Source organism: Perognathus longimembris, chromosome 2, assembly GCF_023159225.1.
Source record: "Perognathus longimembris pacificus isolate PPM17 chromosome 2, ASM2315922v1, whole genome shotgun sequence".
NCBI lineage: Eukaryota > Metazoa > Chordata > Mammalia > Rodentia > Heteromyidae > Perognathus > Perognathus longimembris.
In genome coordinates, this window is record NC_063162.1 from 8,476,597 (window position 1) to 8,620,775 (window position 144,179).

The 144,179-nt window shown below is 46.8% G+C and overlaps 1 protein-coding gene across 1 annotated transcript; it reads right to left on the reverse strand.

Moving 5' to 3' along the window:
• Positions 1-33,061: 33,061 nt before the first annotated feature.
• On the reverse strand, positions 33,062-115,704 carry Plpp4 (phospholipid phosphatase 4). Its single transcript, XM_048334881.1, has 7 exons — positions 115,554-115,704; positions 85,424-85,532; positions 76,613-76,703; positions 71,420-71,483; positions 69,494-69,618; positions 41,429-41,599; positions 33,062-33,551 (listed from the first exon to the last, which is right to left on the reverse strand). Exons 1-7 carry the CDS (start codon positions 115,607-115,609, stop codon positions 33,355-33,357), a joined length of 813 nt encoding a protein of 270 aa, XP_048190838.1. The 5' UTR covers positions 115,610-115,704; the 3' UTR covers positions 33,062-33,354.
• Positions 115,705-144,179: the final 28,475 nt, after the last annotated feature.

A 144,179-nucleotide genomic window follows, 5' to 3' on the forward strand; every position in this document is an offset into this window, starting at 1 on the left:
AAATTCTCCACAGAAATTCTCTTAAGCTCATGCAACTTGAGGGAAACAAACAATTTAAGACCCTGTTTACTATATGATTTCACAAAAATGGCTGGCATGAAAGCAATTACCCATTCTAAATGCTTCAGCAGAGAAAACACAGGCTTACTTCTTCCAGATGTGGGGAAGAGGAAGAGGGACATTAATTCCTCAGATCATAGTCTTTGAAAACTCTTTCAGAACAAACATCTTCTACACATTTTAGGACTTAAGAGAGCTGAATATTAGCCCTGAAGAAATACATCAGGAGAGGGTTCACGTTTTTATGGATCTCTGTTTCCATCTGGAGTCTTCCTTACAGGGAAAAGCAAACATCATCCTTTGCAAAAGCAGAGCTCTTAATGCAGTGCTTGACCCTTGTGCAGCTTCCCCCAGGAGTGAAATTCACTATATCTTGTTTGGATATTGATGGCCTACTCATGAATATTCCTTGTAATCAGAAACGAGGAGAGAAAAACATTTACATATCTCAAATAATTGCAGTTTCTCTTTGGAGAGAGAACAAGTCATGTTACATTAAATGTCTACCTAGGTCCCCAGCAGGATCTGTGAAGACAATGGCAAATGATTACAGTCATTTCCCACACCAATCAAAATAGACACGCAAGCTCTGGCATTCTGTCCTTTTTTCAAAGGATGATAGCATAATGAGGGACAAAAAGCTAATATTCCAAGTTGGCTCTATGCCTCAAGGCTGGGCTTCTTAAATCCATGTTTCCTGTACAATAGAAATACATGTCCAGGTGGTGGACAGCAGCTTACTGTTCTTCTCTCTCTGCTTCCTTTGGGTGTTAGGAAAGGATGACCACGTGATTTGCAACGTCCTTGTAGGAGCAAAACGGGGGTCCAGAGTCCAACAGTGCTTAAAGCTGAGCAGAAAGTCAGAAAATCCACCACATCAGAAGCCGCCACCTTGCCATGTGTTTTTCTGTGGACGACTGTCACAGCTAGATAGAGGGACGATGACGCATGGCTGTGTCAAAGAGTTATCAGAAAACTATCAGAGGTGCCATAACCTTATCCATGGTACTGGAATAAGTCGACTCTTCTATTGCAATAAATACACTATCGATCTTCTAGAGTTAAGAATAAAAAAAGATGACACAATCATTGGCACTGGGCCTGTAACTTAACAAGCATTTACATCCATCCACCAGGGCAGCACCCAGAGTTCAATCCCCCATCACAGACTGCGCGCCACTGGTGAATTCGTCACATGTGGGAAGCGGAGACCTCCGCGAGTGAGTCCCCAAAATATTGAAAATGAATTTGAGGATGATTTGTCTGGTGTATAAAGCGCTGATCTTCAGACAAGGATGGGGGAGGCACAGAGAACCTCTGTCATTGACATCTGAGGAACGCCAGGTCCCTGTGGCTGACTCTGCACCACAGCCGGGTTAAGGCTATCCATTATGTTTCCCTTCCTTTCTCCAAAGACATATGAAGATGACCCCTGGGGTCATGTCTGTGCCGCAGTCCAGCTCCTCCCAGGCCACTCAATGGCACCATAGGTAGATCCCCAACCCCAAACTGGGCCACCTGATTCTCTTGACAGGAGAACTTGCCTCGTGACTGGTACCACATTGCAAGCCAGTTCTCAAGCCTTTTGAGAATCAGCGGTTGCTGAAAAGAAATAATTCCGATGTAAACTATCAAAGTATATACTTATACCCCAGCTACTCAGGAGGCTGAGACCTGAGGATTAAGGTTGGAAGCTAACCAGGGCAGAAAAAGTCAGGAAATACCAGGGCAGAGATTCTTATCTCCAATTAACCACCAAAAAAAAAAAAAAAAAAAAGCCAGAAGTAAAGCTGTAGCTCAAGTGGTAGCATGCTAGCCTTGAACAAAAGAGCTCAGAGACAGTGCCCGAGCCAGGAATCTGAGTCTCAGTACTGACACACACACACACACACACACACACACACACACACACACACATGTACATACTTACAGTAGAATGTTCTTAGGATACCAAGTAGACTGGGATTTGAAATCCCAAGGTAAACAAAATCATGGGGGTCACAGACATCTGGGGGTTGGAGAGAAGAGAGAAGCCAGTCTACCAAGAGGGGAAAAACAAAGAAGGCACCACGCAATGCCATTTCAAGTCTAATCTGACTAAAACCAAAACTAACTTTTCTCAGTAGCGAGAAGAGGTAAGGGATGGACATTCTGCATGTAAGCGTTGCCATTTTCCTGCGGGCAGTACTTCTCCCTATCTACATGCAGTAGCAGGGAACGGCTCCAGGGTATACACAGCATCTTCGCCGTTCCTTCAGCTACCACCAAGGAACTATTATTTTTGTTCTCCTTTTCCTTTTCTTCTGTTGGACCACAAGTAGAGAATTATTTTGAATATTTAAAAAAATGAATTAAAATTTCATTTTGACTAAGGAATAAGAAACTATAGAGATAGGATGAAAAACTATTTATATATACACACACACACATATATATGCGTGCGTGCGTGTGTGTGTGTGTGTGTGTGTGTGTGTGTGTGTGTGTGTATCCAGTGAAGAATCAGCCTTCTGTTACATTACCTTCTGCCTGCCCCTTCATTCCTCTCAGGAAGCTATGGGGAGGAATGGAGGACCTTCAGAGCCAGCTCACTGCATCCTACTCCATCTCCTAACCAGCAAGGTCAGGTCTGATACATGGAGAGGCTAAGTCACTACAAGGCAGTAGTGAGGGCCCAGAGGCAGCTGGCAGGAAGGGTCGTCCCTGGGTTGCTTCTTCTCTTTCCCAGAGGGACACGATTTGTATTGTTTTCTTACTCCCTTCAGCTCTCTCTTTCTTCCTGTGATCTTGTCACACAATCAACAACCTGACACAAAGGCAGGATTTTGTCTGGCCCTTGTGCAAACTGAAAAAAAAAAGTCTCGGAGCATCCTACTTATCAGACAAGATCATTCTTCAGGAGAGGTTCACACAAGTGGAATGTGAGGAGTAGATCCAGGGACAGACAAGCTTGTTCATTCATTCCACACCCAGAAATTCACTGAGCTGGAACTGGCCCTGCTCAGAGAGCTATGCAGATAGAGCCATCGATGAGGAAAGATCTCTATACTATAGTTTAAAATCAGAAGGCAGCCTATTATCTAATTATTCCCAACGGTCACATTCACCTGCACACCAATCCAGCACAAAGATCAGTGTGGGGCTTTGGGAATTGCATGGTAATAAGTCTCACAAAGCAAAGGTACTCCACAGCTGAGGTCTGTCCCCACAGTCACACAGTTCTATCAGTTTCTCCCAAGACTCCCATGCCACTGTTGAATAATAATAGGGTTTTTCAGTCATGAAGGAGATGCACACAGAAACCATATTACATATCATGGCACATCTACTGGCAGGGGGACTTGGGAACTGAACTTCCATACGTTGTTTGGAAGCATCAAAACAGCATAGTCATTTTATGGCTCCGAAGCTCAATATATGCGGATTATATAAAGCAACCACTCTATTCTAGTTACTTGCCCAGGAGAAATGAAAGTCTGTACTCATATAAAGGTTTCTACCATGAATATATGTAGCACCTTTATTCTGAATAGCCAAACACTGGAAACAGCCCAAATGTCCATCAGTAGTAAAAGAAAAAACAAATTTTAGCATGTCCATACAATGGAATGCTTCATAGTAATAAAATGGAATGAGTTATTGATATATTCAACAACATTGATTGAGCTCAAAATAAGCATGCTGAAGGAAAAAAGCCAAAACCAAGTATGCATACTGTCTGATTCCATCTGTATAAAAGCCTAAAATATGGAAACCTAATTTACACTGGCAGAAAGCAGATCTACAGTTATGTGGGGCTGGGGAAGTGGGCAGAAGTAAGTAGAAGGGATTATGAAGAAGGAACAGAATTCATCAAAGGCCATGGACATATTCCCTATGTTGTCTGTAGTGACAGTGTCACGGGGGTGTGTCAAAGTTGGTCAAATTGGACATTTAAAATGTGTGCAAATTATTATACCTCAATTACATTTTAATGGAGCTATTTGTTAAGAAAACATTTGCGTACTTAAGTCTAGTGTCGGTTTCTCTGAAACATAAGCTTTCTGTGAGAGTCAGAGGCATAAGTTCCTGTTCGCTATAAGAAAGAAACAGCATCTCAGATATGAGATGTAAAGGGATCTCACTTCATGCCCGATACACAGTAGGCCCACAGTAACTATCAGCTGAATGAATTCATAGATGAACTGTTCTCTGCTGTAGCAAGGCTTTAATTCTACTATTTCTGCCAGGCCAAAGCTAACAGTACAAAAGAGTTTGAAAGAATTCGGTTGGTTACTGTCACTTGGACATTAAAAGACAGGCAAACACACAGGTTATAACCAATGTCTTTTATGACTGCAACCAATGATCTTGATTTAAAATATTCCCTATTTCTCTCTCTCTCCGGTAACAGCATACTAAACAGAGAATCTGAGAGTACAGACTTATAGAGAATCATTTTATGGACAGATGTGCCCTTGATTATTTTCCTCAAAATATTGTCTCTATCAAGAAAAAAACACACGTTGCTTCTGTACACACTTGGCTCTGTGCTGCTCATTTCCACGCGTGGCATCCAGGCACCCAGTCCACTGGCATCGCTCACACAGCGGGGGAAGATCTCCGCAGGAGCTGCATTCAGCGAACACCCTTCTCATCTGATACACCTCACTCACTTGATACACCTCACTAGACAACCAGTAAGAAGAAAGGACCCTGCTTATCAGGCTTTCTCTCACAGCTTCTAAACTTCCATAGAACAAGCATGATGTTTTTCCATATGAACCTGCACGCTTACGAAGAGCCTCTGGTGACTATGTCAGTAGGGACTCTCCACCCACCCCCAAAGACATACCTCAAGCTAACAAGCCACAGAGCACAGCTAGCCAACAACCCGTGGGGATTATTCCATGCCCTCCCGCTTTTAAGGTTTCTGGTGAGGACTTACTATGTTTCCAGTGGGTGTAAGGTTGTATATGACTTCTCACTTCTCCCTCCCAGCATTCTTGACATGTTCTACACATTTCATGTATGGACTGTGATGTGTCTTGGGGTGTTTCTTTTCTAGTCTGGTCTGTCCTGTGTCCTCAAAGCCTCCTGGACATGGATGGCTGCTCAAGGTTTGGAATCGTTTCTCCTGTTATTTTAGGTTTCCTTCTTCTTTTTAGTCCTTTAGTTTGCATATCTTTTCCTTTTTCTCTGCCCTTGATTCTTAACTTTGGCCTTTTAATAGTGTCCCAGAGGTTTGAATGCTCCATTTTTATTTCTTTATTTTTACCCCAATTCTTCATTTGACTGCTCTAATATAGCTGCATTGTCCTTGAACCCTGATACTCTGTCTTTTATTTCATCCATTCCTATTGCAGAGACTTTCCACAGAGCTCTTTGTACTTGATTTATTGAGCTTTTCATTTTCTGCATTTGTTCGATTCTTTTTTCAGGATTCCTGTTTCATTATTAAATTCTTCTTTTATATCTCATTGTCTTCCTTAATGTGTTCTCCTGTTTGATTCTCTTTGAGTTCTTTACCTATTTATTTGCACCCTCTTTGAATTCATTCATATTTTTATACATATCTTCTTTAATTTAATTGTTATTCTTATAATCATGCTTTTGATTAGGCACTTTCCTCCAGCGTCTATTACTGCGTGATTGTTGACCCCTGCAGGTGCCATAGATACTTGTTTTGTATTTGTTTTCCTTCACTGAAATATATGTACCTGAGGGCAATTTGTTAGTCAGCCCTTTTAATCTCCTGTAATATTGAAGCCTTCGAGGCAGGAATGTGTAGTGGGGGAGATGCAGTGTTATCTCTCACCATTGGACTGGGGGATAGATTTGTGGCCAAGCATCTGCACATATAATTAGGGCACCCAAGTCTGGTCTTGCAGCATTCCTAGACATTTCATCCTATAATTTCAAAAATAACATTAGTTGTCCTACAATGGAGATGATATGATATTTACTATCTTGTTTTATGTGCCCATGTCAGTAGCATTAAATACGTTTACACGACAGTGCAGCCAGCCATTACTATCCTCCCACCAATGAACTCTCTGCCTTCTAAAGCTGAATTTGTATATCCATTAAACAGCCCCCCCTTCTCCCTTGATATCTCCTTTTACTTTCTGTTTTTTTGTGTGTGTGAATTTGACTACTCTATAGACTTGTAAGTTAAAACTTACAATCTTAAGTACAATATTTACTGTAGCTACACTCTTTAAAATTTTCTTTAAAAAAAGCAGTAGGGTGTCTATCTCCCTTGGAGAGATCTCAAAGACACACAATATAAAAGAGAAAACAACCATCATATTACATCATAAAATCCTTAAGACTGAGGAGCAGATTTCTAGGTCTCACAAACAAAAGGGGCTTTACCTCAAGTTTCTAGATAAGAACAAAGACAGTAAACTATGAGAAATACAGGCAAGAAACTCAAGTAATTATAAAGACAATCTTTCTCAAAGAACAAATGTGAGGAATTTGAAGCAAATATGTATATTTCCAAGTAAGAGTTCTCACATCTAAGTCATAGTCTCCAAACCTGAATGTAGTGAGTAAAAGCATATTTAACTTTCTTTGTTTCAGTATATATTTGATTAAGTCAGAGGATAGGATTTTCCTCCTGTCTGTGATGATTACAGAAGCTGTACTTTAATATTCTTTAAGAGAGGGAGAAACAGAATTATGACTTTCATTTCCACTAGAAAACAAAGGCAAGAAAAGCATGATGGAATTTATGCTGAAGAAGAAAAAAAAACAAGATAATAGCAAGAAAGAAAACCTAACATGGCCTCTATGCATCCCAAACCACTGACAAACATGGAGAATGAGAGGTGACAAGATCAAACATGCAAAAATGACTTCAGTAATCACGAGCACAGTGAGGATGTAAGAATGGTCACATGTGCCAAATAACTCATCTGCATCCTCTTGCTTTCCTGATGAAATTACGGGGGATAGTGAAATCTGGGGTGCTCAGAATGAGCTTGGAAGGCTGGACATTTCCATAGGTTGGCTTGCCCGAAGAGCCCACAGAGTGGCCAGAGAAACCCTATTTTGTGCAGGACAATCTCCTCCAGTTAGTCCAAATTCTCTCTAGTACCCAATAAAATCTGAAAATAGTAAATAATATTTTTCATAAAGAACAAAAGCAATACAATAATCTCGTAGTGGGACTGCAGGAAGATTGGGAAAGCAAGAGCAGAGAATATTATCATCTCAACAGAGGTTTTCAAATGATTACCTGATGAAGAGGCTCATCTGAAAACTTCATTTCTTAAGGGGGAATTGTAGGTGAGTGTAGGCAAATGTGTTTTTCCAGAGGCCCCACAGCTGGGATGGACTCTAGCATAGCACAGTCCTGGTGCTAATGCATGATTTATGTTGATCCATAGACTCTTATTAGGACTGAGGATCATCTGAAATCTTTTTAATATCTTAAGAGAGAGAGCAAAACTGTTCGAGTGCAAAAAGAAATCACACCAAATCTCAAATTTGGCTGATACAAAATAATCTAAGTATCTGGAATGAGAACAAACTAGTTTTATTAACTGCCTGACTTCTATAATGGTTTCCCCACTTTGGGGGAGTAGTAACTCTTATGTCTTCATGTATCAATGATTTGGGGTCATTAAAGAGCTCATTCAATCTTTGTTCTAGCATGAATGATCAGCATTTGTTCTGCTGTTTGCAATAACTTAGAAGCATTGGGTTAGCCAGTACAACTTGTTCTTAGTAATGTCAGAGTTTTTTTTTTTTTTTTAGGACTGGAGTCAAACAGGATCAAACACAATGATATTGTTTGCATATTTGAGATGCTACATTCTGGAGAAGTTTCCAGAATAGCCTTGGGACTTTGTGCAGATAAGGCCTCCTTGCTTCTTCTCTCATGTGGCTCTGGTACTTGTCGGGATTTGAGGTGAATTGATAGTGGGAGGAACATTGCTGGAAGTAGTTTTTAGGTATGGAAGGCAAACAAAAGTTCAACTATGCAGAAAAGACAGTAAGTCATCTCACGAGCAAAACCAAATGTTACCCAAATCACCATTCCCCAAGCCAGACACCAAACACACTCACAAGTCTTTCGGAAAAGAGTGACGCATGGCCGAGGAAAGCAAGGGTGGAAATACTGAACTTAACTGACTTTTATATTTTTCCCTCCAGGACAGGGTGGCCAGAAGAAGCCAGAACCCTCAGCTACTTGTTTTGTAAATAAAGTTTTGTTGGAACAAAGCCATGTCCACTTGTTTGCACATTGTCTGGGGCTGTTTTCGCTATAAGGACAGAGCCAAGTAGTAGTGACGTAGACAATAATACATTTGCGGATCCCTAATTGTTCCAATCCTCACTCAACAAGGCCATTCTGTAGTTTCAGTGGAAATAGGTGGGTCAGTGACTTGACCAAAGGAAGGCGAGCAGTGAGCTGAGTCTACAAACTTCACAATTCAGTGATCCTTCCATTGGGTCACATGGCACCTGGGTTCGGCCATGGTCAGGGAGGGCCGGAAGAAGGAAAAGCCTCCAATTTCAGTGGTGCCCTCTGCATGGAAGCTTCCTGTCTCAGGTCTCATGGCTGGGCAGTAATGGAAAGCCCCTTGCTGAGCCTCCGCTTAGCCTCTGCTGGGTGGGCTGTTGGCCTTCTTCCTATTAGCAGGCTTCAAGGAAGTGAACAAATTATCTTATCGAAAGTGAGGTTTCAAACAGAGTCCAGGCAGGAATCCAGTATTCACGGGTAAAGAGTTTGATTATAATTATTTCCTGAATGACTTAAGTACTTGGTGTTGGTTTTAGAAGTTTTTTTTTATTTTTTGCAAAAAGTAAGAGTAGCTTGTTTCTTTTGTAAGCCTGGAATCCACCATAGTCCCCTAGGAAGCAAACAACAATGAACAGGGCAACCAAAATGGAAAGTCACCGTGAGTGGCTCTGCAAAACCCTCCTAGGCTTGTGCTCTGGGAGCAGTTGCTCCCACTGGGAAAGGGCTCATTTCTTCCCATAGGTGGGAAGAGCCTTTTAATCCTGGGATCTGTATTTAACCTTGGTACTTCTAGATACCGTGGTCTTTCTTGGTGACTTCTTCTCCTTTACTTCTATCTTGTTATACAGCATAGGAAAATTAAACCAACCCAAAACTGCAAAGGTTTCGTGTCTGAAATAATGTACCACTGACATGCCAGAGGGGTTCATTTTTACCAGAGGGATTTAGGATCTGTCAGTTGCCAGCTGATTCCTTCACCTGTTGGCTGGTTCCCCACACATCCTTTGCAACAACAAAAACAAATTACACACACCTCACATCTCCCGGGTCCCAGACAAGGCCTTCTGGGCTGTATTACTTGAGCCTACCCCAAGTTAGAGATGGTTTGGGGGGGGGTGATTGAAGGCAATGCTGTTGTAGAGATTGCCGTGGGTCTGTACCATCTGGGTCTGGCCATCAAAGGTTGGTAGGTAAAGGAAGGAAGTGATTCAGGGCAGCCTGGGTGGGGGATTCTCAAGGAGTGGAGCTTCAGGATATGCAGGATTCCCATCACCTCCTCTGTGGTATAAGCTGTTTGGGATGAAGGTTTTACCAAGTGAGCCTTCCTACCAGTGTGGCTGGATTTCCTACTGTAATTTCTAGCCCACATCTAGTTCTATAATGCTATCCTCCCTTCCACCCCCGCTCTTTTCATTCCTACTCTTCGCATCTCTGGCTCTTTATCACCATTTGTTTATGAAATGACACCCGAAGTAATAGAAGGGCAGCCCCGAAGCCGTCCTTCTGGACAGACCACTGAAGTGTGAAGGGCTCTGAATGGGTGTCAGAAACTGGAATTCTCAGCCCTGAAACCTGGAGCAATTTACTTAACCTTTCATGAATCCAATTTCCTTGTGAAAATAAAGGAGTCCATTACTTCCAAGTTCCCTTGCCTTCCTCTGACTATATGACCCTAGGTAGGAGAATACAAAATGCAATAACAATACCATTCAATAAAGATAGTAAAATGGGAAAATCTATTCATGTGAAAACCTCAAATGAAGCATTCAGGTGGTCAGGATCACAAAGGAGAAAGTATTTGTCCTTACATCTTCATGAATGGTGTAAATTATATGTGGAAGGTCTTCAAGGTGCAACTTTGCACTATTTGCCACCTGTGTAAAGTTGAATACATTTAGAAGTATACAAAGGTAAGCTCAGTGTTGCAAGGGACCAACAAGAGAGGTACTTCATGCCCTCTACCCTGAAGAAAGAAATACATCCTGAACAAGAAAGCACCAGTAACTCTGAGGATAGGATAACGATTCTGCTCCTAGACACTACGTCATTGCCTCTTTTCCTGGTGTAGCTACGCATGAAAGTTTATTTTAGTTCAGACTCATTTCTTCCGACTATCAAGCCTGGCTTCTCTTTGACTCAGTTGCTTTTCTAATGCATTGAGATGAAGCTGTTGTACCTACTGATTGATAGAGAAGACTGTCGCTAAGCCAGCTGCCCCTAGACGACATGACAGTCAGGCACTGGCTCTTCCCATTGACCAATGTTGGACTGAAGAGATTTTAGTCAAGCTGATACAATGATTGAAATTTAGACTGGAAAAATCAAAGGTCACAAGACGTCAAATTTACCTCTGCATCTTGAGAAGTGGCCTAGAGGGGCTCATCACTATTTGAGATCATTCAGATAAAACTTTTCCTTTTAAGAAGGAGGAAAGTGAAGCCCATGGCATTGTGTGTGTGTGTGTGTGTGTGTATGTGTGTGTGTGTGTGTGCGTGTGTGTGTGTGTGTGTGTGTGTGTGATGTACCTGATGTCACCAGTGGAAGCCACACCTGGCGCTCAGGAGAGTGACCCGGCCCTGGAGCAAGGTCTTCCTGCATGTAAATGGCATGAAGATTAGTGGTGGGCACTTTATCTTTTCAGAAACTTGAAACATTCTCATGGAGAAGAATCTGAAAATGCCATTTGTAACCCTGAGTCTATTTTGGAAGCCATAAGGAAACTCTAGGAATTAAAACAAATTAGAAAAGTAGACCAATGCTGATGATAATGATGGCAAAGAAGATGAAGGAGGAGGAGAAGGTGAAAAGAAGATGGGCCTGTAAAAGAGGGACTGTTTAGGAGGAGATCAGCATGAGTGGAGGGGGAAGGAGGAGGACAGGGGGAGATTGTAGGGCAAAAAGAACTTAAGGATGCTACATACACATAAATACATACTTGTGCACAGATACCACATAATAAAACCTAGTAAATGTGGTTTGAAAAGGGAGGAATAGGAGAAATGGGAATACGGTGGTGGGGACGTATGTTTGTTCAAGGCACACTGTGTGCATGTATGGAAATACCACAAGGAGACCCCCTTACAGTACAAGCATATGTCAACTCAAAAGTAAACTTTAAAAAAGTGGCAGAAATCACATATAGGTTTGTTCTAACTAAAGTTCGTGGTGATTTTTATCTTACGATGAACTCTACCATTTGGAAGTACCTCTTTCATACCAGAAACCATTAAAGCAGTTTTCATAAACTGTTTCAGGTACTCCTCACAGAAACCCTCCAGGCAGTTCGCATTCCCATCTTACAGGGAGGAAAAGCTGTGCTTCTGTGACCGCCCTGAGAACCAGCAAAGATCCGGGCTCCTCACACACCCTTCCGGGACCGTGGCGTCCTCCCTACCCCACTCATTCTTCTGATCTCCATTAAGAGGACAGGCCCTGATGGGAATCAGGGACACTTCCAACTTCAGTTGAACTAAGTCATCATTTCTCCCAGTCTCAACTCTAGAGAAAACCCCACAAGAAGGCAGCCTACTGAACCTTGTCATTCTGAAGGCAGGATTCCCAGAAGATGGCCCCTGAGTTCCTTCCTAGTCCCAGCCCCAGGAGCTGTGCTGTGAACTACATTCTTGTTCCACTGTCCTTCAATGCATTCCTTCCAGAGAGTAGGAACTCCTATTCCATTCTCCTCTTGGGTTATTTCATAGTTCTATTTATTTATTTATTTATTTCAAATTTTTATTATCAAACTGATGTACAGAGAGGTTACAGTTTCATACGTTAGGCATTGGATACATTACTTGTACTGTTTCTTACCTCGTTCCTCATACCCCCTCCCCCTCCCCCTTTCCCTTTCCCCCCATGAGGTGTTCCATTCACTTAGACCGTACAGTTTTGAAAGTATTGCTTTTGTAGTTGTTTTTCTTTTCTTTTTTTTTTTTTACCCTGCATAGTTCTCTTTCTGATCAAGGTGGACCTCATGGGTTAACTCAATTCCATGCCTTCAGATCCAGCTGTCTCCTTGCTTGTCTCCTTGTTTCCTAGCCCTGAGAACCTCTTCCTCCAGACTAGCATGCTCAAGATCCTATGTTCACCTGGTACTTTTCTGACTCAATCAGAACCATCACCCATTTCCTCCTGCCCACTGCTTTGCACCTGGGTATCTGGGCTTCTCCGTGATGTGATCCCGCCCTAAACATCTTTCCCTTCCTGGACCCGTGTCTTCTCCTATTTGAGTTACAGTCGTCTTTCAGCTCTGTCCAAGGAAATCTATCCCAGCCTCTGATCACATCTCCTCCAGAAAGCCTTCCCTGATCAGCCTAGCACACAGCTTGCTCCTCTCTCCTGAATTCCTAAAGTCTACAACTTCAATGTCTTGGATCATTAGTAACCTCTCATGCATTTTAGCATAAACTTTCCAGCCAGCTTCTAAATTTTGTGAATGGGGCTCATGGCTTGTAGCCGATCAATTCCCTCCTTCCCAAATCCAGGGCTCATCCAGAGTAGGAATTGAGTGGATACTGTTTGATGTTGAGGTAGATACAACAGAAATAAACACCAGCACAGGAAACAAACAATACACATTGTAGGAACTGCATTGACTCCAGATATTGTCCCCTCAGTAAAACTGGTATTTTGAATAGTGCCAACATTACATATTAGGTATGAAATAAATCAGCTCCCTTTAGGGCTCATTTCACTCTTACTAGTACACAGAAGAAAAAAAAATTAGAGAACCTATTACATCCCAGTAATGAAAGTAGGAAATCGATCTTAACGGTCCATATTCAGATCAACTTGTTTCAGCCATCACGGTGCCGATTCAATCGAAATGAAAGTCTCACAAAGTAACTCTTTTATAGTGTTGGTGTTTGAAATCGACACACGGACAGTGTTCGTTTTGTTGTTTTTCACATAGGCAGAAATACATCAATTGCTCCTCCCTGTACCTGCAGGCCATCTCCCTCCCCAAGCCTGGCCCATCCCCAGATACCTGGTGATTCTGATGAGCTTTGGGAACCCCTGACCAGCAAGCCAAGTGGCTTCTTAAAGCCAGTCATTGAGACCACGCCCTTATGATCGCATCTAACCGCACCTACTTCCCTAAGGTTCCAGCTCCAAGTACCATTAACCTGTGGCCCCAGGATCCAGTTTCAACAGGATCTTAGAGGACAAACACCCAGGTCTTAGAGTGAGACAGGCCCCGTGCTACCTGTGCTATAGGTTCCTGGGGTTTCTTTGAGGTCCCTTCCCGAGGTGGGGAGCACTCTGGAGAGAGGGGTCTGGTTTTTCTGTTGTTGGTTTTTGCATTTTTATTTTTTTTACATCTCAGTGTTATCTCTTGTTTCCTCTGGGCTGCAGAATTCTATCCATTGGTTGAATAAACATTAATGTCTTCACCTTGGCATTTTGTCATTATTTATTAAATGATCTGTCAACTGGCTGAACTGTCTCTGAAACATTCACTTAAAGAGGAAAAGAGATTGCTCCATAACAGGAGGAGAACAAGTAGTTTTTGGTGTGAACAAGAACCTTTGGGTGTGATCATTCATCTCTTTCCCCGGGTGGGCTCAAGTCCGGGGTAAGTGCACTGGGAAGTGGATGGGGCAATCGTAGACTGGCTGTCGTAGATCCTGAAGTAGGTGCCCACTCCTAGGTCCCTCTCCCGTGGTTGCCACAGCAGAAGGCCCCTGTGTCCATCTGGGGACGTCACTGGATTGCCCCGCTAAGAAACTGCCCTCCACCCACACAGCAACACGACCTCTGCTGAACCAATGACCTCCCTGCCTATGGACACGCGTCTCCGCCTACAGCCAGCTCTCACAAGGGCTCTGTCAGCCGGCCGCAGCACCTGGAGACTTGTTACAACTGCAGATGATCATTCTATTTCCACGGAGTCAAAAGTCTCTGGAGGCAGGGCCAGCAGTCCGTTGTTGTGACCTCTACAGGAGTCACCCACATCAGTGTGAGAAGCATTGAGCCCAAGCATGAGCCCCTGCCAGCTGCCATCGTTCCCGTGTCCTTCAACATGCCTAGCATTAAATACATATCATGCGTATGCATCTACATATTCACAAGTTAATTGTATGGATAAGTTCAATACATGAATCAAAGAGCACCTTGAGAGTCAATCACGAAACGTTTACAACTGTGGACATCAGCGAGGCAGGGCTGAGCAAGCCCAGGCGCCGTCTGTGAGGAAGAGAACTCAGCGAGGCCTGGCAGCCATCAGGGAGAAGGAGGAGAAAAGGACCAGCCATGCCAAGAACGCGCTTCAGCCTGGTCATTTCACCTAGGCTGTTCCAGAACTCCGCTGTGGTTTTGATGCAACCTTGTCGATAAAAATCGGAAACCCATGGAGAGAAGAAAGCAACATGATTCCGCACACGTTCCCTAGTTTCTCTCTACTATTGTAGGAAGAAAAGCAATGTACTCACATGTGTTAGAACTTTGCTTATAACAGCGAAGCACTCACCTGCGCTCTCCAGCGACTGCCTGTCGGGGGCGTCCACCCCACTTCCTGCCAGGATGTCGGTGGGTCATGGTGGCCTCTTGGACCCAACTTTTTACACAGCCGACAGCCAGACGCCGATGAGCGCGCCCATCCATCAGCTGCTGCCCTTAACCACCCTCAGCTGTCTTCAGGGACGCTTGTTATTGATGGCCCTGGGCAGGCGGCCGATTGAATCAGAGAAGGACTGGGAACACAAAAGCCCCCCAAAGGGACGCAGGTTTGCAGATGGTCAATATCAGAACTGACGTTCCTCACCTACTGTAGTCATCAGAGGAGAACTTACGACCTTCAGGGTCTGTTTCTACCCCCACTTAGCAGACCTACCTCTGAAAGCTAGAAGCACATAACCCGTTGCTCCTTCATGAACTGTCTACAGAGGAAATCTGTGCCTCAATCATGGAACAGGCCGGAAAGAACCACAGCGATACCTAATGAAAACCCAGAATCTGCTAAGCATTAGGCTCCGTGTTTTCCGTGCCCTTCCTCCTTTCCCCTTTGTTTTCAGCATAGGACCTTTACCAAAGCCAGTGGGCAGTAAGTGGCAAAAAAATCCACCGGATTCAACTGGGATTCCACTAGGATCCAGCAGCACTCATTTCATGAGCAGAAGCTACTAGGAAGAATGTAGCGTTTGGCCTGTGAAACTTGGGTACAAACGCTGGCTCTGCCTCTCAGCCTTCCCATGCCTTAGTTTTCTTATAGCTCCCAGCATTGTATGAGAGTTGTGATGATGGAGAATCCCAAGACTCTCCAGTAAATGTTTACTCTGCTAGGCACACTGGGATCTTTCATTCACAGTCTTTTTAATCTCGGCAGAAACTCTATGAAGTGGTTAAATTATTCTGCCCTTTCTTTGTTCAGGTAAAGAAAAGGAGGAAGGAAGCAAGGCTAAGTGTCTAACGATGTTTAACAGGGCAGGATGGTAAATGCTAGCCTCTGACCCCCAAGCTGAAGTTTCTTAATGAAGCTCCCTCTCCTACCTCATTAACCTCCTCACTAAACAACTTAATGCGCCCTCAAATGCAAGCAAAAGTACCATGGGGAATCTCTGTGTGGCAACTGTTCAGGTCCTCTGGGAGACAGACACCAGGATGGGGTGGGATGTGTGAGACCTAGTGAAGAACTGAGGGGGGAGCTGATGAACTGTGGGAGAAGCTATATGCTGAGGTAACACCACTCTCTCTCTCTCTCTCTCTCTCTCTCTCTCTCTCTCTCTCTCTCTCTCTCCCTCTCTCTCTCTCTCTTCCCCCCCCCCCCTGAGGATTCAGAGAAGGATGGGGGCAAGGCAGAAGTTTGAGACATCGCAAAGCTAGAGGGAGTCTTTGAGCAAAGTCTCCTGTCAGGTCCCATGCTTCCCAGGAATGGGCTTCCAGAGAATTCCTACCGAGCTCTGAGCAGCAAAGAGTACAGCGTGTTGAGAGGAATAATAAGAATGGGGACAGACCTTCAGCTGGGACCAGTCCCAGTGCTGCTCCCTGCAGCTAGAGATCGGAGAAGAGCACTTTCCTGGCGGTCTGACTTATCCAGGGCAGATGGGAAGGCCTCATAAAATACACTGCAAGAAGGCACTGTGCTCTGTCGAGCAGTGTTTAGGTGCCATATGTCATAAATCAAGAAGCCGGTTCCTTCCCCAAAGAAAAACTCTACACAGACTGAAGCAGGTTAAGGAAAGAGCCTCTCCCCCCATCCCGGGCTGCCACTGGCTCTGTCCTGCAGGCTCCTGTCCGGGTCAGCCTCACCTCCTTTGACTTGGGTAACTCCTGTGCCCTTTCCTTCCCTGAACTTCCAGTTCTAAGCCTCTAAGAAAAGTGTCTGATGCTTGAGCTAGCTAAAGATCTGCGGGAGCTTGCTGGAGTCCTTGTGGGCGTTCAATGGGGATAGCTCTTGGATGTCTTGTGAAGTTACTGAATAGTTTTATTTTTAAGTGCGTGAGCCATGTTATTTCTAAATCTATTCTTTGTCTCCATTTCCCTGGCCACCTCTTTATGGCCCTGTCTTCACCCGCAGGCAGTGCGCGTATCCCAGGAGGGAGAGAGGAAGTCTACGGTGAACACTGAGTGGGAAATCCATCCTATGTGTTCAGCCCTATGTTGCTTAGAGGAAGCCATAAAATAGAAGCACGTGTCGTATTAAGGTGCCACAATCTCTAATCCAACCCAAGTTTATCCTTTGGACCATTTTTTTTTTTTTTTTTTTTTTTTTACTTTCAGCCCCTAATCAGAATCACAGATACAAAACAATGTGAATTGTTCTTCATTACCATTTGTTATTTGTGCCATTAACCTTTTGCCTCTGGATCCAGTTCTTTGAATCCCTATAATACAGTTTTCATGATTTTCTAGGAGAAATGTGTCCCGGTAACTTTTAGCAAGTGGTGTATGGGCTCTTGGAACTGCAGAGCGCAGTTCTCGCAGAGGGTCAGGGAGGAGCTGGAGATGGCGCTCTCGTGGACGTGCACTGCACACAGCAGCAAAGGCCAGGGAGTGCCTGGCCACCACGGAGCCCAGCCATCGACCTTTCTGCTCCGGCACTCAGCACTGCAGTCGCTTCAGTCGCTTCTGGGGCTCTGATTCTGTAGCAAACTGCAGGGCTGGCTCTGGCCATAATCACACCATGAGAATCCATGCTGCAGCAGCACACAGTAGTGAGGGATTTATTTCCTACGGCTCTCCAGCAGGCCGTAACCCTCCGCACCGCCATGCTCATGGCAGCAGAATTCCATCAGGCCGCGGGCAGCCCGCGTCCACCTCCAGCCATGACGCCCTCTGCGGGGATTTGCAACCAGTCACTGCCACTGCAGGGACAACGGCCTGGGAACAGAGTTGCAAGGTTAAGAGTTGTTCATAAGGAAGGGTTCTAGGCTGGACCTCTGTGGGTTCTGTGGGGAAAGGTCCGATGTAGTAGTAAAAGGGGATCAAGCAGACTTGGGGGTGGCATTGGTCATACAGGACAAGAGACCTGGAGCCCGGGGTGGGGGGAGAAGGAGCCAAGTCAATGGAAGGTTGAACTTCCCACACTTCTGCCTGGGGTATCGTTGGCTCTTGTGAGGGAAGCTTGATAAACTTGCACAGTATTTAAAATGTGTGCGCAATTGCATGTGGTTGCGTGTGTGTGAATGTGCACAAGTGATGGCACATGTGTGTATTGTGAGTGTGTATAATGGAGTATGAATGTGTTGGCAAGTGCCTGTGTGGGAAAGTGATTGTGATGGCATGTGCTTGACTGTGTGTGCACGTGTGTCTTTGTGTGTGCATGTGTATATAGTTGTATGTGAATGTGTGTTGGCAAGTATGTGCATGTGTGTATGAGAATGCAGGGTGCACTCATGGGAATGTGGCTGTGTGTGGTTTGAAAGTTTGTGTATGTGTGTGAGCACAAATGATTGTGGGAAAGCATGTTGGCAAGTGTGTGTGCGTGTGTGTGTCTGTTCATGTGTGTGTATGTGTAGTCTACTATGTAACGTGATTTTTCACTTCAACAACTCCATCTGTTATCCTCAAAATACTCTAAAATTGAGTAATCTCTGCCATGTGTGGTGGTGCACACTTCTAACCCCAGCTACTCAGGAGGCTGAAGCAGTAGAATCACAAATTCAAGGTCAACAAAGTCTATTCTGTCCCAGAATAAAATTAAAAAGGCTAGAGATGTAGCTCAACGGTAGAGCGCTTGCCTGGCTACACCAGCCTCCAGTAATTCTCTCTCTCTCTCTCTCTGTCAAGGAATTTCTTTGGACTTTGCTAGAGGGAAGTGTTCCAACACATCTGCCCTTGCATGACCATGGTAACCTGGCTACAGTGCACACGTCTGGTCCCCCTTTCTCTTATAGACAATGGTACTTAGAAAAGGAGACAAACCAGGAAGACAGAGGCAGAGGTTAGGCTGCGTGGACAAGCCGGGGGCCTCCGAGGCGAGGGAGGCAGCAAGGAGAGAGGCCTACAGTGAAGTTCCCACTGCATACTCCTCCTGACATCTTGGGCTCGGGGTTTCTGGACTCCAGAACTGTAAGCAAACACACTTCTGTTGTTTTAAGGCACCGAGCTCGTGAGTTCGTTGCAGCAGCCCTGGGACCCTTGGGCACATGGGGACCTGGAAGATTGGACCAGATGTCTTGGCGCGGAGGCCTTGAGTCAAGCCTCTGCTACTCCCGCGTAGATAGGTGATTCCTCCAGGTTTCTATCCACAATGGGGTTCTTTTTCTTATAAGCTTTTCTGTTTATTTGAATCGAAGTTTTAGAAGTATTTCATTTTTTACTTCATAGCTATTTATTTTTTCATGCATTTTTTATTGTGATTACAAAGGTGATGTACAGAGGGGTCCCGTTGCATAAGTCAGGTAAAGAGTACATTTCTTTTTGGATGATGTCACCCCTTCCCTCACTGTCTTTCAGTTTCCCTCCCATTCCGCCCACAAGCAGTATAGTTCTTTTTGTACACAGCATCCAGTTGCCTTTGTTCACCCTTGTCCCTCCATTTCTGTAAACCCCCTTCTCCTTCCAAAGGCAGGTCCAGGAACAAACAAAAGGAAAAGAAAACTAAAACAGCAACAAAGAAAAAAAAACCTCTTCACCCTGATGCCCCACAATGTTTATTTCACGAGTTGTGGAAAGGATGGACACCGCTACAGAACCACTGTGGGTCATAGGCCAGACAAAGCCCAGGTTCCCATCAGGAGCGGTGACACCTCCGTTAATGAATAATAGTTAAGGGAGAGATGGGAAAGGGCACGAGTCGCTCTTGAAGGTGACATTCTGGAAACAGACAATTGTCTGAGAAATAGGGAGAGTGAATGCCTGGAAGGAAAATCAAAGAGGACAATCTAGCCGCTGTGTTTGATAAGAAGGGCTGGGAGGAGAAAAAGGAAAAGGACTAAGTGGGAAAGACCGGGGAGGACGAGCTTTTACGAAGAAATGCGGAAGGTGCTTGCGGGCTGCTGCTCTGCCTTTGGCAGGAGGATGGTAATGAGGAAGCTAGCATGTCGGAGGAGGGAGGGTCTGTCATTAGGAAGGGGGACGTATGTCCTGCTGGTGCTGAGGCGAAAGGGCTTGACGGAGGAAGTGAGAAGGAGAGGTCCAGGAAAGGGTGAATTTCCTACAGTAACCACAGGTCACAGAGAAATTTCTGGACACAGGCTTAGCATGAAGGAAAATGCACTGCTGGTGAGGCAAGTTTGGCAGGAAATTTTAATCACACACCAGGCGGGCGCTTCAGTGCGGTTTCTGACAGCGAAGAGGCGGAGTCTGCTCAGAAGCAAAGAATCACCTGGCAGAAGATGGTTGATACGTCAGCAGTGAAGAGGGCCAGGAGGAAGGGACATTTTATAAACGACATAAAAAAAAAAACATGAATTATAAAGGGGAAAGTGGACCCAGTTCCACTATATCAAAGTTAAAAACTTTCACTTTGTGAGAAACCTTCTTTAGAGAATGAAAGGGTCAAATGACTGAAAGTAGTCACAGAAACAGAAAGGAGCTATGCAACCAAAATATATAAAGAACTCGGAGAAATGGAGTAGCAATCTAATTTAAGATGGACAAATGTTACACACACACACACACACACACACACGCGCGCGCGCATGCACACACACACACACACACACAGAGGAACAGCCAACATATGCATGAAAAGACGCCAAGTATCTTTAGTCATCAGGGAAAACAAATTACCACCACAATGAGATCCTGAAAGCCACCCCGTAGAAGAGCTAAAATCTAAGATAATCAACACCAGTGCTGCAAAGACAAGGTGCAACTAGAATCCCCATACACTGGGAAATAAAACTGGAACACAAAGTGGTACCAATCATTTGCATAATTTTCAGAAGCATTTCATAGTCAAATTTGTAGTGAGTTATCTTTTGATCTAACAATGACACCCTACCCAAGAAAAATAAAGACACAAGTCAACATCTACCCTAAAAACAAATATTCATAGAAGCTTTTTAAACAGAACCAGAAAATGTGAAAGTTCTGAATGCCCACCCAATGGTGAATGAAAAATTGTGATCTATTCATGTAGGAGGACCCACACACCCATAAGAAGTAAAGCAAGAGAAGACTGGTACTAAATAAGTTACTTATAACTGTGTCGATTTCCCTCACAGACTTATGAGTACAAGATATTTGATATAAAGAACATATGCCATTAATTGCATTTTTATGAAATTTTGGAGCCAGCAAAGCTCATCATTGGTGATAGAAATTGCATCTGTGGTTGCCTGAGGGTTAGGAAGTATAAATGACTTTCTGGGGAGATTAAAATAGTTTTGAGCCGGGTGGCAGTTAGACAGATGTACACATTTGTCAAAACTCATCAAACTGTGTGCTTAAAAATCCGCATTTTATTGGTGTAAATTATACTTCAATAAAGTTGATTTAATAAATTCTCCCTCCGCTGGAACGGCTTACAGCAAGATTCTGACTGCCAAAGAAAAGACAGATGTTAATGTATCGTTCTGCAAAAGCAATAGCAGCCTCTGCCGCTAGCCCCTTCCCGCAGCAAGGAGAATCCTGCAGGGCCCGTGGAACAGGAAAAGCATCTCCAAAGAAGTGAAGTGGCTGATGAATGCACAGTGTTTGAGGTCAGACTCAAGCAATCGAGGGACTACAGGGAACAGCCCATCCAAAAGCCCAAGGGAAGAAGTAGACATTCCAAATCACAGTCTGGGAGCTTCCCACCATTCTGGGGAAAAGGAAAGTTCAACCAGACCAAACAATTTCCTCACCTACAAATGTTAAGAATTTGTTGCTGCTGCTTGTTGTTAGTACTACTAGTGTAGAGTGTGTGTGTGTGTGTGTGTGTGTGTGTGTGTGCATACTTCTTAGGGAACAAAAGTTAACTCTTCTTCAATCAGGACTGTAGCTACCATAGCTTCATAAACAGTTAACTTGAATCTATTTCTCCTTCCACAAACTCAGATTCAGACATTGCCAGCTGCTTCCATGACATCTTCAGTGAGCATCCGCAGACACAGACACAGCACTTGGGGTCTCCTAGGAGGCTGATTAAATCAAGATTCATTCTGAAAATCAAAGTTGCTGAAACCAAATTAATTGCTGCACAGTCTATCTTAAAAATCTTTGTACAAAATACAAAGCCAGTTTTTTTTTTTTACATCTTTTCTGCTTCCTCTATAGCTTCAGACTCAGGGCAGATAGGCCATTGACCACAGGTCTCAGGTCTCAGAGCTGGGACAGGAGGGAAATCGTTGGCAAAATCCTACAACGCTCTTCAAACCAGCCTTGACAACCACAGATGCAGCCCCAAGGTCGAATCAGACATTAACTTGTTTTAAGGAGATCAAATTTAAGCATTTGTAGGTGAAACTACAAACAATTCCTTGTCACCATACATTCCAGCTTAAGTATAATCAACATTGACTACTTTCATTGCTTTGTGGCACTTGTTCAGACTTGCTCCCATCCTTTGAACACACTTCTCTCCATCCATTGCAAGTTCCTGCCCCAGATTATAAAACACTGACAGTGACCCTCAATGACCTACCCACTCCCTTAGGAAGTAGATCCAAGACCAGCACAGATGCTGACCAGAGGCCACACACCCAACACACAACGATATAACAAGTTGACAGCCCGCATGATCTAGAGCTGGGCTGGAAGGCTGGGTATGTGGGCAGAGATGACTGCTAGGGTTATTCTGATGAACAGGATCTTAGAAAGATATGGCCAATAGAAGCATTAGAAGTGGGGGTAGGCCCACTGGCCATAGACATCCCTTTGCACCAATGGAAAAGCCCTCTCCAATTCCAATTGTTCTATGGTCCTTTCTGGCTACACAGATACCATTTTCCGTGTGTTTAGCCTAAGACTCAAGACTCTGGGGATGACACATATTCCAGTTGCTTTATTAGATCAAGATGAATGCACACAATTAAAATGATTATACTGTCAAAATATAAGAATAGTAGCTTATAACCAGGAGAGAATTTAGGCCATAGAAGCAGACTAAGAACTTAAATCTCTAGGTATATTTTTGTCTCTTACCCACATTCCTCTTCTTATAATTAGAAGCCCCGTATGAAGTTACTTGTGTTTATTTCCACCTGATGTTCTTGACAACTAATTAACTAAACATTTACAAAAACTCCTCAGATGACAGATGACAGCTTTTGCCTCGAAAAGCCAACAGCTTTGTCTTGTTTGGATGAGATAGGGGAAAAAAAGAACTTCCTACCATGGCTCAGAGAATAATAAATACAAGATGAATCCTTCCAGGGAGCTGATGAGCCTGTTTCTTTTTTAGTTCCTCTCTAGACTTTTCCAAAGTACCCTTAGCTGTATTTTGCCCTCATAGACTTATATAGTTACAGTGATTTCAGAGCAAAAGAATGAGCAAACTACATGGCAAATATTGACAAGCTCCCAGAAGATGTATTAGGGAACTTCACAAGGGAACTCTATTTGGATAATACTGTGGTTTTTAACAATTACCAGTGGGGAATGCCTTCCTTTTCTTTAGAGTAAGAACGTTGTATAGTATTTCCACATTCATCTGATAATTTGATTTTACAAATGGCTACCTGGAACAGCCTGTATAAAGTAGTGGTCACTAAGGCCCATAGAATACAGTATGCCAAGAACAAGAAGTAGGAGGAGGGATTATTATTATTTTTTCCAAAGTCACTTCTAAGTGATATTTTTGGAACATTTATTTTGCTTCACTTCATTAAAAAATGTCAATGTGAATGTCTTTATTTTAAATGTTAAAATTCCCGTTTCCAACACAAACACACACACACACCCACACACACACACACACACACACACACACAGATCTTTCTGTGCAAAGTCAGGTGACAAAGCCAGTCTCTTAGCTGCGAGGATTCTTCTTGTTTACTCTGAGGCTGTGCTGAATCTCTCTGAGTGACAGCACCATGAAATAGCCCCAAATGTCCTTATGCCGCATGCTCTGTCTTCTCCCATCCTCTCACTCGTGTCACCGTGTGGCAGCATTCCAGCCAACGATGACAAAGCACAGTTTGGGACCGAGAAACTTTTCTGTTCATCGCATTGAGTCTAGAGAGTTACCTGCGGCAAACAGCACAGAGCTGCAAACACAGGCTCATTAGAAGATCTGCTCAAGTGATTTCCTAGATAATGAGGAGAAATGCCCATGATTGAACTTCTTCTCCCCACTGTTGCTCCCTGTGGGGCTTGGGGAGGAAAGCATGGTCGTGGTGTGCGTTTTGGTGTGACTGCTACAGCTCCTCCCTCCTGGGAACTTCTGAACGTTGACCCGTTATTTTGTTCCCAAACAGTTTGAGCTTCTTTTGGGTATTCTATTAATATCACTGCTCCATGTCTAAGAGTCAGTGTGAAACACAAGATCTCAGGAGTTAGCCACTCTAACATGTTCCTCAGAGTTTGACTTCTTTGGTGAACTGCCCTGTGTGTGTTTGGTCTCAGCTACATATCTCCAGCAGAAAACTCCCTACCTCTCTAGAAAGCCCATTTCCCTATTAGGAAAGCTTAAGAGTAACTGATCTCTTTGTCTCTCTTTCTCTCTCTCTCTCCCCCTCCCTCTCTCTCTCTCATTGGCTCTAATTCTTCTGTCTTACAGGGAATAAGCCTACTGTTCTCCAACCCTACTCATGCCCACCCTGTCATCTCCAAGTGTCCCTTCCTTGGGCCACTGATGCTACCATAGAAATCCAACTTCAACTAATTTCCTTTTTTCATCCCTTCTTCCTTTCCTTTCTTCCTTCTTTCCTTCCTTCCTTCCTTCCTTCCTTCCCTCCCTCCCTCCTTCTTTCCTTTCCTTCCTTTTCTGCTTTCCCCTTCCCTCCCCTACTCTTCCCTCCCTTCCTTCTCTTCCCCCCTCCCTCTCTCCCTTACTCAAAGTGTACATGACTTGGGAACACTGTCCCATGACACCAGCACAATTCCCTATGGCTTCTTTGGAAATTCTTATTCTCAAATCTGCAAGGGTTGATTATTGACCCACAAAGACAAGACTCTTTGGTCTGATTCACCTCAGTAATCACGGGAAATGATGTACACAGAGATCTTATTTTTTCCCCCGCAGAAGTCAGTATCCACTGGAACCAGGCCTCACACTTCCCATTTCTGGACACATTTGCTTTCTTATGAGCTTAAGAATTGAGCTAATACTTAGGACAACTTCTTGGCTCAATTCAGATGACAACCTTTTTGCTCTGACACGGCAGCTTGTAGAAGAAAAGCGGTCCGTTCTAACGAATTCACCCAGCAGGTGTCTCAGGCGTCCACCTCACTGTACACTGTGCAGATGTGGCTTCGAGCGTGCACAACGGGGTCGACCTCTGCCCCTGAGTCATGGTTTTGTTCTTTTATATACATGAGTGATTCTAGGACCCCTACAATTTCCTTGTCTACAGGTGGGTATGTCAGTCAAGAGAGGAGGAAACCACCACAACCCTTCACAAAAAGCGAACACGGTCACTGTAAAAAAGAATGCAAAAATACTATTTAAAGCATTTGCTTGTGAGACTGATGGTGCATTAACCTACTTTCTTCTTGCATATCTCAGATCACATCTGTATGTGGATCTCAGTGTACACTTATTTATTTATATCCCAGACATGTGGAGAAATTGGAGCCCTCCATTTTCCAAAATGACATAATAGGCATCAATGACAGGGTACAACTGTGGCTTTGAGCCATCGGACGAAAATTGCAGTCACAGCCCAGCTGAGTGCACACAGACATGAGGCTGATGAGCACAGGCCCCGGAATGCAAACCAGAATGCTGCAGTGCTTAGCATTCAGCCTGCATCACCCAGACAGAAAACTGTGTGCTAATGAGGGAGAAAGCTGACTACTATAAAGTTCCACTTTATTGGTTCCAAACATGAGTTGGATAAATGGAGTGCCATGGCTTCTTGAGCATAGAAGGTGAGAAAGGGAGCAGACCAGAAGCCAAGGGTGAAAGTCAGTGTGAGAGGCAGGACAGGCGGATAGAGTCCCCTCCAGGAGGAGAGGGTGGTGAGCAGGGAGAAAATGGGCCCCGCCTCTTCCTAAGGAGTTGGGTTAACTGTTGCTGGCCCTGGCCAAGAGCAGTGTCTGTTGTATTCAGTCACATAGGATGCGAGATCTAAGTAAATTTGGTTGGAGATAAGAGGAATGCATCGGGTGGAGTAGTTGAAAAGTTGAGATCAGGCCTGGTTTCTCTTACGGCTGGGTCCCAAGACTCAAGTGAGGTCATCAGTTCACTCCCTACATATTTTGGTTCTGACTTTCTCTGACATGGGGGTTGTCTACCACCTGATGCACTTCAACAGCTAGTAAGAGGGCTGCAGCTTTTCTAGGTTCCCATTCCACCCCTACAGGAACCTCAGCCACTAAGAAGAGCTTCTCCTTACCAGCAAAAGTTGTGGAGCTCAGTTCCAGCAACTCTGATTGGTTAGCTGTAGGCTTTGTGGTTCTATCTTAACCAATCACTGGAGTCAAAGAGATGTGATACCCTGATTGGCTAGGCTAGGTCACATGCTCATTCCTGAAGCTGAAGAGGGGGTCAGGTCTACACTTAGTTACACTAACACTAGTTGGACAGAGATAAGGGTGGCTCTTGGGAGTAGTTGAATTCTATTGGTAGGAAAAGAGTGCTAAGAGAAAATAAAAGAAGGTAGAGTAACTGATTGCAGAGAGGGACTAGTTATGGATGTCAAGAGACTTCTAAATACAGGGCTACATGGTGTCTTCATTTTTTCCCATCTCAAATCTACAGTCTGAGGATTCCATAACAGATGAGGGCTCTGCTCTTTTCTGCCATCTTGTTCACCATGACCACTGATGAGGAGGCATGAAATGATCAAGGACTATTGGAAATGAGTGTGTCCTTATCAAACGTCAGGTGTTTTCAAGACGGATAGTGCTTAAGCCGTTTCAATTGATTTTGATTATTTTTGACAGTTTTATACATTTGTATTTTCTTTACTCTTAAGAAGGAAAGCCACTGCTGTAACTATTAAGTTTCCAACATGAAATTATAGAACTTTATTTTTGTTTATATTATAAGTATCAGGGGCCGTCAGTTCCAAATTTTCCACTTATATGGATGCTTCTCCCAAGTACTGTATTCCTTTTAATGTTAGACAATTAGAAGAGACTGTTCTGAAAGGCACATCATGTAGACAAGAGCCTTTTATCTGCTGAATTCATTTAAGAAGCGGTGTCTTCTCTCTAGCAAGTCTCTTCATCAGAGGGACTGACTCAACAATTCCATCTCTAGGCAGAAGTTCCTGTTAGGTCAATCCCATCAGTTGATTATTTCAACTGATAGAAGCATCTGGAATGATGGTCTTGTGACTCCTAGCAGCAGGCCAGTGTCAAGTAGAAGAGACCAGGCCTGGCTGTTGGTCACTCAGCTGGCTACCATTGCCAAACTCTTTTAACTCCTTCTCCTAACCCTGCCATTCCCTCCACAAATGCCTGGATACTGACTTAAGTCTAGACAGGAGAAAGTCTTTCCTGTCAGTTCCTCCTGTCTGATCTGATTTACAATCTTTCACACTCATTGTCTCCCATCAACCTGTAGCTTTGCTATTTTACATAGGATAAGGGAAACTTGTCTAGGTTCACGTAGCCATCTTGGGCCCTTACCCAGTACTTCTTGCGGAATTCATCTCAAAGGGATTGAGAGAACTGAACGTATCTTGAAGATACTGGCAGATAGAGACATCTGAACCGCACTAAGACAGCATCCACTCTTGTTTCCCACTACTGCACAGAGCACAGTCTTACTCCAAGCCCTTTGAAACCATTGCCTGTCCTCTCTCCTAAGGGGTCAAAGGGCAAAACAGGGAGCCTTTAGGGGCCCTTGAACATGACCAACCCAACAGGGACACAGAGTTTATACAACTACAAGGCTCAGTGAAGACACCAGACATTCTCTAGAATTTTTTTTTTTCTGTGCATCAGATAACCCAGCATGTTTAAAGTCTTTCCCATTCTTCTTTGATTTGTCTATCAAGTTAGTCAGTAGCTCTTTGGGGGTGAGTTACATTCCCTATGTAATCTAAAGGATCTGTGTAATCTGACGGATCTAATTTTCCAAAACAGGAAGCTGTGTTTTTGAGCACAAGCACACTGTGCTATGCCCAAACTGCCGTCTTCCCCCTGACACAGGATTTGAGTTGTAGTTTGGTTTTCTGTGAAGCTTAGATCTTTCTCTTTTAAGTGTTAAACTACTGCACTGTCAGTCCAACTTCTAACTGGTTAGAAGTGGGGTTTTGCCCACTAGAGATCAAATGGAGAGGATGAAGAGACTAAAGCTGCAAGAGATGCACACCATGGGAGTTCAAGGAGAAAAGAACTTCAGAAGCGACCTGGCTCAGATTCCTTGGTGGGTATTGCAGTTTGAGAAGGGGCTGAGTGTCCACCATTGCTACTGAAGGCTCAGTCTGTCTGCAGACTGGTGCTTTGGGGAAATGGAACCTAGGTGGAAGTCCTCAGGTTCTCAACGATGTGAGAACCTGAAAACCTCAGAAGGTAGTTGTTTTTGTTCTTGTTGGTCATGGAACTTGAACTCAGGGCCTGGGTGCTGTCCCTGAGCTTTTCTGTTCAAGGCTAATGCTGTACCACTTTAAGCCACACCTCCATTCCTAGTTTCTGCTGATTAATTGGAGATAAGAGCCTCACAAACCTTCCCATGCCTGGGCTGGCTTTGAACTGTGATCCTCAGATCTCAGCCTCCTAAATAGCTAGGATTACAGGCGTGAGCCACCAGCACCCAGCAGAAGGTAGTTTTTGTAAGACTCCTTGATAGCTCTCACAAAATGATGAGTAAGGGTGTGAGTTTGGTCACACTCATTTCGCTGTGCTCCTGGTTTTAGACGTGGCTCTCACTTTGACCTTTACCAAGAAAGGCCCCACCAGAACCATGCCGACACGGATGCCTTGTCCTTTGAACCTCTGGGACCATGAGCTAAATACACCTTGGTATGTGGGCTGCTTCAGACAACTGCTTGGAATGCAAAGCTGCCTAGCTGACCTGCCTGATGATGGTGAATAGCTCCTTTCTGGGGTTGGTAAGAAACAGCGAATGTGACAGTATTTCGAAGGTGCCTGTCAGGTGCCATGCATTGTTTTCTAGGTGTTTTACACTCATTGGTTCAGTTCATGCTACAGTTACCCCGTGGAGGAACATCTTTATCACCATTCTACAGATGAACAAGCTGAAGAAGCTCGCCCAAGGCCCATGGTGCGGCTGTGGTGTGAGCATCCATATCTGTCTTTGCTAAGAACAGAGCAATTCTGAGGCTATCGCTCTTGCCCATTCAGTCTACTTTCCAACCATAACTTGGGACGGGGACTGATTCCAAACACATGTTCGTGCGTGCACACACACACACACACACACACACACACACACACACACACACACACACACACGGAGTAAGAGGCAGTATTTCAAAGAGCATAAGAAAGGCACCTGTGCAGTTCCATCCAATCTCAATCCATCTATCTTGGTCCTAGTGAAGTGGGAAAAACATGTCAGGTTACTATTATTTTTTAATCAATCTTGACTCTTAGTCCTCAGTCCAACTTCGCTGGCCTAGTGAAGAACTTAGGGCCCATGAACTGAGTCTGAATTCAGTGAACTGAATCTCCACCCAGCAATGTGGAATGGAAGGGCTCTGAGGCCCCATAGGAGGGCAACATTTGGTGAACCTCATAATTTTTGTTTCTGAACTATTTATTCACTCCCTGAACCCATGGGAAGCTCCAAAGGGAAAGATCTGGGTGCCTGCTTGCCACTCCTCATTGTTGCAGAAGTTGCAACCCTTCCACACACCTCCCCTCCCCCCCCCCGCCCCAGACCAAGACCTGGGGTCTCTCTTCTCTAGGCAGATCATGGAGGCAAACCTCTGCCCCACATTACCCCAGGCATCCTCTTTCCCTTGAGGAAACTGTGGAAGTTCTCTTTCCATTTCCCACCATCCCAGAGTGCATCCACCTGCTTCCTTTATAAACTTCTCCTTGGCGCCTCAATACTCAGCATTGTCCCCTACATACCCTTGGGCTAAGGCTATTAACAATGGTGGGCTCTTCTGGCCACAGCCCCTCAGGGCCAGGGCTCAGAAGCTCAGAGCCTGAAGCTGGGGAGAAGGGAGAACAGACCAGCAAAGCCAATCAAGCTTTTGGACCCTCCCTCAGCAACAAGGCCAGAGCCCAATTGAGATTTCAATACATTACCCCCATCAGCTACCGAGTGCTCACAACGACTTCCGCATCTTTCAGGAAATGAAGACCTGAGCGAGAAGGTAATTATACAATGTTCAAAGGTTTTTTTCTTACCGAAACGACAGTGTGAGAGATTCCTCCTTCCAGTTCCACGACAACGAGATGACATGGCATGCTTGAAGGGACTTCGCTCTCTCCCAAGAGTTCTCTTTGTTCACTAAAGAGCTCAGCCTTCAGTGTGCAGGAGGCTGATGAAGTTCTAGGGCAGCCTGCTCCACTCAGCATCTATCACACCACAGACACACACACCCACACCCACCACACACTCACCCCTGACACAGCCAATGCACGACAGGCAGGCTGGCAGGGAGAGAGCGGAGCAGAGAGACAGACACACAGCGACGGCACTTCCTGAACCACCCTCAGGAGAACAAGCCTTCCAGATCCGGCAACAAGGGAAGGAGGGTATATTTTATTTCCAGATTCTGTTTTACTCAAGATGGCCCCCAGGTAGGACTAACAGGATGCCTGGAATCAAGAGTTCTACTGCTTTTAAATGTTGCCTTGCGTGGGTAGCCTCAACCTGTGAGCCCACCTTTTAGGAGAATAGCAAGTACCAAAGGATGTGAGCATCCATTACCTCAGCGTACGCTGTGTGCTTCTGGGCACCTGGCAGTAATGAGACGGAGAGGAGTTCCTGCTCCCCAGAGGCTGGTAGAGAGGGTAAAAGTGTGTGTGAGGGTAGGAAAAAAATCCAGAATCTTCCCTCACTGTTGTGGCGGTGGAGGCGCCCACAGGGCTGGATCTTCCCGCGTCTGTTTCCGCGGCGTGCCAACGGGCATGCCCACACCATTTTCCTTCAGAGTCTATGTCCAAATCTCTTCTGAGAGTGCAGGGGTCCCTTAGAAGGACTGTCCAACCTCGTGACCCCTATGACCTTCGTGAAGGTCGTCTCCTCAGGCCACATTGTAAGGTATTGGAAAAGAGGACCCCAACACATGAGATAAGAGGAGAAGGGGCGCAATCTAACCCATGCAAATACATGAAGTCCTGCCACACCACTTAACAGGGAAATCCAGTAGACAATCAGAAGCAGGGAGCGCGCTTGTGAGGGGGAGAATGTTGCATTTGCACAGCAAAGGCAGCTCCAGCACTTCTGCCTGGGGCATAGGCCCAGCTTTGCTGTCCCAAACCACTTTTAGGTCTCCAACCCGGCCCCATGGCACTGAGGACTGCCCACCACAGCGAGGCCTCCTAAGTGCCTCACATTCACAGCTAGGGAAGCTGTTGTAATGTTCAGAAGCCAATGGCTTGACTTTGGTTGGCAGCTTGGGGCTTCATCAAAAGATCTGACAGGGGCTGGGGATATGGCCTAGTGGCAAGAGAGCCTGCCTCATATACATGAAGCCCTGGGTTCAATTCCACAGCACCACATATATGGAAAACGGCCAGAAGTGGCGCTGTGGCTCAAGTGGCAGAGTGCTAGCCTTGAGCAAAAGGAAGCCAGGGACAGTGCTCAGGCCCTGAGTCCAAGGCCTAGGACTGGCAAAAAAAAAAAAAAAAAAAAAAAAAAAAAAAATCTGATAGAGCCAGGTGCCGGTGGCTCACACCTGTAATCCTAGCTACTCAAGAGGCTCAGAACTGAGGATTGTGGTTCAAAGCCAGGCCAGGCAGAAATGGCCCCGTAAGACTCTTATCTCCACTAAACAACCAAAAATGGCACTGTGGCAAGTGGTAGAGTGCCAGCTTTGAGCACAAAGAGGCTCAAAGACAGTTCCCAGGCCTTAGGACTATCAAAAAAACCCAACACACACACACACACACACACACACACACACACACACACACACACACACACACACCCTCTGATGGATGCTGGGTGCTCGTGGCTCATGCCTATAATCCTAGCTACTCAGGAGGGGAGATCTGAGAATTTCAACTTGAAGCCAGCCCAGGTAGACAAGTCCATGTGGCTTTTTATCTCCAATTAGCCAGCAAAGAACCAGAAGTGAAGGTGTGGCTCAAGTGGTAGAGTACCAGCCTTGAGTGAAAAAGCCAAGCAAAAGCTCGAGGCCCTGAGTTCAAGCCTTCGTCCCAGCACTCACACACAAATCTGATGGTGTCACCTGGAAGGTGGTTCTACTGGGTGCTCAGCTGATGACTTACACAGATGCTTATATCCTTCAAAATGGAGTCTGTTGGGCTGGCAGCAAGAAAGTGATGCTCCCTGTTCATCAGCGAAGCGTACGCCGGCAGCCTGCTCCAGGCCCGGGAGCGCCGAGAGCCACTTGGCACATCTGATCAGAGCTGAGGGGAGGGAATGCTGTCATCGCTGGAAGAACAAGCTGGCAAGGAGCTCTGTACTGAGGCTGGGAAAGATCAACTCTGACTGGTCACAATGGGCCATGCAGAGACCTGAGCCCCACCCAGCACCTGTTCTTTCTGCTCACCTCCCTTCTCCCAGGGCTCTACCGCACAGGATGCTAGCCTGGAACGGGACTCTGCTGCTACCAAGACTTCTCAGAGCAGAGTTCTGCAAGGCACAGATCCCAAAGGGGGAAAACTCTAAAGCCACAGCTACCTCCTACCTAGTTGTTAACCAGCAACTCCCTTTCAGTGGGCCCATGGCACCCCTTTCCGGGCCTGTAAAATGATTCACCCCACTCCTAGGAGCTGTAGAGTTCTCAGTAAGGGGTTGGGCTGCATATAGAACTGGCTCGCAAATCTAGACGGAAAGGATGTAGATTCTGTACCCCAGAGTCAGGAGACAAGTGTAGGGGATTCCCCCCACCCCCACCCCCGCCCACCCCAGCAAACACTGTGTGTCTTTAATTCATTACTCTTCGTGGAGGTCTGTGCTCAAATCCTTAGAAGGCAGGGAACCGCAAAGCCTGGACCCCTACGCTGCAGCTCTGCATGTCAAAGCCCTTGGAGAGACTCGCTAGGAAAAGGTGACAGCTCCCACCCAGCCCTGACTTCCAAGCTGCTCGGGCCTGGAATACTCTAGGACAGAGCTGGCCGAGAAACAACCCCAGTGTCCAGGTGGGAGGTTTTATTATGTTTCACAACCATGAAAAGAGGGAGGTGGTGGTTACAGCGAGTATTTCAGATGGAGGAACTGGCCGAGCTCTGCCCACCCCACCCTGGCAGCCTCCTTCCCGGGATCTCTGAGATCCATGCCGGTGTCCTAACCTTGCAAATTCACAAACGCTGAAAGGAGAGAGGAAGAGTGGGAAGAACACGACTGGCATGATGGGAGCAGAAGATGGCGGGAGAGGGCCTCTGAGGGCTGAACGAGAACTGCGCTACAGAAAGCCTTTCCACTGAGGAGCGCGTTGGGTGGAACGGTGCCCGGGCTCCTGGGACACACATCATACAGGGCCCTCGGTGACCCCCTCGAGGGGCACGCTGGGCACGCTGTCGGCCGCGGGCCTCTCCTCCTTCAGCGAGGTGGGTACGCGGAGACTCACGTAGGACTTATGACACGCCATGTTGGCCAGAGGAGGGTAGTGCTGTCGGTAGCAAATGTAGGCAAAAATGAGGCCGATCACTCCACCGACGAAAGAATCTAGATGGGAGAGACAGAGAGGAAGAGGAAATGCGTTACTTTTCCTTCAAACACAGCCAGTGCCAGTTGCAAGAACGCACTTTCCCCACCTGCTCTGGCAACTGTGATTGTCTTTGAGCCCCGAGAAGACCAAAAGAAAGAACGATTGCGCAAGGTGCCAATAAATCCTGGTGGCCTCTCCTGCCATCATCTCTACCATTTCGACCCCACCCTCTCTTTACTTCTCTGACTCACACCTGAATAGAGCGTGAGCTCGTGCTTACATTCCTGATTTTCAAAATCGATCCTAAACTCTGGAAGATTCCCAACCACCTCCGTCACACACCCTCCACACAGGGCTACAATCGCTTCTGCAGAAGGACAAGTCTCACTGGAGCCCCGCAATCCTGCTGGGGAGGCATAAAAACCCTGCGGGAGCCCTGGTCTCTGCCTGGAGCAAAGTGGTTTCCCAGAGATGAAATGAATCTGAGTCACAAGGCGAATAAAACATTTCACCATACGCCAGGGTTGGCAAACTCAGCCGATCCATGCAGGAAGGGCCTCCATCCACAGGCGAGCTGCAGGGTCTCACCATGTCAAGGGGAAGATGGAGGGCGATGAGGCAGGAGGGCCTACCTGCACATAAAACAGGGCCTTCTACGAAGGGATGAGCGCAAGCCAGGGTCTCCAGCCAGTGTCCACTCGGAGAACCCCCATGAAAACGGTCCACGCCAAGGGACCCCAGTCAACGTGCGCGTGCGTAATCTAACCCCCCCTCTATGGGCTGTTCTTGCACAATGGAGAGCCCTTTCCTAACCAAAGGCATTTGGACCGCTTAAGATGGCTGCCACGCTAACTGCCGTGGTCTGTGTTTTCACCTACACGTTTATTACCTTCTTGAATCATGAAAACTTCCGAGGGACAGGTAGCATCAGCCCCATTTTGCACTGAGAAACTGAGCTTGAGCCCTGGTGTGTGTTGATTCTGCAGCTCATGCTGGTCCAAGGTGCTGGGCTGGACCCCTCTGGGTCCAGTCCAGGCTTGATGACCACATGATCCACGGTGGGCCCGGCCTTCAGAACCCAGGGTGCCCTGGGCTGATTGAGGGGCATCCACCTGTGCTCAGCTACAAGGCAACGGGGTTCCCCAAGGATCTGTGCTCAGAGAGGTAAGTTCCTGAACCTTCACTGGAAGCCACACACAGGGACCTATTTAATTCTCTGCGTCTTCTGCAGAGGGAATTTTGAGTGACTATCAAACTAATGTATCTTTCTAGAAACAACAACAACAACAAATTGCTCAGTATACAGATAGATGCATTATACTTACAAGTCTTCTTCTGATCTTATAGGTATCTAGACTCTACCTAGCACTATCCAAACAAGTTTTGAGGATGGAGATGTTGTGTGTCATGATCTTTCATAGGGATGCTAACAGAAAAAAACGAAACATGCCAGAATGCATAGCTGTAAGTTCTTTTAAATAAATGTAGCACTTCAGTTCACTTAATTTCTTCGATCTACAATAGCAAAATAGATAAAAAAAAGGTGTATGAAAGAAAAACTAATTAATAATAATAACAGGTACTAGGATTTAAGCTCAGGGCCTTGGGCTTGCTAGGAAGACACTTCAGCAACAGAGCCACACTCCCAGCCCTTTGTGCATTCACTATGCTTTGAATAAGGTCTGTCATTTATGCCTGGGTTGACCTAGAGTGAGACCCATTTATGTTTCCCATGTGCCACAGTTGACAGACATGCACCACTTCGCCCATCTTTTGATTAGTTGAGATGAGGCCTTGTAGACTTTCTGCCCTGGCTGGTGGCCTCAACGTGTGATCTTCCCTATCTCTGCCTCTCAAATAGGAAGGATTTCAGGTGTGAGCCACTACACTTAGCCAGTATTATTTTACTTCTAAAGATCATGCCATCCAGCCTGGCAAAATAAGTCTCTGTCACTGCTGTTCTAGCCTGTCCCTCTCCCGTACCACTCTAGCACTTGGGGGAGGGGAGAAGGATCCATCCTTCTTCTCCATTCTCAGCCCCATACGGATCTCAGCTATCTTGAGTTCTAACCTCTTCAGCATGACCATAATTTCTCAGCACTTTACATAAGCTTCTAATGAACTCAAGGGGGAAAAAAAACCCACATTTATTGCCCAAGAATGTCACTACAAATCCTTGAGCAGGGCCACAAGGCACAGTCAACATGATTAAAGGAAACAGCTGTCCCCATGAAGAATCTCTTCATGTAATCTATGGTTGCCCGCCGATAAAATGTGCCAGAGATCTTTCCGGTTCAAGGTCATCAGTGTCTCCTATCCTACTGCTTTACTATTTTGTCTTGCTTCAGGAAATAGACCATAGCGGGTGGCGAGTGGTATTTTTATCAGCATCTAAAATGACCCGCAACATCTGCATTTGAGCTAATGATCATCAAACGGACCAAAGAACAGAACCTAAAACAGAACACCACTCCACTTTTCTGTGGCTCAGCATTTCATGCGGTGGCTCATTGACCGAAGACATCAAACCATTCCGGGCATCTGTTTCTCCGGTTTACTGATGCAGCAGTGTCAGAAAGTACCAATTCCTGCCAAAGCTGTTTTCCTAGTCCATGGAGGGGAGGAAGACTGGCACCTAGGAGCCAGGATGGGAGGCACAGGAAGCATCGGGGAAATGCAGGGCCTTAGCCAGGCAAAACCAATGCCAGCATGCTGTTACTACAAAGGAGGCAGATAACATCCACAAAATGACCTACTTTATGAGGGAGTCCACCACCGAGAGCCTCAAGCAGACTACCGCTCTTTCAATGAGCTCACTCAGAGGACAGAAAGGCAAACAGGGGCAAGTACGCCTTTATCGGAGAAAAGGCCACTTGGGATTAACCTCACCCCAAACATGGTGGCAAGTGACAGAAGGGCACAGGAGAGAAATCAACAGATCGCCCTGTCTCTGGGATATGAAATGCTGCCATCTCCTCACTGAGCACCGACGTCATTTTTTCAACAGGCGCCTGTGTCCCATGTCAGGCTTGAGGGCCCGACCCAGGGCACAAGGCTCAACCAACAACACACACACACGGCTTTATCACCCCAGAGTTTATAATCCAAAGGGGCAAGCCAGACACGAAGTAACAAGAGCTCAGCTTTCAGTTGCAGCTGTGATGCGTATATGAAGCATGGGTTTCCAGTGCACTGGCCTGCACGGTGGCCAGGGCTGGACTGGAACGTGGCCTGTGGGCTAAGGCCTGGATAATGAGCAAGCAGCTCCCAGGGCAAATGGCGGCCAGAAAGCCACCTGTCGCTTCCCAGGCAGAGAAGGAAATAGGAAGCATGAGGCTACCAAGAAAGGAAGGAAGAGTCAGCAAATCTGAGAAACCAAAGGTTGCCTATCTTAACATGAGGGCTGCGGAACTGGGGGGCGTATGGTGACCCCACCTGCTAGATGGGATGGAGAAGAACTTGGTCTATGGATCTATCATATATGCACCCCAAACCTGATGTTCCATTCCACACCCTATTTCCTTCCTTCCTTCCTCCCTCCCTCCTTCCTTCCCTTCCTCTTTCCCTTTTTCCTTCCTCCCTCCCTTCCTTCTCTTCCTCCTCTCCCTCCCCTTTTTGTGATTGACACCACATGGATTCCACCAGTACCGGGAACCATGACTCTAACCCAGGCAGCCTAGAAACTGAATTGTTCCTTATACAGCTGGCCCAAGCTCACCACCCCTTCTGCTCAGTAAAGGACTTCCTAGCTTTGGCACATGAAGATGCCATGCGAGGCGCACCTGCTATGGCAGCTACAAGCACAAGGGCTTCTGAAGATGTGTAGTCAAACTTCTGGCAGACACACACACCCCTGGCTGTCGCCATGGCAACTCCCAGCCTCACTCAGCTGGCGTGGCTTGGAAACATGTGTGCCTTAGGCTTCATGAACCGAGATACCACAGCAAAATTCAGCTCTGGCTAACACAACCACTCCTTGTGAGTTTTTTTGTTTTTTGGTTCTTTCAGTTATTTCTACTACTAGTGAAGCTTCCGGCTTTTGCCACTGAGGAACTTACACAGCACAGAGGATGCACAGAATCTACTTAGCACTCTACAGGCTAATGGGTAAGCAGCGATGGCTGTCTTTCTTCATAAAGTGGCCAGGCACACAGGCACAAGAAAGGGCAAATGAATCAAATGAATATGGAAGGCATGACTTTTAATAAATCTATTTTTAACAAAATAACTTGCAGAGGGCTGGGGATATAGCCTAGTGGCAAGAGTGCCTGCCTCGGATACACGAGGCCCTAGGTTCGATTCCCCAGCACCACATATACAGAAAACGGCCAGAAGCGGCGCTGTGGCTCAAGTGGCAGAGTGCTAGCCTTGAGCAGGAAGAAGCCAGGGACAGTGCTCAGGCCCTGAGTCCAAGGCCCTGAGTCCAAGGCCCAGGACTGGCCAAAAAAAAAAAAAAAAAAAAAACTTGCAGAGAATGTGACTTATAACATTAAGCCAGTTGTATGTTCCTGGAAGAAACCAGGGCGTGGGGATCAACTGCCATTCCCCCGAGGTATCGCCTTTCCTTTCCCTAGACTCTAGTCCAAACAAGGGAGCCGTGGAAGTGGGCTGGGTGGAGCAAAATGGAAGGCTTAGATGGGGTCACAAGGACACTAGGAGCCAGACAGTCTGCACAGGGCACCCGCAAGGATGTTAAGTCCGCCATTCTCTGGAATTTAGATTAGAGGAGACAAACCAAGCTAGTAGGGTGAAGACATTGCTGCATGTGTGGTCTGACTCATGGAAAGCTCTCCCTGGGAGGCAGGTTGTGCAAAGGGAAGCATGTAGACAGGTGAGGTCAGGTGAGATTGATCCAGCCTACAGCCAGTGGATCCTAGGCTACACAGTAAGACCCAATATCCACAACAAAAAGAGGAGGGGTTAGATACTGGTGGCTCACACCTGTAATCACAGCTACTCAGGAGGCTGAGATCTGAGGATCGAGGGTCAAGGCTAGCCTGGGCAGGAAAGTCCAGACTCTTATCTCCAATTAACCACCAGAACATTGGAAGTGGCAAGCCCCACTTCAAGGCACAGGGCTTTGTACAGGACCGTGGATGAATTTCTCCAGCTTCCTGGTGACCTGAAAATCAGCATGGCACAAACACACAGGCGTGTCAGCCACAGGGAGATTCCTTAGTGATCTAGACTGGCTTTGTTTGTGGGAGAGGCGACTTCACAAAATGTCTTGTATGCCCCTCTCCGCTATATTTACCTCCATAAAATAACACACTGGTGAACTTGGATTGGGGAGGCAGAAATAGCAGAACACAACCATGGCCAGCCATGTGAGATCATGGGCTATCTAATGAGTGTGACTATGTGACTGAATGAGTATCATGTTTGGCACAGTTGCTTAAATCCAAATTGAAACGCAGTCACAGAATCTTATAATATCAATGTCGTTCACTAATGTCAGTAACGAGCGTGACATGGGTTTTGCTGTCGTCTTCGGGGCTAGCCACGGATCCGTCATGATAGATGCCCCGCCCGTAATCACGGGGCAGCCGCATCCACCAAAGGAAAACAACGAGAAAACAACAGCGAGAAAAGCAACAGCCTCCTGGAAGACAATTGCGGAAAACAGCCTCATTTGACCTGTTTGAAGACCCAGGGAAAGGCATGCTCTTCTCCCACTGAGTCACGGGAACACACCGAGCAGCTAATGGCAAAGCGGGGCTGGTACTCGGAGCAGGCAGTGACCTACACCGATGGGTGCATGCTCAGTTTGGCTACAGAAATCTACCATTATACAGTTTTCTGGCTTTCCTCCCACCCCTAAACGGGCCCTGAATATCACTGAACATCCACTGTCTTGCTTGACTTTTCCCATGGAATATTCCAAGTCTCTTCTCTACTGCGCCAAGTTCCCTAGTGCGCCTTTTTGATAGAAAGGCGCTGGAGCCCCAGGTGCTGCCAGTAGGCCTTGGTTGCCCTCGCAGCTTAGTGACTCCAGCTGTCCCCAGAGCCAAGAGCTGGGTACTGATTCCTCCATGACGGCCACATCACTCAGCCCAGGGGCAGTGGTGACAAAACCAGCTAGAGCTATTGAGTGTTGGAGAGCAGCCAAATTCAATGCCTTAAGTTGTCGGAACAAGATCTCAATGCAAAGACTCTTAACGCTCTTCGAGACAAAGAAAAAAGTGTACTTAATTCTGAAATTCGGAATCATTTCCCAAGACGCGAGTGGGTGAGTACCATACACACGAAAACCCAGCATTCCTGCCCAACAAACAGAGCGCTGCAAAACCACACCTGCCACCAAGCCACTTATTTGGGAAGCACAAGACATCGTTTCTTACAAGTAAAGCATTAGAGGCGTTATGCAATGGTGATTCCGATTTGCACTTCTGAACTGCATTTTCATTTGCACGCTGCACTTGGGTCCATTACTGCATTTAACCTATGAAATGGCTTCGTGAGATATTTAGAGATTAGCATTCCCATGCTCAAAGGAGAATCTGCAGTTGGCAGGGATGCAAGAGAATCAACCCGTGCAAGACCACTGGTCCACGCCTCCGTGTCTCCCTCCTTCCTTCCTCTAAGGAGCCTTCGTCCAGGAACTTTACCCAAATCACTGATAAAACTAAAGAGCAAAGCCGGACCGGGGGGTGGGGGAGGGGACGACCACAGCCCAGCAGGAGGTCCGTCCCAACCCACCCGACCCGGGGACCTCACACGCCGATGCTCGGGTGACCACGTGGCGGCATCTCCCCACATCCTGCCGGAGGCAAGTGACCTCCGTGAGGGCCTCCCCTCGCCTCCGGCCGCTACCGTTTCTCTAGCATTTCAATGAACCGGGTGGGGAGGTTGCAGGGGTGGGGGGAAGCATGAGAGGCGAGGAAAGCACAGGGCCACAGGCAGCCAGCTGCAGAGCCCGGCGGAGGAGTCGGGGGGGCGGGGGGGGGGGGCAATGCTCCACGGCAGCCGGACACGGGGAAGGAAGGGGAGGGCTGGGCCCCAGGCTGGCTGTGGAAGCACAGTCTCGCGGGCAAGCTGGGGGAGACACACTTGACTCGCTTTGCTTACAGTCATCCCTCGCAGTGCAGCTCTGGAGCACGGCTCCATCGATGTTTCCAGCAAGGGCAGGCCGGCTGCTGACCATGACGATCCTAGCCAGCCACTCCAGACCCCCTGACTCTTCAACCCAACTCGTCGCTCAGGGTGGCCTAGCGGTGACCTGAAACCCTGCCTGAGAACCAGCGGCCCCACAGGCCACGCCCCCTGGGGGCATCCTCTCCCTCTGTTTCCTGTATGCTGGGGGGTATTTGTCTTCCAGGCAGACTGCGAGCAAGGTCTAGTCACATTCCAGGACCACGTTCCTCACTTGTTTTCTGTGATTCCGATTTTAACAAACATCTCGGAGTGGACACGTCAGTAAGCCTCACTTCAACCTCACAGCTGCTGCTAGGAATGTTACTGGAATTATTCCCTGGTCTGGACACACTTTTTGAAAGAGCATCCATACTGAGCAATACTTCCGCTGGGCTGGACTTCTGATGGGAGACGGGACAAGTCTGAAGACATAGGCAAGTGACCCAGCAGGGAAATCACCAGTGGGTCTGAGGCCTAGGGTGACTCAACACTGAGGGCCCGGCATTCTGACAGATATCCAGCACAAAGGAGGACAAGGAGGAGCCCCACTTTTTTCCATCACGGCAGCATGAAGGCCAGAACTCACACAAGCAGGCATGTTTGCTTCAGGATGATATCCATTCTGTCCTCTCAGCCCACTCTGGATTCTGGCAGAGGGCGCTCGGTTCTCCCCAGCCCCGCCCATCTCTACCTACACGCAGCCCCCAAGAAGGCGACTGGCCCTCTGGAAGCACGGGGCAGGCTCTGGGGAGGGACTCACCTTGCCAGTGGTGTTTGTAGTCACACATGCGGGACAAGGCGATCATCATGGCGCAGTACAAGGGCAAGATGGCGGCACAGAGCCGCCAGCTCTTCCCCCGTCCACTCTCGGTGAAGCAGTGCAGCTTGCCCGCCAAGTAGAATGTCGTGAAACCAAGGCCCGAAAAGGCAACTGCCGAAGAGAAACAGCGGGTGTTAGTCTAGCAGGTGGCGAGCAGCAGGGTCTGAGAGGGTCCTGTCTGCTGTCTTCACTTGCCAAAGCCATGGCAGCACCAGGAACCACTGAGATAGCCTACACTCCTTTTAGAACCACACTGAATATCTTTCAACTGTGAGAATAACCTTTCAGGCTTGCACACCACCAAAAGCTATTCTGGTCCATCTATCCATTCATTCAACAAGTCTGATGGGTATCCACTAAGTAAATAGGCAGGCACAGTGCCAATCGCATCAGACCCGTCTCTTTTCTCAAAGGACTCCAGGTCCGAAGGGCATGGCCATGCTGGTAGAGAATTCTAAAATAATATATTGCATTCTATAAGACTAAAAGTATACTAGAACTAAAGCTGGAGCTGCTTAGATCTCAAGGGAAAGGGTAAGGCAGGGAGCTGGGACACGTCCTAGATTTTGGGTACATTGTGGTAGCCTTCACCAACCAAGATTGCATTGTCCAATGCCTCGAAGGAGTTGGCTTGATGGAGAAGCCAGTCGTGACACACACATGTTCTCTCCTAGGAGTAAGGGGTTTCTGTGATTTTAGCATCGCAGCGACCCATGGCAATGCCAAATCCATGGCTAAGAGTGTGGAGGTCTGCCGTAGCGGGGGAAAGCCCCGAGCTTCTCAGTCACATCAGCACGGATGGAAGGACAACCTGTCCAGTGAAATAAGCCAGGCCCAGAAAGGCAAATAGGTCACGCTCCCACACGTGCATGTGGTAGCTCACAATGCGACCTCATAGAAGAGAGAAGAGTAGCGATCACCAGAGGCTAAGAAGCATGGTTAACATGTTCCCGAGCCCCTCAGCTTGAGCGGCATGCAGGACCTTGTCACTAATGGGGAGTGTCAGTCCTACCCCAGATCTAGCCACTGACTCAGAATCTCCATGTCACCATATGTGGAGTGAAGCCCTGCCCTGAAGCACATTCGTCCTCTTTAGAAGTGATGGCCCAGGGTCTATCTCAAGGAAATGGCTTCAACGATGGTATGGGGGAGGGGGTCTGGAAGATGGTCTACTCAAAGTATTTATAAATGTGAAAATAATGGATCTAGGACATAGATCATCCACCTGTAACATTTCTATTAGACAGTAAAACATCACAAAAACCAAGATTACACAACGATATAGATAGTGCTTAAAATACAATGTTAAATAAAAACAGAAAAGTTTGATTATAGGTTCAAGACAATCGTGGTTAAAGTACCTAAAAATGAGTAACTGGCAGCTTTGTAAACTATATCTGAAAATAGTGCATCTCCTGAAAAGGGATCTTGGTTTTGAGCATAAGCTTATACCAAAGGACTTTGGTAACCAAATGTGGAATTCCCCCCCACCCCGATCTTTTAAAAAACAGAGAGTAAGCCAGGTTCGTCCCAGGTATAAAAATGAAGCCTAGCCAGGCACTGGTGACTCACACCTGCAATCCTAGCTACTCAGGAAGGCTGAGATCTGAGGATCATAGTTCAAAGCCAGCCTAGACATGAGAGCCTATAAGACTCTTACCTCCAATTAAACACCTAAAGAAGTGGAGCTGTGGTTCAAGTGGCAGAGCACTAGCCTCGAGCACAAAAGCTCAAGGGCAATGTCCAGGCCCTGAGTTCAATCCCCATAACCAACAAAAAGACAAAAACAACAGAAGCCTAAGGAAACATAGGCATAGGAACAATGGATGCAGGGAAACTCTTCTGAACACGAATCAGTGCTCAAACAGCAAAGCAATGCCAGCGCCTATTAGATATTGTGCAAAGACCATGCAAGATAGCACACTGCCCATGCCCCTTCTGGATTATTTGCCAGGACGGATGGGGATTAAGTGTTCTGACGTAGCTCCATTTGGCCACCATCCTAGCAAGTGCAAGAGCTTCTTCATTCCCATCCAAATGCACTCTGCTCTGTTCCGTCTCTTCATTTACATCCTCCCTTGGGGTACCGGAATGGGGAGAAAGGCTGGGCAGCTGGCACCCAACACTGCTGGCCCCATTCTGAGCTCTTCCAGGAGGAATAATGGACTTTATTCAACTCAGACGGCTTAGCAGGTTTTTCCACCTAATTATTCCAAGTGTGGAGGGTAGAAAAACACTATCTCTGGGGCTTTGCTGAGTTATGGGCAAAAGTCTTCAAGACTAGACTCCAAGGAGAAGGCTACCTGAAGGGGTTGCCAAATTGGCATCTCAGGAAAACAAACAAGAGCTGTGAAGAGTCAATGAAGTCCAAGTGCTGATGGTGTACGCCTGTGCCTGTAATCCTAGCAACTCAAGAGGCTGGGATCTGAGAATTCTGCTTCGAAGGCAGGCAAATCAGAGACTCCTGCCTCCAATTAAACCCCAGAGAAAAGGCAAAAGTGGAGATGTGGCCTCAAGCGGTAGAGTGCCAACCTTACACAAAAAAAGTCTAGCAAAAGTGAAAGGCTCTGAATTCAAGTCCCAGTAAACACACACACACACACACACACACACACACACACACACACAGATCACAACTTCCTGAGTAGCTAGGATTACAGTTGTGAGCCGCCCCTGCCTGACTTTTCACAGGCATTTACAAAGGCTGAGTGCAACCGCCTAGAGTTTACGGGCATCAGCCACCGCCAGCCTTCTTCAACATGTGCTAACCGGCCTTTGCACAGTTCAATTCCTGTGCTTTACTTCCCTAGGTAGGATGAAGCTCCAATTTCATGCTGAACCTTATGCTTGTCACTTTCTCCCCGATACTGATACAGTTATTGAACTGACATAATGTTCTTTGACAAAGGACTACTGAAGTGATTCCTTTTGGCCTGAGAGGCATGTCTGAGCAATGGGAAGTTCTGGTCCCTTGCACTTCTGCTTTGGCAATGACCACAGAGTCAGAATTAGACTCCACTGAGCCACAATGAATCAACAGGATGCCTCCTGTGAGAACACAGGGCACACCTGCCCATAAACTACCCTGCCCTGAGGTTCTGGAACTCTCAAGCCACCAAGCTCAGATCCAACTTCATCTGAGAGCACAAGAAACCAGGAAGGTAAGTGATGTTTTCCAACTCTAACCATACAGCATGGCATTCTTTTCTTGAAACACGCACACACACACACACACACACACACACACACACACACACACACACACACAGGTGAGCTCTGTGGTGATCGTGAAGCCTTTCATTCTAGCCTAGATCAAATTAGATGATGTTCAAGTGAGAATCTGTCTTCCCTTTTTTGTTATTATCAAAAAATCCTTACTAAACAGAAGGGTTACAGTTACATAAATCAGGCAAGGGAATTTTGGACAATGTCACCCCTTTCCCTCATTCTCTCCCAGTTTTTCCCTCCCATCCCACCCACAAGTCGTATAGTTCATTTTCTTTCCTTTAAATGCAAGCCTAACTTCCAGCTCAATTAAGAACCAAAACTGACCAGCTCTGTCATTACCAGCATACATGATCTTGAGCAAGCTGCTTCTCCTTTCTAGGATTTAGTTTCCTCTCTAAAATGCGAGGCTGAGGCAGATGGTGGTGCTATAGCATGTCCGCCGAGGGTGGGCATACAGTGAACACAAGTAGACTGTTGGGTATTAGAGTTAACACTCCTACCACAGAACATCCATTTGGTCTATCTACTACTAGGCCAGGCCCACTGATCCAAAACACATCACTTTCTGAAAGAACTCAGCGGTTCATTTGTGAAGGAAAACGGAGCCCAATACCTGCCCTCATTATTGAGGGATAACTGGGAGTGGTGAGGACTAACACTGGAGACAATTCACCCATCTGCATCTCCTCCAAAGGGGTCCACCACATGAGTGTGGGCTCTGTATTCCTGCCAGCGCAGGTATCTGTCCTCGGTCACTTGCCAAGAACATGGCTCCTCTCAGAGGAGAGGGCCAGGCATCCAGAAGGCCTTGTCTTTGCCTAATGACTCATGACTGAGGGTGTCTCTTGGAGTCTCAGAAGCAATGTCAATGACCTATATGAATGTGCACGTGCCCCCAAACACTTCAAGGAGTCTCAATTTGCAGTTTCATTCCTAGTCTCTCCATTCATGGTGTCAGCCTAAGACCCCCATTCTCTTCTTTTGCAGGAAAAACTATACTCATGAATATTCTTAAACTACTGACATTTGTTTCATTTGTCAAAGCAGAACAAAAGATGATCCTAACTCCTACATGCAAGTGGTCATTAGTACAACTACCATTTAGGTCATCAAACACAGGATAAGGAGAGACAGTTATGAATACTTCATGAAATTAGCAATAGAAGGCCAGCAGCATGTGATAAAGCTGCCCAAACAGCGTTAAGTTTCAAGGGGAAACTTTTGCTGTATATTGCAAAATAGATTCAACAGTGATTTATTTTTTTAAATCTCACCTTCAATCCATTAGTGAGGGTTATTGTCTGACAGAGAAGATAAAAATTCTGCACTTTCTGGAATAAAGGGAATTCTCAAAATCCTTGACATTTTGTGAATTTCACACCAGTAATTCCTTTAATATTTCTTCTAAGGACAAGAGTTGAGTGGGGAGTTGAATAAGAATTGGGTGAGAGAAGGGCTGGACCGGTGGCGAGTCATAACCATCTGTTCATCCATCTCTCAATACCTATTTATTAAAGGGCGTCCATAAGCTGGGCTGAACTCACGTGAAGGGAAGATGCATAGAGTTCAGTCCCTTCCCTGTTAATTGAGGGGAAGTAACCTGGAATAACATAAGGCAATTTTCTGGAAGCAGCAGGACTGGAGTTTAGATGACAGAAGTGGGCTCATGAGAACCTCAACTGCCTGGAGCCCTGGGGTCGAATCCACTCAGCCCGGTGTAGAGCTGCCTGGGATGGCAGGCATGGTCAGAGGTGCCAACAGTCTCCTGCAGAGTTACTTACTCTGCCCTCATTGTCTCGATTGCATAAGAACTGGTGCGGTGTTGAGATGGGAAAGCCATCTGCTAGGACAGAGGAGAGGAGGTGGGCCCACCACACCTTGGGGAAGGCAGGCTGAGTCTGGAGCTCTTAAAATCACTGCCACTTGACTGTCCCATCCAGAGGGATGGAGAAAACCATCCCGGCCCCCTGGCCAAGGAGCCAAGCAGACCTGGAGGCTCCAACCCCATCGATGTACCATGATCTTAAGACGTCCCCTGCCCCCACCCCCTCCGCCACCAGCTGCACCTACTCAGGGGTGGAGACCAATTTACCTACAAGTGGGAAATGCCCCATCACACAGAGGGGGTGGGGTGGGGGGACGGAGTCTGAGGAATCCTGATGCCAGAGCTTCCTACCTGGGTGAACTTGGACAAGGTTTGTCATTTCTGAAACTCAATCCAAATCTCTTCATTGGTCTAAAGCTGACATCAGAGGTGAGAAGAATAGATTAAACTTCTCTGTGGAATCTCACCGTTATGTCTCTAAAGAAGATTTTGCTCCGGAAACTTGCCAGCTCAGGGACAATGCACAAAGAGTGCAAAGGAAGACCAAGTTGTGGGAAGAAAGCCGTCTTGGGAAGGAGGAGGCCATCCTCTCGTCCCCCAACTGGAGGCAGGGGTCCTGGGAGCAGCCAGTGGCAAGCAGAAGTCTCTGCAGAAGATTGGTTTCTTTTGGTGCCAGGATTTGAACTCAAGTTCTCATGATAGCTTGGCTTGCTTGCTCATTGCCAGTGACCTACCACCTGAGCCACATCTCCAGCCCAGTTTTTTGAGAGTTAAAGGGAAATGGAGTCTTATAGACTTTTTATGGCTTGGATGGCTATGAATTAGCCTCAGATCTCAGCCTCCTGAGTTGCTAGGGTTATAGGCGTGAGCCACGGGCACCCAGCCAAGAGAATGAAAGATCTTTCAACATCAGGAGCTGTGTGGTTTCCCTCACTCCATGACAGGCTTGTGGAAATATGCTTATCAGGAGCTGAAAATATTCTTCCTGCCCTGGAGAGAGCTGTAGGCAGCAAGCAATCACAAACACAGGACACAGGCTGCACCCCAAGCAAAGCACCCCAATCCACAGAGGGTCTAAATCCTCAGACCAACCCCTCTTGTCTTCAGCCTTGATATCCACCACAATGTTCTGAAATATAAATGTAAGAATAAAGAAAAACAACTTCAAAATGAAGAAATTACCTTTCCCTATCATGTTTTGAGGGCAGCTGATAAGCGCCTGGGCAGGATTCCAATAAAGATAATATTTCCACGAAAAAGATTTTAGTTTGCCTCCATGGGCCTTCACACTGCATAAGTCTGGTGATGAGATGTGAAGAGTAATGTGAATATTTGAGGAGCACCCCAAAAGGCAGTAGTAGCCATTGACCTGCCGAGATGTTTACCTCGTTCCCTCTACTCGGGGTGCCTGGGCTACAGGGGAAGTTCTTAGGGTCCTGACTACCACTGCTTGCTCTCTTCTAAAGAATTCCCCCACTCCAGCATTCCTCCCGTCCTTTATGAGATCAGGTAGCATCAGCTATATGATTTATCAGGGGAAAAACAACCCTTCAAATCCCACCACTGAAAGCCTTGGTCAGAGCTCAGAAAGTGGATCCCAGGGGCCTTTGCATGCGAACTACCTGCACCCCCCCCCACACACACACCGTGCCATGTCTGACCCACAGCGAATGTCTATACTGGATGCTGCCCCTGCCATGAGGTCATAGAGGTCGGAGGTCAAATCCTCTCCAAAGTATTACACAGTGCACGGGGCAGGGGGAGGAAATGAACTTGACATTATGTCCTGAGCCAGGCTACGCCTCTGTTCCAGTTACTGAAGAAACTACAGCACCTCCCAGCTATGTTCATACGAGGGCTGCGGATTTCTTGGTCTAGGGGCCCATTTTAACTTGCAGGGAGGGCAGCAAATGTGTCTCATTTTCATCTCTGTGACCTTCACAGACACCACTAATTGATCAAAGGACTTCATCCAGAAAGCCAGCTTTGGGCTCAAAATCTCTAAAGATAATGTCTAAGCAGTGCCCTGCCCCAGGCAGCAAATTAAAATCTACTTGCTGGCTTTCCTGAAGTCATTTAATCCAAGTGAACATTGTCATAAAAATAGACCTCTTGGAGGACTTGAAGGACTTGAATCAGTGGGGTGTCTCCCACAATGGTTTCTGCTCACCAAGTGGGACACAGACATGGGTCCCAACAACTCTCAAAAGGCTTTTTTTGCAAAAGCATTTTGTAAACAGACATGCAACATACAGATGCAAGGTACTATTAGGAAAGCTGAGGCAATGGACCACTAGAAATGGTAGATATAGAATCAAAGCCGGGCCTCTCTGCTTCTCCACTAGTTCAGTTCCTCCTTTCCAACCCAGTAACAACACCTCACAACTCCCAGACCCCGCGCCATTGTCTATAGAAGTGTAGAAGACTATAACTTCTGCTTACAACCATTAAATGTTGGCTAAAATACAAAAACAAAGCTCTGAAACACAGATCCTATTTTAGGCAGAAGGGAGAAAGGCTGAGCTAGGAGAAGGGATGGGAAGCAAAAGTACTGGCATGCACTTACATGGAAAGTTAATACAAAGGTTATTCCATTATTCTGAAATTCTAAGCTATGCATAGGTTGGAGACTTTGTGAAGGGGAAAAAATCAGGCCAGAATTAAAACATGAGACAACACCATCTATAAGATAAAATGCAAAGAGCGAAGAGAAAGAGAGAATTCATGAAAGCTGGGTTCTCCCAAACAAAAAGAGACAGATCTTCAGGTATAAGGGAAACAGTCAAACCCGGGTGAGCCCAGAGCCTGAGGGTAGAGACCTACAAACCGGGAACTCCCGCTTGGATGTCTCACAGGGGACAGGAGGCAAGAAGAGAGTCTCCCGTGCAAGATAGAGAGCACAGCAAAGCCCACACTATCTGCTGGGGAAGTCTGAACAGAGACCTGCCCTGCAGAGGCGCACAGCACAGACACTGGCCTGCCAGTGCTCTCTGCGCTATGCAGAGAGGTCTTGTAATTTTGAGCCAACTGTCATGGCTCCCCTGTCTAATGCGAGCTTCCCAGGTGGTCTCCAAGTATCTCTAAGTGGAAAATTAATTTTGAGTGGCCGGAAGCCGATCACTATCTTAGGCAGCTAGAAAAGTCTTGTCTAAAGAAAGCTTGGTATCATAGCTCATGTCTGTAATCCTAGGTACTCAAGAGGCTGAGATCTGAGGATTCTGGTGCAAAGCCGACCCAGGCAGGAAAGGGCATGAGACTCTTGTGTCCAATGAACCACCACAGAACCGGAAGTGGTGCTCTGGCTCAAAGTGGCAGGGTACTAGCTTTGAACAAAAAAGCTCAGGAACAGCGCCCAAGCCCTGAGTTCAAGCCCCACAACTGAAAAAACAAAAGAAAAGAAATTCAACTTCAACCCAGTCATCAAAATACTTCTCAAGGAGAAAATTCTAGAGAAAGTTGAAAACCCAGAAGAAACCCTAAACACAACGATTTCAGAGCAACATGACGATAGACTCAGGATCACTTCAGGCAGGGTAAGTAACAGGCGATGGATAGAAAATAACTATTGACTTCAAGAAACTAAAGAAGGGCTGGGGATATAGCCTAGTGGCAAGAGTGCCTGCCTCGGATACACGAGGCCCTAGGTTCGATTCCCCAGCACCACATATACAGAAAATGGCCAGAAGCGGCGCTGTGGCTCAAGTGGCAGAGTGCTAGCCTTGAGCGGGAAGAAGCCAGGGACAGTGCTCAGGCCCTGAGTCCAAGGCCCAGGACTGGCCAAAAAATAAAAAAAAGAAACTAAAGAAAAGTGTGAGGATGAGGAGGGCAAGCAGGATAAAGGAATAATGAGGAAACTATTTTACAAATCAAAGAGGATCTCTGTAAGTGGAAAATGAGATAGATTAAACAGCATATGTGAGAAAGCTGACTAGAGAGCCAATGTTGGGAGATCGCCTTATTTTCTCCAGTTATTTTTGAGATAGCATCTTGCTTTGTGCTGGGACCAACTAGGACCATGATCCTCCTATTTGCCCTTGCTGCTGAGGCTGGGATGATAGATGCAAGCCACCACATCCAGGCTTCTCTGCTGAGGCGAGGTCTCGTGAACTTTGTATCTGGACTGGCCCCGGACTGTGATTTTCCCAATCCCAGTCTCCAAGTAGCTTGGATTACAGGCGTGAGCCACTGTGTCTAGCTTTTATTTATGCTTTTGTACATAGATTTTCCTGTTAACTAATTACCTTTTTTAAACAATGACAGGAGGCCAAGATAATCATTACAGTTCAAGAAACAAATGCAGAATTAGATAGTAATATAACTGTTTAATGACAGGGGATACACAGGCATACATCTCATCATCAGGAAGGTCAGACCCCTTTAACAAGGAGCCACAAGTTCAATGCTTCCCAGCTCACGCTTCAGAGTAAAAGCTGCATGACGTCAGCGCAGAAACGTCCAGTGCACTCCCGGACTCTGCGTGCCCACAGAAAGTGCTGCTTTTGGTTTTCAGAGACAAATAAGACTTGTAATGATGGAGACTTTTAAACTGCGTTTTTATAACAATGATTTGGTTAACCAGAAAACAGAAGCAGTGTTCCCCAGACAAACACCAACCAAAGAAGCCTGCTGAAACATCTCTTCATTATTCAGGTGCAATGAACCCCAACGAAGGCTTAATTACAAGAGGCGTTTGGAGGATCAGAGAGAATGAGCGCTGGCACTTTCCCGAAGCACTCGATTGATTTCTCAGATTAGAAAATTCAAGCCAATGGGAATTCTGAAAACATTGATTTAGCAAGAGAGTGCACAGGGAACATTCGAGGCTTCTAATGGGGAAAATGAAGAAGAAATGAAGCTGGCCAGGTTGTTTCTTCCAAATCAGGCTTTGCTGCTGTTTTCTTTTTGTTCTGTAGTCACTGAAGAAAGCAACAAATGATGATCCATGTAGGTGTTTTCTTCCTGAAAAACTTAATAACAAGCTGAGCGTTGGTGGCTCATCCCTGTGTTCCTCGCTACCTAGGAGACTGAGACTTAGAAGATCGAGGCTTGAAGCCCACTTAGGCAGAAAGTGTCTGCAAGACTTCATCTCCTATTAACCAGCAAAATGCAGGACTGGAGGGGTGGCTCAAGTGGTAGAGCGTCAGCCATGACCAAACCAAACAAGAGCACAATGTCTGTCCCAGGATTGGCTCCCCCCACCCCCCCAAAAAAGAAAACTTTGCAACCAAAGTATTTTATCTTTATTTTCAAGTTTGTATGACATGAGTCATGATTAACCATTGTCAAAAAAATAAATCATCCAAGTTCTGATTTTTACATTTTTCTGAACCTTCGCAAAATATGCACAATCTCTTAGCTGATGCAGGAGGGGAGACTCAGCAATGGCAGGAGGTTTGTGTTCTGCAATGCTAGAACAGGTCATTGATTCAGCAAATTTGGTTATAAAACAAACAAGAAAATACCACAGCTGGGCACCAGTAGCTCACACCTGTAATCCCAGCAACTCAGGAGGCTGAGATCTGAGAATCAAGGTCTGAAGTCAGCCTGGCAGACAAATCCAAGAGACCCTTATCACCAGCTAATCAGCAAAAAGCCAGAAGTTGAGGTGCGGCTCAAGTGGTAGTGTGCCGGCTTTGAGGAAATAAACCAAGTGAGTTGACATCAAACTCTGTATGGGGTCTTAGGAAACTCAGAGACAAAAATCATGACAGATTGTAAAAAGTGTTAGGAAATGAACAAATAAATAGGTTCTGGGAGGAGAGAACCATAAGACACAAACAGACCGTACTTGATGTGTATCTGAGAGACGAGGAGGAGGGAGCTCTACAAAGAGCCTCAGACACAGTGGCCAGGGGAGGGGTCCGCACTGGAGGCTGTGATGAGAAGGCCCTCGCTAGAGAGGCCAGCGGAGGGTGACCTTCAGTGTACAGTGTTGCTAGCATATGGGAAGCAATCCCCACATTCAATCCTGGGAGGGGAGAGGAGGAGGAGGAGGAAGAGGAGGAGGAGATCAGATAGGGCCTCAGAATTATCCTCCTAACTCCACCTCCCAAGTGGCTGGGATTACAGATGTGTTCTGTCCCCATCACACCTGGCTTATTTTCTGATAGAAGGTATTGCTAGGTTTTTGGTTTATTTTATTTTTCCTGGCTTAGAACCATGGTCTTCCCATCTGTGCCTCTTGTGTAGCTGGGATTACAGTCATGTGTGACCAGACCCAAACTGGAACATGGTTACAAATACCACTTGATGGAGTCACAGCTCATGGCCAGTTTATTTTTCAAGTGAAAGCAAATACTATGAGAAGTCCCTCAGCGATGGTGGGGCTGCTCTTCCATGCCCTTGAGACTCCTGAATACACACACACACACACACACACACACACACACACACACACACACACTGTTTGCTTTTGGTCCAGTCATTTGCAAATTCATGTGCACTGGAATGCATAGGTTTAAGTACCAATGCCAACACTCATGCAAAGCTATTGAACATTTCCACCATCTGAGCTATCATTAAGCCCTTCCAGCCTGACCTCTCCCAGGTCTGCGCCCCCTCCCCTCAGGACAGGCGCCCAGCTTCTTAGCCCATAGACTGGGGTTTGCTATCCTTAGACTTCACATGAGCTCAGTGCTATAACACAGACTTTCTTCTGTCTGGCTTTTTTCTAGATAATATCTTTGCATTCATCTCTGTGGCCATACATAACCATATGGGGTTCTTTTCTTTTTGGGTGTTATCCAGTCTCCTATTCATAAACATTAGTCCTATTGGACTAATTAGGAATAAAGATGCTATTCCATATTTTGCACAAATAAAGAATTCTTCTTTCTCCTGGATAAGTCCTTAGGAATGGATCTCCTGAGCGGGGCAAGCACGATTCATCTTTACAAGAAAGTAAAAATCAACTTGCAAAATGGTTTTACCAAAATTATTTAGCCATCTTCAATATATGAGAGTTCCACATGAATTCACGGCCGTCAGCACTTGGTCTAATGGGTTTGTTTTAATTTAGTTCTATAGTCGTGAGGTGATGTCATATTAATTTTCATCTGCATTTTCCTAACACATAATGAAGACTCTTTTTCTGTGCTTACTGATCATACACACATCTTCCATGACACAGTTTCTGTGTAAGTCTTTCTCTCTCATTTTTATTGGTTGTCTGTAGGAACTCTTTGTATATTATGGATGAGTCTACAAATCCTTTATAAGATGCATGAATTATAAATATTTTTCTTCAGTCTGTGACTTGTCTTTGCATTTTCATAATACCTTTTGAAGAGAAGATTTACATAAATACATGAATGGAGCTCTTTATGGAGTGAGCAACAACCCTGCACTTTCCTGATTGGTGCAATGTTTACTTAAACTAAGGAGCTTTAAAATTTCCAACTCTAGGTTCAAAAGACTGAAGATAAAAAAAAAATGCCACTTGCAAGTTTACACTATAATGTTTGATCAAAATCACACATTTCTGGTCTCTGATAAGAGGTGCTCACCGGCAATGCAGTGCCCTCTAATATCTAGACACTTTTATGGAAGACATGTATTTCTTCCGGGTCAAGGAATATCAAGCTTTTGCTAAACATTTATTTCAGGACCTTCTTCTCACTGAGTGCCTTCTTTTAGAAAATGAAGAAAAATATCTTTCCATTATCGTGCACACCATTTTTAGAGATTAATAAAAGGCAACTATTTCAGGGACAGCTATTTTAGTTCAAAAGGATGTGACATTGATTGTCCCTGAATTCTAGCAAAATACTGGGGCTGGTGTCTGATCTACCTCTTGTGAATGAACATGATTTGTTTCATCTGCTATGCAATCCATGTAATAAATGATTCAGTGCTAAAAATCCATCACAGGACTGTGCTTTTAATTCTTCATCACTTTCAAATATACAGCTGGCTGACAACTCCTGTGTTCTTTAGCCGCCTTCTTACCATTCTCCACAGGGACGTGAGAAAGATGACAGGGGAAAGCTAAAGGTTTCACAGGAATCACATCGCAGGAGGATTCCAGGAAGGCTCTGGAACATGAGTCTGTCCCTGACAAATAGGTAGACAACATGTGAATTTATTCTCTCAATGTGCTCTGTGTTAGGCAGAGTAGACTACAGAGAAAGGCCTAGAGGATGCTGCCGTAGGGTAGGGATGGGGGGGAAGGGGCGGGGTAGAGGAGCAGGAGCCAAAGACTAGGGCCAGAACTGTGAGGACCAGAAAAGAGGGGCCGGGCCCTCCTCCCAAGAGGCAGGAGCGAACACTCAATTAGGTTTAAGTAAGGTTTGGGAAAATCTCCAGATTAGAATTCCTGAATGAATTATTAGGGAAATTAGCACGTAATGGTGAGACAGATACAGATGTTCTTGAGGCTGAGTTCATCGCAGAGAGCTCTGGATCCCTGGCATCCCAAGGGCCAGGGCTGAGGAGGAAGGCGGCACCAGGCAGAAGGTGGGGAGGAGGAGGGCAGGTGTGGGATCCAGGTCAGGTTTTCATTCTCAGGGAAGACTTAAAAGGTGGAGGAGAGCCCAGCCTTCCTCCAGCCCTCCCTCAAGCTGGGTTATCACTCCTAGGGCTCAGTGAGGGGCATGAGCAACGCCCTGAGCCCAACTCTGCTTGGCAAGAACAGGGGCGCAGTGCTGGAGGAAATATAAGCAAGAAGGAAAAAGACGGCTACTGGCTGAAACCCAGTTGTAAAAGGAAGCAGAGGCCAAAGGCACGCAGGGCGAATGGGGTAAAGCAGGAGACTATGTCCAGGAGAAAAGGCAGAGGATCTCATTCCTTCAAAGACACCACACTTGCGTGGTGCAGCTGAGCCTCAGGCGTGCAAAGGAAGTAACAGCGGGAAGACGAAAACAGGTCATGAGCAGGCACCGTGCATGTTGGATGACGTTGTTTGTCTAATGAAGAGGAAGCCTGGAGCTATTTGGGATTTAGTTATCTTGAGGACTAGGAAATGATAAGAGCAAATGGATTTGGGACTGGACACTGAAAGGCAAGTCCCAAAGCTTGCCGCTGAGCAAGCCCAGGAAGGCAAACTAGCAGCTGTCCAGAACACACCATGGTGTGCTTGCCTGCAGGAAGCTGTGGGTGGTCTACAGAAACCTGATGCACCAGCATCCTAGCAGCTATCACGGCTCCAAAGCTCAGGGGGAACCCCCAGCTAGGAATGATACTCCCCCTCCCTCCTTCTCTAGAAGCTTCTGAGCAGAGGTGACCTGAGCAGCAGTCTAGAACTTGCCAATACAATGATCTTGATTCTTCTTGGCTGGACTACACAATGCTGCAAACCAGTGGACTTCCTGATAGTCAGCATGTACGTGTCTGTTTGGCTGGGTTTCTTCTTTGTGGGAATTCAACAATTCAGCCTATCTACTGCTCATCAGGCCCTACAAGGGCAAAAGGCTGGGCTAGGTCCGGAGGAGATGGGAGAATCTGTTCTTCACAAGTGGAGTCCCAAAGGGAATGCAAGGACATGCCCCAGCCTCTAGTATGGCAGGCATAGAGGGTGGTGAGGGCAGGGGGAGGGGGAGGCTCCTGCCCCGCCATAAGATGGGTTCCTAGAAGGAGTATAAGCCAGCCAAACACACAAACTATTTCCCTGTCATAATCAATATATAGCAATCTACTTAAGTACAATATAGATATATGAATTATATGGAGAGCAACCCAATGATTACACATGAAAATCATGCGTTCTCTCATAATGATTAGGAAAGCAAATAGATCCTTTCTGCTCCCAGGGGAGGTCTTAAAAAGGCATGATTTCTTTTTTTTTATCAGTCATATGTGGTTCTCAACCTACCGAGAAAGAAGGAAGAATGTGTGCCCGCAGTCTTAGGCCAGACGTGAGCATCTTGGAATGAGCTGTGTGCTCTGCACCCCTTCCCCATCACCTCCGTAGCAACGTCCCCATCCTTCCCCGGTGCCCACACAGGGCCAGGCTTCTTCCCCTCTGCAGCTCACCTCCTCCTGCCCATCACCTCTGCACCTCACTTCCTCCTGCCCATCACCTCTGCACCTCACTTCCTCCTGTCCATCACCTCTGCACCTCACTTCCTCCTGCCCATCACCTCTGCACCTCACTTCCTCCTGCCCATCACCTCTGCACCTCACTTCCTCCTGTCCTGGCCTCACCTCACTCTCTTCAGAAGGAACTGTCCCAGATTCCCTGGTGACATCAGACAGACAGTCTAATTATGTATGCATTATGTATTTTCTTCCTGCAGATACATTAGGATCATAATTAAATGGCCACCACTGTAATGATTTGTTGAATGTCTGTCGCTATCCATCTTGTTCAGGATGTCCACTGCCCGAGCGGTGCCCAGTGAAGGAGGGAGGCCCGCTTCCAATCGCTTGGCCCCGCGCCTCAGGTTGTCTCTGATGGGAGGAAGGAAAGTGCCTTGGCCACACTGGCATAAGCTACCATGGGGGCTCATGGCTGGGCATCAGCTGGCCCCTTGCTCTAACCACAGTCTTCAAGTGCTAGCATACCTCTTCTCTTTTAGGAAGGAAGAATTCTGGTGGGGGGGGGGGAATCTTGCTTTATTTGTGAAGTGTGGTGAATAATATCAGGCCAAATGCTCGGAAATATGACCGAAAGGCTGCATGTGCATCTTAAGTTTTCACAGAGTCAGGGATTCTGTGGGAACAGGGGAGGATGCCTCCCTCCACCAGTGCGCCCGTGGTCACCCGGCATGCAGGTAAATGAGGCGGGAGGGCCAGCTGGGACCTGCCTTCCTGCCTCATAACCCAGAAGGCTGAGGGAGACAACCTGATGAGAGAGAACTGACATCGTGCCGGAGCTTGGATCCATTCATGGGTGACAATAGCATAGAGTCCCTGGAGAACATCTGTGCACGCCAGGAAGGCCTGACACAAGGCCGTGGGCTGAAGAGGCTGGCGGGTCTCAGCTCTCCCAAGGCCCAGCCCAGAGCTTCAGAGGAGAAAGGCCCCTCGCTCATCCAGGCCTTGAGTTATGCTCACGCCCTCGCTCTTTAGAGTCGGGAGCGGAGGGCCAGCACTGCAGGAGACAGAGGGCTCGGTCATGCACAGGGCACCTTGCACCTCCACCTGGGCCTGGTGCCTCACAGACTTCCACACCCACAGTTGGCGTCTTGGACCCCCTATGAAGCTGGTGTCACGACACTGAAGAGGATCGTGAGTGCTTACACAGCACAAAGGCAAAGGGACCGAGGAAAGTCCTGAATAATGTGAGGCTTGCATTCGCCTCCACGGCCGAGGGGCTGGACAGTTGGCCATGTTCACCTACAGTTTTCTTCTACTAGAAGCGGAAGGATGCACCAAGTGTTCTAAGAACTTGTGTGACAGTATGTGGGAAGGCGGGAGGGGATAAAGGCATCAACCAAAAAGGAAGGAATTTGCCAGGTACCAGTGGCTGGCGCCTGTAATCCTAGCTACTCAGGAGGGTGAGATCTTGAGGATCGTGGTTCAAAGCCAACACAGGCAGGAAAGTCCGTGAGACTCTTATCTCCAAGTAACCACCAAAAAACCGCGCTGTGGCTCAAGTGGCAGAGCTTCACCCTTGAGTTGAAGAGCTCAGGGGCGGCACCCAGGCCCAGAGACAAAAAAAAAAAAAAAAAAAAAGGATTCGACCACCTGATGCTGAGGGCACAGTGGGTTGGGTTCTGACATGAGAGGATCTGAGTATGAATGCCAGCTCTACCATCATCTCCAAGACTCAGTTTCCCGGCTGAATGAGATAAGGCCTTTAAAGCAATAATACCATGCATGGAACATTCTATGTGACCAGTGAGTGATGTCTCTTCGTGTGATCATTCCAGCGGCCTGCATGGCTGGAATACAGCAATGTGGGGAAGGAAGCAAGACATGAGGCTGAAAGGCAACAGAGGCCCAAACAGTGCCCAAGATTCCATGTCCTTTTTAGTGCATTGGAAGCCCCTGAAGAGTCTGAGCCGGGAACTGACTGAACATGATCATTCTAGAATGTCATCATCTCCATCTCTGGATGTCATCATCTCTTCTACTTCTGTAGCCCCAGGGCTAACACTGCCGTTGGCACAGGAGCATCTGATCAGACCGGAAAAGCAGACGGAAGGAAAGGAGCTGGGTCTGAATCACACAAAGATGCAGCGACTTGGCTGGGCTTCCCTTTCCTTCAGCGGAGGTGATTCCCTAAGCAAGCTGGCTGGGCTGACATCCAAATGAATTTGCATTTCCCAAGTAGATGCTAGCAGTGGTGAGAAGGGGCCCCAGACCCACTGTGAGGCAAAGGGAAGCAAGCCCGAAGGAAATGTGTGCAGTGGAGGACCCCAGGGAAGAACTTACATATGCTAATGAGTTCCGCCAAGAAGGGAAAATAAAACGTACTGCTTCAAGGAAATGCCTACTGGAGATGAATGTGTGGATACACAGAGAGAGAGAGAGAGAGAGAGAGAGAGAGACAGACAGACAGACAGACAGACAGACACAGAGAGACAGACACAGACAGACAGATTGATGGTTCTGAGCCTACAATACAGTGTTTGTATGGCAAGGTCTTGGGTAAGGATGGTTATTCATCTCAGAATTGGAATAACTTCCATAGAAGGGAATCACAGAACAGTGCTGTCTTGTGACATCCACCTTTTTGTTTTTCCATCTTTATTAAGGTATAGTGGACAAATAAAACTTGTACACATTCAAGTGTGTGTTACAGTTTGTCCTGTAAATATCCCCCAAGAGCTCAGTGGGTGAGAGGAAATCACCACAAAATCCAACTCCTTTACGACTTTAGTCCATTCTATCATCAAGGGCTCATCAAAGCACACAACTGATGGATGCAGGCATTTTGGATACACACAAAGTATATCGTGAATAGGAATAGGATAACTAAGAGAAGATATTTTAATATTGATTAAATAAAGGGTCAGAATATCAGGGAGGCAAAAAAAATCTCAAATGGGATGCATCAATAAACAGAGGTCTAAAATATCCAAAGAAAAAGCTGACAAAATAAAAAAGGGAATCAGAATCAAAGATGTTCTAACTTCAAACCCTATTGTCAGTAATTGATGGAGCAATAAGACAAAACATAATAGAGAGATGAATCCTGGAGCAACCCCACCTTTGCCAAGATCACACACACACACACACACACACACACACACACACACACACACGGCAAAAAAAGAAGAAAACAAACCTGACCACATGAAAATTTAAAGCTCTGTTGCTGTGAATAATGTCAAGAAAGGGAAAATGCAACCCACAGAATAGGAGAAGATGTTTGCAAATCTTACGTCTCTGTTTAGGAAATGAAAACAGAACTCATGGGGGAAAAAGACGGCCTCATTTAAAAGCACGCAAAAGATTTACAGTAGAAACTTCGCCCAAACAAAGCTAAAAATTACCAAGAAGCACCTGAAAAGATTTGCAGCATTGGTCTGTAAGGAAATGTGAATTACAGTCCTAGTTCAGAAACCAGTTCATCCCACCAGTAACGTTGTACTAGTGGGCTGAGAGATGCTCGCGGCCGCACCAGAGCCCTCATCCGCAGCGCTGGGAAGACAGAACGGTGTGGTTGCTATGGAACCCGAGCGCAGGGCTCCTCAAAGCTGAGCCCCCAGCTCACATTCAACTCCCCTCCATTTCATTCCAGAAATGCCCCCAGAGAAACCAAACCGCCTGCTCCACAAAAACTTTTACGTAGACATTGATACTGGCATTACTCATTACAATCAAAAGCAGAGACAACCCACGTGTCCATCAATTAGTTCACCAACCAAGCAGAATGGGTACATATGTAAAACAGCCTATTACTGAGCAATAAAAATAAATGGATGGCTGATACATGCTAAAGTATGACACACCTTGAGAACTTCACGCTACATGAAATAAGCCAGCTTCAAAGAACCACATAGCCCCTATTTTGGGGAAGTGTCCAGTAGAAGCACATCCATAAAAACCAAGAGTAGAGAGTAGTTGCTTGTCTGTGGGGAGGAGGGATGGGGAGGGAGAGCTAATGGATTCCGGTTTTCCTTTATGGGAGGCAAAAATAGTCTAGAATTGGATTCTCATAAAAATACTTTACATGAATGAACTGGGTAACATGGGGACTTTATTTCACTAAGGCTGTGAAAATGGTAGTTTTGTAAATGTTCTTTATACCGAAAATTATTCTTTTTAAATATGGCTGAGAAAAATTAAAGAACTTTATAAACAGAGGAACAAGCTATGTTGGTAGACCAGAACTCTGAACATCAATATCAATCAATTCTCCCTCAGCACAATCTATTGATTCTGTATAATCTCCATCCCAACCCTAGCAGGATTTCTTATAGAAACATGGAAACTGATTCCAAAATATATGTGTAAAAATAAAGGACCAACAACTGCCAAGCACAGTCATGAGAAAAAAACAACAGAGATGAAGGAACTAAAACCACCTGAGTTCAAGATAAGCTATGGAGCTGCATAGGGATGGATACATAGACTAATGGGCAGTTATATAGGTTGCAAAAACAGACCCACACTTTTACAGGCTATTAATTTTCCTCAGTGGCAATAAAGTAATCCTATAGTGAAATGAGAGTCTTGCCTACAAATGGCACCGAAAAACTGCATATTAATATGAAATGTGTGACACTATATTTCACATTATGAACAAAAATTAGTTTGAGAAAAGCCTAAATGCAAAACACCAAAACTATCTAAAGTTTCTTTAAAATTATTTTTTGTGTATTGGTTGTTTGCTTTAGTTTTTGTTTCTGTGGGATTGTAGTTTTTGAACATCTGTATTGTCTTTAAGTAGTTGTACACAGGAGGTGCTATTCAACAAAGCAGTTTACGAATGCAGTGGTTTTGATCATTGTCACCGCTTTCAATGTTCTCACCCACCCTTCTCAACCCACCCCTTCCCTTACTCTTTTTTTGTTGTTGTTGTTTACATTTTATTGAAAAATTATATTTTTGTGTACTGTCTCTTTTTAATTTTTTTCTTTATTGTCAAAGTGAAGTACAGAGGGGTTACAGTTTCATATGTAAGGCTGTGAGTACATTTCTTATTCAACTTGTTACCTCTTCCCTCATTTCCCCCACTTCTCTCTTCCCCCTTTCCCTCTCCCTCCATGAGTTGTACAGTTGGTTTACACCAAGTAGTTTTACAAGTGTTGCTTTTGGAATGGTTTGTCTTTTTATCTTTTGTCTCTCAATTTTGACATTCCCTTTCCCTTCCCTAGTTCTAATACCCATATGTACTGTATCCAGGGTACTCAGATGAGATACAGTGATAGTGGGGATACAACCACAGGAAGGGAATTCTTAATTTTTTAGAATATGTATTCTAAAATTTTTTGGCCACTTAACAAAGCAGTTTATGAATACAATGCATCTTGATCTGTGTCATTCCTTCAACATTTTCACCTCCTTTCAACCCACCCCTTCCCTTATTTGTCTTAATTTTGTAGTAGATACAAAGACTTCTTGACTGCATTCTTCCTCGTTCCCCCCTTCCTTCATTTATCCCTCTCCCCTTGACTCTGCCCACCTCTTGCAAGTACCCATTTCCTGGTAGTAATTCTATTAAGTGAAGTAAGTCAGACCCAGAGGAAAAAAAGGTTGCATGGTTTCCTTCATTTGTGGTAATAAGAATGTGCCTATAAATCTAAAAGCAAACACACTGGGTGGCATGAAAGGGGTTACAATTAGAGTAACTGAAGGATAATAGACTCTATGAAGAGCTCAGTATACGTCTTTGGAAAGCCTAAGTGAAAGCTCAACTATAAAGTTTTTAAAGAAAAGATGCTAAAATGACTTTGGAATTTAAGAGTAAAAGAAAGTGTTTCTTAACTAGGACATAGAAAGTAATAACCATAAAAGTAAAAAGTAGCCAATTAGATTTAATCAAAATTTAAAATGACTTCTCATAAAAAGGCACCATTAAGAAAACAAATAAGCAAATCTCTTCATCATGCTGGGAGAAAATAATCCACAAAACATTTATATGACAAAAGGCTTATATAAACAGAATATAGAGAAACTCCATCATATAACTATAAACACAAATAAGTGCAGAAGACTTAGCTAAAATACAAATTGGGAGACACATGAACAGTCAATATGCAAAAGACAGGTAGGTATAGAACTTTAATAGTAACCAGGGAAATACAAATTAAAACCACAGCAAGAACCCACTAGACAACTACCAACATGACTAAAATGAGCAAGACTAACAGCACCAATGTCAATAAAGGTAGAGAGACCCTGGAATTTTCATGCATTGCCAAACATTCTGTAACAAGGTTTGGTAGTTTCTTCTAATGTTAAACATAGTGATAACTTTTTTTTTCTTTTTGGAGACAGGATCTCACTGTATAGCCCAGACTATCCCAGAATTCATTATGGAGGCCAGGCTAGCTTTGAACTCACAATCCTCCTGCCTCATTCTCCAAAGTATGAGGGTACAGGCACACACCAGTTTCATGATAACTTTTCACCCAACAATGCCACTCACAAGGTATTTAGCCAACACAGCATAGCAACACACCGACTGAAAAAATTATACAGAAATGCTTAGAGGGGCTTATTAATTCACAACTGGAAAAAAAAAACACAAAGCAAATGTCAAGGACAGAATGGATAAGCTATGTGACAAATCATTCATTAAAATGACTTATGTTCACCAATAAAAAGAAATAAAGCATTGATACCTTGTAACAACACGGATGAATCTGAAGACATTATTCACTGGCAAAAGCTCTTCAATGAAGATGAGCATGCCCTGAAGGATTCCATGTATACAAAGTTCTAAACAAGCGGACACAATCTAAAATTTTTTTCGTGATTCTTTTTGCAAAGGGGAAGGAAAGTAAATGTGAACTGTGTGGCCGCCTCCACACAGAGGAAGACGGACAGGGTGGGCAGAGACCTGACTGGCGCATGCTAGGGAATGGCTGCAATGGGTTTCATTCAGCAGAGTTTTACTTTAACAGCTCAACTTCTGTAAAAAGAAATCACTGTCATCCTCAATGAGTGGTGGTGGGAAGCACATTAGGAAAAAAAAAATGAACAGGAAACTAGAGGGCCGTGTTCACCCTTTTTGGCTCCCTGTGACAAATAACCAAGAGAAACGGTTCCAGAATCACTTTTCCAGCGATTTCCAGCATAGTGCCATCATTTCCGGGTCGTGGAGAGGCAGAGCTGGTCACATCATGGTGGCCAGGAAACAGAGGAAGACAGAGAGCGCAAGGGAGGGGGAGGAGAGGGACAAAGAGCAGGTGAGAGACAGCAAGAGGGCAATGAGAGCAAGAGAGAGAAGGCCTGTGCTAACTGGCTTCTTCCATCTTCCCTCTATGTCCCTCCCCTCCAGGATCCTGGTCAGTGGGATGTCACTGCCCACACTCAGGCTGGGTCCTGGAGACTCCTTGATAGGTACCCCAGAAGTGTGCTTTACAACACTTCTAGCTGCTTCTCCATCCAATGAAGTGGAGAGCCAAGACTCACTATCGCACACAGAATGCTGTACTTACAGGAGAAGATGCATTAGGTAATCTGCTTGCTTTTCTATGTTTGACCTTCCTGTAATAGGAAGCTGAAAAGAAAGAAGAAAGGAAGAGAGGAAGGGAGATAAGAAGAAATGAGGCGCAGGCAGGCAGGCAGGCACTGGACTTCAATTAGAGTCTGACCATGGTGACTTTTTGTTGTTTGTTACAGGAAGTGTGCAAAGTGTGAGAAGTATTTTGAATAATATCCTTTTCTAACAATACTACAGTTATTCAGATCAGGAACATGGAAGAGAGGATGAACATGCACATGAAGATCACTGAATTCTTTCTAGTGCCCCTAGAAGATGTCTCAGCCTGGTCTCTACTGGCGATTCTTCATCATGTCCTATGCACTGTGGGACAAGCAGCAGCTCTGTGGTGGTGGGGGGGGGGCTTGACACTGCTCCTCAGACACACCTGTGACACCTGACCTGTCTCCAGACACTGCGGAATGTCCCTCAGGGGCTCAAGGGTCAATAGGTCCAGTTAAGACCTATGAACCTAGCATATGCATTCTCAACTCGAAGATAGTATTCCCGGGGAGAGGGGGAAGAACGAAAACTGGTTCTTGGGGAGTTAAAAAATAAAATGTAGGCAGTATAAACATTGATTTTAAAACAAACTGTCATTAGGGAAAAAAACAAAAAACAACTGAGGAGCCCTTGCCAAGTTTGCTGATGTCTCTTTGATACTGACACAACTGTGGATGTGGAAGCTTTTATTTGAAGGACATGGGCAGGTCTATGAAAAATCTGTGGCATTAGAATCTCACGGTGGGAATCAGAGGAAGAACGTCTAAGTGGCTCCATGAGGAGAAGGCGGTGATAATAAAACCCTGGCTGAGAAAAAGAGATGCCTGGCCCTGCTGCTAGCCTTCGGTCCCTCCAGGGCCTGACCAGACGAGAGCAAGGCCTGCCGTGTGCACAAGGGTCTTTAGATAGGTGGAACGATGTGGCCAATTAGTGCCAGTGACTCTCAGAGCCTCTGCCATGAGCATGCGAGCTAGGAATGGAGAACAGTGGAAAGCTGGGGAAAATAAAGCTAGGAAAGCCTCTTGCCAAGTCTGTGGGGTGTAGGTGTGCCTTGGTGTGATGGCCAACCTAGTATCATCCTCCAGGTACAAGAGCAATTCCACAAGCCAGGCTGACCTCAACAAAGTGACCCCCTAATCGTCCCAACAAAATCCAGTGACCTTCGCAGCCCATGTCCTTTGCACACGGTGCTTCAAAGGAGAATCCGAGACAACCAGTTTCTAGGTCCACTGCTCAATCTTCTGAGATGCCTGCATTTTCTCTCTTTGCTAAATAAACTGTTGTATGGTTACCTTTAAGAAAAGAAGAAGAAGAATGGAAGAAGTTTTCAAGCATCCCTTCAAACCAGGGGAAGCTCTTGGTGGCAATGTGACTTCATAAGATGATGGGGAAACAAAATGAACTTTGCAAATTCCCCTGCTCTCCTGTTTTCCTCTTTCTTTATGCAAACGCCTGCCTAGACGTAGCAGCTGGCTTCTAACGCTGAATATTCATGCTCGATGGAGTTAAACCTGGCATCAATGAGATCTTATGATATCATTTCCCACTTCGTAGTTAAAGCCTATTTGGAATCCTTCAGCAAGAGTACATACCCAGACGCTCAACCTGCAACCACCCATTAGCACCCATGAGCACGCCACTCTCGAGGATGCTGTCAAAAGCAACAGAGGGTCCTAGCAGCAAATGGATCCTGGACAACTAAGGCATCAGAACATCCTGACTTTCAAAGCAGAGAAAGGAAGGCCCGTCAAGGTGATGACTAATTTCATGGGTCAGGCTTGGTTCAGTTGAGGTTGCCAGTTGCTAGCAAAGCCCAGTCTAGCTGTTGCCCCGAGTATTTCTGGAAGTGATAAACCTTTACAACAAGTCGACTTGAAGGAAGCAGGGTAGTGAGCCAGCCCATTCTCCCTCACCCCCACTGAAGCCCAATTCACAAACGCAGTCCAATTAGCTGTCCAACCCTGAGTAAGAACACACAGTTAAGGATGGCCGAAATTCAAGGACAGAGAAGTACAAAATGCATGGAGAAGGCATAGGATAGGTAATGCCTGCAAGAAGGAAAGGATTTCCATGGAAAGAAGAGCAACCCGGAAAATCTTTTAAAATCAGGCCTGAAGAAAGAACTGCAGATAATGACAATGACAGTTCCATAGAAGGATTAGCAGACCCGATTTTTAAAACCTCCAAGAAGACAATAGGCAGGAAAATATAATGAATACATCAGCCTAGGAGACTCAACCTCTGTCAAATAATGGTTCTAGAGAAGAAACAGAATACCAAGCAGGAAGTTCCAGATGAAAAAGACCCATAGAGTAATCACAACAGAGATGTAAAGAATGAGACGCACAGGAAAAGCATCTTAATTAACTTCAGGTGACCACCGAGTCCTAGCTGAGCTGGCAGCTGCCCAGTAGTCACGGTACCTGGAGATCCTGAGCTCCAAACTAGCCTGGGCTCCATGGTGCGAGGCATGGAAGAGAGAGGGAGGGAAGCAAAGCAACAATGCAGCCATCTCTCGGGAACACAGAAAACCAGAGAACCCTGCTGGAAATGACTGTCTCGACTTCCACCCAAAGCCAAAGAAGAGAAGTAACACACTTCCAGCATAAACATCCCCTAATATAGAACTTGTGTGTACTGTCTGGTGGAAAATGACCGGAGAAAGTGCTCTTCCCTTCTGGATGCCACTGCCATCCAATTAAGAGTTCTCAACTCCTCAGCCTCTGAGCAGAGGTTCCAGGGCGCTCAGTCCCTGAGCTGGGTGCTTCGGGCTGGGTTGTTTGCCTGGCCCGCAAGGAGAACACGGCCGTGATCATCTTCAGTTTCTCCCTAAGTGCTTAGCCAAGTACCTATGGAAAGTAAAGACTCAAGAAGAACCTGCTGGTTGCCTGCCAGATATACCTTTTAGACTTTCTCTTCCATTTAAGAATGGACAACAATTGCCAAGCTTTTACTGTAAAAGTATTGTTTAAAAATGAGACATTGGTGTACATCCATATTCATTGCTGTGCAATTCACAATAGCCAAATTATGCAAACAGCCCTGATGCCCTAGCATAGATGAGTAGATCCAGAAAATGTCGTACATACACACAACAGAATTTTACTCACCCATTAGAAAGAATAACATTTGTCATTTGCAGGGAACTGGATGGACCTAGAACAAACCATGTTAAGTGAGGTAAGCCATGCTCAGAGAGACAAATGGCTGGTGTTTCTCTTATATGTGGAAGGTAAATCTAAAATGCAACTGGATATGATACCCTATACCTGACAGCAGGCATTCACACACAGTCAGACCAGAGGAGGATATCAGCAGGAGAGGGAGCCAAAGGCTTAACTCTCCCAAACATGTAAAATACTACTTATCAAAATGAATACCAGGAAATGGAAACATGGGTTATTTATGTTGGTGTTGTTGTTGTTGGTGGTGGTAGTGGTGTATAGGTGTTCTTTTTCTGTTTCTTGGGGGAGCAAGGGGGTGCACAGACAAGAAGGGAGGAGGGGTGGACAATGAAACCCTATTCAGTATACACTATAAGGAAAGTGACCTATGTAACTTGTTTGCATGGATGGGAGGGGGACACTGGAGGAAAGCAAAGGAGGGGTGACATTGTCCAGAAGAGAAATGTATTCATTATGTGAACTGGGTAATGACCTTTTCTGTACAACACCCTAATAGTAACAATGAAATTATATGTAAAAATATGAGACATCCAGGGCTGAGGACATGGCTCAAATGAGAGAATACCCGCTGTGACCAAAATACCATGCAAGTGCAACAAGCCCTGAGTTCAAGCCCCAGTACTAGCACATGTGCACACAAGTGCACACACACACACACACACACACACACACACACTGAGTCATCCACGTGTACAATCTGGATGCGTCATTCCACATTTGTGTATTTCTTTTACTTTGTTACATCTTGAGACAGGGCTTTGCTATGTAGTCCAGGCTGCCCGGGAACTCACAATCACCCTCTTTTGCTTCTCAAGTGCTAGTATCACAAGCTACACCACGGTGCCTGGCTTAGGAACGTTCTGTAATTCTACTGGTTGGCAGCATCGGCACCTGCAAAGTTTTGTGAACTCTCTCTGCAAAGGGCCAGATAAAACATAGTTTTAGTTCTGTGGGTCCCGTGTCCCTTTTGCTACAACTGAACCCTGCCATTTGAAAGTGACAGTCATCTCTGCATCCCAACAGAATTTCATTTACCAAACGAGCAGCTACTGGATGTGGTCCAGGTGCTGTCACCTGCACACTACTGCTTTAACCAACGCTCTAGGCCTCCCCGCATCTTTACACACTTTGCACTTTTCTCTTTTTTTCCTTCCAGGCCTAGGGTTTGAATCTAGGACCTCACACTTGTTCACATTTGCTGGCTCAGTTGGTGCTCTACCACTTGAGCCGTAGCTCAAGCCTAGCTTCTTGCTGGTTATTTTGGAGATGGAGTCTTGCAGACGTTTCTGCTCAAGCTAGCATGGAACAGCAACGCTCAGGAATTTCCAGTGTGAGCTTCCGCACCATCTCCCTCCCCCGCACCATCTCCCTCCCCCGCACATTCCTTCAGAGCTTGACTTGGCATTATCTGCTTGCTTCTGCTTTTGTGCCTTACACCTGTCCTTCTCCCGGAAGTTGAGTCAATACCTGATCAAAAGGTGAGATTATGCTATAAGAGACAGCTCTCCATGGGAAATGCCCTTGTACCCCTGTGCCCCGTCCCTGGGGAACGCACAGTGCACTGTCCTCTTTAGAGCCTAAGCTTCTCGTAGGCCTGACCCAGGTGAATCCTACTCCAGGAGCCTCCAAATAAGCCAGCTCAGAAACTCCTGATGGCAAGGATGCAATCACCCCACCAAGCAGCCCTTCCCAAACGGTGATGCCATCTTGAAATCGGGAAGAGTCCTATTCCAGATGGACGCTCTGCCTTGAGTGGCAGGAATGGCGCCTGAGCCCTACATTACACCTTTGGGCACCATCGTGCCCCCTCTCAGGGGGCATAGAAAGCAGCGTACACATGCTGACAGGTTTTTCCTAAGTCCCCGTCGTGATTCTAAAGCCAAATCCTTCACACTAATTTTTAAGTACTAGATCCAAATCTCCATCTACTTCCTAGGGCTGCTGCGATAAAGCACCACACACTCAGAGGCTTAAAGCAGCGGGCGTTCCTGCTCTCATCATTCCGAGGCCAGGAGTCCAAGCAACACGTCCAGAGTGGTGTAAACTCCAGAGCCCCCCCTCAGCAGGCTTACTACCTCCTACTGCACATCTCATTTCCAAGCCGACCACCCCAGAGTGAGAAAAAATGAGCCGCACTTCACATTCACATACCAAGACAGTGACCAGGAAACACAGCCGGGGAGCCGCGGAGGGCCACCCCCCCCCCCCACGCACCGTGAACTTACAGGAGGAGTGGATGCTGGGGAAGCTTTTGCGGCCCTCCGACACCAGGTCTGGGTCACCTGTACAATGCATCTCCGAGTTCATCACTCCATCTGGAAAGCAGCGGTAAAAGAAATCGGGGCGAGGTCTACAAAAGACACCATGGACATTTTCAATATAAGGCGCTGCCATCATACATGAGCCCCAAGCTGTCCCCGCTCCCCTGTGTCCCAGCCCCTCCCCCCTTACATCCCCGTGTCCCATCCCCACCGGACCTCTCCACACAGCCCTCTTACAAGAGACACGGTGGCTGGGGTCAGAGGGGATAGGAGTTGGGAGTCTTGCTTGCCACTTGCTAGTTTTGTGGCCTTATCAGTTTCCACACCTGTAAAAGGGAGAAATCAATAGCTAGTCCAAGGCGAAGTCCTGAGCATTAATAACCTGTCTTCCAGGAGGTGCTTGAAGACAGCCCTGACAGAAGAAAAGGTACTTCTTGCCTCCATCTGCTCCTCTGTCAATCCAGATACTGTCAGAATCGAGAAGTGCATTTCCCAGTGTTGCGAATTTCAGTGGCCAATGGCCAACGCTAGGGCGCACTCCGCCTTACTGAGAGGCCAGGACAGCTCAGCTGTGGGAGGTGCTCGGCCCAGTGGCCCAGGCCAGGGCTCAGAGGCCTCCAGAGAGAAGAGAAGCCGTGGTCCTGAAGCGGAGCTTCCTGCAGCAACCACAGCTAAGGCTTATGGAATACTTACAGGATGTAGACATGCCCATCACACCCCATGACTCCTAGGAGACCTCCCCCCCCATACCATGTGACTTCTAGGAGAATCCCCAAAGCCAAGCCAGGGGCTTAGGAAGAAGGTACCCCTGCCCCGGGTCACACAAACCAGCAAGTGGCAAGGACAAGGTCTGCACCCCGATATTACACCCGATGCCTTCACACGCCACCCACAGCTCAAGTTCCCCACTCAAGCAAGGATTCTTACATGGATATGCACCAAGCCCCTGCTTCGCAGTAATTCAACCCACACTTGAACCCTGAGCACAGATGAGGCTTTGCTGATGCTGCAGACACAGCATGTGGTTCTGTGTGGACTAGACCAGCGGACGTAGCCGACTCACTGGTCGCCCCTAGTCGGGGATCTAGGCAGCCTCAGTAAGCTGTCAGTGCTGCTGGCACGTTGCCTTTCCCCTGAGAATCGGCATGTTATCTGCGTTCCCAGGATAACGCTAAGCGCACAGAGCAGGAGGAACTCTGCAGCTCTTAGGTGTGACTTTTATCTGCTCTTCACCCTTCAGGGCCTGGTCAGCACCCAGCATCAGGCTGACATTCAATGAATGCTGAGGTGGCGAAAAAAGAGTTCATGTAACCCACGGTCCAAGCTAGGCCTCAAATTGAGGTCCTGGGACTTTTAATCTCTAAAGAGATGTGTTCTCTACTCAGCAGTCAGAGGAAAAGGAAAGACAACTAACTATAGAACAGAAATCATTCCTCAGGGGTAGTTAATACAAATATGCCATAAGCCAAGTCTCAAATGCTAATGCACTGCTCTCATCCCAAAGAGAAGAGCAAATAAGTAATCTCACTTATTCATTAGAGGTCCAAACTGAGAAGGGAGGGCTGGTGGGAAAACCCTGTGGTGGCAGCAGATGGAGCACATTACTGATCTCTCTCTCTCTCTCTCTCTCTCTCTCTCTCTCTCAGACCCCCGTGAGCCAGTGGCAGGCCTGGGGCCACAGGAAGATCCACTCAGTGGACACTTCCTCACTACCGATCGCCTGCTCCCTAAAGTCTGAACTGATCATTCAAAGGAGAGGAAAGGTCTGTGCTGAAGACAGAAAGCTCGCTTTAAGGGAAAACCAGAAGAGCTCAAATCTTCCCATCCTCTGTCCTCTACATAGATATCCTTGATAGTCTAAGTTATCATTTGTTTCTTTCTGGAACTTACCTTCCCACTATTAATTTAATAGTGTTTGTGCAGACTCCATTCAAAGCAAGAGCCAAGGACACCGCTACAAAACAAAACCAACAGACATAAAAATAACCAGCTGGCTCTCAAGTCAAAAATCTCCCTGTCACCAGCGTCATCATCGCACCGTCCTTCTCATCATCGTCATCATCATTTTCATTATCATCACACACCACTCCCCTCACCACCACCAGCAACATCACCGCACCATCATTACCATCATCATTACCATCAACACCATTATCAGTCACCACCATTACCACACATCAGCTCCATCACCACCACCACCACCGTCATTACCACCACATCATCACCTTCAACACCATCACCAGTCATTATCTTTACCATCGTCACCATCACCATCATCACCATCATGTCCATCATCATCACCGTCATCATCACCATCACCACCACCTCCGTCATCACAGTTTCCATATGCTGCTGAATGTATGATAGTAGATGTATGAAACAATTATTTTAAAAAGGAAACAGGGAATTTCAGTTGTGTCAGTAAAATAGATTTGAACCAGGAATATAGAGAATAAAACATAACATGCCAAGTCCAGATGACATGAAATTTACCTCTCCTCCTTGACTGAAATTTTCAACATCACAGAAGAGGCCATCTAACATTTTCTGCCCTGACACAAACAGATTTAATAGTACATCATGCAGAATTGCTCTTACTGGTAGCAAGAAACCTACCACTTTTATTTCCTCCTGGCAACCTTCTTCGACATAATTGGAACAGGAGCGGCAGCTGGGATCCTGCTGCGAAACTGCCACCCCCACCCACCAGGCCACTCTCTCATTGATGACCCATCCCTTGGCAACGGCTGCCATCGGTCATCAGACAAATCATGGTTTCCCAGAAGGTGAAGGGTCCAGGTGGTGCTTTTGGACATCTAAAATGGCAGGGAGTTCGGGAATCATTTTAAAAACACGTAGTCCAGGGACCTTCTGGAAACCACTTAGAAAGTTTCTCCTGGATAAAGCACACACCGTCGGAAGAGAGCCAGTAACAGGAATCAGCACGCTTTCCCTGCAAAGCCTCTCCCCTCTCCCCTGGGGCTTATCAGAAGTGCATAAAAGGTACGGTCATCACCACCAACGCGATGGCAGCTCAAATGCTTGCCTAAGCAGTAAAAACCTATTGAAACCCCATTCCATTGCTTTGTTGAATAATAAAGCACAGCAGCTACCATTTCGCTTTGGCAAATATTAACTGTTCAATACTAGATGAGATTTATGTAAGACCGGAGCCATGGAGGAGCAGTTTTCGGGAAGGAATTGCCTCCGGCAATTTATGGCAATCAAGGGAGACAGATGTGTTGTTCTACAAGCAGAAAGTACCGTGGCAATGACCAGTGAGATCACTCTGCGCACAGACCACAGACAACAGGCAAAAACAGCTGCTTTCAACAAGTTGGAGGAAGCAGAGCATGGGCAGGACACACCGAAGTGAGCACCTTTGTGGAAGGAAAAACGAATCCCTATGGATTTTGGAGAGGGAGAGACCGGCTGTATCTGAGTGGTGACAAGGGACAGGCCGCGGGGGGAGAGCAAAGCCTGAGTGAGAGCCACAGCAGAACTGCAAAACACTGAGCATGCATAAACTGGAACTCAGTGCAGGGGACTTAGGAAGATCTGCCACCAGCCTTGCTACAAGGCCAGATCTCCTTTTTTCTGCCCTCTCTCCCATCCCTGTCGGTGCTGGCCGGCTCTGGCGGGATCCCTGCTGGCTTTCTTGCCCAGGGTGGTTGGCACGGATAAGCTCTCTGCGGACAAGCACGGCTGGAATGTCTCAGGGCTCCACATAAATCTCCATGAACTTCCTACCCAGCGACTCTGGTCCTCAGCCCCCACCCCTCCCCCCACGCTGTGCCTGGTCAGCTTCACAGCACAGGGCCATCGTTCAGAATGTCCTATGTGCCTGAGCTGGAGAACCTGTGGCTGCAACACCAGCGACGGCTCCTCCAAACACCTGGAGGCGACAGAGAAGGAAGGGATGGGGGAGTGGTGGTGACTTGCGTGGGGGCCGTCTCAGCATTCGGAGAGTATACAGGGCTGATTCCTATCGTCATGTGCAGGGCCCAATCCACAGGGACCAACTCAGGGACCCCTCATGATGCCTTTCACAGACAGCTGGGCTCACAGCAGACGCCTGACAGGCCAGACAAGTCCCGAAACATGAATGCTGACCTACATACAACCATCTGAAAGCTAGAGCAGGTATCAAACTCAAAGCAATGCACCCTGTGGGTTGGGCTGGTGAGGAGTTCTCATACTGAGAGCTCTACTGGATAGAAAGAAGCATTGCAAGTGATGGGTTGCTACCTCTAGCTGGATCTTTCATGACCGAGTTCTGGCTGTGCCCACCTGAACAGCCTCCAGCCAACGCTGCACGACAAAGGCTGCTCACCTCACCCAGCACCAGATGCCCAGATGTGGCTACTGTGGGTACCCAGGGAAGGGGAGTCCTGGGGGCTCATGTCAAAGAGCTTGGGTTGGAGTATAGTAAAGATCCCTGAGTAGGGCAGGGACTCAACAAATAACCGCTTGTCTCTGGCAACCCTGACGTTTCTGTCCTTGGTTTTAAAGGTCATTCTCCCACCCCTTGCTTCTGAGACTTCCTAAAAGCAATGATTATTGTAAAACTCATGGGCTATGAGGGCCCTTCGTCATTTTTACAGGACAGGTGCTCATTTATTTCAGCCAAGAGAACATCCAATAATTCTGCGTTCTCAGTGAGCTTACAGGCAGCAGAGGACGGTGTACAATTTTGAGGCGTCACCTTAAGGGAGATTTAGCTGCGAATGAAAACGTCTGGAGAAGGTAACTGGGAAGTACTAACGGCCACTGCAGCTGCCCAGCTACGGAAGCCAGCGGTGAATCACTGCCACCGCCACGAGAGACAGCTCTTCCCTGCTGTCATTCATCTCAGGACTGTGCCGAGACAACAGCCAGGAGTAAGAGTAAAGCCAGGTGACTTCCAAGCGAAATAATAACAGGCCTTCCAACAGGACATTTGGGGGACCATTGTGACATCCATCCACGCACTGCCCGACCACTTGAGCCCGGAGTTAGAAGGCGTCGAGGCCCTTCATGGAGACCCTGATCCTTCTGCCATCTCGGGTGAAGAGACCAAGGCCACATGACCAGACTCCAAGACGTTTGAGGGGCACACTGACTCGAAGGAGGGCCACCCCAGGCTGTTCTCAGATGGATGGTTTTGTATTCAGCCTGGAGAAATGAGCTGAGCCAGAGAATCTCTGTCCAGAAAGCCTGAACCAAGAAGCAAAGTAAAACCAGTGGTGGTAGGCCGCCGTGTGGGCCAGAAGCCACCGTCACTGTGAACCCCAGACACACACTCACCAAAGGGTGGGGGTGCAGCAATGCAACCCAGGTATGGCCGTGAGCAGGGCGTGGGAAAGGCTGGATCGTCCAGCTCCTCGTGCGAGGAGGGGCTGTCCCTTCCCGCTACTCCCCCTGCTCCCCGCCACACTCCCCATAAGGCACTTTGGCTGCTTTCCCCCCGCCCCTCCTCTGCTTGGAATCTGTGAGCTTTCTTATTTTAGCCCTGTAATGAAGCCACTAATTTATTTGAGCTAATTTGAGGGGGACACTGTTTGCTGTTCTTTCCAAGCAGACAGCGCCTAACTAAAGCCTGGTTACATAAAACCAGCCCTCAACTCTTCGACTTCTCTTTGATTGCAAATCACACTCATTCCTTCACCAAGGAAAAAAGAATGACTTTATCTGGCTCTGTTTGTATTTCTCTCAAGCTCAGTAATTAACAAACACATCCTTTGGTAAGAAATCTGATTTTTTTCCCCAAATTTATTATCACTCTAGAAGGCAAAATCCATACTACATACCAAACACAAATTTGAATTTAAGGATTTGGATAACTTTTAATATGCAGTGTCAATAAAACAATCCGCTTAATTCAGTTTTCCTCAGGATCAAAGAACTGAAATTGAGCTACAGGTCAGTGTACGCTAAACAAGTCAAATATTATTAGCCATCTCTTACACCTGTCATTTAAGGTAGCATTTGGTTACTATACAGGCCAGAAAAATATTCAATTCCCAAATGTCAAACTCGTGTCACATGCCCACCTGGCTGGGCGTGGGGATAACATAACCGCAGCGTTACAATCAGTGATGAAGGCCAAAGCGTTCTTCACATAACAGCAACTGCTTAAATGCCAAATCGTGCCCAAGGTGAAGGTGAGTTATGGGCCTTGCTTTCCATTTCTATTTTAGTTAATACCTGCGTTTGCTTCCTCTCTAAATAGGCCTATAATATGGGGCCTACCAGAACTAAATAGCAAAGACTGGACAAAGTTTCAAATGGGCTTTGTCTAATGCAAGAGGTACCCTCCTGGTGTGGCTAAGCAGCCCAGATTTCTGATGTCACGCCGGTTCAGCAGTCAGCACCACGGACAGCAACCATGGGCACCCTCTGAACCTTTTTTTTTTTGGTCAGTCCTGGGGCTTGAACTCAGGACCTGAGCACTATCCCCCTGGCTTCTTTTTGCTCATGGATAGCACTCTACCACTTGAGCCACAGTGCCACTTGTGGCTCTCTGTGTGTATGTATGTATATGTATATATGTATATAGATTATATACATATGTATATGTATGCACATATGTATATATACATATATACACGCATATATGTGTATATATGGTGCTGAGAAGTCGAACCCAGGGCTTCATGTATATGAGGCAAGCACTCTACCACTAGGCCATATTCCCAGCCCTGAATTTTCCTTACTTACAAAATAAGTGCACAACTGACTCTTTGGCTTTAAAGTTCATGGCATATACCATAGAATTGGGAATATAAGGGAAGAATGGGTCGAAGGGTGGGGGTGTGTGAAGATGTTGAAGTGATGAAATAAATCAAGATGTGTTGTACTCATAAACTGGCTTGTTAAGGGCAAAAAATTTCACTATATAAACAATTCGTAAACTGCTTTGGTGAATGGAAACTCCTTTGTACAACTACTTAAGTAAAAATACTTAAAAATAATAATAAAGTATGTCTTGTCTTACTTCTCCTGAGCTGAATCTGACCAAAAGAATAATCAGTTGGGTGGGTTGCAACTTCAACTTTTAAAAAGTTCATCCCCTTCCCTTAAAACAAGAACTGAATACTCTACCTAAGAAGGCTTCCTTAATTTCAGTCTTGTCTGTTCGCCGGATGATTTTCACCACGCAAATAACAGCCAAGGGTGTGAGGAAAGAAATTGCCTAGAAGAAATAACACACAATCCTTTATGAGGATGTAGGTTTGCATTCTGAAGGGCTGGTTGGTCATTAGCTGGAGTTAGCTTCATCTCAACTCATGAACAGGGTGCCCTCCCTAAGCCCCTGCCCTCAAACAAAGGCGTGTGCTTTGTCTCTATTTAGAGAACACGCAGCAAACCAAAGGTCTGATTATAGGTTATAATGGATTTGTAATTGCCGGGAGCCACACAGAGTGGTGGCTTTTTAAACAGAAAAGAATCGTCTGCAACTGGCCCTCGCTGCCAGCAACACCCCTCTTTTTCTCCACAGTGGAAGACTGGGGAGCTGCTGGCCTCTCTTCCCCATCTCTCTGGCAACATGGCAGTGTGGGGCTTGCTCAAAGGCAATCAGTTCATCCCCTTTTGGTGTCCTTTCGCCGAATATCCCTTCTGCCTGCACATCAGAGGCTAGCCCTTTTGCATGGCATCGTTCTTCTCCCCTCCTCCCAAGTCCCTTTCTCCACACAGATGCTCAACACATGCATAATCTACCTGGGGGACCCAGAGGCAGCCATGACTCAACTCACTGCGGAGCCTACCACGAGGCAGTATCCGTGCTAGGTCCCATGAACCCAGGGGCCGCTTACGTGCTCTTGATGGCCCCATGACTGACTTTTCCAGGCTCAAGGATTGAGTGTTGTGTGTGAGGGCACACAGCTGCCGAGCAGCAAGGTCCGGCTTTGGGGACCAGGTTTTCTACCTCCCCTGTGTCTCTTTAAGCCAGCTTCCCACACTTAGTAGGTTGCTTTGAAACATTCCAGAATACAGGCACGAAAGCCATTTCTGTTCCTTCCTTATGAGTCACTTTTTGGGATCCCAGTATCAGGAGGGACCACAAAGCCCGCACATCCACGACTAAGGGAGGGGTGGGAGGAGGGCAGCCGGGACCAAGATGTGTTGGAAATCCGTCTCTGTGCTCGAGGAGACGTCACTTGCTGGAGAAGGCGGGGCTTCCTAATGGGACAGTCAAGACCAGAAGAAGTTTTTTTTTTCCTTTTTAAATAAATTTTTTTTTAAAAAGGAACTCATGCTGGACACTTGCAGCTCATGCCTGTAACCCTGGCTACTCAGGAGGCTGAGATCTGAGGATCACAGTTAAAAGCCAGCCCAGGCAGAAACGTCCATGAGACTCTTATCTCTAATAAATTACTCAGAAAAAAAAACCGAAGTGGTGCTGTGGTTCAAGTGGTAGAGCACTAGAATTGAGCAAAAGAAGCTCAGGGAGCTGAGTTCAAGCCCTAGGACCGGCTGGGGGGAGGGGGCGGGGGAGAGAATTCATCCAAAAGAACACAATCTTGCAAAACATTTTGAGAGTGCTCTATACACTACCTCCAGACTAACTAAGCTCATGCTATTTGGGGGACTCCTGTTTGATGTCTGCTTCCGAGATCATTTATCCTACCACTTGCTAGTGTCTTGGGATCACAAGTGGTGTAACTAGCTTCATGATCCCTACCATGAGCTAGGGCTATGAATGACATTAGTTGTTTGAAAGTCAAACAGAGGTCATGCAGGTGCCGGTGACACTGGTGTAGAGCAGGTGGGCGAAGGAGAGACTGGACTCGGAGCTGACACAGAGGAGGCCCGTAAGCTCCCTGGGGCTGTTGGGAAGACAGTGCTCATCCAATGAGTGCCCCCTGCAAGTCGGTGATCTTGGATGACTCTCACACCTGCCTAAATGGAGGCTTGTTAATCAGTGAACCCCTCAAATATATGTGTGTGGGTAAAACCACCAGCCAACTGCCTCCTGAGCCAGTGCTAAGCACCCAGGATGTTGAAGCTCCCTGCCGCAAGATCTCCGCAGGCAAAGGGGACGCAGCCTTCAGAGGGACATGCAGCGCCACACTCAGCCCTGCGAGGGAAGCGTCGGTGCAGAGCTGTGGGACAGACTGTCTCCTCCTCACGACAGCTGGGCCCCAAACACACATCTCCTGTATCCTCGGGATAGCACAGTGCACAGTCACAATGAAGAGAGGCATATTAACTCCATTTGACTATACCTTCAACTAGAAGGTGGAATTAAGACGTAAGCCAAGAAGCCAATGTGCTATGGAAACGGCTCATTGAGGTGCACACAGCTCGTACTAAGGTGTGCGTAGCTCTGATCTGGGTAGCTGTGCAACCTCCTCATCTGCACCAAACCATAGAGAATCACACCTGTGCACCCTACATGCTTCAGCAAGCCAGGGGGAAACATTCCTGTGCTCACCTTCCCAACTCTCAGCAAACGGGAGTCACACCTGCACACACCTTCCCTGACTCAGCAAACCAGGGAGAGTCACACTTGTACACACCTTCCCTGACTCAGCAAACCAGGGAGAGTCACACTTGTACACACCTTCCCTGACTCAGAAAACCAGAGAGAGTCACACTTGTACATACCTTCCCTGATACAGCAAACAAGAATGGCACAATTCCTGGGATTAAAGCCAGGGTAGGAAGAGGATGGGGGAGAGGGGACATATAAAGTGGGAGTAAGAGAGAACCATGACTCTCCCAAACACCACCCCCAGGTGCAGGGCAACACTCAACTGTCAGCTCAGCTTCTGCTCACTTGTAACAGGCAGGGCTGCTGTCCTAAATGAGGACGGCAAAGCTAGCAGGGACCAAGGACACACAAAGCCCATGGTGCATGTATTCCAGGCACTCGGTATAAACTCATCCCACTAACCTCACTAGCATGCTGCTCTTGAATGTATAGAGAGCAAAGACACAGAGAGATTAAGCAACATACTGAAAGGCACACAACCAATAAGTACTAAGACAAGGTTTTGCTACAAGGCTATTAAATTCATTCCCACGCTTTTAATCACAATGATAGCAGTTTCCGCTCCAGACTTGGATTAGCACTCAGATGGAGTGACTAAGTAGTGATCACCACCAGGTATAGGAGGGAACTGGTCTGGATCCAGCACCCGCTGTGTGTCAGGGGCTTTCCTCACACACGCGGAAGCTTCTAAGGATCCGGAGGGAAACTCAGTACCTATGGCACAGTTTATCTAAAGTCCACAGAGAAAAGTGAACCAGTCCCACTGCTACTGGGAACAGGAACCCCATGCCTGGCTGTCGTAACCCTGTGCTGTTGTCATGAATCTCAGGATTGCTTCTGGCCAACGGCTTCATTTTACAGATGGAGGAAGTGAGACTGGAAAAGAGCGTTCTGCAAATGACTGAGTGTGCACATAATGAGACGCTAGCCTAGGACATGCAGCAGGACTCAATTCCTGGCTGGTTTATAGGGTGCTCATTCCACTGGCTGTAGAGCTGAGCTCTTAGATGAAAAGATGTGGGACACCCTGAAGAAGGAGAACTGGGCTAAAGCTCCAGCTTTGCCCCTGACGACCTCTGTGAGCATCTCGCTTAACCTCTGATCCTCCGTTTTCAACATCTACAAAACGGGTGCAATCACACCCGCAATCAATTCACTGCTGTTGCCAGAGTCTGACACCCTGTTACTGAGCGCACTATGTGCCACGCCTGAGGGAAGTGTTACGAGTGTGTCACTCTGCAGGATGCTGTCCACACCCAGGGAGGGCCATGATGTTGATGTTAAAGCCCACATGTGCAGAGAAGGAAAGTGAGGCAGTCTCCAAGAGGGCAGATGGTTTTCCCAACACACAACGTTGGGCGTTATTCCCAATCGCTCTGGAACTCACACCACTCCCACCATCAGAGCCAAACAGAGAGCTGGCACATGTGGCAAATGACAGCTGTTGGTTTATTATTTCATCACATCCTAGAAAAGAATGTTTAAGAAATACCCAAAATATCTCAGCATAGGGAACAAGGATCCTGCCTTCTTTCGACATGTGGGATTAAAGCACATTTGATTCACGTGTGCCCTTAGATCTGCGTAAGGACCATTTTCAAGATGCTTTGCCTCCCCCAAGGTGATCAACAGCTCCAAGTAGACCCCCTAGCATGGATGTCTACCAGTGAAATCCACATAGGGTGTTCTCACAATCCCTGGCTCTGGTCCATCAACAAGGCAGATCAGCTCCAGTGGGCTGGATGCTTCAGGAACATGACGTGCTTGGGAAAGATGGCGTTGAGGGGTGAAGGGCCTCTCACCACCAGAAGGAATCAGATCAACACCAGGGCAGCCCCCACAACAGGATGTTCACCGGACCAGAGCTTGTTGCCGAGACACAGTCATCACACAACGCAAAGGGCCAACGTCTCTATATTTCTGGTAACCTGACAGGGAGTATCCTACAAAGTGATTATAAAGACAACTTCGGGACAGATCCACCTGGAGAAGGTCTTCTGTGAGTAAGCAATTACATCCCATCACACACACACACAAAACGAGCTGTCAAAGACTTCAAAAGACCCACCCCATTAAACTGTCGAGCACAAGCTAGTTTCGTCTCTCTTCCTTCCGACCTTCCCAAAGAACTATTTCTGTATTCCTTGGAAGCATTCTGTCCCCGAGTTAAAGAAAAAGCACACGCACACAAAAACCCTGCTATCAAATCAATACAGTGTCAGAAAGATTCTACGAGATGGAATCTGGCATATTTTGGCCAGAGTTTAAAGACACAAAGACAAAGGGCAGGTCTCGGGTGGATGTTTTCTTTAAAGCCAATGAAGAAACTCTGTGACTACCCATCAAGTGACAGGTAGCTTCAAGGCTACCCGTCATGCTTCATCTGTTCTTCAAAGGTCTTCCAACAGTGCAGAGCTGTGTGGTTTATGTTTGTATCCATGTCTTCACTAAACTAGAAGCAGAGTCTTACTCAGCTCTGCACCCCGCTCCCTGGCACTGTGTGCGGATCACAGCACGTGCTTCCTAACTGTCCATGGACCCGCGTGGTGACCCACCCGAAGCTGTCCACAGCCTGGTTTGAGCTCTGCTTCCTTTGCCTCTTCACTCCACACATAATACAAACAAACTCCTATTTACCAAGTTCAACGTGTCGTGTTCACCCACGCCTGTGACTTTGCACAGCTGCTCTCTCTGTGTGTGACAGGCTACCACCACCCCTCCACCACCAAAGTCCCCAGGAAAACGGCACAGCACGGGGGTTCCGGGTGAAGGGTCTGCATTCTGGCAGCCCCTGGGTCCGGGTGGGCCATTGCAGTTGGGGACACGGCCTCAGACAAGTTGTTTGCATGCTGACATTATGGAGTCGACCAATGTGCTGACTTCTGTGGATTCTGAGAACCATTACTGAGGTGCTGCTTGTCAAGTGATGAGCACAGGCCTGTCCTCAAGAAGTGCTGGCTGCTATAGTAGTTCGTGCTGATGACAGCGATAAAAACTACTATCGATGTTTACCAGGAATATAGTAAAAAAAAAAAAGATAGATAGGTAGATAGGTAGACCAACTAAGTTGTCCTACACAAGTGGGCATCCCAGACAAACTCTAATAAAGACCACACACTCGAAAGGGGCCAGGACCCCTTCCGAATGAGAGACTTCCGTGAGGATGGCCAGGAAATGTTAAGGCTCAAGGACATCTGACAAGAACTCTCCGGCAGCCTCTCTGAAGGCACACTGACACACGGGGAGGGAAAGAAATTCTGAAATCACATGGTCCCCCATGCCTAACTCTCATGTTGAGAGAGAGACACACCCCCTGAGCTGAGAGAGCCACGGACAGAGACGTCTGCTGGTGACGTCATTAATATCCACTCGTGATAAAACCACACTTAACTCAATCTCTCCGCCATTACTCTGCTAGTTTTGCACACACATACACAAACACACACACGCATAGGCCCAACACAGCCATGACCCCACAGACACTAATTACCTAATAAAGAAACACCCGGGGCCAATATTAGTATTCTTTTTTTAAAAAAAAAAATTTAGGGAAATTTACCTTTAGATGAAAGTACTCCAACCCAAAGTGAAAGAGACAGACCCTTTGCGTATGTACTAAATAATGAAACTTGAGCTTTCAAAAGAAATCAAGTGAAGTAAGCCAGACTCAGAGGAACGTAGGTTGCCTGCCTTCCCTCATTTGCAGCAGCACGGATGTGCCTGTGAGTCTACAGGTGAACACGCCGGGTGGCAAGCAAGGGGTTACAAATGAACTAGCGGAAGTGGAACAGAGTCTGTGGAGAGTGCAAATAGAATAATTCTTGAAAAAGACCAAGTCAAAGCCCAATAAAATAAATGCTAGGAAATGGGCACTTGCAAGAGGGGAGGGTGGGGCCCAGAGAAGAGGGGCAGAAGAATGAAGGGGGGAGGTGGGGAGACAGCATTGTACTCATTCCACTGTACCGAGAAAGATAAGGGAAGGGACGGGTCAACATAGGGTGAAGATGTTGATGGGATGACACGGATCAAGATGCATTGTACACATAACTTGCTTTGTTAAATGGCAAAAAAATTCAATACATAATGTAAAATTAAGATAAGTAAAGGAAGGGGTAGCTTGGGCGAGGTGGATGAGAACATTGAACAGGTGACAAGGATCAAGATGCACTGTATTCATAAACTGCTTTGGTGAATAGCAACTCCTCTGGACAACTACTTAAACATAATAAACATATTTTTAAAGAAATCAAGCTGTTTTAAATATCAGCAAAAATATATTCTCCACTTAACACTCTTCTACAAATACTGGAAGGACTTAGAGGCTCAAAAGGCGGCCAGTGCTATCTTATATTAAATTCTTAATAAGATCCAGGAGGATTGATGGGATGACAAAGTATTTTTCATTTGGGGGTTGCAGATATTGTAAGTGCAGCCACTGGTCTCCTTGTTTTATTATACAGTTGCGATAAGTCTCCAGACCAAATGCAAGATATTCATCAACTACTACTAACCAAGTATGAGATAGGGCTTATTTCACTGGGAGATTAGCTGTCATGAATAGTGTGTGTGACGGAGTGCCCCTCTCCTCTCTGAGCACCACCCCCACTGAACAGCCTCTTGGCTGCCTCATTCCTACTTCTGCCAATATGCAAAATGGTCCATCCTATTTGTGTCCGTAGCCAGAGTATTTGTGGCACTTGTCTCTAGTCTTCAATACAACCCATTGTTCATAAATCTAGGGCACAGTCACAAATTTTCTCACCCTATCCTGTACAAACATTCATCTCCAAATTGTATTACACAGGATATGAAATGTAAATTCTTATGAAGAATGAGAGTAAGAGACAAATAGATGCTTCTTCCTGTTAAAGCTATAAAATCATTAGACACACACTGATTCCTTCAGTCCTAGGAGTTATAGGACATATGAGTTAGTACAGAGATGGAAATGTTTTATTGTAAAGCTCCAGTATTTGTTATGCTCTACTCCCTAGCATCTTTAATATTTCAATTTCCCTGAGACTTACAGAAACCTAGTTTCTGTAGTTATTAAAAGCAACTGTAATAATATTTCAGTGTTCCTGTGATGTTGCAGGCATTCTGGAGTTTGCAGATACAGAAATCTTTTCAATTACCATTAGTTAATAAAATTCCCTATGTAAAAACTGGAGGAATTCCATCCAGAATGCAAACATGACCTGCGTGTGTTCTATGAAAGTTCTGGAAATGTCATCTCAGGTCTCAGAGGCACAGACACAATGGCAGGTCAAGAGGAATGACCTTCATGCCTGGCCATCCAGAGCACAGGGAGCTCAAATACTTCCTGTGCTCTAGAAAGGGCTGGTGGCGATTCTCCGGAAGTGGTTGTGGACACTCTGCTTAGCTCCTCCCCTACAGGGCAGGTTCCTAGAGAAGAACAGAGGGAGACAGTGCTGCAAGCTGGCGGTGTGGGTGTGGCCCTGCTCCTTAGTAGATGTCACCACCTTAGTTGATGTTACCACCTGTGGGACGTTCCCCCATGTCTTTGGGTTAAAGATCTATACCTGCAACGTATGGGCTATCACAGCACCTTCTTCGCGAGATGGAGTGGAATCAAATGAGACTGCCCTTCCTCGTGCTCTTAGCGCACTGAGGAAGTGAAGTATAAAATGTTTCCACTGTCAGCCAGCAGGAAGGGCAGGCAGAAAGAAAAGCGTGATATCCCCACCAACTCTATGGGTGTTTGCTCATTTATTGATTCTAGAAGAAGAGACACACAAGATATGCTCAGGGGTTAATCTCATCAGGAGTCAACAACTCACCAGCTAGAACCAGAAAAGTAGCTAACAGAACTACCTGTGGTGCCTAAGTTTGGTAAAATCAAGGCGTAGCATCAGGAACAGGGGACATGAAATTCTTGTCATTGGTTTCTACTGTTTCTGTGGGTGTGCACACATGTTGTGTATGTGTGTGTGCACACGTGTACATGCGTATATCATGCTAGTTCTGGGGCTTGAACTCAGGCCCTGAGCACTGTCCCTGAACTTTTTTGCACAAGGTTAGCAATCTACCACTTGAGCCACAGCTCCACTTCCAGCTTTTCTGGCGATTAATTGGAGTTATGAGTCTCATGGACTTTCCTACCCAGGATGACTTTGAACTGCGATCCTTCGATATTTGGAAGCAGTTTGACAAAGCCCAGGTACATGAGTCCCTTCTCTTTCCAGAGGGTTGGGAAATTATGATTTCTCACATGACTAAACAGCAGCCATCATAATTTGGAATTGAATTTGAATTTGATAGGCCACTCACCTTCTCTTTATTCCAAGCTGACTGCCATCTTAGCAGGGGTTAGAAAAGCAAAGATGAACACTCCGCCCCCCCGGGGTTTATACTTGGGAGAAGGGTCAAACCAGCCATGAAATTATGGTACTTACAAACATGAGGCGAGTAGGTATGTTGTCTGATTGCACCAAAGGATTTTTATAGAGCCAGATCTCTTCCGGCTGGATGACTCTCTGGAATGGATCCAAAAACTCTGTAAAACTGAAACAAAACAAAGAAAAGCGCATGAAGGCTGAGCATTGTGGGCTGACCCAAGGAGGCCCCTCCTCCAGGAGTACATCCGGCCTTCCGCTGCGGGCACCCTGCTGCTGCTGCTCAGCCCGTTCCAACCACAGAACGACCAAGACTCAGAAAGCCCAAAATAGAGTCTTCCCCTCCACTTGCCAACAAAGCCCAGTTCTCTAGAGTAAGGAAATGGGCTTTTAGGCTGCCCTGCAGAAAGCCTTAAGAACTTGGGGCTAAAATTAATGCAAAAGCTAAAGTGTAATAATACAGCGTGTCTGAGACGGCAATGACAAGCCAGACTCTGGGAAGAAAATGGGCTTAAGCTGGAACAAGAGTGAGGAAGCCAATGGCTCCTCTCCTCACATCACCTAGGGGCCCCATGCTGTTGCCAGCACCTCCACTAGGGGGCAGAGTGAGAGTGAGAAGATTCCAAGCTTGCCCGCAGGAGGGGAATGTCAAGAAGGGTATGGTCCGGGTCTGCTGACGCGACGGCTGTAAGCATACTTCCTCCATTCCTCAGGACCTCCCTGTCCCGAGATCCTTGGCTGGGCAATGAAAAGCCATCACCCGCTATGCTGAGGGGGAACGTGGGGAGTTGATGGCGGAAAATGCATTTGCTTGCTTTCTTGGTTCTCAGCCACCGGCGTCCTCCCAGCTCTCCTGCTCAATCTCTCCCTGGTGACAGCAAGGCTTCAGATGTGACCAGAGGGAAGCCACGGGACCCGGAGATGCAGGGTTCAAGTGCCAGGCCAAGGAACTTCCAACCTGGCTAAGCCAGTGACAGACTCAGCAACTGGGAAGGGAAATCCCAGACAAGGTGCTCGCTCGCTCTAAGAGAAGAGAGGAGGGGACCTGGAGCAGAGCGGAGGGGGAACAGCAGAGCTGGTCCCTTGCCTGGAAGATGGACACGCCTCACAGAGTGGGAGCGAAACAACCAGAAGAGCAATACACGCAGTGCCTAACGGAACGTCAACAGAAGCTGGCGCTTTATCACCACTGTGGTGGTTTTGCTTTAGCCTACAGCTGAATGTTTTCACTACAGAATTCCCATGATTCTATTTGTTTGGTATTTGTGGCAGCCTATTCCCTGCTCCCAAGTGGTTTCTAAAAACATTTTTTAAATGAAATTCAACAAATTTTGTTTGGGAAATGTTTCCAAGAACGCGTAACCTACTTAGGGTAACTCCAGCTTCATGAATACTCCACTTCCTGCATAGTGATTCACCCTACAATATTTTATTGGGTCCATGCGTTTGTGGGTCAGAAAGGCAAGCAAGGCTTAGCTTTCGTGTGGCCTCAGTAGGTGACACCGGCTGGGGTCACCAGCGTCTGAGGGCTGCACCGAGCTTCTTTTCACTATGGCAGCCACAGGCCGGCCACGGAGGCCAGCTGTCATCTGGGAGTCCAGCTAGCGCTGCCCTGAGCCCCTCCACATGGCTCTCCAGCACTGGGGTCCAGGAGGGAGTCAGAATCCTTCAGGGCCACTGGTTTCCCCCAGAACAAGCATCCCCAAAGAAGCAGGCAGAAAACAGAGCAAATTCTCCCCTGCCCGGGAGCCACACAGCACTGCCTCTACCAGCTCGGCTAGTTAGGAGAGAGGCTTACGCCAGCCAGATCCCAAGGAAGGACGTTAACTCTTATCTCTTGACCAGGATGTAGGCAGGGTCCACTATCTCCTTACTGGAAAGCAGGTTGATGCCAGCGATAGCTGGAACGCCACCTGCCACCCACACGGTATTGTTAACTACAATGGCCCCCACTTTCCCAGGACCTTGATTCCCATTTCTGCCTCCACCCTCTAGCGGCCACAGGGCCAAGGCACCAGATACCTTCCATCTTCTCTGTCTCCCAGGCTCTACTTTCCTTATGTAATTGTTCTAAAGTCCCGTGCACCCTGCCTTTTTTTTTTTTTTTTGCACAATTTCTCGCCCTACCCAGAGCAGCAGTAGCCAGAACACATCTATCAAGCAAATTACACCCTGTGGGAGCAGCAGTATCAAGAAAGATAGATGTCTCTTCTCCCGCCATGCTCCGGCCGCTGGTGTCTGCCTCAGAAATCCAGACAGTATGGCAGCTGCTCAGAGGACCGAGGGCCCGTGGAAGCTCGAAGGGGGAGAGGAGGGCATGTGAGGGAATGAAAGTCCTGGAGACATTCCAGAATGTTCCAAGACAGGGTGGGCCTGGACCTCAAGCATCCTCTACATGCACACTGCAGTGCGGTCTCCACTCCGTCTTCACCAGGGGTCCTTTGGCTGTGTGTCAGGTCAGAAGACACCCAAACTTTAATGTAACCAGGAAAGAGCAGGGGAAGGGGGGTACCTGCCGATCCAGACACAGCCAGGCCTGCCTCAGCATCACTGGGGTCCCTGGTCCCACCCCAGACCTACTGAATCCCAATCCACAGGGGAAAAAACACCATCTGAAATTGAGTGTCCTCAAGGACCAGCCAGGTGTCTCAACTTGGGTCACGTACGGGCTGGAGTAGCCGGTCCTTGTCTTACCCTGCTTTTCCCTACTACTCTGACTTTTCCCTTGATAAACTAAATTAGTTGACTGGTGAAGAAATTTCATGTCGGGCTGGGGATATGGCCTAGTGGCAAGAGTGCCTGCCTCATATACATGAGGCCCTGGGTTCGATTCCCCAGCACCACATATACAGAAAATGGCCAGAAGTAGCGCTGTGGCTCAAGTGGCAGAGTGCTAGCCTTGAGCAAAAAGAAGCCAGGGACAGTGCTCAGGCCCTGAGTCCAAGCCCCAGGACAGGCCAAAAGAAAAAGAAATTTCATATCAATACCTCCCTATACTGAGGGTAGGCACCAAAATGCAGGCAATGGAACAGAAGCCTGCATAGAGTCCCAGCTTGTGACACAAGCTAGGAGCAGAGGCCTGGCCTCCATCCACAGGGAAAAGAAGACAAAGAGCCCAAAAAGATCCTGCTGTGCCAGAGAGATGGGGGGAGAGAGGGAGGAAGGGCCACCAACCTTCTCTCTGTTACCTTGGTCCCAACCTCATCCAACCTAACCGTCCTCAAAAGATCATCCCCATTCCCACAAGAATCAACAGAGAAGAAACAAACAAACAAACATAAGATTCAATTCTAAATGAAATCCAAGTTACAGCAATCCGGAACCCTTCAATGTGGTGGAAAATGGCCTCACCGACATAGCAATTCTTGCAAGGATGTCCGCATGCGTCTGGCCAGTGCAGTAACAGTACAGTACAGTACAGTACAGTAACTCTTTGACCACTGAAAGATGTATGAAACTATTTAGTTGACTTTTATTTCCAATAAAAATAATGCAGGCAGAAATGTTTAACGTCCAAAATTCCTGGACAGGTCTATTGGCAGAGCTATTGGTGCACTGATTTAGTTTACAAAGGAATTGAGTCTACAGCTCTATCTTCCTCTTGCGCGGGGCTGAAGGCTAGACCTGTTGTCTTCGCAGTGAACACCGTTTGTCCAGCTCTGCAGAGCTTTGGTGAAGAGGAGACATGCTGGCGTGACTGTGTACACAACTCAGGACGCTTGCACTCCGCCTGCGTGATTGCGGCCTCCCCACGAGAGGAGATGCTTAGCAGGAAGCTAAGATTTCTAAACTGTCATCAGATTTGATGACCAAAAAGAAATGGAAAGGAAGCACACCATATCAGAAAGGCGTGAGAATCCAGTAGACCACGAAGTATAGAGTCCATTGATTGCTAAGAAATGCAATCTTATGAGACTGCACAGGTGGGCATGTCATATTTTCCGCCCCGTCATAAATAAACAGGAGTTCAGCTGCCAGTGCCAGCGTCATTTCCAAACAATGACTTCTTCCCATGTTGTAAGAATTCACAAAATGTTTACTGTCAACACCATTTAATATGAGAATAAAGTATCTGTACTTTGTAGGTCAAATATCTCTATGTAAAAATCATGGAGTTTTGACAGAAGTAAACATATCATGGAAACTATTACTGTCTAAAGTCAAGGAGCTTGTTAGGTTGTAACACAATTCCTGCTTTTGCTTCCTTGCTATCTGAGCTGGGCGATTCTTCTACCTGAATGTGTATCCTAATTTCTTCTTGGGGAAGTGTGAATAGTGTTACTTGTTTTCTCATTCATTTTTTGTGACAGAAGTTTGAATGAGAAAAATATACGTGATGAAAATTCAAAGACATAATCCTAACTATGCCTGGCAATTTGCTCCTCAATTCATGCACCATGTATAAGTCTTCCTTAACTACCTACCACATAAACATAACATGTGCAAATATACACACATACAATAGATGCAAGTATATATAACATAGAACAAGTGCAACTACGCACACAATTATGTGCAAACACACATACAAAGAACATGCAAAACTTACACACATGCACACATATCAAACCTGAATTTAAATGAGTTAAAGGCAAGAAAAAAAAAAGTGCTTATTTTGTTTTGTTCTTATCCCGGGGCTTGAACTCAAGGCCTGGTGCTGTCCCTGGGCTTTTGTAATTTGGCTCAAAGTTAACGCTCTATCAGCTGAACCACATCTCCACTTCTAGATCTGGGTGGTTAATTGGAGATAAGAGTTTCGCAGACTTTCCCGTCTGGGCTGGCTTCGAACCATGGTCCTTAGATCTCAGTCCTGAGTCGCTAGGATCACAGACGTAAGCCACCAGCACCCAGCCAGCATGCTATTTCATTTTATTTTTTAGTATACAGGGAGGTAGAAAAGAGGAAAAGGAGATATGGATGCCACCAACAAATGAGAGGCGGGCAGAACACAACACTAACACAGGAGCGGAGTCAAAGCAAACAACAAAACCCAACACTTTCCCCTCTGGGTAGACCTTGGCTCCCAGCTACTCTTTCATGGCAAATTAACAGATCACTTCCTGTCTCGCTTCCTTTCACTGCCTGAATCTTCACTTCCAAGCAGCAGGTGACACGGAGCTACCACCGGGACCCCTCCATTGCTGCTCTATCCTGGCATCCAATGAAATCATGAGATTTCATGGCCACCGGAAGGTCCAGACTGGGGCCTGATGAGGCAGCAGCTAGACGGAGGCCAAATCAGCGCCAGGCTCACACCCTCACCCCAACCTCCACCCACGTGTGCACACACTTGTGCCCTCCCACTCTCCCTGCGGCTAGCCCTGTTCCCATAGCACATCCCCAACTCAGCGATCTGGGGTATGTATGTGTCATATGGGAAGGGCACAGAGGGGGACAGACCACAGACTACCATCTCATCGAACACGCGTTCACGGATGCATTGTGGGATGTACGGAGTACCCTTCTGTGGCACTGGTGAACAAGCCCCGTTGTACAGACTACAGTCAAGGAATGCTGACTCACAATCGACAGGGACAGGAGACATGAAAGTCTTTATAAGAGGCTATCTAAGCACAGGGTGGCCACTCACGCTGCTTTGAGCCGTCCAGGCTGGGTCCCTCCCCCATCTCCAGCCACTGGGGACAAGCCGGGTCCTTAGCTGTCCCAAGGCATGAATCTATCACCGTCCGCATGCTGAATATGCCAACGATTCAGTTCAGAGCTGGGGAACCAGAAGAAGGGCTGAGCTTAACTCCACAGGGATAACAAGTCTCTAGTCCAGGGACACCGATGCCAGTGTCACCAGTGCCTCCCCTAACTCCAACAGTCCCTGTCCCATAGCCATGGACAGGCAGCCCCTTCCAAGGGGCTGCAAGGTTATGTGTGTGTGTTTAGTGTCAGCCCTCTTCTTCGTTTTCCAGAAACCATTATGGATCATACAGAAATAGGAACCTAACCAGATCACTGGACTTGGCTTAACTCCCGGCTTTGGCATTTGCAGATGGGTGGGGTGAGAAAAGTTACTAGACCTCTCAGAGACATCATGTGCCTCGCCTCCCCCCGCCCCCCGTCCAGGATCGCCCCACCTGCCAGTCCCTCTGAATATTATATTCTTATATTCACAGTAAGAAGTCTTACATCTGTCTAACCTGGATCATTAAAGCCTCAACAAAGGTGGTCTCTGCTTTTCCCAGGAATATAAATAGGTTACTCTACTCTTTTTTTTGGGGGGGGTGGGGGTGGGGGGAACAGTATTGAGATTGAACTTGGGGCCTTGAACTCTACCACTTAAGCCCTGTCCCACGTTCTTTTGTTTTTCGGTTGTTTTTCAGCTAGGTCTCCCACTTTTTCAAGCCAGGATTCACAACCCCTCCATCCCTAGGTGTGCACCACGCACATCTGGCCTCCCCGCCCCTCCCCCCCATTTTCACAGCCTTGCTGAGGAAGAAGCAGGGAGGCGTGTTGGGGAAGGGACTCAGAGGGGAGAACGACCACAACAACCACACCGCAGCCAGGAATTGTCCGGCCATTCTGTGTGCACACAGAGGCCCAAAGAGTGATTTTTTTTTTTGACACTCGACATCAAAAAGAGAAAAGCATAAAGCATGTTTCCCACGTTTGTGACAGGTGTTCCTGCTCCAGCCAGCCTGTCCTGGGCAGAAGGCAAAGCACTTCCGCATGGACGCTGTATGCGGCGGCGGAACCTGGCAGCTGGCTGGCAGGGAGGAGGCACATGGGAGGTGTCAGTCCCGGGAACAGGGCGGGAGGCACTCACTATATGACAGGCTATCTCTGTGAGCCATGGAACCAGCAACCTGCCTCGCGACAGGTCTTCCTCTGGGTTGGAGCAGCTGGCTATGCCCAAACGCAAGAGGTCCTATTAAAATAACAAGCACAGGCAAGTCATTTAGAGCCATTCTGAGCCAAGCCCTTTATGCAGTGCTGCCCAAGGGGCTCGAGTTCATCCTGAAGCAAGACGCAATGCCTATGTGCATCTGATCATACAGAATCATAAACTCCGGGAAGTGGAAACAAGAGGGTTTCTTTTTCTTTGTTGCTGTTTTTGTTTTCTTTCCTTTTTGTCTCTTTTGTTGTTCTGTGTATGGGAGAATAAAGGGAAAGGGCATAGAAATGGAGGGACAAAGGGCGAACACATACCACAGTGGTACTCACTGGACACTACGTTGGGAATGAACTTGTGGGTGGGGATGGGAGGGAAAAACTGGGAGAGAGCGAGGGAAGGGGTGACATAGTCCAAAAAGAAATGTATTCTTTGTCTAGCTCCCGTAACGGTGACCTCTCTGTTTTTAGCATTTTCAAATAAAAAATATTTTTAAAAAATCCCCAATGAACCCTACGAGGTAGGAATTATGGGAAGAATCTTGACTCCCATCTTTCAAATGCAGCACTGAGGCCACACAGTCCTCTGTGTCAGTGTCCGCTATGCCTGAGTGTATGCTGCAGGTGTACAGGGGTCAAGGATCTCCACCTGCCCCCCCCCCGACACAGACACCAGCTCAATTGCACCTGCAATTGTCCTATTGCAAGACTCGACTTTTCCACAACTCAAAGCAGTGACACGGCCCCACAACCAGGAAACAGCCCCTTCATCTCCCTTCTCCTCAACAAGATCGGACTCCCGGGAGGGGAAGAGGACAGGAAGAAAATGAGCAGGGAAGGATGTGGAAAGAAAGCAGAAGATCCTAAGAACTTTCCCCCGTGGACCCCCTCCTGTCTGTCACTCTGGGGACAACTTCCCTTCCAGTGACTTCATCGGCAACTGGCCCCCACGTAGACGGAGAGGCCTGTCTCACCAGCCTCAGATCAGAGGAGCCATCTCCTACCAGACAAAGGGTCCAGAGCTCCACGCTTGGGGGATGGACCCTCTTCTCCTCAACTTCCCCCACAGAAGAAAGATGGAGGCTTTGCAAGTGCACATGCCAACCCCCACCCTCACTCCAAATCCAGCCTCTATCAGCCATGGGGCCCAGGCTCCAGAACAGCCGCCTGCCTGGCCGGGTCCCCTCGCACTTACATACAGCGAGTGTTCTATAAAATGAACTCTTCTGTTAATTACAGCATGACTGGGGGGGGCAGGGGAATGGGAAGGTGGGAGAAAAATGAGGGAGGGGGTAACAAGTTACATATGTAATGGTAACCCCTCTGTACATCACCTTGACAATAAAATTAAATTAAAAAAAAACTAAGTCTAAAATTAAGGCCCAGTGTTTTATCTTAATTTAACATCAGATACCAGAGGGCGTGGAATATCCTAACCACAGATCACACACACACACACACACACACACACACGTGCACACACACACACTACTTCAGGGAATTATGTCCTCTAGTCAAATAACCCTTCTTATTGAGAGGACCAGGTACTGTTTCTGAATAGGGGGCTTCTGTCCCCTACCAGCCCACAGAATTGTTCCAGCAATCTGATCACAGCACCCTGTGGGGACCTGTGGATGCTACAAAGCCTTCGCCCACCAGTTTCTGCCCCTTCCCTCGTGCTGTGTGGCCCTGTGCTGCAGGCACTGTCCTGGTCCCTGCTGTGAGTGCATATGATGAATACACTGCTATCCATCTCATCTCTCTAGAATCAGGTGTCACCTCTGGCCATTTCCCAAACTCCACACCAGCAGGGAATAGGAGACAGCCATAATGTACCTCACTGCTAGACACGCTAGGGAAGGAGGGCATGAGGAGCCGACAGCGGCCAGACGTGTGGGCCACACCTGGAGATGCCATCCTCTCTCCAGCTTCCATTCATAGGAAGTAAAAGGACGAGAAGAGAAGCATGATCAACAGGCTACACTGAGGGAAGCACTGAGGCCGACTCCAAGACCCATCCTGCTCATCCCAATGCTTCTTCAGCTTTTAGAAAAAGAACACACACAGGGCTGGGGATATGGCCTAGCGGCAAGAGTGCTTGCCTCGTATACATGAAGCCCTGGGTTCGATTCCCCAGCACCACATATATAGAAAATGGCCAGAAGTGGCGCTGTGGCTTAAGTGGCAGAGTGCTAGCCTTGAGCAAAAAGAAGCCAGGGACAGTGATCAGGCCCTGAGTTCAAGCCCAGGACTGGCAAAAAGAAAAAAGAAAAAGAACACACACTTACATTCCTGCAGTGGGCCCACAGAACTTTCCTTCAGTACCCCCAACTCCAGGGACATGAAGCATCCCCAGGGAGACTTTCTTCCCAAGAATATACAACCTAATTCATCAATAGGGGGCAATAATAAATATAAATATCCTCAAGGAACCATCGAGTAAATCCAGGAAGAAGGCAGGGAGGAATGTAGCTGATGACCACACCCCAAGCAGATCGAGCAAGGCCAGTGTACCATTCCTGCCATGACTGAATCCTGCATCAAAAACCAAGTGAGTGAAGAAAGAGAAACTGTAGGATGGTGGGGAAATGGTAGTCCTGGAAGGGGAATTGGCTATTAGGGGCTCCTAGGAAGGCACAAGGTAACAGGAATATGTGGGAGAACAGCTTCATTTGAGAATCGAATTCAAGAATCAGCCAGACCAGGATCATACTATGTCGGCAACTTTTAGGCAGTTCAGGAAAATGTATACAAAATAGACATAAAAGAAATATGATAAATAGAAACACCTATGAAATCTAGGATAGAAAATGGGGGAGGTCTTTCTTCTCTAGGAAATTGTTCTGCAGTTTAAAAGATGTCACAGAAAGATCCAGAAACAGGACCTCCAAGGTGAGGGTGGATAGCTTAGAAGACATGTCACCAAGGAAATGCGGATGAATGCAGAGGCATTCTGCCCTGTCCACTCACTACGGGAGTGATCGTGGGAAGCCAGAGACCCTCTATCTAATGGCGTGATCTCGGGAAGGCTGGAGACCCTCTAACGGAAGCACTCACTACGAGAGTGATCGTGGGAAGTCAGAGACCCTCCATCTAACGGAAGCACTCACTGCGGGAGTGATCTCGGGAAGGCGGAGACCCTCTATCTAAAGGAGGCACCACTTGGGGCAGCACCCACCTCCCTGACTGGAGCTGTGGTGAGGAGCGCGTGGGGAGGGGATGCTGAACAGACTCAGCCTGGAGCCAGGCTGCCCCACCGCCACTGGGTTCCCTTCCTGCAGGATTTTGTCTCAGCAGAGACATTTCCAAACAGAAGAGAAGAGCACATTCCAGTGGACGCAGACACGAGCGCAGGGAGAGGCCTCACCAACACAGTGTGCAAACAGACAACTGTGCATCCACACTGTGCATCACCAGAACTTCTCGACACAAAGTGCCTTCCCTTGCGTGAGAACAAGAAGACGGGCAAGGTGTTTATGGACTGAATTCAAGCGAAACCTCCATCTGCATGAGCCCAGGGGGCATGCTCTCTGCCCCTTGAGCCACATCCCCTTGCTTTTGTTTGTATTTTGTTTGTATTTGTATTTTGAAGCTATGAGTTGTAGTAACTCTGCCTGGCTTAGCCATAACTGGTGATTTTCCTGCCTCAGCCTCCCAAGTGGCTGGGGTTACAGGCATGCACCACCGTGCCCTGCTGGATTTTTCCAACTGTACCATTAGCACGTAACATGGTGCCTGGCATGTAGTCCGTGCTCAGCTGAATCATAAATCCATGGCAGCTGCCTCCATACAGACCCGGTCCTCTGCCACATGGAATCTGTAGTTGGAGGCTGGCAGCTGGCAGTCTTTGGCGTGAATGCCCACCGCTGTGTATGGTGTGGGCTCCTTGCTGTTATAAAACAATGCAAGTCAGAGCCAACACGTGAAACCCAAGAACATTCCCATCAAACCCTGAATTTTGAGCTTTTGTGGAAGAATGTGGTTTGCTCATCTTGGCTCTGCCTCCGACAGTCAGTCAATGGGGCTAAGCAGCAGCTGCCCACTGTGGCGGAGGGAACCGAGAAAGGCGCTCAGACCACCGTCTTCCCCACCTACCCAGTGACTTCCTCACGCGTTTATGAGCTGCTGCCATCTTGACTGAATGAATTGAATTCCACAGCTAGCCAAAGCTCAGCCCTGTTATAAGCCTGGGCCCCTTGTAGGAGACAGCTTGGGTTGGCTGTCCTGCAGGTAGACAAGTGAAATGGTGTGCAAATCTCTGAGTGGGTAGGAAGTGGCAGAGTGTCAGCCTTAAGCCAAAAAGAGACTACAGTGCCCAGGCCCTAAGTTCAAGCCAGAAAACGCAGAGGACATAAAGAAATGCACTCCTGGGTAGAAGCTGGTGGACCTGTCCATATCCAAATCACCAGAAAGATTCACAGTGGGAGTGGGAAATCCACAGGAGGGGAACCTGGTCTCAACCCAGGCGCGGGGCATGGACAACCTTGGAGAAGGCATCTGCCTCTCCATTTCTGAGAGAAGAGGGCTGCCTTTGTCGCCTGGATCACAGGGCCTGACAGTGTCTAACTACAGCAGGAACCCCTGGAGCAGTGACTCTCCACCTTGGGGCTTAGTAGACATGCTCATCATACTTCAAAATATTCCTGCCCAGACCCTCAACCCAATTAAGTCAGGGTCTCTGGGCAGCCAGGAGAGGGCGCCCTTATCAGAGCCCCCTTGCGGACGACCACCTAGGTCCCAGGGACACATCTCTTCATTCTTTTCTCTGATCTTACTCACTTTTATTGGAGTTTTCTCTTTGATTTTGTCTGTGCCTCATTTATTTTTCCTGTCAACTGAATTGATGGCTAATGGTCTCTTTTAAATTTTTATATGAAATTCGTATTATCTAGGCTCAGACACCATACACATGTGGTGAGTTCCACATATGAATCCTACTTAATGGAGATTTCCCTTCCGAAGGCAGCCGTTAGCTGTGAGCTCTTGCTCCCCCCCCCTCCTTCTTCTCTGTATCTCTCTCCCCATCTCTCTTGGTGCCTTTGTTCTCCCTGTAAACTATCATGGGCTAGAAGTAAGGCCCTACCCCATAGAGGCCGCTCTTGGTGGACCATATCAAGACCGGAGGCCCTTCTGCACACCTAAGAGGCTCAACTCCTAGGCAGGTACGAAGAGTTTGGCAAAGGTCTATTGAGCTTGAGCGGCCATTCTTGGCATTAAGCCTCTGAACAAGAAGATATAGCCTCTAGTTGGTCCATCTCGGCCTCCAAGCACTGGGGAGGAAGGGTTGAAAGAGACGTATACGCCAGCCAGGCCAAGGACCTGGGAACTCCCATGCAGTTCCTGCTATTGCTCCGACTCTCCCACTGCACTTCAGCCACATGGTCTGAGGGCCTGGAAACTTGCCAACCAGACACGTTCTTTCTACCTGGAAAGCTCTTCCCCACACACCAACCTGGATCCCTCTTCACTTCCTTCCAGCCTGTGATCACACGAGATCTTCTCAGGCAGGTCAGCTAAGACATCTCTTCTGCAAACCAGCCTTCCCTCTGTGCCTTGCCTGGAATTTTCCTGTACTGTCACCATCAAACACACTGTTCATGTTTGTGTGCTGATGTAGACCTGCCTCTTACCAGATAGAATATAAGCTCCCTGAGGACAAAGGCCCCATTGCTTTGTTCACTGTTGGACACCCAAGGTCTAGATTCCTGCTTGATGTCTAACAGGCAGTCAAAAGAATTCACTAGATGAATGTATGATCATACTCTGTAACTTAAAAAACAGCAACACACATTCACTTACTGAGATTCAGGCCAGTCACTGGCCCATCATCCTTTTCTCTACAGAAGAGAATTGTAGGAAATGAAGTATTCCTTGAGGGGCTTTTTCCTTTCACACTCATGTGCACATACACAGAGATACTACACACTCATGCACAGCCTCCATGACAACTGGAAAAGAGGACAGAGTTTCAGATCCCTTCTGGGACAGCACAAGGTCAAGAGAGTTTGAAGATCTGTTTCCCTCCCTTCTCTCTGCATTGGCATCTTGCCATCAGGCAGGAAAAGCGAGGCGAACTACATACACAACGCACAGATGGCAAAGATGGGGTTTGTGGAGATGCTCAACTTCTCTAGACAGCATTCCTAACAACCTTGATCAACAGCTGGCCAAGCTGGGACCCTCCACGTGGATGGGAATAACAGACATCGTTTACCAAGTGGTCCTGTGCCAAGTACCCCATTAAACTGGAGTCACAACTACATTTTACTACCAAGGTCGGAGAGGTTGAGTGACTGGACCGTGGCCACACAGCCAGTAAATGGCAGTGGAGACTAAAACCCAAGGCTGTCACTTCTAGTCTGTGGGGTCCTTCCATCCCGAGAAGACGCATGGATGTCTGTGTTGACAAGGCCGACAAGCTGGGCTGCCTTGTGCCCCTGGTCGTAGGATTTATTGCACCGTGGACAGTGAGGAGGCAGCTTGACAGCCCAGAAATATGGACAGAGAGGGCAGCAAATGCCGCTGCGGGCAGACACAAAGTCTGTGGCCACGAGCACAAGGTTCTTCCACTCCCATTAGTGGGGGAAGTGCTGCTCGACCATGGGCAGCAGAATTACAGGCACTGTCAGCTCCTTACCAGGCCTTCTGCGGTTACAGGGGCGGTAAGAGCACCCAGCCCCGCGGGGGCTTGTGAAGGACTCGCTATGTCACCTGTCTGGAGCCAGGAGCGCGGTGGCTTCTGCTATCCCCGCCTTTCAAATGCCCTTCCGCTTCCAAAGCCAATGTCTTTTCCACACACTGGGCATGCGCGGCTCACGGGGGATGCGGCGACAGCCTGCTCCACACATTGCGCATGCGCAGCTCACAGGTAACTCAACATCAGTCTCTACACCCGCATGCGCAGTTCACAAAGGACGCAATGTCAGTCTTCTCCACACACTGGGCGCGCCAAGTCCACAGGGGACTCCATGTCCGTTTTCTTCACACTGGGCGTGCGCAGTTCATAAAGCACTTCATGTCAGTCTTTATACACTGGGCATGCGCGATTCACAGGGGACGCCATGTCAGGCTTCTCCATACACTGGGCATGCGTGGTTCATAGGGGACGCCATGTCAGGCTTCTCCACACACTAGGCATGCGCGGTTCACAGGGGACTCCATGTCGGGCTTCTCCACACACTGGGCATGCGCGGTTCACAGGGGACTCCATGTCGGGCTTCTCCACACACGGGGCATGCGCGGTTCACAGGAGACTCCATGCCAGTCTTCTCCACACACTGGGCATGCGCAGTTCATAGACCAAGTATGAAATACACACATGGCTGGAGTTCCAACTGTCTGAAAGCTCCTCCACTCAAGGAACGGGTCTTCCCTTCTCCCTGATGTGTTCTGTGCTGCAGAAATCCGTCTAGAAAAGCCCACACCACCAGGCACCCGCAATCCACAGGCAAAGCCCGGGAGCTGTCACTTCCGGTGGCCTACAGGGACCCAGGTATGCGGCCCAGATCCTGCTCCACATCCCCAACCAGGTAACGTGGCTGTTCTCAGATCGTCTTGGGGTCACTGCTCGGCCTGGAGCGCCTGACATGGCAGCCCCTACCTGTCACGATTCCAGGGTCCAAGGGGGACCATCAGACTCTGCCTACCTGGGTTGAGGTTGATGAGCACTAAGTGGGGGGGGGGGGGGGGGCGGAGAGAAAGAGGATTGAGGAAACTTCCAGAACATCCGGCGGACAGCAGAACTCATCCCTCCTCGGAAATCAGGAAATGCTCCCAGGGAGAGCATGAGTCCTGCTGGGGCCTGAAACCATGAGGGGGTGCAGGGTGGGGGAGAGGGACAGGCGGGAGGGTGCTGTCCCCTAGCAGGGCCAGGGGCAGTGCTGCTCCCGTTTAGTAGCCTGTATACCTGCTGTCCCACCGCAGTGGGTGGCAGGAAGGACAAAATTAACTTAAAAATTAGCATCTAGAAAACCCACAGACCTTCCTAGGTCCCCAAAGGCTTCAAGCAAGCCCCCCCCCCTCTCTCTGCGTGTGGATGAAGCGGCTCCATGTGTAATCCTGTTAGGATGCTGGCCCATCATTCCTGTCAGGATTCTCATGACACTTCATTCTATTACCTGACACATGAGCCTTCCATCCTGCTTTGTGCCATTCAAAATCTAATAAGGCTGGCCTCTATGTCTTTATCTAAGTTGCTGACAAAATCCACAGACAGAAGAGGTCAAATTCAGAGTCCCAGGGCACAGCCATGAACAGTGTCCCCCAGCCGTGTGCCAGATGTGCGGCCACACCTGGTGCTCCTGCCACACCTCTGATGGCTAGATTAGACCGAAGGCCGTGGCCATTGTGCTCCAGGGGCCAACACGTGGGAACAAGAATGGTGAAACCCAGCTGACTCACCCACTAAGCCAGCCACCATCGGACAAGCACCCCAGCACAGAGAAATCTCAAACAGATACACGGGCCACAGCTGCAGACTCTCACCCTGTTCACCGTTGTGACAAGGCCTCCGCCTAAGGCCTTGGCAGACTGGCAGCTGCCGAGCACAAAGAGATTGGTAACCTGCTATGGGCAGGTTTTAAACTATGAGAAAGAAATCACAATAATTACCAGTCCAGGGAGTGCATGGAAATGAAGGATCCCACCTCAGTCCATCCAAGAAATGACACAAGAAGGGCTCTTCTGCCTTGGGCACAACCCTGACCAAGCTATCTCTCTCTTGTATTTAAACATGGAATTATGGGATTTCATCTGAAACCTATGTGGCATACCTTTAGATTTGCTGAGGTAGAAGGAGGAAGCCCGCGGGCAATGACCCTAAGTGCTGACACAGCGGCAGGGAGACTTTTTGAAAAGGCTGTTCTCCTGGATTAATTCAAAGCAGGCAGCTCACATTCTTAAGGCTAAAATGAAACTCAGGAGTCACTCTAGAGGCAAAAAGGACACAGGTAAACCATCAAGCCTCTTTCAAGGCTCACAATGAAATTTATGTGGGCTACTTACTAAAAGGAAGATGCTATTTTCCAACAATCTCTGTTAACATTTAAGGAGAGTCTCCACTCATTAAAAAATAAGTCAGGATTGGTATGGAAGCTTACAGGTGGTATAGCTCACAGCTGTAATCTTACCTTTTCAGAAGTTCTGAGATCTAGAGGATCACATTTCAAGGCCAACCTCAGTATAAAAAAAAAAAATCTTTCATTGGACTCCATCTCCAAAATTTAACCAGCAAAAAACAGGGATGAAGACTTGGCACAAGTGATAGAGCACCAGCCTAGCAAATACAAGACCCTGCACAAACATCCCCAGGAGGAAGCTACAGGTCAAGGAGACCTGCTTATCCCTCTTCTATACTCTACGCCTGTGACACGCCTCTTGTGTGTCCCACACAAGTGTGCTGGAACACATTGAAGGGAACTGTCCAGCCTTCCTTTAGGGCAAGAGTTGGCTTTCATAGAAAGCAGCTCTCTGAACTAGCTGCCCCACAAGGCTGTCAGGAAACACAGCTGTGGGGAGGGGGGAGCTGGCCTGGAATGAGAGCATTGTAAGCATGCGTGGAAAGTCACCGTGAAGTCCCTCCTTGTGTGGCTAATATGCTAATTTAAAAAAGAAACACAGCTGTATTCAAATGATCCAAAGAGTGTGAGGAAAAGACGAACCCAAATGTGCAGAACCTTGCATTTCCAGAGTGTAGGAAGCCATATGCCCTGATTTTTATGGAGCCCAACGGCAAGATATGGAGGCGCGAGGCTGAGCAGTGCCAGCAAAGAAAGGAGGCTCTGATTGGGGCCTGCCTAAAAATAAATGGAAAAGATCTGAGAGCCAATTTGCAGGTGGAAGATGCAGGAGACCATCCCAATGGACTGCCCCAGGCTTCTTCCAGGCACTGGACATGCATCCTTCCCTCCCTGATGCCACTGGGAAGGGCTGGCACTCTGTTTGCTCCGTGTGTGGAGTCCTTGCATCTCCTCGGTGCCTCTGGGGTCTTCAGGGCCATTTAATTATCTGCCAGCCTCCTGGCCAGTCCCTCTGCTGCCCCTTCCCACCCAAACCTGAAATAAATGGTCTTGACACATAAAGCACTCAATTTAAAATGTTCCCACAAAGCCCTGCCCTCTTATTCATTAAATGTGACACCTCATGCATTCTTAACCCCTCCAAGCCTTGCATTTCTCATCAGAAAAGAGAGAGAGAGAGAGAGAGGAGAACTACATAGCTACCTTCAAGCTGTTTGGAGATTTAAGAAGCTAAGCGTGTCATAGTACTGCCTAATGCATGATAAGAACTCAATAAATAGGAGCAACTGCTACCATTTTCCCCTCTTCCTCCTCCTCTCCCTCTTCTTCCTCACCATCATCTCCAAAGCCAAAAACAACCCAGTTGGTTTAGCAAATAGTGAAGAGATCATTTGTGGGAAAAAAAATCAGATTTCTTGTCCCATATGGGTTTTCCTAAATATGTTGGTATCAAAAAGTCTAATTTAATATGCAATTTTGGGGTGTTAGTACAGGAACTTGAACTCAGGGACTTGCACTCTTGCTTGGATTTTTAGTTCAAAACTGGCATTCTACAACTTGAGTCACAGCTCTACTTCCAGCTTTTTGTTGGTAATTGGGGATAAGAGTCTCCTGGGCTGTTCTGCTTCAAACTGTGATCCTCAGATCTCAGTCGCCTGAGTACCTAGGATTACAGGTGTGAGCCACTGTGCTGGGCTTTATATACTCTTACCATATGACTTAGATCTTTTCATTTGTCCACAAGACTTGATTAAAATACAACACATTTAGGAACCAAGAATTCCTATAATTAAAACAAAAGATAAATGTGAGACTTGCATCTAAATCCATTAATTCGGTCAGATGAGACCTCATAGGAAAAGAAAGTTTGGGATGAATTTTGGAAACTAAGACTTTAGATGGCAACATGGAATCATTTACATAATAGCTTAGGAAGCCAAAAAAAATTCATGATGAAAGTAAGAATTGATGGGTTTAAAGTGGTTTTTCATTGTTGTCATTATATTTAATGTACTATGTGAAATTATATTTTTTGCATTTTTCTTCCCTATGGTTTAGCCCCTGTTGTCACTGTATTTGACTTTGGTACTCTGGGTATTGTATATACGTTTATCTGAATTACAGAAGGGAAAGGGAACATCAGAATGGTGAGAAAAAGGACAAAGGGAGAACCAATGCAACAGCAATACTTACAAGACAATATGTTGGAAATTACATGTATAACTTGGGGGGGGTTGGGGAGGAGGGAAGATGGGAGAAAAGTGAGGGAGGAGGTAACAAGTTTGACAAGAAATGTACTCACTACCTTACGTATGTAACTGTAACCACTCTGTACATCACCTTGACAATAAAATTAAAAGACAAAATGGGTTTACAAAAAGTGCACTTTTGCACGTGGAAACCATCAACCCTGTGTCAAATAAAATGCAAACAGTATTTTGAAGGTGGAGAGGATGGGAACTGAACCAGGTCCTTGCAAATGCTAAGTAAGCACTCCACCACTGTGCTATACCCTCATCCCTTGAAAATCTTTTTAAAGAGCCATCCAGTTCAAGATAGCAAACTAAACCTATAGGCCTTCATTTCTCTTTTCCCTTTTCAAAACACCACTGACAAGAATGAAAACATAACTGTCAATCTATATAGAAACTGAAGAGCCTGAAAGCATATCAATCAGTGAGACAGACAGCATTATGAAAAAGACAAGGCAGAAAGGACTAAAACAATGCCTAATACAACCGAGAGACTTCTTGGTAAAGGAGATTAGACACTGAGATTACCCAGAATTCTCTGTAAAAATCTTTTCTGAGTCGTTGGCTAACCCAGAAGATGCACTGTGTAGAGCAAGTCTCCAAGGACCTTGGAGAGGAGGAACAGCTGCAGTCTAAGGAGTCCAGCAGAGATGTCAGCAGGTACCCAGTGCTAAGAGATAAGGTTTGAAGCTAAATGTCTCCAAGTTAAACTTTCTATTGCAAGCTCAGAAAGACTAAACCAGAGGTAGAAATCCCATCCTAGGATTATGGGATACAATATTGAGTCAAAAGCAAAAAACAGACTTGCCCAAGCCTAGGCCAAAATTGAGGTCCCAAAGGTGAAGGTTATCCAGCAATCAATTGACTACATGAAAGAATAAAACTCAACACTTTGGGAGAAAAATTATCCAGTGTCTACAGTGAATGGGTTACAATGTTCATACAATAAAAAAATTGCTGCATATGCAATTTTATGAGAGAAATGTAACCCATGATTATGCTAGCTAGGATATGGCCAAAAGAGAACCATAATATACTATGGTGGGAATGTTAACTTGTCCTGCCATTCTGGGAAGTAGAATGGAGGTTCCTCAAAAAACTAAACCTATGATCCAGCAATTCTCTTCCTGGGTATTCATCCAGAAGATGACAAACCAAGACACAGTAAAGCCACCAGCACAACCATATGTATTGCAGCACTATTTGCCATAGCTAAGGTAGGGAATCAGCCCAGATGCCCCACAAGGATGAATGAATCAAGAAAATGTGGTACATATACACAAAGGAATTTTACTCATTCATTAGAAAGAATGATATATCATTTGTAAAGAAATGGAAAGACCAGGAAGAATTACGTTATGTGAAGTAAATCAGGCCCTGAGAGACAAAGGTTTTTTTTTTTTCCCTCACAGATGGAAGCTAGAATTAGCTTATAAACATATAAGTAAATATCTTTAGGTGATACACAAATATATATATGTGTGTGTGTGTGTGTGTGTATATATATATATATATAGAGAGAGAGAGAGAGAGAGAGAGAGAGAGGGAGGGAGAGAGACTGAAATATGCTAGATTCAAGGAAGAACTCAAATAGTGCAATTCCTTAGAAAGCCAAAGTCAAAATTCAATGAAATAAACACTAGGAAGCTGGTACTTAAAGGGGTGGGGCCAAGGGGAGACAGGTAGATGAAATGGAGAAAAGGGGGAGAATGCAGTCAAGAATTCAATTTGTATCCCACAAAAATTAACAAAAGAGGGGGAAGGAGTGGGTTTGGAGGAATGGGTGAGAATGTTGTAACACTGACCAAGATGTATCATATCCATAAGCTTCTTAGTTAAATAGCAACTCCTTTGTAAGACTAAAAATAATAAAATTAAAAAACAAAAGTAAATACCTTTAAAAAATCAGAACTAAAATCATCTGGATGTGGAATCAGCAGAAAGGATTGCCTACTCTCAGTGTGTTAAAAGAATAAAGATAAAGATGAGCACAATGGGTGGGTGGATGGAAAAACATCCAATTAGAGCTCTAAGAAAACAACCAGATAGAACTTCTAGAACTGAGAAAAATGAACATCTGAAATCAAGCATTTATTACATGAACTTACCAATAGAATAGGAATTTGAAGATAATTCACCAGCAGAAAAGATACTGTAAAATAACAAATTTGAAGCTATCTCAGTAGAAAGTATCTCAAACTTAGCCACAAGAAAGAAATGTTTCAAAAAAAAATAAGAACAGACCAACCAAGACCTATGAACTAATATCAAACTGTCCAGTGAGCCAAGAAACAGAAAAAGAAAAGCACAAGAATGAGGCAAAAGGAATATGGAAAAAGGTGATCTTAGGAGTGTTCAACTGATGAGAGACACCAAATCATACTTCTGAGAATCTCAATGAACCAAAGAAAGAGAGACACAAATGAAACCAACTTATATAAATCATACTTAAAACTGTTGAAAACAAAACAGTCAGAAAATCTTAAAAACTACCGAGGGAAATAACACATTGTGCTCAGAAAAGCAATGGTATAGGTACACCATCAGCAATGATGGAACCCACAGGACAATGTAAAGACATCTTTAGAGCACTAACCAGCAATAAAGAATGAAATAATGTCCTCGGAAGGAAAACAGAACTGGAAATCACCATGTTAAATGAAACAAGCCAGACTGACAAAGAGAAATATCACAGATTCTGTCTCCAATGTGGACTCTAGTCCAAAAAAAAGAATAAAATGAGCATAAAACAAGGGGACTCTGGGGATGGAAACCACTAGGAGAGCAGGAGGCAAAAGGCGGAGCTTAAGTCGGGACAAAGTAGTATATAGGTATTGTAGGAAAATAAAATAATGAAACCCATTTTTTTTAAAGAGGGGGAATAAGGGAGTAATAGAATGGATAAATTTGATTGAAGTACATTAGATTCATGTATGGAAACAACACAGTGAAATCCCTTTGTGCAGTTAGAATGTTAAGTTTAAAAAGTGATGAAAGAAACTGAAAAGAATTAGAATGCTGTGTCTAAGAAAAATAAGGGGAAAATATGATAAAATGGTATTTTGAAGAACGTTAATGATTCTCTAGGTCCATTATTTGACAAGCCATTTCAAATCACAGCCATTGAATTTTAATTCATTTTTATTTGAGTAATGCATTAGCTTTGCTATGTAGAATGCTAACCTTGAGCGAAACTGCTCAGGGACAGCACCTAGGCTCTGAGTTCAAGCCCCAGTACACACACACACACACACACACACACACACACACACACACACACACAGACTGCCTGCCCCAAACTTTCTAAATGCCAGCACAACGCTGCCCTGTGGTCCCGAGAACAAGCTTCTGCCATCGCAGTGGGGTGTTAGGAATCTTTGGTCTATACCCCACCTTCCTGGATGGATGGGAAGGGATGAAAAGAATGCTTGAACGCTCCTAAGTCCATCAGTGTTCTGGGCTCCCAGCATGCATTGCACCACTCACCTCTACAACCCTAGAAAGGGAGATGTTGTCCTCAGAGCACAGGTGAGGAAGCTAGGGTGTGTCTTTATCAACGGCAAGGCATGTCAGGAAGGAATGCCTGGAAGAGGCCATGCTATCCCCTGTCCCCTGCCACAGGGGAAGCCAGGCTGGAAGCTCCTCTGTGTCACCTACCAGGTTCATTGCATGCTTGACACCCAGCAGCCTCTCAACACATGGAGATCAGCGCACGCGCAGCCCAGACTCACTTTAAGGTGGATAACTGGGCTAAGGAAAGACAAAGACTTCTTTTTGAAACTTCAGGTAAACCACACATCAGTGGCTCACTCCTGTAATCCTAGCTCCCATGAAAGGCTGGATCTGAGGTTGTGAGGTTCAAAGCCCACCCAGTCAGGAAAGGCCGTGAGACCCTTATCTCCAGTTAATCGCCCCAAAGCCGGAAGTGGAGCTGTGACTTGAGTAGGAGGACACTAGCCTTGAGGAAAGAACTCACGGACAGGACCTGGGTGCTGTCCTCAGAATAGCACACATACATTGCACAGGCATGTATACACACACACACACACACACACACACACACACACACACACAGACTGGCAATAGCCATCTCAAGATGGATATACCCCCAAGTTGCAAACATATTCACCAAAAAGCATAGCAGCCTTACACTTGGGAGTCAAGAAAGAACCCAGGTATGTACAGAGAAAAGGGAGTAAGAGGGGTTCAGTCCCCCTCAAACACAAGAGGAGAACACAACGGCAATGAGAACAAACAGGCATGAATCCCCACCACCAATCTCCCAAACACTGAGCGGCAAACACTGCACAGAAGCCCAAGCGCGATTCTATTTGCAAGTGCAGATCGCAGTTAGAAGCTGGGGGAAGGGGGGCTTGGCAGGTGGGGGCTGCTCTGGGCAGCTGTACAATTATGAATGGGGCCTTTTTTTCTTTGTGTATGTTATTTTTAGGCAGAACTAAATGAAATTTCCGGTTTTATAGGTCAAAACAGTCAAACCTCAACAATTTCATATGGCTCAAACTAATACTTCAATAAAAACATGTGTTTAAATCCCTCTGGAAAACAGAAAGAAACATCCAGCACTGACTGGCAGACTGAGCTTTCTGGAAACTGACCTAAATGCCTCTGCAGAGCTCCATCCTGTCATCTGGGCTTCTGTCTTTAGCAAAGACAACAAGCCCCTGGATCTTGTGGAATAACTTGCAAAGAAGCCATGCCTGGGCTTCCTGGGCCCTGGGGCCAGTCCTCTTCAGCTTGTCCTGCTTTGGGCCTGGGCATCTCAACCGCCCCTAAAGCCTGAATCAGCTCTTGCTGGACCTCGAAGACCAGTTAACAGGGACTAGTCTTGTCTGAAGTACCTTCCTTGCTATAAAGTTGTCTCTAATTCATCCAAACAGAAAACCAAGATAATATTTTTTAAAGAAGCAATATGACTATTACATTTATAAACATGATCCCAGAAGGAAAAGTTCCAAGCTTTTACAAACCTATGTGGCTCATAAAAGGCACAGTCTTTATAACTAATTGAGATAACTGTATCCACCAGTTCTGGAACAAATGGTCCCTTTCCTCATGTGGTGAGCATATATCTCCCAGTGGGGAAACACCGTCAATTCTGAGAGTTTGAGAGGTAGCCGACTCATTTTACAGGGGCATATAATACTTCAAGCAGAAGAAATGCCCCATCTATCAGAAAATGAGGCAAATGCCCTCCCTCCCAGGAAGAGGAGCCGTGCTCAGAGAAGCTTGCTTCTACGTGAACAGAGGAAATCTGATTGAGAGTTCCCCGGACATCCTTCTAACTGAGCTTGAGTGGAGAAAACAGACTGAAGCTGGCAAGAGAAACTGAGCATTTTCCTTCTACGTTGCCTAATGCAGCTGTGCTCATGACACTTTTGATGGATGGTCCCTGAATCACTGTTGTAAAAGGCCAGCAATTTAAGTCACCATTAGGAAACCACCAGGCTGAGACCTGCCCCTACCCGCATTGACTACACCATTGGCTCTCACTGGATGATCTCATGGCAAGTTATCACTTGTGGAGGCTGAAAGAAAAAAAAATCACTTCAAATATACTTATTCTTCTCTAGAAAGCCCACACTAATTTATAATAAGAATAGCACTAGCAATCTACGGCATTTCTCTTTCTGGTACATTATGGATTCATTTTAATAAACGATGATAGTAATGACATTAGCATATTGCCTCATTTAATACTCGGAAGTCTAATGTTAATTGATACTGTGAGCATCCCCATTGGCCAATGGGAAACAAAGCTCTAAGCTGGATTCACACTTTGACCACAAGCTCACTCTTCTTGCAAGGGGAAAATACCAGGATTTAAGTACTGGCAGCCCAAAGTCAAAGAGCATGATCATACTGACTACACCGGACAGCCATGCACAGATCAGCATCCCTGTAATCAGGGCTGAGGAAAAGACACTTAACGTACAGGCACCAACAGCACCTTACCTAATAAAACCCAGTGAAGTATTATTTCCCCTTCCCCACATAAAGACAGTGAAGTGCAGAGACGTTAAGCAACATGCTAATTAGTGGCAAGCCGAAATTCCAACACAGATACGTCTCGCTCCAAAGCCCATGGTCTTTTACTATAGCACTGTGCTCCAAACAATTCATTACTACATTGAACTTGTTATTAGATAGCAAGCAAAATTATGACAAGTCTAACTACCCAAGCCTCACACTCCAGTTAGCACAGTGACCTTCTGCCCTGGAGTCCACCTCCAGTGAAAGGGACTGCAGGACACCTGTCCTGGGTCCTCTGTCCTGTCAGCTTCCTGCCCCTCGACCCTGCTGTGACACCGTTCACTCTGCCCATGTTCCACAGACTAAGGCTCATCCCTGAGCTTCTAATCCCATGGCAGAGACTGAGGAGGGAAGCTCTCCTGTGCGGCCAGGAAGGAGAGGAGAAGCAGAGACCTTCCTGTAAGCTGAACCAGGCATCGATACCACCTAACCTGGCAGATGAAAGAATCATCTGCACAAAACACACACCAGGGCCTCCCTCCCTGTCCACGGGGCAGGGCTGAGCCAGACCCCTGGCAATTCTCATTAGACACTCAGCAAAATGTAAGAGGTGTCATCGTTACGAATTGATGTCGAATACTGAGTCCATGAAGATGCTCCATGAAGAAGTCGGGTGAGGAGGTAGCAGGTCAGGAGGGAGCGAGGGGGAGGAAGATGAAGGCACATCCTAGTTCCAAGTGCCACAGCAGATAGCCGAGAGCCAGGCTTGACGATGACTAACCACAGCACAGATGGAAGAGAAGACTCACTCCCAGAGCACGGGGAGGCGGAGCCGCGGAAGTGACTGCATGCTGTCACTCGCAGAAGGGACCTGACCCCCCATGTGCCCAACAGGATAGCCCCACTCCACCCCTGGGCAAGTACAGAGCTGGCGGGGGGGAGGGGGCTCTGTTCCGTCTCTGGGAAATCCAGTTACTGCCTTACTGGAGGAGCATGGAAGCCTTCCACGACTTCATTCTATGCTCATTTCCTATTACTCCCAAGCCCAAGCTGAAACCACCCCAGGTGGACTGGTCCCTGAACTTCCACCCTCCAGGCCTTTTCTCTCTAGGTATCTCCTTGAGCCCAGGCTCTGTACACATGGTACCTGATGCTCAAGACTCGGAAGAGATGTCAGCTGTGGGCAGCCTTCCCTGGTACTGCTGCCCTCCTTCTCCCCCCTCCCAGGGTTCATTATTCATCCATTCCACCTACCATGACCGACTCAGCCTGGAGTCACAGACTAGCCTCTACAGGGCAGTAATGGCACATCTGCTAGCTACCATCAATACTTCATACATCTGCCGACCTCCCGTGCCCGCAAGCAAACCACCTGGACCAATAAAGTGCCAAGCTGCCCTGTGTCTTGCTGGAATTACCACCCCAGTTTGTTCGTGAAGGAGACAGAAAAGAACAACCACACACAAAGCGGCACCTCCAAGCTACGAAATAAAAATCTGCCACCTAGATGGATGCTAAGGAAACACATTACAAGGCAAAGATTTCCAAACCAGGGATTACAAAAGGGGAAAATGTCCCGAGAGGGCCCACCGTGTACCTGCTCTGAAGTAGGCACTATCTGGGGGCCAGAGGCCTCCTTGTCCTCCCGTCCCCGGCACCAACACAGGCCTCCCGCACACTACCTATGTCTCCAGAGTCACAACAGACAGGGAGCTATCGGGAGCCTTGAGGAGAAAGAGGGACCCTAGGGACAGAGAAGCCCAGGGGACTCGGGCTGAACGCTGGAACAAGAGGACCCCTTTGCCCCATTCCAGCATTTCAGATCCTCTTCCTCCTCTGCAGTGCTAGGAATATACGGCTTTCTAAGAAAACTGAGGAGCACCCACCCACCCATCACTATGTCTTCACAACTGAGTTTTCCTTTTCACTTTGGCAGGACTGTGGCTGGAAATCAGAGCCTCGCGCTTTCTAGGCAGGCACTCTACCATCTGACCCGCCCTGCCAGACCCTTCTGCATCAGTTTGTTGGAGAGGTAAGAGTCTTGCTTTATAGCCTGGAGGCAGTCTGGGCCACAGTCCTCCGACCTATGCTTCCCTGTGTGACTGAGATGTCAGGCGCATGACACTATGCCCAGCCACTGGCTGAGATGGAGTCTCATAACTCCTTTCTTCCCCCCCCCCCCACCACCACCAGACTGGCCTCAAATGGTAATCCTCAAAGCTCTGCCTCCTAAGCAGCTAGGATTACAGACTTAAGCCACAGCACCCAGCTGCAATCTATGTTCCAAGCAGCAATTTCCTCCCCAGGGCCTGCCTTCAAATGCTGTGTCAAACCCAATCCCATCTCCTAGGAAACCAAGCCACCACCACCGACCCTCCACCTAAGACCCAGAGTAACGCTGGGCCTCATGCACCTCCTTCTGTGGAGCTCAGTCACCAAACGCCATGCCTACAGCATGTGGTCACTTTCACACCAGTCTAGAAGCCCGCTGTGGAACTCCATGTTAGTGGGCAATGGCTTTGGGACACAAGATGGACTGACGGTTAGCTAGCTGAGTGTGAACCTTCAGGCCGGCTACTTTCCAGAACCTCCTTCACCTGTCAAAGTGAGAAAGCAAGCAGGATCCACCTCCAGGGAGATGAAGCTTCTAAGAAAACACACACCGGATGCCCTGGGCAAAAGGGGAGCCGTGAGCCACCCAATGCTCCATACTGCCTGCCACAGTTTCTCCAGGGACCCAGACTTCCCGGCTCCGTCATCTGGCTCTAGACCTCAGAGATGTCCTCATTAGCTCTGGGTGACCTGGGTGGTTCCTCACTACCACTGTGCTTCTGTTTTTCTTCCACCGACAGCGAAGTCATATCAACACACTCTCCTCACCGGGTAGAAGGCACAAGGACGCCCTCAACAATGGCACCTGCACTGGGGACAGCAGTGGTGGTGACTGGCAGGCCGGTTCCAGTACGAGACGGGGCAGTAGAGCTGAGGAACAGCGGCTCGGCCCTGCTCAGCCAGCTCCGGCTCCAGCCTGGGCACTTGTGGACACCCTCGCTGAGTCTGTCCTGCAGGTTAGGGGAGGCCACAGGCACTGGTCCCCACCCCTGCTCTACCCCAGGTCCTGAGTAACAGCCATCAGGCCTCAAGACCAACAGCCTGTAAGCCTACACACAAGCTTGGACTGTTTCCCTAGACCTAACACATTTACCTCTTGTCAAGCTGAACTTGAGGCAGGGGGGCTCCCTTGCACTGTTGTTTACTGTTTTTCCTTTCAGCTATTTGAAGTTCTCACACAGAGTTGCCCAAAAGGGCACTGAGAAGTCCTGGGGTTGTCAGGAGAGAGTCCCTCGAGTCCTGAATGCACAGGACTTCCATGCCAGGCATGACCTGCTATCAGAAGACTTCCTGAAGAGGAAGCCAGGAAGAGCTCACTGCCCAGCTACCTACAGGTCCAAAATGCACGTCAGATTGCGTGGAGCTTTCTAACTTGAAGTCCTGAAGTCTGCAGGGAGTATGTGGGCCAGGGTCCAAGAACAGGCACAGGTCCAGGTGGGAGTTCTCCACAGGAGAAAAGCTTGCAAAGACGTGACATGCAAAGACATGCTCCCTCTCAAAACCTAGTCTCGCTGGAGCAGGCACAGGCAGCTCACACCTGTAAACCTCAGGAGGCTGGGATCTGAGGATCGTGATCCATTCCAAGCTAGCACAAACAGGACAGTCCGTGAGACTCTCATCTCCCATAAACCACCAAAAAGCCAGACCCCGAGATGTGGCTCAAGTGGTAGAACACCAGCCTTGAGCCAAGCAGAAGCAGAGGCCCTGAGTTCAAGCATCAATGCTGGCACACGCACACATGCACGTACACACACACACACACACACACACAGTCTTTCTTCCTGGGAAGTAGGGTAGACATGCCAAGCTAAAATAGGTGATGAATTACAAGGGCTCCACTAAACACTGTGGCAGGAAAACCAGGCTCTGTTGCTCTAGATAGACTTGTCCCCGACCCCTTGAGGCTACCGAGACCAGTCTTTATGAATGGTGGCGAGGGCCCACTGGATTTTGCCATCACTTCAGGGCTAGAAGTCCCCCTCAAGGCTGGCTTCTGTTGAGGTGCCAGAAGCTTATCTGAGAAAACAAGGGGTCGTCTGTGCCTGTGTGCCTATTGATTTAGCAGACACTCTCTGCCTGTTGATAATGAGCACTGGAACACTAAGATGCATAGCTGAGCACACACACACACACACACACACACACACACACACACACACACACATCTCCATCAGTGCCAAAGCTATTCTTTGCAGGTAAGAGAGCCACAAGTCGGACATGCTTTGGACATTTCCAATCTGATATAAAACCCAAGACTCACTCATCTACCCTTCTGGGAGAGGTGACAGATCCCCTATTAAGTGGTGCAAAGAGAAACTTTGGAGAAAAGAATGTAAGCTGATTTTTTGGTTTTTGTTTTACATAATACCCCTACCAGAAGCCATAAGCGCATACACAATGATTACCAAGTTTTCAAATTCACTACACAGGCCATTGTATATTTGTAAACATCTCACAAACCTTTGGAGAAAGTAGCTGAAGGGAAGTTGGAAACAATGTAAATTTTGGATACTCTTTGACCATTTTTAAATAGCAATTTTCAGTAGCAATCAAAGCAGGTAAGCTAAGAGCCTATTCCATTTGATTTCTGCATTTTTCCATGCAAACACCCACCCACCAAATGTTGAATTTCACTGTCCACTCTATTATCGTTTCTATCACATAATAAATGGATGGAGCTTAAGCTTATCTGCCAAGTAGAAACTGTCCTGTCTGAGCATATAGCAATCACCAGATCTAATGTTTATTCCAAAGGTGGAAAGATGGAGTCTGAGAAAGGAAAAGTGCTTTTGTTTCGCCAAATTCATCAAGACCCATTTAAGTTTTCAGTCCTCTGGCCCAGTGAATGACACTAGTGTTTACTCTGAAGGTGGAAGGAGGGGCTCGCCTGCAGAGGGGGAGGGGGCGCTTTTCTGATGGAGTGAGTAAGTACTCTGGATGAATTTAATCCTTAGGAAAGAAACCCACACGCAGAAGGGACATTTCTTTTCACTGATCCGCTGGGCAGCAGGAACAGAACTCATCTTTGACAAGGTACACCTGTCACAGATGAATCAGGTTAGAGAGTGGCTGCCTGTTTATCTCCATGGGGCATTTTCCAGAAACCTTGGCAAATCCTGAAAGTTCACGTAACTTTAATGTTGAAAATGTGTCAGACAGACAGCCTTCTACAAAGGTGGAGGGGGGGCAGGACGTGGGCTCAGGGGCCACAGCACTCAGGAGAGGTGACCAGGTGGATGGGGAAAATCCCCAGAGGTCTCCCCTGGGTGTCGCAGGCACCCAAGAAGGCACTCAGAAGGAGCTGGGCCCTCTCTCCCCCCCAAAACTGTCCCCAGATGCCAGCTTCCCAGAGCCACCTGGGCACTTGGCTCCTGCCCACGAAGGGCCTCTCCACCCACCAGAAGCTCAAGCAAACCCCCGTGTTTCCAGCCCACAGCTCCAGGACCCTAACCCTCCAGAGAGCGAGGAAAGCAAACACCTCCGCGGGAAGACGCTGGGCAGGGACCTGGCGCCCAGGGCCATCCAAGGAGACAAGGTTGATCAGCCCTGGGGATGGAACCCGGGCCAGGGACCGTGGGAGATGGATGGAGCCCGGAGCGAAGACGGCTCGCGTCAACTGGGAGCATCGCACTACACGGAGGGAGAAACTTCCGAGGGTGCGCGTCCCAGTCCGATCCCGGGGAGCGGCGGACCCCGGGACAGGTGGTTGGGGGGCTGAAGAGGGGCACCGGCCAGGGGGCCGAGCGCAGCCGGGGCCGCTCCGGGGTGCGTTGGGGCCAGGCCGGGGCCAGCGCCGGCATCCCAGGGTCCCGGGAAGGGGACGTGGGGGCCTCTCTCATCCCGGAAGCCCCACGCTGCCCCCCCCCCCAGGCTGGGAGGGGACCGGGACGCAGGCCCCAGGCATTCGCGTCCGCGCAAACAAAGTTGGGGCGCGGAGAGGGCAGGCGGGTCCCCGCGTCGTCGCGCCCCGTTACTTACACGAAGACCCCGAAGAGCAGGGCTCGCACCCCGATCTCGATGGCCAGCTCCCGCATGGCGCCGCCGGGGCAGCTCCCGCCGCCGCCGCAGCCCGTGCTCTCCGCGGCTCCGGCAGCTCAGCCCGCGCGGCGCGCCAGACCCTGGGCGGCGGGGGCGGCGCGCTCCGGGCCGCGGGCGCGGGCGCGGGCGGGGGGGAAGGGGAGAGCCGGGCGGGCGGCGGGGGCTCAGCCCAAACCTCCCGCCACGGGGCGCGGGGGGCTCCCCGCGCTCAGAGCTCCGCGTGCGCGCGCGGAACGCCGGCAGCCTCGGGGACTCCCGGCTTCCTCGCGCCCCGAGCCCGCGCCGGGCGCCCGCGGCTGGGGGGGAGCGGGGAGCCCGGGGAAGCCCCGCCGCGGCCGCCCGCCCGCCCCGCCCCCTGCACGCTCCGCCCCCCGCCGGTGGGCGGCCCCCGGGGCCAGCCCGGCTCCGCCAGCCTCCGCCCTGGATCCCGATTCTGCCCGGACTCTCCATCTCCGATCTCCAGTCCGTGGCACACGCACGGGGGCACGTGGTGTACGAGCGCCCGGGGGATTCTCCGCGGGGCACCCCCAGCTCCCGCCACGGAGGGCCCCTTCCATCCCGCTTGCTGTCCCCCGTCCACCGGTCCAACCTGAAATTCGTGAGCCGCGCCCCCCCAAGTTCCCACGAGGTCACCCGAGGGCATAGAAGATGCCAGCTCTGTGGCAGAGGCTAAAGGGGCAAATGAGAGCCAGGCTCCTCCCCCCCCCCCATGCCACCGGCGCCGGGGCCCTTGGCCCCCAGTCCCTCTGGTCCCGGGTAGCTTTGCTTGACTAGGAGTGGAAGATGAAAGGGAATTTTTGGCGCATCCCTCCTGGCCAGCAGGCGTGAGGGTCCCGGTCCCCAACCTGCCTGCCGCTGGGTCTTGGTTCTCGCTTTCCCATTGGGGAAGGTCAGGGTTATTCATACTTCTCTTGGAATTTGAGCCAGGCTTTATTACTTTAAACAGAATAGATGTTTGAAGTGTAAAACAATGTCCCTAGCCATTCCCTCGGGAACTGGGAGCCCCGGCTTCTCCTGGATATAAGGAGGGACCTGGCCAGGATTTGGCAAGCAGGGGACCTTCGAGAAGCTGGATACTGGGACTGGAGAGCTGAATCTTGACCTGGGGAGAAAGGAGGACCAGGTGGCCTTGGGGAAAGGGGCGTCTTTGGCATCCGTGAAAGGGGCTCGGCCCCGTTCCTGGATACCAAGGCAAGGCACCTCAGGAGAGTATGGCGGAGGGGAGGAATCCAGGCCCAGTGTGGAAGGGCCAGGGGCAGGGACACTTTGTCTGTTTTGCTCATCTCTGTGTGTCTGGTGCCTGGCCTGCCTTGGGTGGTTGGTGAATAACAATGAGTGAATAAATGAGTGGCTCAGGGTGTCAGGTGCAGGGGGATAGGAAAGACTCAAAGGGAACAGGCAGGGTCCTGTCTCTTCTGTGTCTTGGGCTCCCACAAGGACTGAGCACAAGTGGATTCCTATGGGCTGGCAAAGTAGTATGCCTGAGGTTTCCAGGTAGCGGTGTTTCAGGAGGAGAATAAGAGCCAACAAGAGCCGGGGATAGGAGACATTACCTACCTGTACGCGTCGACTCACCCCAGTCCAGGCAAAGCTGCGTGCTGGATGGTGGGGTTCGGAAGTCATCTCTTCCCTGGAGAAGACAGAAGCCAATGAATAAATCATAGAGAAAAGTAGGCCAGGGTTGGGGTGCTTGTGGAGGCCTCCTTGTAGCAGTCCTGCAGGAGGGGCCAGGATCGGCATTCCACATTTGTGTCAGAGATGCTTGGAGGGAGCACTTGAAAAGCACACGACTTCACTGGTGTAGCCAGTGAGAAGTGGCTTTGAGCTGAGCAGAATAGCGTGAGCTAATGAGGAAGCTGAGATCCATAGGATCGTGGTTCACAGCCAGTATGGGCAGAAAAAAAAAAATCCGTGAGACTCTATCTTGAATTAACCAGTAAAAAAAAAAAAAAGCAGAGCTTAGAGGCATGTCTCAAGTGCTAAAGTGCTAAAGTGCGCCAGCCATTCAAACGTGAGGCCCTGAGTTCAAACCCCAGCAGTGACCAAGAAGAAAAATAGGAAAGTAACTTCGATGCACATGCATTTAAAGAGCTTCCCAACCCAACCCCGCCCCCCCCCATTTGATGTGTGAATGTGTTTTATGCGAACCTTGAAGTGGCTTGTGCCCTCCTGAGACAACTCTGCTCCAAACGCTTCCCTGTAGAGAACTGCTACACACCCTCAGTCCCCGCCTGCTTCAGGAACAGATGTGGAGTTTCTTGGTGGCAAGCAACAGATACTTCAACCTGAACATGAAGTAGAAGAAGAAGAAGAAGAAGAAGAAGAAGAAGAAGAAGAAGAAGAAGAAGAAGAAGAAGAAGAAGAAGAAATGAAAAGTCCTGGGCACGATCAGACTCCAGGCTCTCGCACGTTCCAAGTGCAAGCAATGCCTTCAGGACTCCGTTCTTTCTGGCTCTCTGCTCTGTCTGCCCTGTATCAACTTATCTCCTGCTCCTACAAGTTTGAAGGTGGCTACAAACAATTCCAGCTTTATATCCTCTTGGGCTCACATCTGGAAAGATAGACTTGTGTCTTGGTCCCAATCCTCCCAGCAAAAGCATCAACCCTGCCCACACTGAACCAGTCACTCTGGCCAGAAAATCATAATGGATGGATGGATAGATAGATAGATGGACGGACAGATGAATGCATGCGTGGATGGATGCATGCATGGATGGATGGATGGGTGGATGGACAGATGGATGGATGGACAGATGGATGGATGATGGATGCATGCATGCATGCATGCATGGGTGGATGTATGCATGGATGCATTGATTGAAGCATGGGTGGATGGGTGCATGCAGGCATGCATGGATAGATGCATGCATGCATGGATGGATGGCCCCAGGACTGAACCACACCATTCATCTCCCAGCGCCCCTGTCTGAGAATGGGGGGAAAGTATCCCCAGATCAGACGTACCACTTACACACACACACACACACACACACACACACACACACACACACACACACCACTTTCTTGTCCAATCTGGGACTTTTAATGAGTAAAGGAGAGAGATTCTGAATGTTCCATAATAAGACTGCCAGACTTCCTGATTTCTGCCTAGGTCAATCAGAACTTTCAGGACTGACTTGAGGCAAAGCTGTGATGTCACCCCCAGTGCTTATCTTCAACTGCCATGTGTCTTCCCCAGTCCCTCTTGCACCCTCTCAGCTGCCCTAATGACCTCTTTTTCCTCTTACCCAAGTCTGCAGTGGAAAGAAGGCTGAGTCTCATTCATTATATAAACTTAGTGTGTTGTACTAGTGCATGCTCTCTCTCTCTCCCTCTCTTCTCTCTCCTTTTCCTCCCTCTCTTTGTCTCTCTGTCTCTCTGCCTCTGTCGCTCTGTCTCTGTTGCTCTGTCTCTGTCTCTCTGTCCCTCTCTCTATCTGTATCTCTGTCTCTGTCGCTCTGTCTCTGTCTCTCTGTGTCTCGGTCTCTGTCTCTGTCTCTGTCTCTCTCTCTCTGTCTCTCTCTTGCTATCTGTCCCTATCATCTCTCTCCCTGAAGAATTTCTCATTTGAGCCAGGTCTCTCTTGAAGCGCAGCCTTCCCTGTCCCCCATAGAAAGGACTGCAGATGGCATCCCACTGCTCAAACCACACAAAGCCATTAGCCTCGCCCAAGTGTCCAGACACAGCTGGCTCCAGCAGCTGCCCAGCTGTGAACACGCACGGGGAAGGTAAGGCTCTGTGGCTACACCAGCAGATAAATGAGTCCACACGGGAGTGGAGGGGCAAAGGCAGGGCAGATAAATTCTCCTAGCAAGATCACAGGGGACCAGGCCTGGTGGCTGTGCTGAGTCTAAGACTCTGGAGAAATGCAGGTTCCCAGGGGAAGAAGGCTGGACCCGAGTTTCCAGGAGCCTTAGAAATGATCTCATAAGAAATGAAATGAAAAATCCCTCATCTAGTCATGGGCACCAGGGCTGCCTAAGTGTGAGAATGATCTTTGAAAAATCATTCCTGAACTAGGCAGTCATTGAGCTCAGCTCCCCCCCCCCCACCCCAATGCTTTTGTGGCTCTGTACATTTTTCAAAATGTTACTGTGCGGAACTCTTTCATATTTCATGCTGAGCACGTGGGCATGCCAAGAAAATCAACTTCTTTTCTCTGTAGTCATACCTATGTTACGTTTAATGTGTGTGTGTGTGTGTGTGTGTGTGTGTGTGTGTTGTGTGCCGTTCCTGGGGCATGAACACTCAGCCTGAGCAGTGTCCCTGAGCTTTGATGCTCCAGGCTAGTGGTCTATTACTGGAGCCACCATTTCTGGCTTTTTGGTAGTTAATTGGAGATGGGTCTTACAGACTTTCCTGCCCTGGCTGACTTTGAACCGCAATCCTCAGATCTGAGCCTCGTGAGTAGCTAGGATTCCAATCATGAGCCATGGGTGCCTGGCTACATTGAACTGTTGCGGCTCCTTGCAGGACCGTCCAGCCTGATGATCCCAGATTGACACTTCGGACTGTTCCCATAATCCCAGCCACCTTCCCAGAATGCAGTTAGAAGACCTCTTCATCATCTCATTGACAAAACCAGACTTTGGCGATACCTACCTTGCTGCTCTAAGAGCATGCTCTGTCAATGAGCAGCCAACACAGTAACTCTTTTCTATGGGGACCCACACATCCTACCTTTTTATTGGGGTTACCTGAGGTCCTTGAGCTACCAAGGATCCAAGAGGAATTTCAGAGAGATCATCAGGTTCATTTGGTCCATGAATCTCTTCCACGCTGGAGGTAACAAATATCTGCCAACTTAACACCTGCAGAGATTAGGAATTCATTCAGTGTTCATCACATTTCTAGAAAGATCTACTGATGGAGTGAAAGCAGGCTTGCCTATAGTCTGCTCCATGGAACTGAATTGAGCTTTGGGAATAGAATGAACGTTGTGTAGAAATTCTTCTATGTGGCAACCTCATAATAAATTACAACTACAAATAGAGATACAAAAAGTTCATAAGACCAAATGCCATGTGATAAAAAGTAATTTTACTACTTCTAAGAAAGAGGTGAAACACAAGTGAAAGCAGAGTAACTCCTTCGTGTCTTTCACAAAGATGGTATGTCATCAATGAGGAAAAGTGTAAATTAATAAAGTCCTCAGGGAAAATTTCATTTCTTGGAAAAGTTTAGGAACTCTTTCAGCATGGATTATGTCTAGTGTTTGCAAATTCATCATGTGGATAGTCAGAGTGCTCTCTTCCCTGACTTCATCTATGGAGAAGTCTGGATGGGAGCCACAGATGCAACGGCACAACCTTGAAAAAGGAAATAATCAACAAAGAAGAAAAACGATAAAGAAGTCTTTCTAAGGCGTTACACTGTTTGAGCTCTCCTTTAAATCTAATAAATACCAGGAATGGGTGCTTGAAAGGGCTGGGGTCGGGTCAAGGTGAGAGGGTGTAAGAACGAAGAGGAAAGGCGGGTGGGGGAGAATGCAGTCAAGAATCCAATGTGCAATCTCCAAAATTAAGAACAGTGAGGGAAGGGGCAGAGAGATGGGTGAGAATATTGAAAGGGTGACATGGATTGAGATGCGCTGTATTCATAAACTGCTTTGTTAAAGGGCAGCTCTTTTGTACACGTAAAGATAATTTTTAAAATTAAAATGTCTTCATACTTAGTGTAGGATCAGAACCTAGGCTGCCTCATTCCCAGTTCTTCCTTCTTACTGTGATTTTTAAATGTGCATTTCCCTAGTGGCTAATGAGGTGGGACATCATTGCACTCTTCTGTTCTTTTCATCTGTGTGTCTGTGTGTGTGTGTGTGTATGTGTGTATATGTGAAGGACCTATTCATGTCTCACACCCATTTTTAAAGTTGGCTGTTGCTTTTCCTTATTGATTTGAAAGGATTTACATACAATATCTTCTGAATAGTAACCCTTTGACAGTCGTTCAAACTGCATACATTTTCTCTCATCCATTCCTTCAGTTTCTGAGCAGTGCTGTTCAGTGAGCACTTGGGTTTGTGTTTTTTTTTTCTTTTTGACAAAGTCTAGGTCATCAGTTTCATCTCTGGTGATGGTTCTTTTTGAGTCTTAAGAAGTCCCTGTGTATCCCATATGTATAAAGAATTTTTCTCCCAGCTCTTCTATTTAAGTGGATGCTGTGTCTCCATTGATTTTGCTTGAATTAGTGATTGAGGTTCTATTATTCTAAGAATAGTCACTTATTCCAGGGTTATTGCTAAAAAAAAGTGACTTTCTATCCAGGTGCCAGTGGCTCACATTTGTAATCCTACTTAGGAGACTGAGATCTGAGAATCACAGCTTAAATCCAAACCAGGCAGGAAAGTGTAAGATCCCCTCTCTACAATTATCAACCAAAAAGTCAGAAGTAGAGCTGTGGCTTAAGTGGTAGAGCACTATCCTCAAGCATGTAAACTGTAGGCCCTCATTTCAAGCCCCAGGACTGGCAAAAAAAAAAGACCTTTTCACATTGAATTAACTTGAAACTTTGGAGAGAAGACTAACAATTCATCTAGATTCACTCAATTCTTTTTAGCTTTTCTTCTCAACTCTTTTCTATGACAGTCAACACCAAGGGACTTGTCAAAATGTTCATGATATTTTTATTCACAAGAACTAACATAGGAAGTAAGTCAAATGCCTATTAAAGGAAAAATAGATGAAGGGACATAATCAGACATTGGAATACTACTCACTGAGAAAAATGAAGGAAATGGTGACACATAAACACATATAGATTTACACAATTAAATCTTGAAAGCCTCATTTTGAACAAAAGAATCACACATGAAAGAAGCATAGCATATTTCCATTTACATGCATTTCTAGAACATGGTGCTAGAACCAAAGTAGTAGCAACTGCTGGGTAGACACAAGAAAGAGGGAATAAAGAAACTTGCAGAGTGCCTGAAATAATATTCTACAGTACATAAGATTTTGGTTCCATAGGTTCATAGATTTGCCACCATTCATCCAAGTCTGCACTTAAAATCCGTGATTTTATTGTGGGCTCATTATATTTCCATTTTTAAGGAGAAATAACAAAGAAAAAATAGGTCACAGGATGTGGAACAAAATTATCAGTAGGATTTCTTCCCCAAGCAAACCATGCCAGTTCCTTAATTTGTCCCAGGATCCCACCTGCCAGGGGTTAGATGCCCTCAGAGAAAAAAATAAAAGTTCTGCTTGTCTCAAAGACCCAACTAGAAAGTTGCTCCCAGGAATATTTGGAAGCTATTCAAATAAGACACTTCTATAGCAGTGTAAGTTATGTCCCCAGAAATATACCCACCTCTCTGAAAGAAAAGCTTATCCCCAATAGGTGGTCAAAACTATGGTATTCTGTTTTATGCTGCAACTTGTTACAAGCGTCCAAAGATAGAAGCAATCAGGTTGCATTTCCCATCGCACACTGGTGAAATGCTGAAGGCATTCAGAATTTCAGAGTGTGTCTGCACATTTATCATCTCTAAGTTGGGCAAGATTCTGACATCATCTGTCCAATCTCCAAACCAGTGGCCCAGCACCCTAGCCAGGTGCAAATCTGGACACAGGCTTGATCGAACTGGCAAACTCAGTGCTTACCAAGCCACTCTTTGAAGACAACCTTCATATGTTTTCAAGTTCTGAGCCTTCATTTCCCACCAGCCTTCTTATTAGTATCTTCATGAGTACTTCACTTTCTTACCTTTAGAAGTGAAGGACAACTTCCCACATCTCCCCACCTCTGTTACTTTTTGGCTGAAAAAGACTTGTCATTCCATCCATCCTTTATTCTCTATACCACTTCTTGCCTTATGAGGGCTGCACAAAGAACAATCTAGCAATGAATTGTATTCTCTTTTATGACCCAGGGACCTCAGGTCCTAATAATGATGCCAGAAGCAAAGTCACTGCCCAGCCAGGAGAAGAGGAACATCCACAAAAGAGCTGGAGAAAAAGAAGGAGTTCTTAACCTTGACATATCAGCCTTTATCCAGGGCTGACATTTCACCATTACAGCTTCATTCCTGTAAGCAATGAAAGGCTTTCCTGCTTCAAAGACCTCTTTTTAAAGCCTCAACTTCAGCTGTCTATCAACAGCACATTCTAGTGGGCATATGGCAATGTGCTGTTTGCGGCATAGTCTCACAGCATTACCTCCCTTGATCCTCGCCTGGAGCCCGTGCAGTAGAGAATGTGCTGTGGTTGTTTCCCCCTTTTCACAAAATGAACTTGCCAGGTACTGGGGGGCTCATACTTATAATCCTAGCTACTCAGGAGGCTGAGACCTGAGGATCATGGTTCAAAGCCAGCCCAGGCAGGAAAGTCCATGACACTCTTCTCTCCAATTAACCACCAGAAAACTGGAAGTGGTGCTGTGGCTCAAAGTGGTAGAGTGATAGCTTTGAATGAAAAGGCTCAGGGACAGCGCCCAGGCCCTGAGTTCAAGCCCCACAAATGACAACAACAAAAACGTTGAAGTTAAACAGCTCCCCTGGGTCGCTCACACCACCGACATGGGCAGTGTGCAGAGCTGGAAGCACATGGCAAGTCTGACTAACTCCCGGGAGGTCAGAAGTGGAAGGATGCATGAGATAGGACCTTGAGAAAAGGGGCTAAAAGCTGGAAGGACAGGGCGCCCTGGCCGCCATTACTTGTTCCACAGTTTGACCTTTAACAGCTTCACCAAGTCTTCAGGCCGATAAGGGAATCGATCATCGTTCCTCTAGTAGCAACTGAAAGAAAAGCCCGTTCACGTTGGCCCTGAGCAATACCTTCCAGAGGAGCAGTCTGCTCATGCTCAGCCTGACCCAGGACTCGTGCCATGCCATGAAGCTTCGGTGTTTTTGCAAATGTCATTCCCACTCAAGTTGATTGTCTCCTTGTGGGCCAGGTAGATGCTGATAGCCCAAAGGTTCCAGTTCAGCACAAAAAGGAAAAAGAAAGTAAGAGGGGGGTTGGGGACACACATATGCATGTGTGTCTATGTGTGAATATTTTCTTGTTTTTCTCCAATAGCTTTTACAAAAATCTTGAGATTTTTTTTTCCCTCTAATTAAACCATCTTGGGCTATTGGGTCATTGTGCCGGAGGATTTCCTGTGTAATTATACTGATGTGCTAACTCTTGCTCAGAGGTCAGTCTCCCAAAGCAAGAGAATCCAGAGCAATGGAAGGCTGGATCCTGAAGCCAAACACAGGTGCTATTACCAAAGCAGATGAAAGGAGACTGGGAAAGCGAATTTCCAATGCAGTCCCCACGGGCTCCACTGGAAGGCAGTCAGCATCAGAACAGGCACCGCTGTGCTCACAGATCCCTCCCCCAGATAAACACCTGACACAGGCGAATGAATGAAACCCAAACGTCAGGAGAACCCGATACATGTGATATCACGTGACTTTGTTTTGCTTCTCTCTTCCTTCAGATTTCAGAACTGGGTCCGCATATTTATGGAGTGGCTATCTCTGTCATATGAAATGGCCTGTCTTAAAATACTATACGTGAGCTTACCACAGACAGCACATGATCTTTTCCATCATAGTGCAGGTGCCATTGAAGAATTTCACACGTCAATACATATATTAAGACGGAATCATGGAGCTTAGCTTCTTTTTTTTTTTTTTTTTTCTCTCTCAAATCATGGAGCTTAGTTTCTTCTTCTTTTTTTTCCCCGCCTTGGTGCCATCCTGGGGCTTGAACTCAGGGCGTAGGTGCTGTCCTTGAGCTTTTGTGCTCAAGGCTAGCACTCTACCATATGAGCTACAACTCCACCTCTAGATTTTTGGTGGTTTATTGGAGATAATAGTCGGATGGACTTTCCTGCCTGGGCTGGCTTAGAACTGAGCTCTTTAGATCCTTAGAACCTCCTGGGTAGCTAGGAATACAAGTGTGAGTCACCAGCACCTGGCAAAATAAGCTTCTAAAAACTTCTTTCCCCTTCCTTATTCCTCCTCAAAGATACTAAGAAGAGACTATTGTAGGGGGCAAAGGGCTGAGAGAAGCCATGGATGGATAGATGAACACACTGATTGATGCAAATAGCACTGCTGATAGCTCAGGCCTCCTGGATTTCCACAGCTACTGTCCTGCAGATTATCTCCATTCACTTGCTACTGAACAATTTCTCTAACTATGACTCCCAAAGCTGTCTGACCACATCCACCTATGCTGTATATTTTAATGCTGGAATTTCAGAGGCTATGTGAAATCCCTAGGAACTGTCTGTAAGTTGTCTATAAAATTGTCTGCATATGTGTTGACTTCTCAGTCCATACTTTTCCATTTGATTCCTGGAAAGCATCATAGAAAAAAAATGCCAGTAATCTCTAGTTAATTATCAGATCACATTGCCTATGACCCCAATACGCCTTGACCCAGCAGTAATAAAGCATGTGCCCCAGATGCTTAAACTGGTACTTAAAAAAAAAAATGAGTCCCATTGCTGTATGCAAGGTTTTTTGGTTGGAGCTATTAAAAGAAGTGTCATTGTTCGACAGTCAAACCCAGAATCAGGCCCTGTATGATCCCGCCCACCAAAAAGCTCAACCTAGTGGAGGGGCGTGCACATGAGGAAGGAGGAGGGAGTGGCCTGGAGCAGGGCAGGGCTCTATCCAAGGTGTCCTCCAGGCTGACACTGTCACTAGTATTCTGTTCCCCAAACAAGGGGCTCCCTGCCCCAAACTTCATCTATTCCATTCACACCATCCAGGCTCGTCTCCTCTGTTATGAGATTTGCAAGCGCAGGTCACTATAAACAAGACCAGTCCGGGAGAACAGAAGAAGTGGCATTTGATAACCAACTTCCTGTGACTATTTCCTTGGAGTATCTTGAGTCAAGGACAATGGACATAGCTGGCTTTCTGAACCCAGCACCGACTTGCTTTGCTTATGATGATAGTCCTTCATTTTCATTTAGAACCTCACTGGCATAAGGCCTACAATTTAATCCCACGAACAGACTTTGCCTCGACATATGGGGAAGCCTGGAGGACTTCAATTGGCCTCACTGCCGGCTCAAGAATGTGTATTCAACTCAGTCTGGGCCAAGGGGAGTCCACAGTCTTCCAACATAGTGATGGTCCAGGAATGAACATGTGACCCAAAGGGGCCAATGAAATGCATTGCAACTTCTGCTTCTGAGAAAGGCCCCCTCTCTTCTCATTTGGTCTTAGACCTTGGAGGGTGCAGGACTGTAACACAGGCATAGATCCCGAGGATTCGATGGGAGGAGAGCAGAGATAAGATTGGAGAGATCGAGCCCAATGGACACCTGAGGCCAGCCATGCTTAGCGCTAATTCTTGGATTTACTAGTTACATAGGAAACTATGGCCGTAATTTTATTTTAAAATACAAAATCCATCGTGGCTCCAGAAAAGAAAGATCAACACCCACAACGGAAAGAGCACATGACTGAGAGCCACGTCAGATGGCATGGACACTAGAGAAGAGAGCGTCTTCCCGGTCATCAGTCTTTCTGTGTGATTTCGCCTCCCTGTATTGTAGTGATTCTGGTGGGGGTGGGGGCAGGATTGGACTGTGATGTCACTACAGCAAAGCCAGCCCCTTCCCATCTTACCTGAGGCTCCTCTCCTTATCCAATTCACAGGTCTGTTTTATAACTTTCCAGGACACAAGATGTTCTGACACTTGAGTAATAAGTGATATTCACACGACGTTTTCCTCCTCTCCATGCAAAGGGTGCTAATGAGAATGGATGCTGTATCTCCCCTCTTCCCAACCTTTGTCAAAGTGATTAAGGAAACAGACGTCCCGCTTCCAAATTACCGTCATGTCTAAACATCAGCATGTGTCATCTATGCAGGGGAAAGGCAAAATATACATGGGGTGAACCCAGTCCATGCCAACAACCAACACAGTTTGCCTTGATTGTGTCCTGCTGAGGGAAAGCCGAGAGTTCATTAATAAACAGGTCAGGATTCCACGTGGCACACGGAGCAGAGAAGCCAGATACTCCTTCAATCACTATCTCTAAAGCAAGAACCGGAAACACAGATTGGGGAGTGGCCCACGGGGTGGGGGGGGAGGGGTCTGCACTGACATCCCTGCGGGTTCAAATCATCTATATATAGTTTCCTTTTTATGTTGACATATTTTAAATTTACAGAATAATACAATCGACATCCATTGACTTTCACTTAGATCCAACAGGTAGTAATATCTACTACATTTATGTTATTGTCCCTTTTTCTAGATAGGTGAGATGGGGAGATGAAAACATTATAATACTTTTTCTCTAAAAACTCCCACATAGGTCTCCTAAGAATATTTTATGTAACTACAATATCATTATCTATCTAAGAATATTTGCCTAGCATTATCTAATACCCTGTCCACATTCAAACATATCCAGATATCTTTTATAACTTACAGGATTTGACTGAGCACATTTCATTTTGTTGCTGTCTCCTCAGACCCTTTTCGCTTCCCTCCCTCTTCCCATAACATTGAATTCCCGAAGAATCCAGTCCATTGCTTTTTTTTTTTTTTTTTTTTTTTTTTCTCAAATTTTTATTATCAAACTGACGTACAGAGAGGTTACAGTGTCATACGTTGGGCATTGGATACATTTCTTGTACTGTTTGTTGCCTTGTCCCTCATGCCCCCCTCCCTCCCCCCTTTCCCTCCCCCCCCAGTTGTTCAGTTCACTTACAGCAAACAGTTTTACAAGTATTGCTTTTGTAGTTATTTCTCTTTTTTTACCCTGTGTCTCTCGAATTTGGTATTCCCTTTGAATTTCCTACTTCCAATACCAGTAAACACGGTTTCCAATATACTCAGATAAGATTACAGAGATAGTGTAGGTACAAACATAGGAAGGTGATACAAAACATCATCAATAATAGAAACTACACATACACATAGGACATTGAAAGTAGTTATAACTGTGATATATCACTTGTTTCCATATCATGGAGTTCATTTCACTTAGCATCATCTTATGTGTTTCTAAGGGTATAGCTATTGGGCCTTGTGATGCTCTGCTATGGCTTGCCTAAACCTGTACTAATTATTCCCAATAAGGGAGGCCATAGAGTCCATGTTTCTTTGGGTCTGGCTCACTTCACTTAGTATAACTTTTTCCAAGTCCTTCCATTTCCTTACAAATGGAACAATGTCATTCTTTCTGATAGAGGCATAAAATTCCATTGTGTAAATGTACCACATTTTCCTGATCCATTCATCTATGGAGGGGCATCTGGGTTGGTTCCAGCTTCTCGCTATGACAAACTGTGCTGCGATGAACATTGTTGTGCTGGTGGCATTACTGTGATTTTGTTTGTGGTCTTTTGGATAGATACCCAACAGTGGGGCTGCTGGGTCATAGGGGAGTTCTATATTGAGCCTTCTGAGGAATCTCCATACTGCTTGCCAGAGTAGCTGAACCAGTTTACATTCCCACCAACAATGAAGTAGGGTTCCCTTTTGGCCACATCCCCTCCAACAATTGTTATTATTAGTTTTCTTGATATATGACATTCTTGCTGGGGTGAGATGGAATCTCAATGTTGTTTTGATTTGCATTTCCTTTATGGCCAGTGATGTAGAGCATTTTTTCATATGTCTATTGGCCATTCTCATTTCCTCATCAGAGAAGTTTCTTTGTAAGTCTTTAGCCCACTTGATGAGGGGGCTATTTGTTCTTTGCAGTTTTGTTTTGGAAGAAGGTAATTTTTTTAGTTCTGCATATATTTTAGAGATGAGGCCTTTGTCTGTTGAATGTCCGGTAAAGATTTTCTCCCAGTCTGTGGGCTTTCTGTTTATCTTGAGAGCTATGTCCTTTGCCGTGCAGAAGCTCTGAAGTTTGATGCAGTCCCATTTGTCCAACCTTTCTTTGATTTGTAGCATTTCAGGGTCTTTGTTAAGGAAGTTCTGTCCTGTGCCAAGGAGCCCAAGTGTTTCTCCTACTCCTTCCTTTAGTGTCTTCAGGGTGCCTGTTTTGATTTCAAGGTCTTTAATCCATTTGGAATTGATTTTGGTGCAGGGTGATATATAAGGATCTAGTTTTAGTTTGTTGCATGTGTTGAGCCAGTTTTGCCAGCACCACTTGTTAAAGAGGCTATCTTTCTTCCATACTATTCTTTTAGCTCCTTTATCAAAGATTAAGTAGGCATAGTTCTGTGGGTTTAATTCTGGGTCTTCAATTCTGTTCCATTGGTCTTCAGGCCTGTTCCGGTGCCAATACCAAGCTGTTTTTATTACTATAGCTTTATAATACAGCTTGAAGTTGGGTATTGTAATTCCTCCAGCACTGTTCTTTCTGCTTAGGAGTGTTTTTGCTATTCTAGGTCTTTTATTATTCCATATGAATTTCTGGATTGCTTCCTCTATTTCATTAAAGAATGGTGTTGGGATATTAATGGGTATTGCATTGAATTTGTAGATAGCCTTTGGCAATATTGCCATTTTGATTATATTAATCCTCCCAATCCAGGAGCATGGGAGGTTTTTCCATTTTCTTAGTTCTGACTTAATTTCATTTTTCAAGCTTTTAAAGTTCTCTTCAAAGAGGTCTTTCACTTCTTTGGTTAAGGTTATTCCTAGGTATTTTATGTTTTTGGGGGCTATTGCAAAAGGAGTTGCTTTCCTGATTTCAGCCTCGGTCTTCGGGTTGTTAGCATAGAGAAAGGCCGTTGATTTTTGAAGGTTTATTTTATATCCTGCAACTTTGCCAAAGTTTTGTATCAGCTCTAGTAGCTTGGGGGTAGAGTCTATGGGATTCTTTAGGTATAGGATCATGTCATCTGCGAAGAGAGAAAGTTTAACTTCATCTTTTCCTATTTGGATCCCCTTTATATTCTCTTCTTGCCTAATTGCTCTGGCTAGGAATTCTAGTACTATGTTGAAGAGCAGGGGAGAGAGTGGACATCCCTGCCTTGTTCCTGATTTTAAAGGGAATGGCTTTAGTTTTTCACCATTTAGAGTTATGCTTGCTGTTGGTTTGTCATAAACTGCCTTGATTATATTCAGGAATGTTCCCTGGAATCCCAGTTTTTCCAGGGCTTTTAGCATAAATGGGTGCTGGATTTTATCGAACGCTTTTTCCGCATCCAGCGATAAAACCATGTGGTTCTTTACCTTGCTCTGGTTGATGTGGCGGATTACATTAATTGACTTGCGTATATTAAACCAGCTTTGCATCCCTGGGATGAATCCAGTTTGATCGTGGTGTATGATTTTTTTGATGACCTGTTGAAGTCGATTGGCCAGAATTTTGTTGAGAATTTTTGCATCTATGTTCATCAGGGAGATTGGTCTGTAGTCCTCTTTCCGTGATGAGTCTCTGCCTGGTTTTGGGATGAGGGTTATACTGGCTTCATAAAATGAGTCTGGCAGTGAACGTTCTCTTTCAATTTCATTGAAGAGTTTGAGAAATATTGGAGTGAGTTCTGTTTTGAAGGCCTTGTAGAATTCTGCGGTGAATCCATCTGGACCTGGGCTTTTCTTGGATGGGAGATCATTTATTGCTGTTTCTATTTCAATACTGGATATGGGTCTGTTTAGAAGGTTTAAGTCTTCATAGTTGAGTTTGGGGGTATCAATTTTTTCTAGGAAATCATCCATTTCTTCCAAGTTCTCGAATTTGTTGGCATAAAGGTTTGCAAAATAGTCCCTTATTATTTTCTGAATTTCGGTTATTTCTGTGGTGATGCTACCTGTTTCATCTCTTATCTTGTTTATTTGAGTGTGCTGCCTTCGTTCTTTGGTCAGGTTTGCCAGGGGTCTGTCTATCTTGTTGAGTTTTTCAAAGAACCAACTCTTTGTTTTGTTGATTCTTTCGATGGTTTTTTTCGTCTCTAATTGATTTAATTCTGATTTGATTTTAATTATTTGCTTCCGTCTATTGACTTGGGGTTTGGCTTGCTGTTCTCTCTCCAGAAAATTAAGGTGCTTCCTTAAATTACTGAGTTGCTGTTTCTCCAGTTTGTTGATGTATGTACTCAGAGATATAAATTTTCCTCTGAGTACTGCCTTTGCTGTGTCCCAAATGAGCTGGTACTTTGTGCCCTCAACTTGGTTGAAGTCCATAAACATTTGAATTTCTGTTTTAATTTCTTCAATGATCCACTGATGGTTCAGCAGTGTGTTCTTTAGTCTCCATGAATTGTGGGATTTTCTGTGGTGGCTGAATGAGTTGAGCTCTAATTTTATTCCATTGTGGTCTGAAAGAATGCAGGGAATGATTTTGATACTTCTGAATTTGTACAGCTTTTCTTTGTGCCCTAAGATGTGATCTATTTTGGAGAATGTTCCGTGTGCTGCCGAAAAGAATGTGTATTCTGTCCTTGCTGGGTGGAATATTCTGTAGATGTCGATTAAGTCTAGTTGGTCTATGCAATTGTTTAGTTCTGTGGTTTCTTTGTTCAGTTTTTGGCGTGTTGATCTGTCCAGAGGTGATAGTGGAGTGTTAAAGTCCCCCACTATCATTGTGTTTGGGCCTATGAATGTTTTTAGAGCCAGTAGTGTTTGTTTGATGAAGTTGGGTGCTCCTGCATTTGGCGTGTAGATATTTAGGATGGTTATTTCTTCCTGTTGGAGAGATCCTTTTACTAGTATGTAGTAACCTTCTTTGTCTCTTCTTACCTTTTTTAATTTGAAGTCAATTTTGTCTGATACTAGGATTGCAACTCCAGCCTGCTTATGGGGGCCATTTGCTTGATAGATTTGTTTCCAGCCTTTCACTTTTAGAAGATGTTTACTTTTGCTGGATAGATGTGTCTCTTGGAGGCAGCAGAAAGATGGATCTTGATTTTTGATCCAACTTACGAGCCTATGTCGTTTGATTGGAGAATTAAGTCCATTAATGTTGACAGTTAGGATTGAGAGGTGATCGTTTGTTCCTTTCATTATCACTGTCTTGTTTAAAGCTGTGTCTTCCCATTTCTTGATCTAGTGTTTACTAATTAGGGTTCATTTCTCTGTCTGTGTTGGGATCCTGATTATTTTCCCTGTATAGTACATCTTTAAGGATTTTGTGTAAAGCTGGTTTGGTGGAGATATATTGTTTCAGTTTTTCCTTATTGTGGAAGACTTTTATTTGACCTTCGGCTATGAAGGAGAGTTTGGCGGGGTACAGAATTCTTGGTTGGTAGTTATTTTTATTTAGAGTTTGGTATACTTCATTCCAGGCTCTCCTTGCTTTCATGGTCTCTGCTGAGAAGTCTGGGGTAATTCTGATTGCTTTTCCTTTATATGTGATTGTTTTCTTTGCCCTAACAGCTTTGAGTATTTTTTCCTTGCACTCTGCTGAAGCTGTTTTGATCACAATGTGTCGGTGGGAAGTCCTATTCTGGTCTGGTCGATTTGGGGTTCTAAATGCTTCTTGTATCTGTATAGGCCTTTCCTTCTGGATATTTGGGAAGTTCTCAGCTAATATTCTGTTAAATAGGTTGCCTATCCCATTAACCTCTTTCTCCAAGTTTTCCTCAATACCTATTATCCTTAAATTGGGCTTCCTGATTGTGTCTTGAATCTCCTGTAGCGATCTGTTTTGTTGCTTGGACTGGATTTGTATTGATTTTTGATCTTTCTCCATAGAATCTAAGGAATCTTCAGCTCCTGAGATTCGATCCTCTGCTTCAGTTAGTCGGGACTGTAGGCTAACTACTTGATTTCGAATCTCTTTTCCTTCTGACTGGTCTTTCCTGATGTTTTCCATGTCATTTCTTAGGTCCTGTATGGCCTTCTTTACTTCATTAACTTCATTACTTTGGTTTTGAGTGTTGTCTCTCAAATCTTTAAGTTGGGTAGCTATCTTTTCATTTGACTCTTGAAGCTCACTTATCTTTCTATTTGTGGATGCCATGAAATTCTCCATTAATTTTTGCTTTGCCTCCTCACGCTCTAACATAATTGACTGAAGAGATTCAAACTTTTCATTTATCATGTTTATCAGTAAACTTTGTAGAGCATTTTGGGGGTTTTCTTCTATGTTTTTGATTGACTGCTCTGCTTCCTGCTTGTTTTGGGTGGGGGATAAGACTTCATTATTTGCCATCTTTCTTGTGTTTCTTCTGCCCATTTGAATTGGGAATGCCAGTCTACCAGCACCTGTGAGCACTGTTTAAGACCCAAAGCAGCCCTTACCAAGCACTGTTGTGTAAATCTTACAATTTCACAATTATAAACAGATAACTTGTATACCTGTCTATAAAGTTAGATTTGGTGTTCCTAAAGAATACAATTTCAATATAACATCTGATCCTGGGCCCTGTATTCAGTAGTTACTTATTTACTGTTACAACCTTATACGCAATTCTTATTTTTATATTAAGTTCTATTAGGACTGGCTTTCTCTATGAACCCCTTTGATTCACTCGTATTAAGCTGGGATATCCTCTATCCAATAACCAGGAGTCAATGGAACCTGGAGGTCCAGGCAGTAAGTCCGGAGGGTAAGTTGGAGGTAGTAAAGAGAATAGAGTAAAGTGTATTGGGGGCGGGGGGTGGTGATTTTGGTTTAGTTTCAGTGACGTGGAAATGTGGAGAAGAGTAGAATCAGTAGAAAGAACATTCATAAAATGACAGACACTGGAGAGTTAGCAGAAAAGGGTGTAGGTGTTATTTATAGGAAAGTAATTTTTATAGGAAGAGGACGCAACGAGAGAAATGAAGTAAAAAAACTGGAAGACAGATATACAAAACAGAGAAAAATTATTTAACACGGAAGTATAAGTAAATAAAAAGGAAAATAACAGAAAAGGAACAAACCTAGCAAATAAACAAACACAAAAAAAAACTTGATAAAACAAACCAGTAAAAATGGAAAACAAACAAACAAAAAAACAAAACAAAACAAAAAACAGCCAATGATGTTTCAGGTGTGAAAAAATTAAAAAGAAAATTTAAAAGAAAAGTTAAAAAAAAAAATGTTTGAAAAGAAAAAGAAACCAGTCTCTCGTTTCCCTGCAATGGACTGCAGTCTATTTTCCTGATTGGCTGGTTTGACTTGATTTCAGTTGGCAAGGGGTGGTTCTGTTCTGACTTTCTCCCCTGTTGGTGCAATCGTGGGTCTCTGAGGTTCGCACAGCTTGCAGGCAGGCCTTGGGCGTCCTCTGTCGATGGGGACGTGGGCAGTCACAGGAACTGTGGCTCCTCTGTCTGCTGCGGGGCCGCTGCCTTTGATGCCTGGACTTGACTAGACTGTGAACTCAGCAGAGCGTGGCGCCTCTAGCCTGTTTTGCTCCACTAAGAGTTGCTTGCCTGAGGGAGGCGGCCTCCTTGGCATAGGTAGCTATGGAATGCAGCTCCGTTTTGGGCTGGGAATTAGTTTCCTCTGTGACGGGACCGTTTAGCTGTCCCCGGAACTGTTTGTTCCTCCGTCTGTTGTTTCCGCGCCCCTGGTAGCTGCTCGCAGCTTTTGCTTTAAGTTTAGAAGTTCCGGCGGGCAGGGCGGGGCTTCTCTGGCTAGGCCCCGGACTCGCCTCCCACCAGGGCAGGGGGTGTTCTTCTGGGCGGAGCTGGTTCTCACTGATTCCGCCCCTCCTGCCCTTTTCAAAGATGGCTTTTTTGACTTCGCTTTCCCCAGGCCCGCTTCAGTTCCAGTCTGGTCTGACCCTATGCCAGTGGCAAAGATGGCGCTTTGCTCTGGCGGTGGGGACAGGGATCCCTTCCAGAAGCTGGACTGTGGGCACAAGCGGGAGTAATTTTTTTTTTTTTTTGCGGGGTACTCACGCTGTCTCTGCGATGTCAGGTCCTCCGTGCTCGGCTGCCGTCTGGAATATCCAGTCCATTGCTTTTGAAGTATGCCAAGGCTGTCAAACCAACATCCAAGTTCGTCTGATTGTTTCTTCATTGTGCATTTGAACTTTTTCTATACCCCCCCCTAGATAATTGCTAACAGCCAGGAGTCACACTTACAGACTTCATATGACATAGGTTAAGCATACTGGACGATAATAAATCACTGGGGAGTCTGAACATGACATGATACTTCATAGCAGGGGGCTTAGAACCCCAAGCTGTCACTTTTTGATAATAATAAATTTGCTTTGATTTGTTTGTGTAATCATTCTTATTTTCTTTAAATCGTTATATAATGAATGGGGTTTCCATTTGACATGTCAATCCATGCGTACAATGCATTCTTCCATCATTCCCTCCCATCTACCCCAGTCCCACCCTCCCTTCAAGTTTCCTAGTTTCATTTTCACATATGTTCATTGCATATTAGTCATCTACCATTCCCCTCTCCATTTGTCTACCCCTCTCCCCATAATACTTATCCTTCCTCAAGCAAGACATGTTTCTGCTTCTAGTTATACATTTTGTTAAACTGGGTTTGAATTGTTGAAAGGGATTCCACCATGGAAATCGACCCCTGTATATACCATACTTCAGTTTGATCCTGTATATGTGCCTACAGCCCTGGGTAATATTCCATTTGCTTGCATGGTTAAAGTGGTGACTACCACATCCCTCCATTTTTTTTCTTTGTGATTAATAAATACATCCTGTTGTTTTGACTGTTGGCCTAGCATCCAATCCTGCCAGGTTCAGGTGCCAAAGTCTTTCTGCTTGTAAACTCAGCCTTAGCCATTAATCAACATTCCTCAAGCCAGGCAGCAACGCTGACGTAGTGCTGGGGAAGGGAGGTTGAGGTGGGGAGGAATTAATTTCACTGACCTAAGAGTGATGGGCTGAAACCTAGTATGGGCCCCAGACCCCCAGGTTAAGACCCAAACTAGAGCCTCAAGCCCAACTTTCATCTTGCGTGCACTCAGTTCACCATCTCACCTTCAGGACTAGACCTCAGCCTCCCCGCTATGCCCAGAGTCCTTCCTTGGACCCCTTCCTTTGCACCAGTGCATGGAATCTCACTTACTGCCAGCCACGCTTCCTGGCAGCTGAGGTGGAGAGGAGAAACAGTAACCAGCACATACAGAGAGGGTGGTTAGAGGCAGCAGAGCAGGGAGGGATGACAATAGGGCAATGTGAAGGCCCGCTGGACTCACCAATGATGGACATGTTGAGATTTAACCTCTTTGTACAACTGCATAGAGGTAATAAAACCATCATAAGGAAAAGCGAAGGCAGTAAAGCAGGTGGCTTAACGTGCCTGTTGGTAGAATCCAGGTATGTTCCTGGGCCAGGCCTCGATTGTCTACATTTCCCCCATCTAACACTTGGGAACACACTTCAACCCTCAAAACAGATTTCTGCCGCCCATGAGCTAGCCAGGATTGACCTTGCCCAGATCCCTGCCCCACCCCACCACCTCTGAGTGATCCCCTCTTGGTGACATCCATAGGTAACATCCAGGGGTCTTGTAACCCAGGAGTGAGATGCCCTGAGTTCAACACCCCCCCCCCACCCCGCCATCTGGCATCTTGGGTGTGGGACTCCCCCACCTCTCCAGGCCCACCCTTGTCTACTTAGCATCTCACAGTCAGTCCTGTTCTTTAGGTCTTGGTCTCACATCCAGAGACTGGAGGATTGTCTTTGTTCCAGGGAACCTTCTAGAACCATCAAAGAGAAATCTATCTGTTGACCATACCACAAAGCAAGTAAAGAAAAAAACAAAACAAAACTACTCAACTAGGGTTTAGATCTTCAGAAGAAGCCAGACTCTTCTCACCAGCTTATTTTTGCTGTTCATGTTGAAAAATCCAGTTTTAAAGAATTATTGGTATCAGGGAAAATTGGGGAGTGAAATTGGACCTCTCTGAGAGCAACATGCTGAATAGTCAGTGAATGGCCGTACACAGAATACTGCTATAAAAATACAAGAGTGTGGCCATGAGCGTGTTCACGGAGCTCCCGCGTGTTCACGGATGCACGCTTCAGGTCAGCCTCTCCTCCTCGGTGCCGTTAGGAGCAGTCGAGGAATTTGTGTCGCGAAGGAGGAGGAGCAGCGCATGCTTGGCTCATCAGTGACTTGGTCTTGATGCGTCCTTTGGTGTGGACAGCCCTAGATCACACCACACCCCCTCACCCCCGCCCAGCCCTGCCCTCTCTACTGTGTGACCCTGGGCAAGGGATCTAATCTCTCTGCGCCTCACAGTAGTATTGGGAGCACCCAGAGGGCCCTGAGGGACATGAGTGGCAAGCACAGAGTGTGGTGGCCTGCCTCTCCAGGGCTCAGCAAACACAGCAGCAGGTGTGATTTGGGCAATAGTTTCGTTGCCAGAAGCAGAATGTATCGCTTCAAAGACTCCTTCCACAAAGCAGACATGGCCATTGTCTTCTGCCGTTTGGCCTTGCCTCTGCATCCACCTGTGTCCCCCCCAACCCCCTCCAGCAGATGGACTGAAGGAAGAAGGAACTTGGAAGAAGGGCACCCCTATTAAGACTTAAGCCCATCTCCCAACAGGAACTGGGGCCGCCACATAAGCTCGTTTTTGTGCAAATGTTAAGAGTAAAAACCATCTTCTGTCCCCGTGTGGGTCTGACCTTTGAATAAAGGTGACAGGAAGTGGAAGCATATCTCCTTGCAGCAAATGCACACCCAGGGACGGCACGGTCAGCCCGGGGCATGCGCTGTTCACTCGGCACCAGCTGTCCAGTGACAGGTGCATGCGTGGACACGTGTGCCATGCAAAGCGCACAGCGGGACCATCGGAAAAGTACTGCGCTGGAGGGCAAGCAGGTATCCCATTTCTCAAATGGCCCGGCTGCTTCCTGCTCCACAAGTCCCCCTACTGCCTACTTCCCTGGGATTTGTGGCTGGGATTTGCGCAAGTGGCTGTCAGCGTTATTGATGACTCCGTTCTGAAAACAATTATATCTCACATGTTTGTGTAACGGCTTAATTGAGAAGCATTGCAAAGCAAGATCTTAAATATCCATCGTTAGTATTTGTGACTACGGGCCTGCGTGAACTTCTCTGCCATACAGCTTTACACAACTACAACGGAATATCTATGGCAAGTGATTTCATAAAGACATAAGGTTTATGGAGATCACAGTTTAGGAGATGTAAAATTCCAAAATTGAGTCAAGTATCATTGGCTTACACCTGGAATCCTAGCTATGTGAGATTCTGAGATTGGGAAGAATCCTGGTTCAAGGAACAGCCTAGACAGAAAAGTTTATGAGACTCCTTCTCAAGGGGTAATGGTGCAGCTGCACACATCTACCAACCTAACTATGGGACACTGACATCAGAAGGAAATGGCTCCAGCCCAGCCCAGGCAGAAAAGTCTGCTAAATTCCATCTCAACAGACACAGCAGGGTGCATCGGTGTGTGCCCACGATCCCAGCTACGATGGGAAGGGAAAAATAGGAGGATGGCAGTTGGGGTGCATGAAGTATAAGACCCTATCTCAAAAACAACCAGTTTGAGGGTAGGGTTCAGAGGCATGGCTCCTCAGTAGAACATCCCGCCTAGCAAGTGGGTGGTCCTGAGTTCAAACCCTAGTACTGACCCCACACAGCAGTTCATGATTAGATGAACTCATGGATTCTGCCTCTCGTGGGGGTGGTTCCTGTCAGTACAGCAATGGTGGAACCTCTGGTCAGAAACAACCACATTTCAAACCAGAGGTGAAGAATGGGGGGAAGAGAAAAGGGAGGGAAGGAAGAGGGAGGAGGGAGGGAGGGAGGGAGGGAGGGAGGGAAGGAAGGAAGAGGGAGGAGGGAGGGAGGGAGGGAGGGAGGGAGGGAGGGAGGGAGGGAGGGAGGGAGGGAGGGAGGGAGGGAAAGAGGACTGAGTCCAAGTCCTCTGATGATGTGCAGAGGCTCGCCCTCCAATAACCTAAGCGCATCCCGCCAAGCCCCACCTCCCAAAATTTCCACCATTTTCCACTAACATCACCCTGGGAACCAAGACTACAATTGCAGTGGGCCCTTGGGACATTCAGTGAACCCCCAAACCCTAGCACTCCTGATCCACACAGAACATGGAAGTAAAGGAGATGCTGAGAGGACACTGAGACAGCATTTATCCATCATCACAATGTCTTAATTTGGGTTTCTGCACAGGCCAGTCCTAAGAGGAGGATACACGTTCTTAGGGCCCATTTAGGAAGTGACCCCAGACAAGCCTGGTAGAACAGGGAAGAAACATGAAATGCCCACAGAGGGGACACCACCGAGCAGGTGGCATCTGTGGGTGGGTGAGAGCCAGAGCCCCCAGAGAATTGCAGCCGACAGCATGGTGTGTCACCCTCTCCCCACTGCCAGCTACAGTTGGCACGGGGCCCACCCAGGAGAGCCAAGGAAACAACTTCAGAGCTCACCTGTCTCTGCCGGGGCTCTGGCTAAGCAGGTGACGAGGCCAGGGAAAGCCCTCTGCAACCAGAAGCAGATCTCAGAGCTGGCGGCCAAGAGAGATGGTGGGCACTGAGGAAGGGTACGGACTGGCCCAGGGGGGAACAGGAAGGGCGTGAACAAGGTCTGCCACAGCTCCTCTCCTTCACTGACTTCTTCCTGCGCGCCCTTGGGCGAGTCGCAGACCAATCTGTAAAGAAGTAAGTTTCGGTCCTCATTTGACACAAGGAAATTGAGCCTGGAAGAGGGCAAATGTCTTGTCCATATCGACTCCTGACTCATCACTGCAATCTGGAATGATCTGAGGTTAAAGTCGTAGCCCTCTACCGCTTCACCAAAGTGTAGACTTGCCGTGCTCCAGTGGCTCACGCCTGTAACCCAAGCTACTCAGGAGGCTGAGATCCGAGGATCACGATTCAAAGCCAGCTTGGACAGCAAAGTCCATGAGATTCTTCGCTCCCAGCAACTACTCAGAAAAGGCCAGAGATGGCACTGTGGACCTGAGTTCAAGCCCTGGGACCAGCACACACACACACACACACACACACACACACACACACACACACACAGTGTAGTCTTTGTAGTTGTCTTGTATAATGCTAACTGATTACTCTATTTCAATACCAGCAGATTAGAAACAAAAAATACTACAAGGTCTCAGCATGTGTGAGAGGAGAAGCAACTCATGGGGGGGGGGGCACTGCACAACCTGGCAGTGAACCCCCACACCAGGACCAGGTAGAGGCCCACCACCACGGCTAGCTCCTTGTCTTTGAAAAGGAACTTTCTAGAAAGACTCCGGGGCAGGGCTGGGGGAAGCCCTCGGTGTTCAGGTCTTTGCTGCAGAAGGGACAACTCCAGCAGTCTGGATTCTCCGTGGTAGAGCTGAGCAAGTGAGGCGTCATGTCGCCCAGTAGCAGCGCTCTGAGCCAGCAAGGTTGGTTTCAGAACCAGGGAAGAGAAATGGCTGAGGGGCCAGGAGGTTTGGTCGATCCATGGGGAAGAAAGGCTGTGTGGACTCCTGGTGCATCAGCAAAGCCCCACCCGGGAGGAGGCAGTCGAGGGGCACCCTCCCCACCAAACTCTCCAGCCTGCACCTCCACCCTGGTGTCAGGAGAGCATGTAGGAGGACATGAAGTTCAAGGGGGAGAGCAGCATGAGGATACCTCCTTTCATCTTCAAAGTCCTTCTCAAAACCTGAACTTGAAAACAGCCCAGACTCCTGGGGAGCCCTGTGCTGGAGAGCCTCCGCTGGCGGCTTCTGCAGATGGGGCACCGAACCAGAAAGAGAACATCTCTAAAGCACAAGCTCTGGTCAGACCCCCCCCCCCCCGCAACACACACACACACACTTCCAGAGAGTTCTACAAGTTTTAAAACCCATTCTGCAAAAGGAACAGGTTGACAATAATTTTGTTCCTAAACAGTCTTGCAAATAAGCGAAATGGAGTCTGTATTACCAGTAAGGGACGTGTTTAAGGCTAGATCAGACAATTAGTCAATAGAGAAGCAATCCCCTTGACAGGTAGGTTTTATTAAAGGCAACCTGACAGGGTCTCTCAGCATCCTGGCTGTGGTCCAGAGAGGGCAAAGGGGGCAGTGTTAGGGCAGGAACAGAGGGGAGGGGCAAGAGTGCTGGAGAAAACTCAGGCTGTTGCTGATTGATTCTTCTGGGAGTTAGTTACACAAGATTGAAACTTAGTCTGTGATGACAAAAGTCCTCATCCAGCCTAGTCATTTCCTAGTCATTTCCTCATTCCCATCACTATTCCCCATCTGGTTTCTTGTTCAGCAGATTAATTGGTATGGTGGAGGGACAATTTCTATCAGTTGTACAGAACAAATTCTGCCTATATGGTGTCGGTCATAACTACACAACTTTATTATTAATTCGTCATTCAGCCAGTGCCATATGATTCTGTCTTTGTCTCTGTTTCTCTGTCTCTGTCTCTTTGTCTCTGTCCTTCTGTGTGTGTGTGTGTGTGTGTGTGTGTGTGTGTGTGTGTGTGTGTGCCTGTACTGGGGCTTGAACTCAGGACCTGGGAGCTGTCCCTTAGCTTTTTTTGTCAAGGCTAGAGCTCTACCGCTTAAACTACAGCTACCCTGTGGCTTTTTTGGTGTTAAATTGAGGAAAAGCGTGTCACAGAATTTCCTTCCTGGTCTGGCTTTGAACCTCAGACTTCTGAGTAGCTAGGATTATTAGAACGTAAGCCACCAGTACCCAGTCCATATACCGCACTTGAATATCAAACACAATTTACCAATCACACACAGTAATAAAAGCAAATACAGCTTGCAGGGAGCATCATTAATTCAAGAGCCTAACTCTGACAATAATAGTCTCTCCCTTCCTGTCATTGGCACCAACAATCTTTTCTGTGATTTCAAATCAGCCAGTTGAATTTCAAAGTCTTCCTCAATTAAGGAAATATCTATAGAAAGCATCATATTGGAGGTGGCGGTATCTGAGGATTTCCAAAGGGATGAACTCAGAGCCTAGGCGGGGCAAGTCCGTGAGACTCCCATCTCTAATTAACCATGAAAAAGCCAGAAGTGGAGCTGTGGCTCAAGTAGTAGAGCATTAGCCTTGAGCAAAAAGCTTAGAGATAGCACTCGAGCTCTAAGTACTGGCACCGAAACAACACCAAAGTGAAGAAATTTCAGTCCCAAGAGAGACTATGAAGAGCTTGACTCAAGTGATTCTGGGGCTGGAGCTACCTGCTCAGCACATCAGACTTGGCAGAGGATGGTGGGAAAGGATCACTGCTTTGAATGGTTGAAATCTGCATTTGAGAGGGAGGGGGGAGGGGGCAATGAGGGAGGAGGTAACAAATAGTACAAGAAATGTACCCATGGCTTAACACATGAAACTGTAAAAAAAATAATTAAAAATGTAAAAAAAAAAACCCAAAATCCTCATTGGAGGATATGGACACCCACAGTGACATTATTCCCCACAGCCAAAAGACAGGTGCAACCCAAGTGAGTGGCCATCATCTTAAGAACGAATGAAGCAATTTCACAGCGACGTGACACATTTAACTGTATGTGGCATATATGTGTGTCATAAATAGAAAGAAAGTCTGATAGGCGACAACATGGATGGATTTTGAGGACATTATGCTAAGGAGAATTAGTCACAAAGGACAAATATTTTAGATTTCATTTAGATAAAGAGCCCAGAAAAGTCAAATTCTCCAACTGAGGGTGGAATAGCAGTTCCGGGGGCTGGAGAAACAAGTACAGGAAGTTGGTGTTGAACAGGGGCAGCGATTCCGTTTCAGAAGATGAAAAATCTGGAGATGCTTAGGTACACGACACTGGATGTGAGTACAGCTACAGAACTGTTCATTGCAGCTAACCCCCTGGGTGCCGGTGGCTCATGCCCGTAATCCTAGCTCCTCAGGAGGCTCAGGTCTGAGGAAAGCAGTTCGAACTCAGCCTAGATAGACAAATCCAAGAGACTCTTATCAAAAAAGCATGATAGAGATGTGACTCAGGTGGTAGAGTGCCAGCGTTGAGAGAAAAAAGACAAGCAAGAGTGCAAAACCTTGAGTTCATCACCAGCAATGGGCAAAGAGAGCCACAAAAACCACAGAACATGGTTTTATGTTTTATATAACTATATATATAACATCCTATATAACAATATCTAACTATATAAATACATGTAGAAATATATTCATGCCTTATATACAATTATATACATAATCGTATATGGCTATATTATAACTATATATTGTTAGATATTTATATATGTATATATAGTTATATATAAATACAGTTTATAATTATATGTAGTTACATATAAAACTATAGTTATATATAAAACTATATGCTAATATATATGATTATATACAATATACATGCAGCTATATAAGTGTTATATATACTTAAGAAACATCTTCTGCTGGGTGGGAGAATTTCCAGCTGGCTCTCTCTACATCCTCCAAAGAACTGAGCACACCTATCATTTGCAGTTTTCTTCAAGCCTTCTGTTGTCAGCTCTCACGCTATCCAGCATTCTGGCTGGTTTTCCCTCCTTGGCTTCAGTGCCTGGCAAGATGTTATTCATTGTGAACTTACTTGTTGCTGTTGGACTTAAAAAGTCAGTGGAGAAAACCAAGCCTTCAACTCAAGGATAATTACAGAACACCTCAGGCATCTTATTCCAAAAATCTGGCAAAGACACTCACATTAGGTTGAACTTTTTAATGCAAAACATAAAAGGCTTTTCTTTTAGCTAAAGATGTTAGGCACAAGTAACTTTCTGCTAAGAGCAATTTATATAATTTTTCTGGATATGCAAAAGAATGAAAGGTCAAAGGGGG

What these genes read in the sequence shown, in the direction of transcription:
- Plpp4 (XM_048334881.1), bottom strand. Translation starts at nt 115,609, where the DNA reads ATGCGGGAGCTGGCCATCGAGATCGGGGTGCGAGCCCTGCTCTTCGGG. An exon ending in AATTAAGGAAGCCTTCTTAG is followed by an intron (nt 71,484 to 76,612) that starts GTAGAGTATTCA and finishes TTTGTTTTGTAG; the next exon opens with CGGTGTCCTTGGCTCTTGCT. An exon ending in CTACAAACACCACTGGCAAG is followed by an intron (nt 33,552 to 41,428) that starts GTGAGTCCCTCC and finishes TCTCCCATCTAG; the next exon opens with ATTCTTTCGTCGGTGGAGTG.